The sequence below is a fragment of the Parambassis ranga genome, chromosome 12, assembly GCF_900634625.1.
Source record: "Parambassis ranga chromosome 12, fParRan2.1, whole genome shotgun sequence".
Lineage (NCBI taxonomy): Eukaryota > Metazoa > Chordata > Actinopteri > Ambassidae > Parambassis > Parambassis ranga.
Genome location: NC_041032.1, coordinates 10,960,896 through 11,098,764, shown reverse-complemented (window position 1 = coordinate 11,098,764; position 137,869 = coordinate 10,960,896). Strand labels below are relative to the sequence as shown.

At 39.9% G+C, this 137,869-nt stretch overlaps 5 protein-coding genes and 1 long non-coding RNA gene across 10 annotated transcripts; 4 read left to right on the top strand and 2 right to left on the bottom strand.

Moving 5' to 3' along the window:
• Positions 1–1,658: 1,658 nt before the first annotated feature.
• Positions 1,659–3,559, bottom strand: tmem250 (transmembrane protein 250). The gene is made up of 2 exons (XM_028417426.1): positions 3,379–3,559; positions 1,659–3,019 (listed from the first exon to the last, which is right to left on the bottom strand). The coding sequence occupies exon 2, from the start codon at positions 2,818–2,820 to the stop codon at positions 2,401–2,403; it is 420 nt and encodes a 139-aa protein (XP_028273227.1). The 5' UTR covers positions 2,821–3,019; positions 3,379–3,559; the 3' UTR covers positions 1,659–2,400.
• Positions 3,560–28,204: 24,645 nt separating this feature from the next.
• Positions 28,205–36,421, bottom strand: lhx3 (LIM homeobox 3). 2 transcript variants are annotated; one of them, XM_028418239.1, is made up of 6 exons: positions 36,352–36,421; positions 31,831–32,002; positions 31,545–31,747; positions 29,923–30,074; positions 28,792–28,963; positions 28,205–28,638 (listed from the first exon to the last, which is right to left on the bottom strand). In XM_028418239.1, exons 1-6 carry the CDS (start codon positions 36,419–36,421, stop codon positions 28,205–28,207), a joined length of 1,203 nt encoding a protein of 400 aa, XP_028274040.1. The 2 variants fall into 2 exon arrangements, with proteins under 2 accessions (XP_028274040.1, XP_028274039.1); XM_028418238.1 differs by having other exon boundaries at positions 31,831–32,009; positions 36,353–36,421.
• Positions 36,422–46,448: 10,027 nt separating this feature from the next.
• Positions 46,449–63,951, top strand: gpsm1b (G protein signaling modulator 1b). 2 transcript variants are annotated; one of them, XM_028418367.1, is made up of 14 exons: positions 46,449–46,710; positions 52,654–52,875; positions 53,516–53,651; positions 53,742–53,884; positions 53,972–54,095; positions 55,338–55,453; positions 55,631–55,786; positions 55,872–55,980; positions 56,064–56,178; positions 57,213–57,283; positions 57,382–57,552; positions 61,706–61,856; positions 61,942–62,147; positions 62,263–63,951. In XM_028418367.1, exons 1-14 carry the CDS (start codon positions 46,649–46,651, stop codon positions 62,461–62,463), a joined length of 1,983 nt encoding a protein of 660 aa, XP_028274168.1. In that variant the 5' UTR covers positions 46,449–46,648; the 3' UTR covers positions 62,464–63,951. The 2 variants fall into 2 exon arrangements, with proteins under 2 accessions (XP_028274168.1, XP_028274167.1); XM_028418366.1 differs by having other exon boundaries at positions 61,703–61,856.
• Positions 63,952–64,457: 506 nt separating this feature from the next.
• Positions 64,458–68,652, top strand: ak1 (adenylate kinase 1). The gene is made up of 7 exons (XM_028418455.1): positions 64,458–64,606; positions 67,119–67,156; positions 67,695–67,730; positions 67,820–67,983; positions 68,081–68,197; positions 68,290–68,481; positions 68,567–68,652. The coding sequence occupies exons 2-7, from the start codon at positions 67,150–67,152 to the stop codon at positions 68,630–68,632; spliced, it is 582 nt and encodes a 193-aa protein (XP_028274256.1). The 5' UTR covers positions 64,458–64,606; positions 67,119–67,149; the 3' UTR covers positions 68,633–68,652.
• A 5,074-nt stretch (positions 68,653–73,726) lies between these two features.
• eng (endoglin) lies at positions 73,727–108,925 on the top strand. Of its 3 annotated transcripts, none has more exons than XM_028417544.1 (14): positions 73,727–73,831; positions 74,634–74,810; positions 86,992–87,134; positions 93,760–93,876; positions 97,412–97,589; positions 99,497–99,671; positions 99,756–99,858; positions 99,961–100,156; positions 100,336–100,487; positions 100,745–100,975; positions 101,255–101,321; positions 104,967–105,077; positions 105,174–105,230; positions 105,332–108,925. In XM_028417544.1, exons 2-14 carry the CDS (start codon positions 74,753–74,755, stop codon positions 105,451–105,453), a joined length of 1,710 nt encoding a protein of 569 aa, XP_028273345.1. In that variant the 5' UTR covers positions 73,727–73,831; positions 74,634–74,752; the 3' UTR covers positions 105,454–108,925. The 3 variants fall into 3 exon arrangements, with proteins under 3 accessions (XP_028273345.1, XP_028273343.1, XP_028273344.1); XM_028417542.1 differs by having other exon boundaries at positions 104,967–105,083; XM_028417543.1 differs by having other exon boundaries at positions 73,727–73,835; positions 104,967–105,083.
• Positions 108,926–114,981: 6,056 nt separating this feature from the next.
• LOC114444180 (uncharacterized) lies at positions 114,982–116,342 on the top strand. The gene is made up of 3 exons (XR_003671526.1): positions 114,982–115,037; positions 115,756–115,848; positions 116,215–116,342. It is a non-coding gene; the product is annotated as an uncharacterized LOC114444180 (long non-coding RNA).
• The last annotated feature ends 21,527 nt before the right edge of the window (positions 116,343–137,869 follow it).

Genomic DNA, 137,869 nt, shown 5'->3' with positions numbered 1-137,869 from the left:
TATAAGCGCCTACTGCTGGCGGTGTGACCTCAAGTCAACTTTTCTGTTATACTGCAGGCATGCGCCGCACGTCAAATCACTGCAACACACAGCCACAGTGTCATATCCTCTATTTATCTATGTATCTGCTTATTGAGTAATCTCTTTTGTTTAATAGGTCAAAGTGATACATCGGTGCTTCCTCTCATTTTTGGCTATGAACTGTAAAGTTTAGTCTAAATATGTCTAAGTGTTCTGCTTTCTCATAGATGGTTGGTTAACGTGACTGTTCTTAAAGGCTGCTGGAGGTAAAACAAACAAATCTAACACATAAAACACTTTCATGTTGTATAACTATGTTTTTCTGGCAATTTTATCCATTGAAACAAACATTCAGATTGCTTTCCTCCTTTACTTTTGCCCACATATTTCTAGCATCATAGGTTCTTTTTATTATTTCTCATGTTCTATTGTTTCTTGCCTTCAGATGTTTCAGTGTTTCTAATCCTACTCACTTCATTAGTGCTGTGACGGCTGTATGACTTGATGACATTTACTGTGGCCTTTTAAAAGTGTGTAATACAAGAGCACTATAAAAATCTTACAAGGATCATCATGTCTGTCTGTGGCAGTCAGCTGTGATTTTATAATTCTCTTACAGAATTAAGGCCTATGCCATTAGTATAATTATATTCTCATTAATGTTTACAAGGAAATTGAAAGTTTTCTTTCTTTGTGGCTCATTGCTCAGATTCTCCAAGCTGACGCCTAATGAAATGACAGCTGCTACAATAAACTGTGGCCTATCCATACATGAGACCAGACTTGATATATTTTTATGCCCTAAATAACAGTATGCTGGGTTAAAAGTTCATTCGAATGATGATCAATGAAACTGGCAAGTCATTCAGACTAAGCAAACAACTTCATTTTTTTTCTGGTAAAAAAAAGAGGAAATGAAAATGAGCAGCGGATGACTTAATCATCAAGGCCATACCTTAAACACAAGACAATTTATGCTCTATAGTTCTCCTCTGCTGTAACTCTGCTGATTGGCCTGGCTCAGAACATGAGGCATATGATGTGTTGATCCTCAAACAAAAGCTTATTGTTGCCCCGATTATCCATTTACAGCCTCAGGCCATACCAATCTCAAGCATGTCTCAGTCAGCCCACAAGCGACTGTGTCGAAAGTTCATATCTAAAGTTGGTGACTGGGTAGTTTCCAGGCTTTTTTTGTGCTAGTCAATATGGAAATTAAAGGAGACGCTTTTACATGATGGCAAACACGAGTTCAAGCTTTACAATTTATATACCAGGTTCTGTGTTTAAGAGCTTACTTTACTGCTTCAGCCCACTGCGCCCTAGTTAGTTTATGTAAGCATACTTCTTGCCATGTGAAAATGAGGCTATATAAGGTGATTGGGACACAGCCATTCCCATTGTTATGCTTGGCAGAAACAGCAGGGTTCTCGATGTGGTTGGTTGTTTGTGTGCCGGAGGAAGCTAAACAGAGAAGTCTGTCAGAGCAACTCTGAAACCATGTGAAGAGCGACTGATGGAACACTTGACCCAAAGCTGTTCTCAATTTGAACTGTCACACACTCTTATGACACAGCTCAAGGCATGCCATCATGGGTGTTGGACTACAAAGTAAAAACATTCACTTGGCCATCATGTATTTTAAATGCAACATTTCATAAATCAAAAATTTATTAAATAACTTTACAAAAAAAGTTTGTTACTTGAGCTTTTTCTGCCCCACTCCTTCCACACAACAGTATGCACATTATTTTTTTTTTTACAAGCTGACATGTTTGGTCACTTACTCCACCATAATTTCATATACATTATTATCACATGGCTGTTATATATTTACATATATATTTACACACATAATCTGTTATCATGGTCTGCTCTCAGAACCAAACCTGGGTTATTTTGGCAGTCTTGCATCACACAGTCATGATGCGCACCAGTCATATGTCACTTTTCCGTGCAACATTTGACATTCAGATTTTCGTTTTCTGTAAACAAATGATAGGATGCCACTTAAAACCTGTTAAGTTTGTAGTAAAGACAAGAAAAATTTATATTTTTTCACTGATCCTATCCCTTAATCGTCATGTTCAGACTTTATGCAAAATTTTAGATGGTGGTTCTCTGAGTTATGCAGGACTAACAGTTAAAAGACTCTACACTACGATCTTGAAGCCACATACATGATACACAGATTCTTGTTGGATTTTATTTATCTGAAATTTTGAGTTGAAGTCAAACTCATCTTTCTGAGTGGAGCTGAGTGACAGAGCAACCCCATAGGATATGCTAAAGGTGTATGTGCTTCTGTAACGGCTCACAATAAGAAGTTACAGTGGTAAGCATCCGCGTAATTCGCTACATTCATCAGATTATATACAGCTACATGTCAACAAACACCATAAAGCACCAGCCAAGGCCCCCCACCAGAAACATGGTAATGTGCATGCTGTAAATGATCAGGTCATTGAGCACACCAAAGTCCAGGCGCCGGTGCCCTAACAGAAACAATATGACAGACAGCTTGTACTGGAGTCGGAGGAGCACGCGCACACTGATGTACTGCAGGAAGAAGAGAGCAGAGAGTGACACCCAGAGCAGAGAGGTCAGCAGACTGCACCCAAAGTAGAGGAGGAAGCGGAGGAAGCTGTACATGCAGCGTGAGCGCAGGTACAGGTCAAAGTTGTTGTACTTGGTGCGTACTAGCTTGGATGTGTGCATCGACCCACAGGCCGAGTGCATGCAGGTGGTGTGGGGGCCATGGAAGCTGCGCACCCGCCGTGGGATGGGGATCACAGGCATGGGTGGGCTACTAGAGCCCAGTATGATGCACAGGAGTCCTTGTTACGGTTGGAGTCCACTGTGAGAGATGCTTTTAAGGAGGCAGTTGGCTTCATTTGGTTGTAAAGCCCGGACTGGCTCACAGGCAAGGAGAGCAGGGGAGAGACGTGGAGGCTGGTAGTGTCTATATGCCGTGATTTCCAGTGGTTTAGGTTCTCTTCTGTGGAGAAAATACAGATACCGTACATATTGAGTGCAAGTGCATTACATATTGTATCTTATTGAGGTGGTGTGGCCATAGATGTGTTACATTCACTAGCTGCAGATAAGGTTTAGAATTCTGGTTTGGGGGAGCGTGTACATTGGTGTTCCTAGTATCTGTTGCTTTACATATTCTATGTAAACACCATAATGCAACCAAAATCAGGACAAGACATAAAATAAAGATTTAAAAATACACATTACTTCAACTAGAATGCTATTTGAGAAAGTCTAATGCTCAATATCTCCCACATGAAAAGGCCATTAAGTGTATTCTGGTACAGAAATACATGCAAATGATCTTGCAAGAAATCTTACATGAAACACTACGACGCCGTCTTCCCCAAGAAAAAGGTAACCGCTGCTGGATTCTCCGACGTGTGGACAGCTGTATCACATCGTTTATTACCAGCTGACTGTGACCTTAACTGCCCCACTGAGTTTGTTTTCTTTTCTTTTAACAATCAGGGGAGATGAGGATGCGACGGAAAGCCGGCGCTTGTCGCAAAATTTACGAGTCATCGCGCTGCCGTGACGTCATTGAGATTTTAAAGGGGCAGCGCGCCCCCTAAGCACAGGTGCTAATTGTGGCTTCATGCTAACACTACATACTGCTGAGTTGTGTAGGAATTCACCCAACAACCAAAAATAGGATGGAGAAAGTATAATATATGTTTTTATGTACTTTATGTGCAGTACACACACACACACACACGGTAATTGTCTACGATACTACTGGTCTACTTTTAGTGTCCAATCATGGAAAACAACATTGATTCCCCAACTTGCACGATGAAGGTAGGTCAATTCCACAGCACACTAAAAATGCAACGTGTAGTATGATAATGTCACAAGCTGGTGCCAGATATGTGACAACAAACACAGACTAAATGAGGCCACGTTTGAAGTTAGTGCGTGATAGAGCTATATATTTCACTAGATTAGCATTTTGTTTGTGGTGTTTTGTGTGTTTTTGTTGTTGCTGTGGATGCTAAGTTTTATCGCAGTGTTGCATTATTGGTGCTTTTCTCTTAAGCAACCAGTAAAATGGAGTCATAACCCCCTGTAGCCTACTTGCAGCCCAAGACACTTCAAAGAACCATGTGTGCATGTGTATTCATGTGTGTGTGAACCTCACACAAGGTTGTGCAGTGTGTGCACTTGCACGTCCTCCTAAGTGTGTGAGCCGCATAAGCCTCTCACTCTGTATATCATGTAACCTTCAGTGGGCATTGCAGATTTATGGGTTGGCCCAAGGATTACATCTCAGCTATCTGTCAGCAAGCCAGATGGCAGCAGGTGACCATAAGTCAAAATAAACGCAGGCATTATTAAAAAAAAAAAAAGGAGTTTATTACTGTTGTTAATAGTGTGCTAGGTCACTTTGTGGAGAATTTAAAGGTGTATTATGCAAAATTAGAAAAACAAACCTTATATTATTTAATCAAACACACATAAAGCTGTCACCAAGGCTGAATATATTAATCTGTGTGCTTTGCTTCATTCATGTTATGATTGAGTTTAGTAATGAAATCCATAGTATAATAATTTGAGTGGTGGCCGGAGTCTGAAGTCAGCTCTGGCCATACAAATTAAATGGCCATGTTTGTTAAAAAGGAGCATGCCTTCAAAGTGCTTTTCATTCAGAGTTTGTAGTTCTCTAAAAATGTTTAATCTCAAACTCTGGTCAAAGTCTGCCTTCTATCTTTTAATAAATAGACTTTACAGTTTATAATTCATACTTCAAAGTGTATTATAAATTGAATCCCTGTTCACAAATAGTCATGTCACCACCAACAGCTATCTTGTGTAATATTGAAAGGCAGTATCATTCAGGTTTATATTTAATAGCTTTCTTTGTTGAGGAATTTTCCATCACGGCTTTCTCTTCCGTAAAAGTTCAGGATCATGACAGGTTGTGTTTTGAATATATCACCATAAGAGCTGCTTTCAGTGCTGCGTTTCATCATTGAATTTTTTTTTTGCTTCTGGTTAACCTTGATCTATGAGGTTACAGGCATATCAATACCATAAAAGCTACTATTCATGGTTTAGAAAATAAGAATCTGTATTTTAAGTTTCAATAGAGAAATGCTAAGTCACAATAGGAAACCTGAATATTAATTATAATTTTTACTTGACTTAAGACCTATATATTATTTATTTGGTCTGGTTTTGCTCTGAAAAGACCTTGAGCACTCCTACAGAGGCTACTGTCTGCGTATGTGACTGCTCCTTCCTACAGGAATAAAAGCACTTGAGTGATTAACAGCTGATATTTTGGGTTTTATTCCTAACACAGCTATTTGCCAGTAATCTGAATCAGACACATTCCCCTGCTCTGAATTGGATTTTTGAATCTTTGAGCTACTGTGGGGCCAAAACTTGCTGCACAGGTTGTTGAAGTATACTTGTCTCAGATGAATTGATTCCACTTGGCATGAAAACTTTGCTGCCTATCTTTCTCAGTAACCCCCCTTGAGATTTGAACTTATAATGGGTTGCGGTATTCTCAGGTTTGAAGATTTATGGAGGTCATTTAGAAAAATGTCTTGAAGGTTATCCTTGCTTGTCAGCTGCTGGTGAAACTGATTCCATTCTCAGGGATAAATAATGTTGGCGCTGTTGGATCGGAGGGTAGTGGATCAAAGATAAAGGGCAAGGTGTTATGAATGACACCTGTGTGTGAAGGTTTGTAAAAGGTTTTGCTGTAGCTCTGAAATGGTGAAATTACACTTCATCAATTTGCTGTTGCACAATGAACATGAGCATTTCTGTTATGTGGCTTGCTGATCAGATAGAACAAAGAAATGCCTGGAGTGAGTTGTGTGGCCAACTTTTAAAGTGGAGTTGTACACTGGAAGATCTGACAAGATAAGTTCCTAAAATCCATTTGTGCAAATATCAGTCACAGCAAACTCCATTTTGATAGTAATTTAGAGCATAAGTAAGGGTTTTCTTTCCGTCCTTATAGTCTCCAAACAAGCACAAGAAAACAGTTATGGTTCTCGTCCACTAGAGGGAGCCGTTGGTCCAGGTTTTATTGCTTCTATTAGCACTTTGAATCCACTGAAGATCATTCCTCCTATAGGCACCTTTGAATAAAATCCAGCTCCTATATTATTGCCATTGATAAATGGACACACTCAGCATCATTATGGCAAAAATGCCCTTAAATGTTGCCAAGTTAGGATGTTGCCAGTTCCCCCCTTACATCTGGTTCATAACTGTGTCCGAGCTGAAGAAGCTCCTCTGTCTGGTACATTACCAAGAAAAACGCTGTCAATAAAGTGGATGCTAGTGATTTGGGCATCCGAGCGCCCTTGTAAAGGATGTATGCTCATTCTACTCATGCATTATGGCAAAATTATTGACTCATATTTTTCTCTTCCAAAACATGAAGACCCTTAGAGCATCCCCTCATCTTTCTGAAAGAAGAGGTTTGTCTGGGGCGATATATTCTGCTTAGTTTTATGTTTTTTTCCTCCCAAGTTTGAAAGTAACTAAAGAATGGTGCTTTTAAAATGTCGCTGCTGTAGCAACTTCTTCATTCATAGAGGGCCAAATCTACTTGTGGCCTTGGAGAGCAGTAATTGCAACCCACAGCGGAGGCTCTCCACCCTCCACCTCCCACTCCCCCCAAAAAACCTTTGCCAGGACACTGCCACCATGACCCAAAGAGTGTCTGGAGTAAGCAAGATTAAAGGGGCAACATGTCAAAATCCTCTTTGACTCCTTCAAATGCACTTGGGCTAAATCAATTAATTCATTAACTAAGTAGAGGTCATAGCCAATAGTTGAGCTCAAACAAATTAAATCAATTAGTCGGGCTAATAAGATGAGGGAGACTTTAATTAGTGAAAGTTTAATCAAAGCCACGTTTGCACTGAACTGTGTTATGAAGCTTTTGGTCTTCCAAGGAGGAACAAACTTTATCCACACACTGTGAAAATGTTTATATGCATGTATATTAGAAATAGGATAATCTGTAGGGTATTGCGTGTAGTTGTGAGCATGTCCTGTAGCCTGAGTTTCTGCTATAGAATCAATTAACTCCTGAAAATACAAATAAAAGATGAGCACACCAACTTCTGGGAAAAGTGGGGTGTGTAGAGGATGCCAAGCCCTCGGGAGCAAATTAAGTACCCAATTAAACTAATTAAAATAAAGCGTGATGCAGACAGTTGGGTCAGGCAGTTGCCTCCAAGTTTCTTTACTATATAAAGATGACTTATTAAGGAAATGGCCACGGGGCTGTTCAAACACTTTTAGTCCTCTTCTGTGTGTTTTTTTCCCTTAATCATCTCTTGTGCATGTGTATCTCCTAAGTGCACGCATCTGTGTGTGTGTGTGTTTCATAATCCTGTCAAGCCATCTGTTGTCATTAAAACCTGCACTATAGATCCCAAGTATTTATCTAGACAGATGTTACTTTGAACTATCTCAAAGTTTTGCTACTTGTTTTTACCACCTCTGCCATTTTCAAACACACGTATAATTATCTGTGAGCTGAAAATGGTCCGTGGTGATGTTTTTGCATTGCTTTGAGAGGAGTTAAACCTTTGAGATTGTTTTACATTATGCTGCCCACAATCCGGTGAATGAAACAGTATAGTGTACAACAGGTCTGTGTTGTTGAATCTCCCTGTTTCCATCTGTCTTTCTTGTCCCTGTCTTCTGTCCCCATTCACATGTGCCAGGATTGGGCCTGGCTAGTGTTAATCTTTGGCATAAGGGGGCTAGGCTGGATTATCGACATGATGTGGAAGCATCTGCGTAGGCGCATCAGAGAGAGGGTGCCCATGCTGGATTGCAAGACGGCAGTGCCGAGAGGTGAGGCGAGAGATAAGAAAGACAGTAAGAGTCATGCAGTAACATAAAGATCACCACAAGACTCTTTTAATGGCTGCCATCTCTCAGCTTGCCATTATTAGCATACGAACAAAATACATTTATCATTCTCTTCTTCCTCATCACCAGCCTCCACTGAGACCAAGGCCTTGGTTTTGCATATTTTGCATAGAGACCTATTTCTAGCTGGTGGTGATGCATAGAGCCATTAATATGCAGGGATGATTTAGAGGGCAGGAGAAACTGCTGCTGCTGCTGGTGTGGGATTAAGCTGGCTTCAGTCTTCACTTGAGGGAGTTTGAGGAAGGAGGAGGTTTACATCAACAAGCCCTGATTTACGTTGGTGAACAGATGGCAGAGAAATTGCTCTGTTTGGAAAAGATGTGCAATTTATTTTAGTTGATATTCGAGAGAGAGCTAGAGGGAGGTTAAAGTGAGGGTACAGGTAGGATGAGCAACTCTTGAACTCTACAGTGTCGGTAATTTTAAGTTAAATTAGTATGTTTTACTCCAAACCACAATCTTTTCCTAACCCTTGACCATGGATATTGTCAGTCTTTTGACTGCTGCAGCCAAAATATGTTGTTTTTAGGAATCATTGACAGTCAACCTGCTCTGTTGTTTACAAGTTGCCATTTTTTTATCCTACTTTTTAGTCCTGTTCACCCCCAAGTGTAAAGAACAGCACCCCTGATGTAAACCCCTCCTGTCAATTAAGAATCCATACACTACCATTACATCAAATAATTGGAAACATGATACAGTGACCACATACTGGATCAGATCAATATGGCCCCCACTTCCAATCTGCACACATAAATACACACACACACACACACTTCTAGCATTTCACTAGGTAATTGATTTATGGAGATTCAGCATGCTGCTGAGATCTATTGATCCACACGAGGTAGCTATATGGTGATTCTGCATTTTTATGATTTATATTAATATGAAGTGGTCCCAAATATAGTTTGTTTGTTTTTACACAAGCCAGAAAATTGACTCCAAATCAGGGGGAGACCAGCAGTCATTTTGTGTTATTGTGTCATAAAGTGAACTGCTCCACAGCCTGTTGATTTTAACAAGTGTGCAAAGAGCGAAAGGTCAATGCTAACGAGGCTCCTTCAGTTAAGGACGTGCCAATACAGACAAATTGAGATGGGTTAGAGAGCCAGGATGTGAGATTGGACTGGATGTCACTCTGCGTTCGTGTGTGCGTTCATGTACGCAGAACCCACATATAAGCAGCGCAGACGAAGGGATGCTAGTGAAGTAAAGCTTGAACCAGTAGCCACCATTAGCCTGATTGGCCAGAGAGGTCAGCAGGGGTCAATTGATGGGTCAATCACATTGTCGATTTGACGACCCATGTACACTGGCTTGGCAAACAGAGGGCTGAATGCCGGACACACTTGGTCTCCCCCGCTTCGTCTGAGTTATTGTGCATGCCAGGACTACGATACATTAACACAGAAAAATCTATCCGATCACTTATGCTGATTTACGTTTGGACTGTACTGCCCTGTCAACCCTCTTGACCAGCTCATGTGAACATTTTAGTGCAAGAAGATTTATGCTGCAAATTATTTCATTGTGGTAAAATATAAGTGCATGACATCTGAACGGTGTGTTTGTTTAGGTTACTATGTGGACTTTCTCAAAACAATTTAATTTAATTTTTCAACAACAACGTGGCCACTTAAGATCTTTCCCCTCATGGATCAGTTACACGTATTTAAAAAAAAAAAAAAAAAAAAAAAAAAAAAGCCAGGCCTACATGTGAGTTGAACCACAACGTGGCCTAGATGGAAAATGCAAGATAAACGCATCAGTTTTCAAATCCTGTCTCCTAATCTATAGCAAAGTGCCAGGAGATCAGCGTATCTTTATCTGTGCCCCATTAATGATACAGCAAGTACAAAAGTACCCCATCTCAGATACCACTCTTCTTTTAATCTGCCAGATCCAGATCCACCTGAGCCACTAGAAAAGGAATACCTCAACGTTTTCCCTGTGACATGATGCCAGGGTAAAAAGGTTAGAGGTCAGGAAGGCAGGTGATCTAACCGCATCTCGTCACTATGATCAATACAGTAATAAAATAACATGAAGAGGGGAGATAAGGGACATATTCCACTGTGTTTGCTGTGTTAATAACATGTTGCTTAGTTATGTAGATCTCCAGTCTAAGGCTCAGTTAAGGATCAAGGGCACAGATCTGTGGGATTTTGGAATTGTAGTTTAATATAAAAAATATTGATTATAGAAATTTTAAATACCAGTGCTGGCGGAGCTGGTGTCATCATCTTTATGCCTCTAAGTACAAATCCCTCCACCTGACTGGAAGGGCTTACCTTCAGCTCATTCATCCCCGTGTCCCTTCACTTTGCCCCTCTCCACCTCTTGCTTCAGATGTCAGCAGGGGGCTCTAAGTATCTGATTGATCGTTGTTGTACCTCATATTTCTTCACTTGCTGACGGGAAATTACCACTGTCAATTAGCGTTTATGGGATTCCCGCAAACCTGCTTAACAGCCTGCATCTTATTGAAAGAAAGGTATAAAATTTATTTGCATTTTACCTCCTTGCATATTTTTCTTTTTCTCTTCTTATTTGCCGTAAATAAGAATACACGCATAAAAAAGGTATCAATGAAACAAACGTCAGGTTTAGGATAGCATACCTCAAGGCTGTCGTTTTTTTTTATTTTACAATAGCTGTGTTCAGCCGCTCTGCAGATCAGGTGTCCAGCTTTACGCAGGGTGACCCCAGGTTTGCAGGTTTGCGGTTACCTCAAACTCCTCCAATATTAAACACAGACATCTATTATCTGCAACTGGTCTCCGTTTACACAGGGACACACACACAGAGACACTAATGCACGCACATACACGCAAGGTTGTGTGTGAACTAAAGACAATAGAGGGACTCACAATGAAATATTTAAGAAAAAGCAGCTCATAGCCTGTAAGGTGTTGGAGGTCACACCGTCAGGAAAGAGGCGGTGAGAAAGGAAAGTAGTAACGTCAAACTTTGTGCTTAGAAACCTTTCCTTTCCTTTCTTTTGTTTTCCTGTCATTGTTTCTTTCTTTTACAATATATTCGCTGGTTAGGTACAGTATTTTATTTTATTTTATTAGTATTTTTATTATTTGGAAAATAATGATTTTTTTCTACACAACATTGACTGTTCATATTGTAGTGTTGATTAGGTAAAACAATTAGCAGTTACAGAGCATCATTAGTCTTATAGCTTTGCTGCTGGTTTTAAGTGTTTTCTTTTCAAATCTCTGCTTTTTGCTCAGAAAGAGTGTGACCTTCAGTAAATCCACATTAGGGTGGACATTTTGCACGTTAAAGTACTTGGGCGTTTTTTCCATTGCAGATTGACACACTGAACATTCTGGGTTCAACTATGCTGTGAAGCCAGAGAGAGCTCTAGATTTGTGTGTGTTGGTTAACACCCAATTTTATATCATATAATTAAAAATTAGATTTAATTAGGTTTCCTTCAAGCAGTTTTTTAGTGTTGTAAAATGTTTTATATGTTTTATTGTTAGACCTCAAATTATCTATCTTACCGTGTAACAATATTTTCATGCCACAAGAACACAATTGCTGGTGAGTTTGTAGTGGCTTATCCTGCCCAGGTGGGGTTTTGTCTCAGTCAGCTTGGTACAAAGAGCGTTTAGCCTCTCTTGAATAATCCAATGAGAGCGTCCGGCAGATGGAGACCTGGGATTCGAAACCTGAGAGTGACATCTGACACATAGCCTACACACAGAGAGGAGCTGGGGACTGGATGACTTCAGGTGGTTAGTGGTGGTGGTGGTAGTGTGGCTTCTGGACATGTTACCTAACCCACAGTTCTCTCTGCCCCCCTTGTTGATGGAGCACAGTGGTTAGTGGTTGGAATCAATACCTGGCCTTGAAGGGAGAGTGCAAAAATCGCCAGTTGGATTTGGAGGTTTTTTTATTTTATGTGTTTGTGTCTCAGGTAAAAGTAGATGCAAATATGTAGTTCAGACATCTAATAAGCAAATGAGTAAATTCTAAAATGCAATGATCCACCTTTATAGTAACATTTTCCTTCGATAACATGTGGTACTGTGGTTCAGCTTTCACAGAGGTTCATGTCCTAGCTGTCAAGCAATCACAATTACAATACATTTGTTGGCCACCTCTAAGGCTTGCCCCGAATGTGGTGCTCAGTAACTTATTGCCCCGTTCCTAACCTTTCTGGGCAGAGGGAGCATCCATCATCTTAAAATGCGATCTATTCCGGTCCACCTTCAGTCGAGGTGGAGGGGCTAAGCCAGTGTGTGTGTGTGTTGTGCGCTCGCACAACTTATGGGCTGTCACCGCAAAGTGCAGAGCCTTGCCGGAAACTGACATCCAGTGAATGACTGACAGTGACATTGCACCATTATGTAGTCCATTTGTGTGTGTGCGTGCTTGTGCACTTGTTGTGTGTAATTGTTCACATTGAACTTTCTCAAGTTTTTATTTTTTCATGCCACTTTCTTTTTTCACATAGCAATAGTATTGCCATTTGTCATTATGATGGCTTCATCACTGTCACCTGGGAATGTGACTGTGGCATATTAAACAGGCATCCCTGCTGCTTTCATTTTTTTCCCAAGAGGTTTTTTTTATGTTTTAATGCACCTCTATATATTTTCATATCACATATTAATTTTCTTCCTGGTGACACAAAAACCATCAACAAGTTGAAATTCTGTTTTCATCATGCAGGTTTCACTGTGCACTTCTCTCTCTGTTCTTCACTCCTATTATCAGACTTTCTCCTTCATGACTCCTCCTCCTTTATTTCTCCCTTTTTACTCTGTTTTCCCTCACTTTCACATATTCTCGCGTTTCCTCTGTACTGTGTTCTCCCTCACTCCATCTCTACTGCCCCTCCACCCGCCGACCCTCCTCTTTCCCATCAGCACCCAGGGACTGATGAATGCGTGGCCTCCTATTGATCGCGATGGGTGATGGATGATGGCTGGGAGATGAGTGATGGGGTGCAGGCAAAGGTGCCAATAAGGGGGCAGCCGGAGGGTGGGGTCTCCCCTACTGGTGCTAATGGGAGAAGACTAAGAGAGACGGCCACTGTGGCAACGGCTCAGCCCCGCCTGCTCAACCCCAGCAATGCAAGGTGCTGCATTTGAGCTCTACTTTGCATTTTCTTTTCACACAGGGCGCTTATGGGTCACAGTTTTATGTCTCGACTTTAGACAGGCATTGCATTGCAACTAGTGTGTGTTTTGTGCATGTGTAGGTTTTGTGGAATAGCATGAGGCTGCGGAAGGTGTTTGTATGACCATGAATGCGTGGGAGGAAAAAAAAATTGGAGGGTACGCCTGTTTAAGTGTGCATGTGTGTGGGTGGTTGGAGGAGGAGAGGGGAGGTGGAATGGAGTGCCCAAGTGGTGGTTAGTGCGAAAAGATGATGGATGATCAGGCAGGAGGGGAAGACTGCTTCGCAGCTCCAAATTGATATCCCTGCAAATGTTTTTGTCTGCTGTGAAAAATGGTGCCGCAACTCTCATCTCCACTACTCCCCTCCTCCACCTCCCTCCACCCACTTTGAGCCTCTCTGCAGTGAATCACGCCCTGCAATCTATTTCCAACACCCAAACCTTTACTTCCCGCTCCTGCAGTGTTCTGACAGCGCCTGATCATGGCTCCTGCATCCTGGCTTTCTGCTCACAATGTATACCTGGTTTTCATTTCCTTGTTGCCATAGAAACTTGCCCTGGATTATTGTTCAATGCTGCTCATCCTTTATCCCGTTCTATGCCTTGGCCCTCCTGCCACGGCATTTAGAGAAAACTACCTATCAGCCTGGACTATCAATTGAAGGCTATTGCTGTTGGGGGAGGAATGAAAGAAAAAGTAAAAGTCCTCCTGGGAGAGAGGCTGATTTTTTAATTGAGTGGGATAATGTGGAAGTTTAGGGAGCCAACCACACAGTTTAGAAAGGCTTTATTGCACAGATGTTTTTTTTTGTTCTAAATGTACACTTTTCCACTGTTTCCAAACAATTACATCACATTTTAACACATTAAAGTAACAAACAAATGAAATTATTTTAATTTTTTTAGATACCTTTCAGGAATTGTAGCTTTCTAATATGAAAAAAAACAGAACAATAGAATAAAGACTTATCCAGATACATTAAAAACTGTGTAGAAAAATTTTAATTGCTTAAAACTGCTTCTGAGAATCCCACAGTTTTGGGGCATAGTTCAAAATTTTTACCATACTGCACATTATATGTATTATTTCACCACCATTACAGGCAGGTTAATGTTTCTGCACATAAATAAAAATTAATAGAAGGATTTAAAAAGAATCTGCTCAAATTATGTTAATCATCAGTTTTGCATAATTGAACTCCATATAATCATGCAAGCCATGGTGCTAAATAAGCTTTGATATGTTTTACAGTAAAATATGAATGTGAAAAATACAACAGCTGATTTTGCAAAATTAGTATCTATATTGTTAAAATGTCAGATCTGCTTCCTGCCTTAGTTGTCCTTACTGAGTTGCACATGGTTACGTGGTTATGATAGTGTAATAAAATATAGGCTCAATTATAATCTAAAGATTTGTTTCTTATGATATGGGAATGTATTTTGATGTGGTTGATAGTGATGCGGCTGCATATCACAGGTTACATAGCTAAAAGGCATAATTTACCAAATTATCTTCTTTTTTTTTTTGTCTGCCGGGTTGTGCCATGTGCCACAGTCCCAGCCTCTGTGAGTTTAAAGGAATGTAAGAAGTGAGCCTGACACATTCACACAGTCAAGTGGCACATTAGAAAGTGCTCTGTACTTTATGTTTCCAGTGGGGAAAAAAATCAAGGGTTAGAAATGAGAGAGTACTGCTGGGAAAAGAGATGAGAGAGTTGCGAGATAACAGGGGGATAACAGGAGAGATAGGGATGAGCTCACTTCTTTTGCAGTGCTTAAGGAGAGAACCATCTGCAGGAGAGATTGTGCTCCAGATTAGGAGTGAGGCCAGGCTCCAGTGAAGAGGATTACAGCGGCGAAACAGAAGCAACACTAATAGAGGACAATCCAGCTGCCAGGAAGGAGCTCTGCCACCCACCCAGGAAGAGACACAAGCAAAAGAAATGCAGACATACACATTAAAACACACACAAGCGTCAGTGATGAACAGGTCAAAAGCAGTATTTGGGAGACACGTAGTAAATGTTAATACCTTTGAGTAAAGCTAATTATTTATATTGTGCGACTGATCTGTACCTGGCATGCCTTCTTTTCTTTTCAAAGCGTTTTTCCTGTAAAAGGTGCAGGAATTTGTGGAAGCAGAAACGTTCCAGGACTGTTACTAAGAAAACATGTAGTATCTATTTTTACTTTTTAATCAAAGATTAAAAAAAAACAGCAGAGCTTTTTTGTAATAGTTACAAACTCTAAATCTGTGGTGAGAGTCCAACTAGAATATGTCGTCACTCTAATCCTAGTTCACTGACTGGGTTGCCCAGTAAAGGGGCCAAGAAGCCTACTCCCATAAGACCAATCTCTCTGACATCTGGGCCTCTGCCTTTCTCTGGGCTCCAGACAGATGTTGGATGATTGTTAAGCTCCCAGGGTTCTTATGAGAGGAGGAGTAAGAGCTGCCTGTGGCTTCACAGTGCTTACAAAATAGCATTTAGCCATGTAAATAAGACAAAGGGTTTGTATAGACCCTAGTTATGTCAAATAACCTGTTAATTGAGGGTCTATTGATTATGATTATGTTCTCGGAAATTATTTAAAATAACATTTTTCCAAGTATTATAGAGACATGACCACACATGTAGTTTCTACTATGAACAAATCAGATCATGTTCTTAATATCTTATATGGAATTTAATGAATTCAGAACATTTAGAAGCATTTTTGTACAGATGTATTTTACTTATGTAATACAGTACTGTGCTTCTTGTAGAAGATTAGCATATCACTGCACTTTTTCATTGTGCATGTATGTAATTGGCAAAAGAGGTCAGAAGAACCTCCTCTACTGCATCATGAAATTCATCTTTTCTGACCACAGAATAACCCACTGGGTAATAACATTCAGTCAATGTGGGGGTGTTTTCCTGCCTTTGCTAACTCTTCAGGTTTACATGCTGTCAGATTACTCGTCGCTTTTGATTAATCAAAACCTGGAAGAATTAATACGTCATTTACAAATTGATGGTCGAGGTAATGTTTCTGATTTAGTAAGAGGAAACACGAGACTCTCTATTAGCTGTCTCTCCATAGACTTTTAACATTAAATATACTACATGTATATACTTGCCACAATCTGGTGTGTCTGGATACTAGCGCAAACTCAACAAGATGTTAAAACATCATGGACCCACCTTGTTCACCCCATAATGTCCAGTTGTCTCTCTATAATGGCCATGATATAGTTTGATTGGTGGATTAAACACTTATCCCTCCCCTCAGTCCGCCTTATTGATTTTCCCCGTCCCTCTCTCCCTCCACTTTCCTCAGCCCCCCCTCTTAAAGGTGAGGTGGACGCACGGCCTGATAAATGGCAGCAGATTGATTCGTATTTAATTAACAATTTGCTGGAGACTCTCTCTCTCTCCCTCCTTCCTCCCTTCCTCTACACCCCATTCCACCCCTCTCTTCTTCTCTCTATAAGGTCTCAGACGGCTTGTGAGACACGCAATGAGGAGAGGAGAGGTGATGCATGGATAATTTATCGTCTGATCGATAAGTCCTGGCCCAACATCTACACTGCCTGGATATGAGGGCTGGGAAGGAGTGTCAGAGTCCACAAACAGGGGAGGAAGGTGAATGCTGAGAAAAAGCGACAAAAATAGAAGGACTGATAGGTGGGAAGATATAGAAAAGACATTTGCAAATGCTGACAAGAGCATGTTGTATAGGGGTGAAATAGGAATCAAGGGTAGATATGGCTCTACAAATGTATATACCCTGCATGCGGCGCTAACGCTGGATACAAGCTGCTATAGTTCTCAGGTGCATAACACATTCCTTCCAATACAGTGATATTTATATTTACTATCTTGACAACATATTTAAGTAAATTATATATTACTTTCTGCCATATTTTTTTAATGTAACATCTGTTATACTAACCAAGGTTGCATCCCTGTTGTGTTGTCCTTTGACCATTAGGGGGCAATGCTGAGTTTAAGTCCATATTCTTATTTTCTTCTCTCAGCCATCCATGCACAACACTGACCAGAAAAAAAACCCTTGACAAACCTCTCCTTAACTTGAAAACCCATCATTTTATTAAAACCCTCAATATGGTAAAATGCCAAAAACAGACTCATAAAACGAATGATGCTCAGCTGCCTTCCAGCTGCACACTTTATTCAAGTGTTTGCATGGCAACTTGAGAGAGGATCTAAGAAACCAGTACCAAGGTGAGAACAAAGACAATTAGTCAGTGCTGCTGTTGCACCACTCGGGATCACTATCTGGACACTGCTTGGACACCAACCCCTCCCCAATATTCCACACACACACACACAAAATGGGCCGCTGAGTGGGCACCACGTGTGATGAGACCACAGCATTTACTGCCCTCCCCATAAAAGTGTTTTATCACATATCTTGTAATGCAACACATTAAGGGTTGCTGTTGTTATTCTCAGCAAGGTCATTTTTGCCTCCTTTCCCCAGCTCTGCATCTTAGAGTCTCTCGCTCACTCACAAGTGACACCGTGGCATGATAGTGTTATTATACTCATAAAGGTGTGAACATCTGGAAAATATACACATGTAGATATAGAAGAGGGCTGCATAGTGACAAGGTTATCTGCAGCATCATGCTTCACGTGGTGCATTTGTGTGTGCTGGTTGTGTATAGGCCCCTGCACATTTCTTTGTTGGAAAGCTAACATGATGTGTGTGTGTGTGTGTTTGTGCAGGTTCTGCTCTTTGTGTGTAATGGCTTGTAGTGCTGTCTTCTGTGTCAACTGCTTTTGAGCTTATCTTGGATTATTTTTTGTCAGACCTACTTTTACCTTTCATCAGTATTTGTTTTTTTATTCGGGTTTTTCATTCAGTCATCATCTTAATGAACATATATATGTATTTTTTATTATTTCTCCCTTCATATTTAAGTCCACAGGCTTTTCTGGTAATCTTATCAGTTCGGCCGAACAGCCCCCCCCAATCCCCCCCACCCCCACCTTATGACTCTCCTGCAGCTCCAGCAGTAATAAAAGAAAAGCATAATCCAGTGTTTAGAAATATGAGATTTACTTGTTGGGATCGGGCAAGAGCCATGTTGGATTAAGAATGGCCTAGCCTGGCCCAGACGCAGCAGCTCTGTAACACCCCCCTCCCCGATGATCACATGGCTGTGGATGGAATAACAGACACTGTAGATGGAGGATATGGTGTTAAAAAAACTGAAGCCATACTCACTTACTTGTTTATCTTTAGATGTGATTAAATTGTGGGAAACATAGTTCACTTTTTGTGAGTAAACCTGACACAAAGTGAGGAAATTACCTCAAGCTGCACATCTTTGATTCCTTATATGTGTGTATATATATGTATGTATGTATGTATATGGGTGATCAAGAGAGAAAGTGGGTGTGTGTTCTTGTTATTTATGGCTGCCAGGATTTGAGATGATAGAACAGGAAATTGGGCCGCTTTTTCATTTTTTCTCCCCTTCTTATTTTACTGCACCCCGCTCATTTATTTAATACCCTCTAAAATGTAAATCCGTATGCACACATGCAGCCTGGACAAAGCCCCCGATGTGAATTTTATGTAAAACGTACCCATAACTCTAGTCTACGATGTAACATATGACTCTATGTAATTTCATTACGTGAAAGGCTTTTTTGTTTGTTGGGGAGCGGGCTGTGTATGTCTGTGTGTGTGTGTGTGTGTAAGTGTGTGTTCTGGGGCATGTGCATGCGGTAGGGGGTTAAGAAGATAGAAGAAGTGATTATTAGTAAAGCCTTATGTTTGTTTGTGTCATGCCTGTGCGCACTGTGTGGGGTCGAGGTTCAATGTGTGTCAGCATCAAGATCTCGGAAATGCAAAGTGGACAGAGGCATTAAATAAAGAGGAGAGCCTTTCATTGACATTAGAATAATCCAAGCAGTGTTTTTGTTTGGCTTTTTTTATTTTAGATTTTACCTTGCAATGTACTAGGTAGGTCATTTACATAAGAGGCTGAATTGAAAAGGTCAGATCCCAATCATTTCTAATATTCTAAGTAAGATGAAATATAGGATATGACCTCAACTTTGATAAACCTTAATGTAAATGAAGATTTAGGAGATGCTTTATTTTACTAAGTATGTTTTGTTGTGGGATTTAAACACTGCTTTAAAGTATCATATAATCATTGTTTCTTTTTTTTTTTAAATAATCACATACAAACAAAACTGTCCACTCAACAGGCATATTTCTTTAGGAATAGTAAGAAAATCTGTAAAAGTGCCTCTTCAAGGCCCAGAAAATATACAGACAGCAGAAGGCTCCTCTGAATGCTCATGTCCTCTCTCTTCTAACTAAATTAACAAAATTATGTACAGGGTTTGGGTGATAATTTTTTTCACAGCAAACTAAATGATAATATTATAAACTAAAATTAAAACCAATAAATTATGAGAGAGTACTTCTAACTCAAGCTTTTTTAAAAGACGGATTTTTAACTAATTTAAAAACAAAATCACTAAAAAAAATTACCAGTATTCTATGCAGATATACATACAGTGTGTATAATGCTCTCACTGATTGTCTTTGTGTAGCTGCATGCTATCCCCTTCATTCAATTAGTGTAATTATAGAATAAGGTAGACTGGGTGTTCCATCATCTGCAGTGTTGATTGATCCATTTTTCTTTTATGTGTTTGAACCTCTATGGATTTTGCAGTGTATTTCAAAAAAATATTTTTGGGAATCAAAAGAGCAGCTGCTGAAAACCAGCAGTATGTGCTCCACTCACTAAACAGCCATGTTCAGTTATTCGGCCCCTCACCTGTGGAACAACCTTCCTGAATACCTGAGGTCTGCTCAAACAGTCACTTTATTTAAGTCAGGCCTGAAAACACTCCTGTTTACTGCAGCGTTCTCTTAAATTCTCTAACTGCACTCTTCTCATTTAATCGTCCTGATTTTTATTTGATGTTTTTAATGATTTTATTCTTTTTATAATTTTTATTTCCTTCTTAATTTTATGTTTTAAAATGTTTTTATTCTGTGATTTCATCCTATGTAAAGCACTTTGAATTGGCTTGTGTATGAATAGTGCTATATAAATAAACCTTGCCTTAAACTCCAGGCTTCTTTTATTCAAAAGCTGCCAACCTGTAATGTGGAAATTATGCTCTGCTGATATTGATCGAGGTGTTCTGTGTGGTAGCGATGGCAGTGAGACCAAGAGTATGTTTGTACATAAATATTTGTATGGTGTGCATGCGTGTGTGTGTGTTTTTTTATGTGTCTCTGTGTGTGTGTAAGCTGTACCAGACACTTCAGTCTATTGGATTGAGATTCATTCGCTATTTAAGGGTCAGGGTTCGGGCTACGTGTGCATTGCATGCCTCGCTGATCAATACTACTGCCACACATCCTGCCTGACCCCGGCATTTTGTCACCGTAAATCCCCTGAGCTCCCTTTTCTCCTGGTCGCCACCACCCCCTTCTCTCCATCCTTCTTCTTTGCTTCTTAAGTCATTTAAAGAAGCGATGGAGTCAAGGGGGAGCACTTTGAAAGATCTAAATATATTTTATGTAGTTGGAGATGGCTGCTTGATGGCTAATGCTTATAGAGTCGAGTGATGGTTTTGTCTCAGGAGGGATGTGCTGGGAAGGAGATTCTAAGTTCCTGGTGATGATTCACTAATATAATCTGGTCGAAAATAATTACTATTTTCTTTTTTCTGGGCTAAACTGCTCATATATACAGCTGCACCAAAATAAAAACACACAGCACATTTGCCCTTCCTTAGCGCCCTTCACACATCCCTCAGACTGTTCCTCATTCCATACAAAATGCAAACAAGGTGCCCCTTCACCTTCCATCACTTCCACTCTACATACCTCCCTCCTTCCTTACTTCCTGCCCTCCATCCTTGCATCCCCTGCGCCGACCGTGGCAGCCGTCATGCCGCGCAGACATGTCTGCCTGTCTGCTTTGATATAGTGGCATCAGGTTTTGCCTGATGACCAAGGTCAGGGACGAACAATCTATTCAATCCACTCATTATTATTAAGGATATAAATAAATTTGGAAAGGAGCCCTGCACCTTGAACTTTGAACCTTTACCCTCAGTGGAAATTTATCTTTTTACCATTTTTTTTCCTGGTTGCTTAGTGACAAAATGTGTCTCCTCCTCAACCTCTTCATCTCTGTGCAACAGTGTGCGCAACAAATCCATTAGCTGAATGAGATAAATGCTGCCACTCTACATATGCAACATGCACTGATATTGAATAGACAAAATTGAAAAGGCATGTTTCAGTTTACCAATGTACAACACTAATATGTATAGGTACTATATGTGATTAATGTCAATATGACCCCCTCCCCCAAACCTTGACAACTTCTCGATATGACATTTTATTTGAGACCATTTTGTTAGTAACTATAGACACTTTGCAGTCTACAGTCTGCAAGGCAAGACAATGTAACACCATGCACCAAGCAGTTGGTGAAAACAAATAATGTTGTCCTACACCTGTAAGGTTTGGTTACAGCATATCAAATGAGAAGGTGTTTTAAACAGAGTTTTAGGAGAGATTCCTTTCAGTACTGTTGAAACATGTATGCTGGGATGGAGTCGAGACTGTGCCCTGGTGAGAGAAGATTAGCATGCAGTGTGCTTGCCTTTATGTGTGTCATTCTCCATGCTTTTACATATGAAGAGCTGTGCACCATACTGTATTCTGCTCTTGTATTAACAATAGTTCAGCATCTCCCTCTTGTCTTTGTCCCTGATCTCTCTCTCTCTCTCTCTCCCCTCCCTCCCTACCCCCAAAAACCAAATTATAAAATCATCGAGAGCATGATGAGATTGCTGCTCGGTTATTAATCTTCAATAAATACATCTTGACCCAGAGATTAAGTGTGTGCCCTCTCCACCCCCTTGTCCTCTCCACCCACTGTCACCCCCCACCCCCACCCCAACCCCAACATATACACACACACCCACCCACCCACACACACACACACACACACACACCACCCTCACTCATCTCTCCAGAGATCCTTTGACATGAATTATGAAAAAAAAGGGGAAAGAAAACAACAACCAAGGGTTGGGGATGAGAGAGAGGGGCTGAAACAAATGCTACAACCTGGACTGGCAAGTGATGGCAGCCATGGGAGGGGGACCTCAGGCTGAGGCGGGATTGCTTCATCTATCTAGGACAAGATGAATACCATGAGTGAAAGCACACGAACACAAAAGTTCATAAGATACAATGAACTGAAATACAGATTATCATAAGATAATAAGAAAGACTATGAAGAATAAGAAAATAAAACCCACCTAAACCTGCTGTTTCTGCCCAAAAAATGCCATATTTTGTTGTTTCGCTGCTGTAAAGACTCAATTTCTCTCCAGGGATTAATAGTCTTATTTTTTCTTATCTTAGATTTGGGAAGGAAGACCTGGCCTCTGTGTTATGCTTCTGGCATCATTGATTACCTGTTGCCACCTGGATGCACAATTCGACAAAGGACAGCATGGGAGATCAGGTGAGAGCTGTGGATAGAACTGGAAAATGTTATATTACAATAGTTTAATGTTTTCCAGCAGGTACTTTATGTATTTTGTTAAGTTGTCATACTGTTAATGTTGTGATTATTACACTCAAATTTAACAGCTGATTTTGGCTAACAACTATATTTGTTTATTTTTGCTTCCACTTCTAAACTCAAGCAGAGCTTTCAGAGAAAAGTAAATTCTGTTGTCCTTATTTAGAAGAGCTGGTAGTTTTTGATACCTTTAAGCAGAGACAAGTTAGCTTTGTCTTGAGCATTTCTTTGCATTCTAAACACGAGGTTTACTCAGAGTTACTGTATGTGTTTCTGGTTGAGCAGATATTAATGCTTTGCTTATGTATGGAAACAAATTATAGCATCCAAATTAAAGGATTCAGAGGTGATGATTGAAATGTATACGGTTAGACAGAGCCACGCTGTTTTTTCTGCTCAGCCAACAAACGGATCTATTCCAATATGTCTGAATTCACTGGCATATCTTTGATGATATCCTACCCACTTTTTTCTGTTTCTCCTCTGGTGAATGAATAATCAAATTAAAATGCTAACAAGGAAACATTCACTCTACCTTCTCCTATCTCCCCCCGCCCTCCTCTCTCCATTTTATGCAAGCAACAAAAGCCTCTGAGTGCTTCTGCTACCCTCTCCTTCCTTTGCCACTTCACATTCTGGCTTCAAAAACAACAATTATACTAAGTGATTTATCACCTCCTTCAGCCAGAGATCAGAGCAGACCCTCTTTGATGGGCCCAGCAGACATGATGCAGATGTAGTTCCAGTATCCTACGGGTTAAATGTCTCTCAGATACAGCCCCAAGTCTTGGATTTTTCCCAGTTCTGGATGCAGGAATTCTATGTCTCCCATCCCTCCTGTCTTCGCTGCAGTGTCACTAGGAGGTGACAGCTGAGCAATGGCCTTACCCTGGCGTGGCGATAATTGAAAAGTGTGATGGCTGGCTGCTGGTGCAGAGACCATCTGTGTGAGTCTGAGTGGTTTGGTGAGTGTTGCGTTCGTGGGCGGGGAGGTCGGGGGTTATGTGAGAGCCAGACAGCCTCCCCCTGGGAGCTGTTAACACCTCATAGATGCCAAAAGGCCCCCAAGATGGTCCTTTGCAGAGTCAAGGCTCCTAATGAGAAAGAGGGGTGATTATCCCAGTGTGAGACAAATATGAGACACGCGCTGCTGTGGATCCTGTAATAATGAGAAAGACAGCATGGTTGAATAGTCAATATTTTTAAATTATACAAGAATATGTGCCAAATTTTTACAGATTATTGTTAAACTGGTGGAATGTGATGTCATAATATAAGAGAACTGCAAATGGAAAAACTGTTTTTGTTTGTTGTTTGTTCATAAAAAACAATTAATGCTAAACTAATTAGATAGCTGATCCACAAAAAAAGATTAAAAACAATTAAAATGAATTTCTCTGATTTTTGATGACTTATTTTATTTTAATCCAGTCTTCCAAAAGCTCTCATGGAGCTCACATTAAACTACAAAGCCAGTGCTCATGATGATACACTACAACTAACAGCTTAAAATCAGTATGTGTCTCATGCACACACTCCCCCTGGTTAATGGCTGCATGAAGCGTTTTGATGACTGCATTAAAAATGACAAACATCTGAACGCCAGCAGTGAGAGGAAGAGCAGTGATACATTAGCCAATACATTTCTAATATGAATGTCCCCCCATGTATTTCAGTCAACCCTTGCAGACAGATTACTAGATATTGCATTCCTGTCTCCATGCAAGAATGAAATGAAGAAATAATTATGCAGCTTGTGGGTAATGGGGAGGTGGAGCTGTAATAGATTTGATTAAAGTTGTCAGTGAAAACACACGCTAATGACCATGTTGATTAGTTAGATTGCTCTAATGCTGCTGCGGCTGGTGCCATTAATCTGCAGCATAAACAAAAGTATCATGTTGGTCAGTGCTGTGTTTGCAGTTTGTTTGCCTGTGTGGATGCATGCTTTGAAGACATTTTAGCTTTGACTTTTCTTTCTTAATCTTCCCAGCCATAAAGCCTAATGAAGTTTTATTATTTGGAAATATACATTCTTAGACAAACCTTATGTTGCCATGTATTGGGAAAAATAAGAGGCATAAAATCTCAAAAATAAAATCTTCCCTCTTTGTTTTAATTATTTACCTCACAGTTTCCAGCACCTCTTCTTTGCCACATTTCAGTCTCCATGCAACCACAAAACCTGCTGACCCACCGAAGATTCTTATTCAATTAACACATTGCTGTAATTGATTGATATTTGTACCTCAGATAGTCCACCCTCCTTCTTCTCCTTCTCTCCCCTCATCCCTCCCTGTAGAGGTCCCAAAATGAAGCACACCGTTTCATCCATGCATACATTTACACACACACACACACACACACACACACACACACACACACACCATGAGCAGCCTCCCCTCCGTTGCTGCTCCATTAGGTCTGAATTGTAGCTGTGATGTGTGGGACCCAAGGGAGGTGTTATTGTCAGACCTGATTTACTCAGCACCATCTGACATGGGGCTGGGGGGCTTGTGTGTGTATGAGGAAGTGTGTGTGTGAGCCCACATATGAGAGACAACAGGCGCACTGCCAGGCACAGAGTCCTTTACAGAAAGGACAGTTAAAAGCAACAGTTTAACAGTAGCTGCAAAGCAGTGGGCAGCTTCCTTCAGTGAGATTTCATATTCTACAACGTGTAATTCATATTTTACAAGTGCTGTGCTGCCAACTCTGGCACTCTCTCTCTCTCTCTCTCTGTCAGGATTATATTTTTATTTTTGTGTTGTAAAAACTTTACCACTGTACCACTGTTTAATTCAATGACAAAATGATGTACTGTAAATATATATAATATATAAATACAAAAATGAAATTTAAATATTAAAAAGATTTTTTATCATCAGTGTGTATTTTAGAGCAAACTAAAATATTTAAAATATTTTTAAATAAATGTTACAAAATATATTAATAAAAGGACTATCTGACAACAGAGACAGAGAAAAGAACATCTTTTCTCTCTTAACAATGTTTTTAAACACAAAGAAATCATCCATATAAAATTATAATAGAATGAACTTTAGAGTAGACACAAGTCAAAAATCAAATGGATCCAGTTTCTCAAACTTCTATTCTCTATCCTGTTCCTTCAACATGAAATAGCCGAATGTTCCACTGAATTTCTTTTCCTTCTATCTCTTTTTTGTCCTCACAGTTTTCCCACCATTTCCCATATGCACTGAAAAGTCCATCTGACAAATTACATACCCAACTTAATCTAATTCTTTACTTAGAAAGTGGTGGATTTCCTACTCAATCTGAAAGAGTAGGGTGAGATAATCCCAGTTATTTTGCTCAGAAGAGTTCATCCTGTGGTCAACAACATCTCACACCTGCTGTGTGACTCAGTTGTGGGAGTTGTTAAAGAGAAGGAAAATATGCATCACCCACAGAGAAATTATTTGACCCCCAGATGCCATTAAGTCAACAAATTTAAGGGCAAAGCTGACAAAGTGCTCTTTTGTTCAGCATGTCCTAAATGGAACTATAAGTACTTCCTGTCTGCAACAAATCAGCCGTTCTAACCCCAAATACAAACAGCCTGGTAAACTGACCAAGGCGGGTGTTGTAGGAGATTAACACAGCCTTTGACTTTTCACTCTCACCCCCTTAGTGTCTTTGCCAAACACTCTTTGGCTCAGGTTACACACCTGTTGCCTCTGTGAGGCAACAATGATACCTGCCACTCTGCTGGAAGGATTCAGCTGAATATCCTGTCTGGTGTTTCTTTTCTTGTTGTATAGGAACCTGAGGAGCCCGAGGCAGGACGCCATTAATGGCGGAGGAAGTCGGAGGTCGCACTCCAAAACAATGGGGATGAGGACAGCTGGCTATCGCTGTCGTTCATGTCATAGTTTACAGATCTGCACACAAATCATTGAGACGGACCCTCAAGTCTGCATATTGAAACACAATAATACCATGCAGCAGTATTTACTCTGAAAGCCTTGTATAAAAAGTGGTTCCAACTCATACTTTTGGCAGAAATGCAGAGTGAAATTAAACCTTGATATGCTGCTTCTAAGGCTTTAAAACATAATATGCACACATATTCTAGGCCATAAGAGAAACAAACACATAAACATGCAGTCATAGACACACATAGGCTACACACGCACACACACATTTACTGTTTAATCTATTTAATTGAACCTGACTTTGAATAACTAAACAAATGAGGGAATTCACAAGGGGCACTTGATCCCTTCTTGGTTAATGGATTGGAGATTCCTTTCCCATAGCGGCATTTGGGCAAACAAGACCCAGTAATCTCTGAATTGATGAGTTGACTGCATCAAATTTCTCCACTAAAGAGCTGTTGAACCCCCTGATACAGTGTTGGTAGTTAGCCAGATACTCAATTTGCAGACACAGGCAGAAGTGCAGGGCTTGCTCTGGTTTCACTTTGCTATAGGATGTATATGTAGGATACAGCTACAGCATGTAAAATATAAGATAAATGTGAAGGGATGACTCTTTCTTGTTTGTTGGCACTAGTAGTCAAACTTTTCAAGCCCTTATCCAAAATATTATACGATGTCCAATCTTCTAAATGAATTCCCTAAGGGAACCCATTACTTGTTTTTTTCATATGATGACAATTTTCTACACTGAACAAAAAGGATCAAACTTCATCTTGATTTAGGTGACAAATTTATTAAAGTCCTGTCATTTATTTAGGAATCATCATCATCATCATCATTACCAGAGGGAATAAATAAGACATAAAACATTTTCCACATAAACAAACATGTACATCAGACCCCGGGCGCTACACTTCTTCACTTGGGGTCGTTTTCAGTAGAATGAAACGAACAATATACATCTGAGAACACACAAATGCATAGAAGTAACTGGACCCCTATAGGAACCGTTTTAAGACAACATCTACATTTTTGCCTATATATCCCTGTTAATCAATGTACAAAGTCCTCATATCCAGGTTCTTATTCATGTCCAAGGAGGGGTTTGTATAAAAATAAAGTCTCCACAATGATAAACCATTATATATATACTGTATATATAGACATTTGGCAACAACCAGACATTTAAAGACTCTGAATGTTGAACTGAATTCTGCACCTGAACACATTATGAAGAGCAGTGAGAGGAGCTGTGAATTAAAGAGGGAGATCAATGTCTAAACTTTCTCAAACAGAGCTTATAGTGGTATCTGGAAATTGATTTTTTTTCTTGACAGCTTCCTTGCTTTGCATACAGTCTTACTACTGAAGGACAATTGTTAGGCCAAGTGCTTTAAATGAGGGACATTTTCTTCCTTAATTCCATCCAGATCACAAATATTGTTTGCTGACTTTTCAGTCAGCAGTCTACTCCTTTACACAATCACTGTTCTGTGTGACTATTTTCCAATTCTTCAAAATCCAACCGAAGACACAAAAAAAAACAAAGCAAAAAGTCAAAGTCTTGTTGTCAACCGATCAAAATTGCCCGTGGTCCACCTCATCTAACCAGGAGGCAGGACTGGCAGGAAAATCTGGGTATCCACCGCTACTGCCAGTGGACAGGTCCGAGCTGGGGCCGTTGGCTGCCCCCATGGTGACCCTCACAGCAGGGTGGGGCCCTGGTCCGCTCCCCTGGGTCATGATAGAAAGGCCAGAGTCAGGGTAGACGAGGCTTGAGATGTGAGGCTGGTGTCTGGGTAGCGCTTGGAGTGACCCTGGTGACTGAGGAAGGCCGTATGGGCTGTTTGAGCGGATGTCGTGGAATTGGTCTTGAGAGGGGAGTACACCATGCTCCAGGGGAAAGGAGCTGTGGTTGTTACCTCCTTGGCGGCCCCCCATAGCTGGAGAAGATTCACTCATGCTGCTGTAAATGCCATTGGTGTGGCCAAGCTCGGACATGGGTGGTTCATCTATGGAAAGACAAATAAAATACAAAATTTAAGTTTATTAAACTGCTCCTGCAACCTCGTCCAGTCACACATTATGTTTTCTTCGGTTACTGTTTAGTTAGGTTTAGGAAAAGATCACTGCTTCTGAATTTTCCTGTAGTGCAAAATATCTACCTGTGAAGGACACCTCAGCATCACTGTCCATGCCCTCCTCCTGGATGCTGTCCTTGTCAGATTTGGAGCTTCCTCTTGACCTCTTCATATTGCGAAAGTACTGTCCCCATCTCTGCCGTCCTGCGTCTTTCTTAAGCCTTTTCTCCTTAGCTCTCCTGTTCTGAAACCAAACCTGGAAAAGAAAACAAACAAGGCAAAGGTTCTTGTCAATACTGATTTTGAATATTTACTGCAAAATCTGAAATTTCCATGAGGAAAAAACACAAACTTAACACACAAATGTCATGTTATTGTGCCCGTCACACACAAGTCAATGTCTCCTCCTATATACCTTTAAGCAAGCTTCATGGACTGCCTGGACACCTCTCCATGCCTTTGTGAGTCCTGCAGTGACAATGAGCAGTCCTAATCCTTGGACCAACACCTCCTACATCTGATTTATCGCACATTTCATTAACTCCACGGCAGCTACATGTTGTCCTCACCCCAGGGAGCAGACAGGTTATCATTTAAATGACTTAAAGACTTAAATTATCAGAATTTTCTAGATTTAATATGATGTATTTTTTGCTGTTGTTTTCAGCCAGAGTACATATCCAGTCTTTTTTTATAATCACGCTGTTAGCAAATATTTGTGAGATTTGATACTAAATGTAAAAATACCATTTTCCTCTTATACCTTTTATCTCATCTACAAAATTAATTCATTTTAACCACAAGCAAAAAAGCTGCTTTACATTCCTCTTAATGATATTCCACCCTGACTGAACCCTCTTCACCCCATCCCTTCCGCTGAATAATGAGGAGCATTTTAGTGGCTTCTGTCTCTACTTTTGTCCTTGCAAATAAAACAATATATATGACCACCACCTAGCAACCGACGTGAGGCTCTTCAGCAGCAGACAATATGCGAGGGGCCCTCTTAGCATTGTTAACGAGCTTGCACTTAAACCATGCTGACTTTCATGCAGACTTCATTTTACTCCATCTAGCCGTAAATTCCACCCCCAACACACACTCACAGACACTTGCTCTTACAGTACACTTGTGCCAGTTCAGTGTCAATTGTACCTTTTAAATGAAGTCAGGACACTAATGGAATAGCCCTTAATGGATAATAATATACTTTACCTGCACAACCCGCATATCCAGGCCTGTCTCTGATGATAGCTGCTCCCGGACGTGGCGGGCTGGTTTGGGAGAGTTATTGTAGGCATTCTTCAGTGTTTCCAGCTGTTTAGCAGTGATGGTTGTTCGTGGCCTTTTTGCAGTTGAATCTGCTTCTAAAAGGTGGAAACACAATGTACATGTCAGCAAATGCTGAAAATATGCAGACCTGGACAGGTTTTTTCCAGAATTGAAGTTAATGTGATTGGGTATAGGCATTGAGTAACAAAATAGAAAATAGTATAATTTAAAAAAAGCCCCAATATACTGCATTTTAATTTAACATAAATGGGCAAATTCATTTCTGCCTATAAACTTTGCAATCTGCCTCCCTGTGCATATAATTGCATCATTGCTGCACATCTGTTCGCCAGCACAGCAAAAATACAAAACCATCATCCAAATGGATGCTGCCCAAGTAATTGCACCCTGTCATTAGTAAAATAAACGTGTGTGTTTTTTGTGAAAACTTGTGTTAACTCGCTGCATAAATCTGCGCTTGGTGTCCTGCAGTAAATTCAAACAAACAGATGGGGAGATAAAACTTGACTATGGCCGGTCTGCCCCATCAGGAACGAGCCTGCTGGGATTTTCACTGAAGTTAATATATAAAAACATTTTCAACCAGCACACTGCTATTAATATATTAACACTATACCTGAGAAAACACTACTGCAAAATGTTAAAAAAGTGAGTTTTTTAAATAAATTTTGCTGCAGACACACATGCATTATACTACAATAACAATATACAGTAATTATTCTGCTGCATTTATAGTGTGTCATCTGTTTTAGATGAATGCATTGTGTAGTATTTATTACTTTATTTAGTAGCCTACTATTTCTTCTTAAAAAAAAACAGCCATAAAATTACCCTTTATTGTTCATGCTTTTATTATAGTTAATGGATTATGCATGAATTTGAGTAAGAAACTGCAAAATATGACGAGCAATTTGTAAATGTTAAGCATTTTTTCCATCTAAAAATAATTTAAAAACATAAATATTGAAATAGCTGAACTAGTCATTTTATATAAATATTTTTGGGGCGTTTTAGCCTTATATATCCGTAACAAAAAGACAAAAAAATCCCCTCAAGGAAAATAAAGGAATTCTGATTGATTTGAGAAAGACTGGAATAATGTGGAAAGATAGGGGATGAGGCAGGGCTCAGGCTGGATTCGAACCTTGGAACCTCAGTTTATAGGGGGGAGAGAACGGAACAGGAACGGTTCTTGCACCTGTAACATGAATCACCATATAAGCCTTATAATAAAATGTAAATCAGATCGACTTCTCACCGAGATTGACATATTGTTTTCACATGCATCTCTGGGCCGTCTCTGCGCGGCCAACAAGATCTCTGTCACCATAATAAGAGTTATTGAAAGCTGATCCCTTCAAGTGCAAAGTGCAAGTGTAAGCCTCCGGGCCTCCACTTTACGCAGTTTAGTATCGATTGGGTTGCAGGCAATGATGCAATTAGCGCAGGTGGGTCAAAGTTTATGGATGACCTCACTGTCACGTCAAAGGTAACTTATTTAACACACACTGGAGCAAATACTGTCCAGGCCAGTTGTGGCTCACCTCTCTGTTTGGCCGTCTCGTAGTCGACCTTGCACACCAGCCTGCTGTCCTCCATCAGGTAGTACTCGTCACCTGTGGCCAGCTGCCTCTTGCACACGATACAAGCAAAACAGTGCAGGTGGTAGACGAAGTCCTGGGCTCTCCTCACTACCTGTGTGGGCGGTATCCCCTGCTGACAGGCTGCGCATTTGGTCCCGAATCTCCTTTTTGGCAATTAAAACGTTGCCATCAGTAAAAAAATAACCCAGTCATATATATATATATATAGTTTCACAAAGATACTCACTTAAAGAAATCGTCTTTGCAGTAGACGCTGTCGCCTCTGCTGAAGCACTTGTCCGCCAGTTGTGCCTGGCAGTCGTTGCATTTTAGGCACTTGCTGTGCCAGTGGCGATCCAGCACTTTGAGGATAAAGCGGTCAACGATGTGTTGACTGCAGCCTGCGCATACAGGGATTTCTGCAGAAGACAAGATGGAAGCACTGCACTTCAGACACGAAAGCTCAAAAAAGACTTTTAATATGACGCAGCTGTTTAATTATGAAGGATTCCCAAGATAGATAAAACAAAAATCGGCGCTATGGATAAGCATGATCATGATACTTAAATCACTTCAACACCATTTTTGTTTTTTTATTTCACAATTTAGTCATTTAAATAATAAAATGAATAAAATTTGATAATTTGATACACAAGTAAGGCACAGTTGCGCAAATGCACATACAAAAAGGAAATAAAAATAATGATCCTGATCATCCTATGGAAGGGGTGCGCGTGTATGACAGGTTGCTTATAGGCCCATATTTAAACACTTGATATCTTTGATTTAAAAAGGGTAATCTAATCCAAAATTCAGCGACTACCCATGTGAAGGACAGTCAGCTGGCATTATTCATCCGCGTCCTGCAGTCCCCAAGTTTCAATGCAGAGACAGAAAAAACCTAAAGCTGTCTCAAATCTAATACTGACAAGACTTACGCATGGAATATAAATTGAAGGGAAGTAAAATAAATTTGATCAAGTTAGGCTTTTGTTTTTTTGTGTTTTTTTTATTCATTTAACATTTAAAACCGACACAAAACAGGAGGAGCATGCTCATTTAGCGAACGATTAATCGATAATTAAATACAATATCATTCTAAATTTTAAGGTAATAATTATATGATAAAGAAATAGGCTAAATTAATTCGACTTAATCAGTTATTGCACGTTTGGGAATAAATGATTAGTTAAACACCTTCTTAATGGGCCTACTATAGTATAATACATTTTGCACATGTATTTTCTAAAAATACCTGCACTCCTAAATTTAAGATTATTGTTCTACATAGAAATTACAGGAGATTGTGCGTATCGTGCATTAATCCAGTCATGCATAGATCAGCCATTTAAAAAAACTAATTATTAGATGCTCTCGAATTATGTGAATGATAGTGTAACATCTCAGAATTAACAGCTCATTAATCTAAGCAGTGATCGTTATATTACTGCCATGCGTAATCATCGTTAACCAGGAGCAGTCTGTTTTTACCCAAGGTCACTTCCCGATACAACACAGGCCCACATGACATAACATCAGAAAACATCTTTCGAGGTATTTTAACAACGTCCCCCTCAATGCAGGCACAGCTTTCTACAACAGTTTAAACTTTAATATTACCAAAAAAAACACAAAACCAAAACAGCCAATCTAAAAATAAGGACAGCTGAGACGCCAGGTAAGACCTTATCAGGCCCCTTTATTACTAATTAAAAGAAGCTCAACCACTTCATCTTCCATCCGTGCAAGGAATCGCATTCCTATTGTTTTGCTGTGGACAATTCATGCAACATTAATGAAGCATTTCTTCTGGCATCAGCAGCAAGCCCTGCACAAGTGCGGTGGCAGCAACGTCAAGAACAGGTGTATTCAGGTCATCATTAATTCAGTGCGCTCTGTAAAACTAGAAAGCTGAGGCCTGTTAGTCTCACGGCACAAACCAAGGCAAAGGGCTCACAGGGTAAAGCCCACTTGGGATGATAAAATTAAAAATGTTTGCAAATCCCAATCGAAATGTTTGCATTGTTTCATGCATTGTTCAAAGGAACTGCGAGGTGGTTAAAAAGACAGTAGTGAAGATAAACACGCTGCTGTTTACCAAATGTGCATAAAAACGCTTTATATGTAGTGTTACCTCCTTGTAGCTGCTACATTATTCAAAGTGTAGCAGTTTCTAAAAGCTTCCAACCAAAATGTATGCAAAATGCGTAAAATTCTTAAATTCAAAAGGTGGGAAAACGTCTTCCAAAAGAAATATAAACGACCGTTCAGACAAAAAAGTTTGTTTGGAACAACACAAATTACACGTCCTCCGTCTTAGCAGCTTTATAAAGGATTAAAATAAAAAGAAATATGCCAAAATAAAAGTCTGCAACTGGATCCATTGGATCCATCATCCAGATGATAACGCATACGTAACGCAGACGACATTACTTGAAGGCCCAGCCTATTAAAAACGCTTTGATCACATGCTATATAGACAAAAGTGTGTGATATAATCAGTAATAACACGCATTAAGATCTCATCTCGCCGTTACCTTTCCGTAACTCCTCACTGTGCGACAGCAGAGCAAGGAGCATCTCTGTGCTGTTTGCTGCCTCTTTTGGAGAGTTGCGCTCACCATGTCCATCCATTGCTCATGATTTACATGAATGCAAGCATGTCTTCCTCCACACATACGCGCATACACGGACGTACATCGGGCAGGTGTTGTCAAAATTTGTGTAGCATGAGCCCCAAAGGGAGCACCAGCGCGCGTATTGGGCAGTGGAGTTTCAAGCTTTTATGCTTGACCGCGTTGAAGCCTGTGCGGGATTACGCTGCGCCGTTTCCTGGGCGACAGGGAGATAGATTAACATCACCTACTGAGCACCTTACCCGGAAGAAGAAGAAGATGAAGGGGGTGAGGGGAGAAACCAATAGAGTTTCAGCGATCAGAGACGTGTTGCAGTGCTGTAGCCTGTTCCCTTTTTAAAGACGAGGGAGGAAGAAAAAAGTCTTTTCCTCATGTGAAATAGATCCATGCACGTAGATCCTGTTTCCCTATATTTTCCCATGACTATATGATGGCAACAAAATAATCATTGCTTGTGCAATTTTATAAGAAATATTCAAATAAGAGTAGAACATTCTCTTGATTTTTTTTCCATTAGTTTGTGCATTCCCTTAACTATAAGGGTTTAAAAATAAGTTAATTTTGCCATCTCAACAGTTGCATTTAAGTAGAAAGTAAGATATTAATAATCCACGTGTAAACTGTGTTGATGCACTCAAATTGTTTGCATTAATTTCCTTTTCCATTTTCCCATACCCATGGAACAGCCTAAAACTTTGCCCCCAATAATACTGTTATTATTATTTAGAGGAAAATGCAGTTTTTGCTTTTCTATATGCTTAATTTTGGCCTTTCTTAAAAATAAGTGATTTTAAATGTCTTGCAAACGTACGATCTTCATTTCACGTGTGTTGAGTGCTCAAAGACAAGTGTTTGTTTAGGGGAGAGATTGGCTGTTCAATAACATGTTGATCGGGCCAGCACCCCAATGAATTTTATTGACACTGATCTTTGGCACAAAAGAGCGCCTGGGGAAATCACGGGTAGTGCCACAACCAGCCGCAGCGCTGATGAATCTAAAATCAATGTCCCATTTGCCTGTATTTCAGAAGTATATGAAAGGCGTTTTTAGAGAAAGGCGCAGGTTCATGGATACCCCTCTTTACTTTTCAGCTTTGTAATAATTTTTATGTCATATTGATCGCTTACTTTTGAGCGGGTGGGCCGACAGTAATGTGACAACAAAGCCATAAAATGGCTATCAGAGTAATGGTCAGTCTGTTAAAGTCGCAACAATGATCAAAAGAATTCCCTTCTTTTGCGTCAACACAAATGCGTAAAATTTGGATAGAAATTAGAATCTGCTTCAGAAATTTCATTTTCAGAAATTGTCATATGATTTATATTTGAAATGAGAAGAAATTATGTTTGCCTCAAAATGATTCCAGACCAAATTAACAAGTTCTTTCACATTTTTGGACGCCACTTAATTCACTTAAACTTACTAAGAATTTAACTCATTCTCTTTAAATTGGGGCCTCTGTGGCTTCATCACCTCCTCCAGTGCCGACCTCAGGTGTCCCACCTGTCAGGGCAGGAATGTGACACCTGTTGAGCACGCTGCGTCGCTGGACTACCGGTGGGAGCGGCTTTGCGCCTGCTGGCAATCTGTCGTACATCCGCAGAGAGGCTGCCGTTACCCTAAAGGGTCCGGTGCTCCTGCTCCCTGCGCACTGCGTGCGCTCCCGTGACGACCACAGGCGGCGGTGTGAAATGACAGCACGCGCATAACATCTGTTCGTGTGATTCTCCAACAATGAAGACTCATTACGGATTCATAACGTCTCCCACACGCAGTGCAAAAGAGGCGCCCATAAACAGGCTGTATACATTATTATGGGTTTCTGCAACTTTATCCTGTTTTTATGATCCCCTAATTGCTAACATAAAGACAGCCTTTGTATCATTCTAGGCAGTGTCTTTGCTTTTCACAAAAAAAAAACATTTCACAGTCAATTTCACGCTTCTCAGAATTCAATTCACAAAACCTTTCAGTCCTGCTGTGCTGATTTTCTGCATTATCCCCTCTTTCACATCCAACTGTGACTCATTCACGCACCCCAGGGCGCCCTGTACAACTCAATACTTCCCTCAAATAGCCGATTGTCCTCAAACTCAACTTATAGTCCGTAGATAATAAAATCGTTTCTTACCTTGGCCTGAATTGTACCGGGTAAAATTTCCGGTAGTTTGACAGCTTGACCCCGGGTGTTCAAGCAACATTTTGAAGATGCTCCGATGCAAAGAAGCACGCTTGTGATTTGAAGAAAAAGGATCTATAGCAAGCTACGAACAGCGGATTTAAACTGTCCTGACGTGTTATCCTCTGCGTCGATGCCTGTTTGGTGGCAGCAGCCTGGCTTCTGAAAAACGTTAAAAAGGACTCCTGTAGACCTTTCTCCTTTCAGCCACCGGAATCGGAAACTGTGAATATTCATCAAGTGGCTGTTTGATGATGCCGTGCTGATAACCTGCAGCTGTGGGACGTGTGGCAGAGGGTATAAGTGTCTGACCATCACCAGCGTCAGCTGACCGGACTGTGAGCCTGCAGCCTGCAACAACTTCACCTAAAATAACCGGCGGTCAGCGCTGCCCTGTCCAGGGTGCTGAAAGGGGAGTTTCTCTAAACAGGCTGAAGGGGTGTGTGCTGCTCCAAACTCCCCAGAGGCTATCTATAAGCGCGCTCACACACACACACACACACACACACACACACACACGCCTACACTCGCGCCCTCCCCTCGCTCCCTTTATCTATGTTGTGTTGCACGTGTCTGTCTTTAAGGCGCACAATGGGGCAATTGGGCTTTGCTCGGGACATTGTTGTCGTGCGTTTCCATCGTTGCGTCTCTCTTTTGTTTGGTTAAAAATAGACCTGCATGACAAAGATACCAGTGAATGGAGCGAACTTACCGTTATGTTAGAGGCGATGGTCGATCTTAAAACACACTTACACTTACTTTTTAAATTGGTTGACAGTTTCTGGTTAAAAAATAGTTTCAAGAAAAAAAAAGAAAAAGAAAAAAGAAAGAAACGCACACACACAATGAAAGTTCAATGCGAAAAATATATATTTTTTTAATCGAGAAGGTGGCAACGTGAACAGAAAATACAACATAAAAGCACAAAATGTGAGCATCCAAAATCAATTTAAAAATGTATCGTTCTTCACTGTTTTTTTAATTGAACTGAGCATGCTCTTGATCAGATCTGTGACCGCCGTTTGGCTGAGTGCCATGACTCAAGCCTTTGAGACTGTGCCAATTATGATTATGATAACGCACATAACTACTCTGGCGTAGTCCTACAGCTTTGATTCAATTTTACTCGCCCAGCACGCCAAGTGCTGTAAGCCAATTAGACCTACTATGCTGTTCATTAGTCCACTTAGGGCAATTAGCCTCCCAAACGTGCAAAGAATGTTTACCTCAACAACTTCTTATCCTCTCTCCAACCACTCTGCACTGCTGTTGTACATTTTCTGTGGTGTTTTTTTCTTTTTTTAAACAACAGTGGATGCTTGTTTTTATGGGTGGGTTTGTGTGTTTTTGTGTGCAGTAATCTCTGGTCAACAAGTCAGTGTGGATATATATACAGATTAAGGGAGAACTGTTTATAAATCTGGAAGGAGCTGTACAGAGTAATAAGGATCCTAAAGCCAATGCAGCATCAAAGGAGCTTAGATTACAAACACAACAACAGGACTTTACCAGGGGAACATCTTCTGAATGTCTTTGGTAATTTGAAAAGCAAAAATGTGTATTCTAATAATCTGAAATACAAAATGAAGGACACATCTTTATTTTCTCCTTTTTTTCTTCTTCTCATGTTTTATGATATCCACTACTTCTTTGAATGAATATTATGATGAGCAAGACCTCTTAAAACAAGCCAAGGCTCTCATCCTGGTTTGTTTGTACTCTAGAGCATCATCACAGGAAATTGGTTAAGTGTTAATACACCTGGGTCCTACTTGACAAAGCATCTGCAACCAGGCATTAAAGGTCCTCCATAAAGGCTCTGCCTTTTGCACCTATGAGAACCTGATTTCTGACCTTGAATGTGAACTGGTTCAACAGGCTCAGTAGTGCTGCATGGACAAGGGTCACTTCAAAAAGAACAAACGGCATGCTTCACAGAAAACCTCTGGTGTCCTTCGAGTGGAGCCACTTACCTTGAGAGAGAACGAAATAGTTTTATGAATACAAATGTTTACTGTTGTATTTGAAGTGTAATAGAAAAATCATCTTGACTTTTGTTTGCATTTTTTTTGCAATCAAATGAAATTGTTTGTGTACAAAACAAATCAGATGAAAGTTCAGCACAAAATTAAATAATCTAAAATATTCTTTGAAGACATCTAATATTTATTAAAACTAGAAGTGATTCATGACAGTAAAAATATTCTCTAAAATATTTTTAGGTAAATTCCCTCTAGAGCAAATGTGTTAATTGCATCAGAAGTTCACGAAGAGAAAACATTTTAACATCAATGTGAGAGTATAAATTCAGCATTTTATCAATTAAGTTAAAATCACATGATTTTCTTTAACTGAAACATAACAATAAGAATTAATTATTTGTCATTTTTTGGTGCATATTTTTATTTTCTTTGAATTCTTGCTTGTGTGTTTTACACGCCCATATTGTAGCGCATGGCCTTGCTTTGTTTATATGTGTCATTTTACACGCTTGCCTACAAGTGTCTCTGAGGCCTGTATCGTGCACACATGTGCATACATGTTTTGTTTGTATGTAACTGCTTTTACACAGCTAAGACTGGGTGACTGAGTGTTACTGCGGGGGGTCCATGTGCCCCCCATGCCATCCCTCTGACACCAGGCTGCCATTGTGCTCCTGTCATGATCAATCATGTCCTCCGAAGACTGGCCTTGTACGGGAGGGAGGGGACCAATCACACGCCTCATTACCCAGGCTTGGTTACTCCTAAGCGGTATAGTCCCAAGACACCTCAGCCTGTTGCTGTCTGGAGAGAAAGAGGAAGGCAGTATACATGTGTGAAGGGAGAAAAAAAACAGAGAAATTTACCAGTGAAATGAAACTGAAAGAAAAACATTGAAACCAAGCCAACATCAAATGCGACATCCAACTCAATGTAGGCCGGAGTTGGTTGTTGAAAGGTTAGTAGTATACAAGAGAAAACCAAACTTATAAACATGACTAAGTGTCAGACCTCAAAATATATGAGCAAACATCCATTTACATCAAAGTTGTAGTATCTTGAGCAAACAGCCTCCAGTTTTCAACCACAGCAAGCAACTCTCATTGTTTTGAAATGGCTCCATCTGCCAAGGTTTCACTGACCAGGCCAGCCGAGGCTCGCTCCCCCAGCAGCTGGCTAAACTGCCCAACCGCCTTTCCGCTTGGCCCTTGGACTAACCGACACTCTCGAGTGGCTTTGCCCCTCAAACACACACACATACACAATACTACACAAGGCTAACTGTCCGCCGGCCTGCCAGTCTTAGGGGTCAGCTGGCTTGAGTTGAGGAAGGGGAGGGATGTATGCTGCAGGGGTAGGAAGGGTGACACCATTTAGCCTTTTGTTATTCACCCAAGAGAGAAGTGGAGAAATGGGTCAAAAGTGTTCCACTCACATTGCAAGACATTTCCAATGATCTTTGGTTTTTAAAGACAAGGACAAAATGATAAATGCTCAAAGCTGTGACTTGAAGTCAGCTTAACATTTAGATCAACAGTGATTCATCAATGATGTGCTGAACTCAACAGCTGGCCCTTAAGAGTTGAATGCAGGTTTCGTTGTTTGTGTATAAGGGTCTACTCCAGGCTAAAAAGGCTGCCACCTCTGCCCAATATCGGACCCTTTGAATATTGATATGCTAATGATGAACAACACAGGGAACAAAGCTGGACCTCTACCACTGGAAACCACAACAATGGCTCTTCAGTCAGGCTTTGACACTTTTACCACCCAACATGTGTGCCTAGTTTCATGCTCAGACAATAAAGGCCAACAACAGTCCATCCATTTATATGAGGGGGATGCTGTTACACAGTTCTGATGCACCGTCTGGCTGGTTATATTGTGTTTTACCCATCTTTGTCCATGGTGGGAAATATAAGCTTTTTAGAGCAATGATAAGCCACCCCAGAGGCAGATATAATGCCTGGGAGGTCAGGGTTCAAACCTTTCAGGCTGAGCTGAGGCTTGTGTCATTACAGATGTTGACCTGCTGTGGGGTCTATCTGGTTTGCAGACCTTACTGGCTATCTGAGCTCAACATTTATCAGCTGGTTTAAAGTAAGTTGTGTCGTCCTCATCAGCTTTTGAGGCCTTGATGGGTTGGTTGGTTGCACAGAGATAGGTTTTGATCATGCATGTTGCCATGGATGCTGTCCATACTTAACAGGTGGGTTGATTTAGATAATACACACATTGACATTCAACAATTTAAAGGAAAAACATCATTAAAAGTGTCTCAGTAACTTGTTAAGATAGAGATAGAAAAGACCGCATCACATCATTTATATGCTCATCAAACCATTCAGTGACCCCACTTATGCCCTATGAATGGGAGGCATTGTCACCCTACAAGAGGCCACCGCTATCGGGATAGACATGTTTCACCATGGGATGGAGGTAATCACTCAGATCATCTTTGTATAGATACGCAGTGACCCGTAACTTGTTCCAATTCGGACCTGCGATCTTCTGTTTGTATCACACTTTTTCCAGAACATTTATGCGAATATATGATATATAATTTGTAATATCAAAACAAAAGTTTCAAACACATCATAGAGAGAAAAGAAGGTACAATTTGTATACCTTAATAACTATGCTAATGATGATTTAATGTTGTCTTTAGGTTTTTAAAAGGAGGTCATGTTTAGCAGCATAAGGGACTGCTTATGATTAAGCTCTAATTGCCCCCCCCCTTTTTGAATACACCCTTCAAGACATGGAGTCAGCTACCCCCCCTCTCAATCTGGACCAAAACAATATGATGGGCAGTTAAGTTCCCTCTCAGACCCTGAAACCATAACTTTAAACCAACAACATCCATGCTCCATCTTTCTTTTTCTCCCCTGCAGGTTTCAAAGGCTCCACTCTCCATCACTGATTTATCCCTTTATATTGCTGTCACTAGGTGGAAAGTAGAGAGAGCAGTACTGATTAGTGGCTGTACAAGGCAACAGTGACCTCAGATGATGGCTGTAATCATTCTACTGCAAAATTAATGTATTTATTATGAGTAATTTATTTGCTGATTAATCATGCTCCACGTCAGAGCATACCAGACCAGACAACCAGCCTGCCATTAGTATCACCGGGGTCAGATATTTTAAAGCTAGCATTTATCATGATGTCGCTATTAGATGCAATTATTGCTGAGGTGGTGGGGCATCAGTAAATGAGAAAAAAATTAATTGGGAAAACTAACGATATTAGTTGTTTTGTACTTGTTCCTCCCTCTATAACTTGTGCATCTTCATGTCTTGATATGATGAGCAGGAATGCATCCTTCACAAGTGTGTGAGGTTAACAAGCTAAATACTAGTGTTTGTCTACCTCTTGGTGATGAAGGACATGTTTGTCTTTTTATTTCTACCAAAAAGGAGGGGGTGGAGTTGTGGGTGGTGGTGTGGTCTTACGGATAAGAGGCAGCACATGCCTGCATGACGGTCGGTAATCCTACAGTCTCAGACTCATGACCCACTTTCTTGGAGGAACATGATGGAGCAGCAGCCTTCTCTTACACAGGAGGTGCCTCCAGACACAGGAGGTACCCGCCCCCCCCTTGCTCTGTCAAGACAAAAGAAAAGGCAGACTCCTGTGAAGACTCCTCAAAGCCAAATAAGAGGTTCAGGAACACTAATACTTAAACCCGATGCTCTTATCAATTCTATCTAATAAATAATGCAGAGGATGTGCCACTTTGTTCTCAGTGCAACATGTCTGTTAGTTGGAGGGCTCATGTATTCTTGATTACATCTGTCAGATATTATAGTACTTCAACAAACATTTGACTCAAAAGAATATAATTTTATGCAGACAATGTTTTATTTTAATAATCGAAGATTTGAAATGGAGTCGGTCAATGGAGCAGAGTGGCATATATAGCCACTTTGGGGCCTTGGCTTTCATGGTTGATGGTCTTCTTGGGATGCTTTTTACTCTCAATGGCCACTCAATGCACTTCTTTTGTTTCTTAAATTAGGAAATTGTGTGACTAATAATACAGTACCATGATTTCTTAATGAAACCACTGAATTAAGCAGAGATCATCCACTAATACAAAGGAATTGAAAAGAACAGCTTCTCCACTATTGTGTCTCATCCCTTGAAAACATGCTGACCGACAACACGGCACGAGCTTCAGGCAAATAGGTCAACAAATGCTTCATTAGTATATTAGATCATATCACCAGCATGCATCTTATTTTTTTTATTGCCCCCCCCTCTTTCCTCCCCTCCCCATGCACACCACAATACATGCCGCTCTTACTTCTCTCTTTATCTTAATCCCTGGCAGACTTTAAGTGTCTGGCATCGGGGTAAAATCCCAAACTGTAGAGGAGCGTGTTTGGAGACTTAATCCCCTTACCCATAGACTCGAGTTGCCCTCAATTCACCTCTCCTAAAGTAGGCCAAGAACAAGGAGCCACAACAGAGAGGCAAGCGGCTTCACATGGCTCAGCATTATCACGCTGCCAGACAGACTGACAACACATACGTTGGCACACTCGCACAGAAGGACACATGGACAGATGATGTATAAGCTTATATTGTATATGGTACTGTATACACACACATGTGACAAGCTTACATACAGACTTGCCCAGATGCCAACCTGAAGATCATCTTCGACTCAGTAAAACATGAACATACTGTCTTCCTTCACTGCCACAGTGTTTCTCCCTCTTCCCCTGAAAAGGATCAGCGCCTCACTGGTGTGTACAGTCTTTTTCTCCTGATTACGATAACTTTCTTCGAGTCTGCAGCAGCTTAACAAAAGATAACACCCTGTCTTTAGTATGACAGGTGGGGCTGAGCATAAGCTGTGAACACAAATCAATAATTTCCCTAAATCGCAGCCCCATATGCTTTTTTTTAGCAATCTGTAAGCTGTACTATGGCTGAACGCATGCCCTACCCAAGGCCAAAAATCTGGGAAAGAAAATTCTAACTGTGAATGGCTCAGTGCTGGTTACAAATGTGTTTTTTTGCTGGCTCACCTTAAATCTTTATTCTTTGCAAATGGGATTCCTGTTTTAAGTAATAAGAAAATCCACTTTACAAATGACATTCTGTGGAAATTTTTCTTTTAAATATTCTGTGGCTAATGAGGCCTTTTATTACTTTAAAATGTGAGGTATTTTTTTGCACAGACCGGAGACGTTCCACTTAGATTGGATTTTTTTTGCTTGTGGGGATAGGAGAAGAACTACAGTGACAAAAGACAATTTTATGCAACACTTTCCTCATTGTCAGCATGCTCTGTTCTCATTCAGAGTATTCCATATTACAGGCCAGAGAGGAGCAAGCAACACTGCCACCCATTGGTTGTACAATACAATCGATACAGTACGTCAATAAATGTTATTGTAAAAATGCAGTCAATAGTGACATAATTTTTTGGTAACTGTGCTGCATGTGACAGAGAGATGTCTGTGTAACATTGTGCGCAACCAAGTAAGACTGCTTTCAATGCTCACTAAATTAGTGCCACATTAATTCTATGAATATCTGAGGAATTAATGTTACACATTGTTTCATTTTAATGCTATGGCCAATTTTTAATAAAACACAGTTTACATTTTTTATTTGTTGATAAATAAGTTTAAAAGAAAAGAAAATCCACAGTGATTAAATCAGTGTGTGCTCAGATTAAAGGTAATCATCACACTGTTTCACAAGAGAGGTCAACTGGTCAAGTGTTTTAAACAGGCTTAGCGTATGCACAGTGTATACCATCAGATAAGCCACCCTAGCTTTACATATTTAGTTGTCTGTATATTTTTTCATGACCCACTTTACAGCAAAGCATATCAGTCAGAATAGAAGCAAAATATCCATCTATGAGCCACATCTTAAATAAGAAGAGAAGTCATCTAGTTCACTGGGACTTTCCAAAAATGTCCTATAAATGTCAATTATCTGTTTATCTGTTACACCTGGGACTGCAAATTCCATGTGTGAACATACTTGAAGCCAATTTGGATTCATGTGTACCACAGGCTCTCTGCATGACTTGCTTTATGTCCACTGATTCACCCCTATTGCTGAACTAACCCCTCTAATATTGTTCTTTAATGATCAATGAAGACACAAATATATGTGCCTTGTAGTTTTTTTTTTTTTTTTTTTACCCATTAGAAGTAACACCCAGATGGAGTCAGAAATATATACACCACACATATATGTCACACCCTCCAGTAAAAAACAATACAGAAGTGTATCACCTAATAGATCCATGCAGATGGTTTTGTTTTTGTAAAATATGCAGCTTCTCAAAAGAGAAACAAATTTCAGTTGCTCATTTTTTAAATCTAAAATCAGCTTACCTCAATCTCATTTTGCTTTTGTTGCTCCTTGTCTGTAATGAGCTGTTGCTCGCAAAAGATCCGACTGAGGATTAAGGCAAAAACACAACAAAGTATAAAACAAGTGGTAATAGAAGAAAACATGTTTGTCGAGAGTGTGATGGGGGAGAAAAACAAACACGCACATTTTCAGTAGCTGCCTTGAGGAGCTTGTTATTTTAATTGTACAAATGGAATTTCATTATAATAAGTGGTCTCCTTTGCTGCATATCAGACAAAAACAAATAAACATACTCTGATGATTAGAGACTGGTGTTTTGTTCTCTGTACCTATTATCCTTAGTTTGTCAAACTTTTCAAAAAACCTAGAATAATAAAGAATTAATTTTTTAAAGCAATGCTGAAAAAGTGAAATGATCATATAATAATGAAAAAGGCATCAATATAATAAATCAGAGTGAAATGATTAATGTAGAAAATAATGCCTTTACCAGCTGTTTCTTATTATGTGGCTGATAAATGAGATGTCTTCATATGCATATGTTACATTCATTCTGTTGTGTATTGAGAAATACCTCCTCTTGTTGGGTAATGGCTTGCATGTATGTATGGATCATGTGTTTACGCACTATAGTGCAATGCTGCCCTCCTGTGGTAAACATCTGTTACTACACAGACCTCCCTTTAAAATGGAAATCAATACATATAAACATTTTATGCTCACTCCATAGTATAGAGGATTACTCAGAAGGAGGCCGGTTTAAAGAGGGAGGTTGTGTTTAAAATGAAACTCTGTAGAACACAGTGAGAGAAAGTGACTTCACGAAATAAGATGATTCTGAACACAGAGATCTTAAAGGTCCTGCAGCCATTACTTTAAATGAAACAAAGGTCAGAGACAAATGAAAGGGGAGTGAAACAAATCTGTAAGATGGAGACAGCAATGCAAAATAAGATTATTTGAAAGTTGTCTCTGATTTTGCTCATGTGATTGATAACATTGATTGATTACTGACAATAGAGAAGAAACAAAAGTCTGCATACATGTGGCTTAACTGTGTTTCACTAATATGCTCAGCAACTGCCTGCTCTCTGTCTCTCTCTCTCTCTGTATGTATGGGTGTGCGGGTGTATGTGTGTTGGGGTTGTTAAAAGATAATATTTCATAATATTGGAAGTGTTGTTTTTTTTTACAATGGGGTGAAAATATTTTTTTTTTAAAAGTCAAAAGTCTCTCTCTCTCTCTCTCGCTCTGTGTGTGTGTTTGTGTGTGTGTGTGTTGTACAGGTGTTCTCCCGCCCCTGTGGATGTCACCATGTGTTTACAGGAGAAACAAATGCAGGTATTAGTTTCCAAAAGTCAGGATTGGTATATTAAAAGGAAACATGGTGACATGTGACATAGAGTTCTTCACTTCCTCTGAAACCTTCCTTCACAGAAAGCTACGTGCAGCATTAGTGTTATCAGAAGTGACAGTTGTAGTGAATTAATTGTTTTCTTTTTTTCTGTTGTGTTGCAGGTTAAATGTATTTGAACATAACAATATTTAATATGGAGGTAAAACGTAGCAATAAACACATTTTATTTAACTCTGCTCAGTTATGAATTTCATACTTTGCTCCTCTTGCTCCTAAGAACCCAGAGCGTGACGTCACTCGGGGGAGGAGCTACGTGTTTTTATGGTTTATTTGCAGAATACCTCACTTCCTCAGCAGCTGCCATTACTGTGCTGAATGAGGAAAGAAGAGAGCCGGGGACAGCAGGGAAGAACGTGTGAGGGAGAGGGGAGGGACACAAGAGAAGCGAAACGGCTCCAGAAAGAAGAAAAGGGTCTCTGTCCCTGGAGGATATAATTGTGAGGGGGGCCTGGTATAGCGGGGAGGAAGCGAGCTTGTAGGCAGGAAGATTAACAGCGGCTCCATGGCTCAGTCGGCTGCTAACGGCGTGGACCAGGATTTGGCCAGCAAGAGGCTGCACTCAAGGTAGGAGCAAACGGAGGGGGACAACCCCTGTACCCCGTCTTTCAACGGTGGAAAAGACGGCTGGGAGCGGCTGGAGAGACACACACAGAGAGGAGGGGAAATAATAAAAGGCTGCCAGCTCAGGGCTTTAAGGAGGAGCTAGGAGGAGGAGGAGGAGGGGGACTTGACCAGGCAGCTTTCACTGATTTAAAAGCTCCAGAGTCGCAGCCGCAGATTCAGCCAGAGCCCAGATCCAAGCCTCATTCCTGGCTCGGGTCATTGAGCTGCTGTGGCTGGAATGTACAGACTGAGAGGAGCCTGCTCATGAGATGTAGCAGGGCTTCAGTCTACAGGTTGGACACATGGGTCTGGATTATAGAGCGTGTGGGTGCAGAATCACAGCACACACAGACACACAGGGTGATGACTTATGTTTGGATGACACGTGAACGCAACGCTGTCACTGCTGCTACACACAGAGTGATGCTCATTTAAACATGTTCCATCCTCTCTTCCTCACTAGTGTCTGTGTCATAGCACTATTTGCATGTCATTAGACAGTTGCAACTGACATAACACATGGTTTCCAGTGTCAGACACTATTCCAGTGGGTAAATAGATTAAATCAGACATAAGAAGAGAATTTCAAGTTTTCAGAAAATTCAAGTGAGCATGATTCCCACTGTTTAGAAATCTAAAAATGACACTATAGTCAAACTATCTTGTGACAAAACACACTCTTTTTTTGTGTAAAACCAAAACCACATTGAGACTGTCCACTCGCCAGCTCCCCATGGTCTGTGTCTGAATGTTTATAAGTGTTGAGCTGAGAAGTGACATTCATAACCCACTGCAAGGTTGTCAGGTCCCTGACACACACATGCACAAAGATAAACACACAGGGTGAGCTTCAGTGCAAATGCCTTTCCCTCATTTTACAAACAGTAGAAGTCAATACATGACCTTTCAACAATGAGGGTTTGTGTGTGTGTGTGCTGCCTGCTTATTGTCTATAGTTTTCAATAAACAAATGAGACACAAAAGGGATATTATCCGGAAGGCCTTTGTGAAGAGATAATTCCAGTACAATCCTTTTGTTTGGTTGCTAAAATGAAAACATTGTCTTGTTTTTAGAGGAAAAACAGCTCTGAAGAATTCAGCTTGTGTGTCTGCTTACAGTACATAAGTGATACTGTTAAATTATATTATATGGTAATCACTGAATGGAAACCTCAGTCAGCCTTGTGTCTTAATATTTGTGCTGATTAATGGTGAAACTGGCTGTATTATTTAAAGGCAGTGTTATTAAAAGTCAAGGATACATATCAGACAGTGGAAATGATAACGAACAATACCTGCTCTTTGTAGAGAATGCAAAATAATCGTAGAATAAATGGTAATAAAAAACAATTCCCACCAAAACATTTCACTTTCAAATCGTCACTTTTCATAAACCAAATGCTGCTTCCACTTTGATTTTTGGAAACAACAAAACCCTTTGCAATAGAGCAATTATTCGTCCATAATTTTGAAATCCTGTTATTTTCTCTCGCTCTTTTCTTTTTTGTTTTTAGAGCCATATGTTGATTCTGCCCGAATTATACTGCTGAAAAAACACAGCATGGTTAAGAAATCCCAAGGAATGAAAGGAAAGCTTATAGGAGAATCAGACAAAAAGAAGAAAGACTGAGACTGCTCTGCTCTAACCGAGAGAGACATGTATTGCAAGAGGAAAACATTCCTAGAGACTTTCTCTTTAGTTTCCCTGACAACAAGCCATGGCACTGTAATTATGGCCGGATTACTACTCTGAACACAGTGTTTCTTAGGGGACAGTGTAGACCATTGAATATGAAATCCATTGATTAAAATGTCAAAAAGACCAAAAAAAATACAAAAGCGAATATTTCTAATTCAAATGAGGACGTAAATTGCAAATAATGAGTGAAGAATGGCATCTGTGAATTTGCACCCCTTATATTTGTGGCATTTCATATGATCAGATTGTGCACAGTAGTAATACAGAGAATTTATTAGAATTTCTAAACCTTTGTGCATACTTCTCCCATTACATTACCTTTTTATATTTGTGCTTTTTCAATGTAAACACAGCCCATTTAGTTTTGATTGTTGGTACTGTATGTATGCTTGTTTTGTGTACACAATTTGGTTTTCCTTAAAACAACTGACAGAGACAATAAGGTCATTTTAAGATGTGTGCTGTTTCAGTAATGATTTTAAATATTTTGTGCGAATTTAGTCTGTTGGGCTGACTTTATGTTTTCATTTAATACACTGAAATAATGCAGTATGTAGCAGGTGTATATTGAAGGATTTTAAGATTAGTACTAAAAGGTGCACCATGTTAATTTGCCTGCAGAGGGTTTGTATTGAGGGCACCCCCTCGAATCCTTGCTGCTTATTATAAGCTGGTAAAACAAAGGCTGTTCTAGTGCACACAGCATTACACAACAGCAAATGTGCTTCTATTCCTTCTGACTGTCAGAAAAGAAGTCCAACTATTCATGTATAACTCACGGTATAACATGAGTGCATCGAATTCCGAGTATTATTTGCAGTGTAACCTTTCAGCAGCAGAACGTGCTCTTCACATATCAACAATAAACACATTAAGACTCATTATGAAGGGTCGTGTTTCACATTGTGCTGTTTTGCAAATACAATATAATTAAGCTCACGTTCAAGCTTCCCAAACTTACTGCCTGAAACCTGTCCAGTTAGTTACACGTACTTCTTGCTGCCATGGTAACAGCACTGGATGATTGTCTCTCTTTGACCACAGGCAGGCTATTGTGGCATGAGTGTCTCCCAAACAGACCAATTAGAGGGGGTAATCAGAAGAGGGAAAGGCACAAATCCATTCTTACTTCAACCACAACGATGGCAGGAATGAAAGTCAAAAACCAGTTTTTTGTTGCGGCTTTGACATTTTTACATTAGCCGTCATACATTTTTTCATGTTTGGTCTCTTTTTCCAGGCCCTTTTAGCTCCTACGCTCTTATGAAGTACTTTTAGTTTGATTTTGGTTGAACAAAGAGATGAGTTAAGCTAACATTTTTATATATGTCTGCAGAAATTCTTTAAGACCACACCCTTTACCACAGCCTGTTTTACATGTGAGTGTTTTATTGTTGAGAGGTGGTTAAGGAAGGCCTCATCACTGTCTGTGACCCAACTTACTATTCTTCTCTTCTTCAGGCTATCTTCTATAGAAGCACCTATGTAGACTTGCTGTGACTTATTATTGCTGTTATGCTTCCAGGAAAACCTTGCAAAACCTTGGCAGTGAGACCAAAGATGGGAAAAACTAAACCAGCTTTTCTTTTCTGAATCTTTTCTGCACTGACCTTGTACCTTGTAACTTAGAGTGCCTGTGCTGATTTCCTGTTTGCAGTGATGGGTAGCCTTGGTAAGCTGAATCTGTGTGGGCCTATCTTTAGGTGAATTGCTCTGATGTTTTTACTGGAATTATCATGTCATGACTTAAGAGTTTCCATTGAAAGATTAGAAAGCTGTTTCAGAAGTGCTGTTTTAAAGTCCACCGAGAAGATGAGCTGATTTTCATGGTTCTTCACAGTGGCTACATTCCACACCAGGGACCTTTGTCTGTGGTTAGCAGCCCTTCTTAAAGATGTTTTTTTCTCTCCATGGGCTGGATATGCAGCTCTGTAATACCACCGGAACACCAGAACCATTGTTAATATACTGTTTTCCCTACTGTGACAAGCCAGATGTCAGCTGTGAAGAAGGCCTAGTGTGGAGACGCTGAGCTGTGTGCATGAACTATAAATGATAGGGTGAGAGAACAGTGGGGTGTGCTGTCTGTCATGGGTCTAGCTGGCGCAAGGCAAACTAGTAGGTGCCCTGTCACCATTTGGCTAAAATAAAATGGTGTTAGAAGTCAACCAATCTGTAAGCGCCATCCTCATAAGGCTCCTGTATTTTGAATATCCCTACACTTTAGGCAGGAGTATTTTGGGAAAAAATAATGAAGAGAATGAACATATATAAATTTGTTCCTTGTCTATTATTCACTTAATGGGTCCCGTGCCTTGTCTGTGCTCACAGTGTATTTGTCTTGGCTGGCAACCTAATAATGTTTCTGCTAGTGTCAGCAGACACTTGGATTAGTCTGGGCCACTCACTGTGCTGTATGGTCACTACCAAGTAGGTGCAGGTCAATGGATTAGTGATTCTTATCCTTTCTCTCAGTCTCTTACTGGGACAACAGACAAGCTTCGAGGAATTGCACCATCACGTACCCCTGCTCCTTCTCCAAAAGACCTCTTTTAATGTTCAGGTTGTATGGTAGAACAGTGGATGTTGTTGCAGCTGAGAACAGGTTGAAGAAGATCAAAAGAGAGGACATGTTTCTCGTGGGGATTACAACAACATAAGAGACATGAGAGTAATGGACATCTCCTGGATCAGTAAATCATGATCTTGTAGAATAGATGTTTTTGCCAAGCAGTATAACTGGAACTGTTCTATTGTGGAATTTTCTACAATTCCCTTTTGGCCATCTTGGCTACAGGAGTAGAGGGTTTGCTGTTGAGTTTTTGGAAGGTTCTTGAGGACTTGAAAAGCAGATGTTTTTCTTGGCTCGTCTGGGACTGTGGTCAGAAGTTCCTGTTGGAATGTGTCCAGATTTGCTGCAACATTGCTGACACCGTGGATTCTACTTGATGCTTTAATAGACAATATGGATTTCATATGGACTGTGTAAAAAAACAAGATGGACTATTAGCTGAAAAGTCCATCTGAATGAGTTGATACCACTAAAAATCTCAGCATTTTGTTGTAAGTGTGTCAAGTGAAGTCCACTGTTTTAATGAAGTGATTGGATGTAGCTAGTCTTGTTAAACATTACCCTCATGGCATCTGAGCCGTGCCCTCTAACAGGAGCAGAGAGAGCAATGTGCAGGCTGGTCCACCATGGACCCCGACCTCAGGCTATGCTCCGGCCATTACACTTGGAGCTCCAGGTGTATGTGGACAAAACAAGATCAAGACAAAAACACAGGTACTGATTGAAAAAAAAAAAAAAAAAAAAAAACAATACAGCAATATTACTGTTAATTACCACTATATTGGTTATAATGAAATGCTTCTAGAAGCCAATACATTTGCTTGGATCTAGATCTACAAAAAAAGTAATCTTGGTATGCCTCACTTTGCTGTAACCCCTAAACAGATTAGATTCAAGGATAATCCTTACTTAAATCTATATTCTAGTACCTTATCTGGAATTTAGTGCTACAACCAAATTGGCTGGCCTTTAGTTTATCCTGGATTATACAATGAATCTGTTGTATGCTTTCTGGATGCAACTCACTGGCGAGGCCACATTTTAACTGCAATGTGTAAGGGTAAAAAAGTATCAAAAGTCCCTGATTGGTAGTGCAGTGAGTCATGCATGAATTTGTTTTACCATATTATTATATTTTACATAACATCAAATATCAAAACAAATGTGATTGAACTAGCAGTTGTCATGGTAACTTATGGTTTGGTAATTTATGTAGTTTCTGTTCTCCTTCAGCTCGTCTTTGCACACATCTTTGTCTTGAAAGGTTGTCACAGGATTGATTAGCAGTTTCTTCCCTCATGCTGTCAGAGACTTTGATTAATATTGGACAGTTAATTATTAGGCTTCATCAGCTGACCATAGCAAACCATCAGTGCAGGAGGAGAATTATAGATCTTTAGAAATCAGGCTGATGAGCAGAAAAGTGTAAACACCTTTTCAAGGTGCTTAGATTCAGTTGCTGGGGAAACCGTTCACAGAAATGGCTACGGACCTTGTTGTCATGGTGATTCTTCCGATCTGTTTCTCTCTTTAATAATCTCTCTGGTATAGTTTCTGTATTACTGTACATTCTGATAATGCTGGTACATATATAGTGACTTTTTTCCCTTGCATGTTTGTATGAATCATTCAGGATGGAGGCCTCTTGTCTGGAGTTGGCTTTGGAAGGAGAGCGACTGTGCAAGGCTGGGGACTTCAAAGGGGGGACAGCATTTTTTGAGGCAGCTGTACAGGTGGGCACAGAAGACCTGAAGACCCTCAGTGCCATCTACAGCCAGCTGGGCAACGCATACTTTTACCTAAAGGAGTACGGCAAAGCCTTAGAATATCACAGACATGATCTTACCTTGGCCAGGTAAGCAGGACTCAACTTGTCATTACTTGTTTTGAGCTGTCAAAATATTCATTGTATAGTATTGTATGACCTTTATACAACAGTCTGTATGCTTAAATATGTGTTCAAACAGGTCAGCAATCCCTGCCTAACTTAGCTTCAAATTTGGATAATAATTACCTGTATCATTGTGCCTATAACAGGAGTTACTGTGTATGCTAATGGCTCTCCAGATGGTCTCATAAGAGGAGTCGGGTTACTATCTCCAATTGATTTTGTTTATTTTAATAGATGCATAAGTGAGCATCAGGAATTTTAATTAGATGACAATGAAAATTCAAGAAAAAGTGAGGGGGCTTTTGTATAGTAACAGCCGACAACGGCCAGCTGGATATTTAGCTGGTGAGTAATCTGGTCTCCTGCAGTGAGTGCAGCTGGTACTTCAGCAGGGAAGTGATTAAAGACCCCAGGGAGATTTACCTTGTTACATTACAGTCTCCCCGGGCCACTGGGAGCTGATCCCAGGAAGTAAGCAATTAAAATTTAAAAACGTGCCATACAAACATCGCAATTAAATCGTGCTACAGATGTTGTTTAGCTACATGACTAACATACTATCCTACAGCTGAGGTGCTTAAAATGTGTACCATTGCTTTCTCAGAACAATAGGAGACCGAATCGGCGAGGGGAAAGCCAGTGGTAACCTTGGTAACACATTAAAAGTGTTGGGACGCTTTGACGAGGCCGTTGTCTGCTGTCAAAGACATCTGGATATTTCTCAAGAGCAGGGCGACAAGGTAATGTCCAAAAAATATGACTTGAATGCAAAACCTTCTGTAAAAGTGGCAGCAAATAAAGCTGTTGTTATTTTTTTATTTATGTTAAAGGTTGGAGAGGCCAGAGCTTTGTATAACATTGGGAACGTGTTTCACGCGAAGGGCAAACAGCAGTTGTGGGGTTGCACCCAGGAACCAGGGGACCTTCCTTCTGATGTCAGAGACACATTGCAAAGGGCTACTGGATTTTATGAGTAAGTACTGTCAACTGTTAATAACTGGTAATGAAAGATGAAAGATTATTACATGCATTTTCACACAAGCAAACATCTCCTTTGTAGAATGAACTTGTGTTTGGTCAAAGAGCTTGGTGACCGAGCTGCTCAGGGAAGGGCCTATGGGAATCTGGGCAACACCCACTACCTGCTGGGTAACTTTGTTGAAGCTATCAAGTTCCACCGTCAGGTGAGAAATTTCTGAATGTTTGCCATTATACATGCACTGGACTGTAGTGCATAGATATGACTTATCAGTTTTGTAGATGTGCCAGGACAGAACAGCAGTCGGTGACCTTGCATCAACCTAACTTTATGTTTGCACTGCTTCGTCCAAACCATTGACATACACGTTAATCTGCTGGTGGCTTGTGTACATAATGTCCCCGTCTGGGGAACTTTGAGTGCCACAGTGCAATCTAAATTTGCAGCATGGCATCATCCTGTTCAGCCTCTTTGTGTGTGTGCCTGTGGTAGCTACCACACAATTTGGTTTACTGTTGAGTTGTGAACAAACATATTTGCATGGCTTGAGCTGTTAGTTCATCAGTTCACCTGATTTTTGTTTTTTATTATGTATGTATGTATGTTGATGGATTTCACATGTATTACTGAGTTGCTGCCTGTCATGGCTAGGATCACAGTGAGTCTCTCCTGGTTGAATAAAGATTAAATACATAGGTGCAGTCAGACTAGACTACAGCATGTCTGATTTTATTCAGTGAAGAAGAAGAGCGTGTTAACACTGAGAGAAGATTTGACCTAGTTTGCTTTGCACAGATGTCTAAAATTTTACATGCAAAATAACAAGTCTTGCCAATGCACATGTCAGTTTCAGAGTAAAGGAGGACTGGCCTCTGACGTAAATAGTTTTTGCTTATGTCACTTTAATATGCATCATTGTCTGAATAGAAAAGACAACATGGTTGGTGACACAATGTTCTTTTGAAGTAACTTTAACCTATGTGTCTTTTGTCAGAGCATCACAGTTCAATCTTATGCTGTACCAGCACACAGTGTGCAGAGATTGATGGCTACTTATAAAGAAGAAAAAAATGGGGAATTGGTTTCTCATTGAATCACTGGAGAGTGTAGCTTCAGGCTCCCCATGTTTTCTGTCACTCTCTATTGTACACTACGTTTCCTTGTATGGGAGAACCAGCCTCTCCTCTCTTCCCCATTACCAATAATTCAGTGCGCCACAGAGGGGAGCACACTGCATATAAAGGGAGTCAGAGGGGCTGATTTGATGTACCAGTGTGCAGCAGCAGTACCTCTGGTCCTTAAATAATGTGTCCAACAGAGCTTGAAAGTCAAACTTGTATACCTGCCTCTGCTTCTACACTGAGTAAGATTTTATCAGCATTTATCAGTAGTAAAACTGATAATATTGTCTTGATTTTGTTTGACCTTGCTGCTCTCTCATTTACAGAGATTGTCCATAGCCAAAGAATTTGGGGACAAAGCTGCTGAACGGCGAGCTTACAGTAACCTTGGCAATGCCCTGATATTCTTAGGACAGTTCAACACAGCTACTGAGTACTACAGGTGAGCGCATAGTGCAGTCTGACATCTAGTGGAGGAATGGAGGAAGTGAACAAATTGAAGCCATGGAGAAAACACTTCCACACTCTCTCTCTCTATTTCTCTTTTTTTTTCATATTCTCCCCTTCTTACCCTCTTAGTCTTTAATTCTTGACAATGTTTTTGTTTCTCGCCCTCCAGAAAAACTCTGCAGCTGTCCAGGCAGCTGAGGGACCAGGTGATGGAGGCGCAGGCCTGTTACAGCCTGGGGAACACCTACACTCTTTTACAGCAGTATGAAAGGGCAATAGAATACCACCTGAAACACCTGTACATAGCCCAGGAACTTACTGACAGGTAGAGTTCGTAAACTATATCAAATGCATGAGAGAAGAAAAGGAACAGTGTTTAACATTAAGGTGTATTTAAATTTTTTCCATAGGGTTGGAGAGGGCCGTGCCTGCTGGAGTCTTGGAAATGCATTTGTGTCTTTAGGGAACCACAAAAAAGCTCTTCACTATGCTCGAAAACACCTGGAAATCTCCAAAGAAGTGAGAACATTAATTCATCTTTGTTGGATTTTAAGGCCTTATGCATTTGAATGGATTTCATGGCTTCTTCATTTTATCCCCAGATTGGAGACAGAAATGGGGAGCTGACGGCCAGAATGAACGTGGAGCAGCTGATGGAGGCATTGGGGGTCAATGAGAGCGACCTTTCACCTTCCAGTTCAGAGTTTGAAATGCAAGGTAAATGTTTTTCAGTCTTATGCAATAGCCAATCTTTAGGGAGCCATCAATGTATGGTACTCTATATTACAAACTGTACAATGAGTTGCTTTATCATAAAAATATCTTTGCACCTATTGTTCCAGCTGGTCATTGTTTACCCCGTTAGTTCATATCAGGCCACTTTCTTCTCTGCATTTACGCTTACATAATCTGATTTCTTGAATGTTGTGTAAGCAAGCTACTCAGTTTCCTTGATCATGGAATGGGAAAGGGTGCGGCAGATTAGAAAGCCCAACATTGTGTGTTGGTGTGTGTCTGAATGTGTATTTAACCTCTGTTTCTCAGATGTGGTTTAATGAGGAAATTCTCTTGGACCTGTACCTGACTTTCCATTAAGTCAGATAAACAATAATCATGGCAGCGTTCTTGGATATTGATTGAAAATTAATGAGCATTTACTTTAACACTGTCTCTCAAAGGGACTGTAGTCTTTCCAGTCTTTTAACCTCGCTGTTAGCATTTGTGGGCTTGAGCAAGCTTTCTATTGCGCTGCATGTGGACCCAGAGCGGTCATATTAAATGTAAAACTAACTTAAGGTGAGACAGTGTTTGTGTTATGTCTGAGCTGAGGCTAAATGTAACAGAAATCCAGTTTCAACCTGAGTCACAGAGGGATGCGTTGTTTTCATAAGGTCATACACTAGAACTGATTGCTTATATAGATTCCCCTCAAATAATCCACCATCTCACATATTCAGACATTTGAGCCTTTTGTAATAAAATGGTAATATCTTTACAATCCTGCTGTCCTTTGTGTGATGTTTGCTTTCATGAACTGGGTAGAAACTCACACCCATGTCCTACATTTCTGGCAAACAGACTCTTATTCAGTTTGTTTGCCTGGTTGTCTGCCTAAACCTCATATTTTCACCTTAGCATCATGGGATCACTGCTTTTTGCAGGGAAAAAATATAGATAAACAAAGAGCTAACTGCAAGCCCAAAGTGGCTCATCAAACAATTTTACCAATGTTTATTTACATTTTTCTACAGGAGCAAGACCCAAATTCACGAAGAGAAATAGCATGGACAGTGTAGAACTGTGGAAGTACCCTTCAGATAAGGTGATCTCTCTAATCTCATATGTCAGTGCCAACATCTACTCCACCCACCTCTCCACAGTTGTCAGTCTCTCTCTAACAGCATGTTCTTTTTGCTGCAGAATGGTGAGAACCAAGACTTGGAAAGTATATCTAGGAGATCAAAGAGTCAGCTGTCACAGCCTGGCAAAAGAAAAGGTTATCCTGACAGTCAGTCATCAGATGAAAGGCCCTGGTTGGACTCTCCTGTTGACACCGATGACATCACTGTGCAAGTCCCCCCTCCAGTGCCAGTGAGTAGCTGCAGCTTTACTCCTTTATTAACTTCTCATGCTACATTACATCCTTATATCCAATGATATTATTATAGGCTTGGTTTATAAAGTCTGAAACACAGGCATTTCTGCTCTTCTGGATTTTTTTTCTAGGAAAAAACAGCTTTTATCTGCTCAAACTGAAATTGCATTCCTTAGAGTACTAAGCCACCCACCAGGATGTATTAACCCGTGTCCATTTTCACTGTTATAGCTAAGACCCTTGTTTGTATTTCACTTACATTCCATCTGAAAAACCAAACATTTTCATTCTGCCCATAGAAAGCATTCACTCAATTTTTATTTAAAATGAGGAAACCAAAGCTTTACATCACTGCCTTGCTTAATGGTCAGAAAATTTACAAATTTAAAAAAGTCAGAATACAAATGGTGCAAATGAGCTCAGTGGTCTCTATAAAATTTAGACCAGATTTAAAAATTACGATTACATAGATTATATAGAGCCTAAAAAGTAGTTAAGGCCCAAATTAAGAATTTTTAAAGTTTGATCTATAGTCTAAAAGTGACATCTAAGTACAAGACAGCTGCACTTTCTTTGATTCTTAATTAATATGTTCTTTCACAGCTGTTTGTGCCCAAAGCACATACTGATGTTTCAGTGCTAATTGTTGTAATCAGAACACTGACATGCTAGAAAACAAGTTCAAATTACCGGGCTGCTTGAGAACAGTTCATCACAAGGAAGTAGAAATAGCATCCAAAAGTAAATGTTGGTGATCGTGATGACACTGAGACACACCCATTTTCCAATCTGACAGTCTTACTTGTGGCAGATGGTGCAAACCTTGTGATGTCTGCAGGATGTGTCGGCGGTTCCAAGTTAGAGAATTAACACCACACCAACTCTGCGGACCTTTCAGAAATGATTGATGAAGTTTGATTATTGAAATTTAATTCACATTCTAACATTGCTATGACTGTTGCTGTACTGTGGAGCAGTGCCATATTCTGCAACAACACACTCTAGTGTCTGCCCTAGCTTTGTTGTTGATATGCACGCCATAACTGGCCGAGTCATTTCATCTCTGGTGTTACTTTATTTGCTCCTTTTTACTTGCTGTTGCTGTGCCTATGTCAAACTTTCAGTTCTTGCTTGGTGCATCTGCAGTTTGTTTGTCAGGGGCCTTGCACAGATCTCAATAGGAGAAGAGGTGCATTATGCCAAATTTAGCTACTTGCTAATTTCCATCTGCTTTCCATGAGCACTGCTGTCTTTGGCTGACATTTTAATGTTTCAGCTGACTTGATTTAAAAAATGAACACCATGTAAATAGTGTGCTAAAATACTGAGCCTTGGAATGTGCTTAAACAGCATTGTTGCTGAATGTGATTATTGTAGTATTATTAGTCAGATTCAAATTATCATTAGGAAAAAAGACTAGTTTTTAGTTTTATTTGTTTAAGCTGCACCTAATAAAAGTAGAACATAAAGAGCTCAGAAAGCACCATGATGATGCACACACTGACGACATGTTACTGTAGTTTCTCTGCTTCTCCTACTGTCTTTCTCTCTCGCCTCATCATCGTCACATGTTCCTTTCTCTCTTGTTCTGTCCCTTTGGCCTACTTGATTAATTGGACAATGCATAGAGGGAAGTGATGAAATCTACAGAGAAGCCATGGGGCCAAGGACAGGACAAAAAAAAACATCACAGTTCAATAGAATGCAAAAAGCAGGTCAATAGCAATCACATGCATGACGCAGTGCAAAAAGCATTGATTGTGAATGGTATATTATAGAGCCGTGTCATGTGAGATTTGATGAACTAAGAGGCAACATTGTTATTTGAAGGTAGCTAATCTCAGCTCACATGCCTGTTACTGTTGTTAGGCGTACTCATAACTGTACCCCTGCACTCGTCCTTTCAATCCCTATCTACCCTCCCCATTTGTTCACCCCAGCCCAGCTCTCCCTCCTGGCTGATAATGTGACCTTGATCATAGAGCTGCTACTCCCCCCACAGGGTCAAACCCCCAGCCTCCCATAATGAGTTGTTTTCCCACAGTGGGTGAACAGGACAAAAATGGCCCGCTGCAGAGAGAGAGAGAGAGAGAGAGAGAGAGAGGATGGTAGAGATTCAAAGAAGGCTGGAATAGAGAGATACAGAAGGAAATTAGAGGGAGGTAGTCATGTACAGCAGAGAGAGAGAGTGACGTAAAGTGGTGGGTGAAAGAAGGGGAGAAGGAGGTGTGAGCCAGGCGTGTGGACAGAACCAGAGAGAGGATAGGGTTGATAGAGGACAAAGAGTCCCGCTGGTAAGATTTTTCACCTACTGCTTCAATAATAACACTGTGCAAATGGTACCACAGGTTTTTCATTTTCTTTTCATGTTTGATTTTAGGTGTTAATGTAGTGCGTTGTGTTTGTAAATACAGTTTTGGCACAGTTTTCAGGGAATAGTGGCAGTAACTGTAAAGTGCTTTTTATTTACTTTACTTTGTGAAGCTAAAAAGTTTTGCGTAAACAATAGTTGTAGATGAGAATACGGCAGCTGAAAAGATCACGCAGAGAGCAGACAGAGATTTAGTGTCCGCTGACCTACTTCACATCTTGCTGTAAGGCAAAGTTATTTTAACTTTATCCACTAGTAGGTGTCCAAGGTGTTGTAGCTTCTTGCCTCTTGTACATTGGAATATTTAAACATATTTTTGAATTGTGTGGTGTAATCTAAAGTGTAGATAAAATGAAAACATGCACTTCATGTTTTTTAGTTGATGTTGTACATGTTGTATGTATAAGATGTCTAAAACGACTTTTACTTAGAATACCACCTAAAACTTTAGCTAAAGTGTGTTAAATGTTGAAGAAGATATTGTTCATGATAAGCCAAGATTTTTAATTCCACTATTTTGTAGTGAATTTGAATTATGGTTATGGTTATATGGTTATTGAATTTGAAAAATCACAATACATGCATAACCCAGTATCATAATATGGATTATATTGCCAGACTAGACAGACATGATGCAGACCAATGTGTTATTGGTTATATTCAGAGTATGCAGCTTATCTTTTACAAGCAATGGTACATCAACAAAACTCAGAGATTTGCTGTTAAAAGTCATCTTGTTGGTGCTTTTACTTTGAAAGGTTACACAGAGGTCTTTGTTGAGCCTCCTTCTTAGAACCAGCCTTAGGCAATACTAAATACAGCCTCTTGTAATTTGTGGGGAAATTTGATCCTATGGCAGTATTGTAGTTAGTAGCTTGTTTTTGTAATTATATAATGTTTTTCCTTCGAAAGTTTGTATATTAGCAGGTCAGCAGCTAGTTTTTTTACATTTTATATTTATATTGCTGCTAAGTAAATTATAGTGCCACAATATTTCGGTAGCGCTGGTCAGATGTAATAATTCCCACATCTGCTTTGCTACCCCAGGGTATTTGTCGCTGCAACATTTTTCTTACATCGAGCACCTACTTCAGATGCAAAGCATTGACGAAGTGTTTATGTGAAGGTGATCAGGACAATATGAGAGAACACCTTTCAGTGTTATCTCATATACAATGGAAAGACTGCTGTGAGGCGCCCACGAGCAGGGCCTTCAAGTGTAGCACAAATAGCATTCAGTCAATCAGTCATCGCATCATTGATTGACTTAACTAGTGATTAGGTCACTACCATGTGGGCCATTTTTCTGGATACATGTGTTTTTTTTTAATACCATATCACCTTCAGTATCTAGGCCAAGGTGGGCTAACAAGGAAACAGATCTCTAGTGGGTTAATCAGATTATTTTTTATTCTTCACCATCTGGCCAGCTTGAAAATCCTCATTGTGCAACTCATAATGGCATCGAGGTTAATTATTTTACCTGCATATCAAATTTCTCTGAACTAGGAGCAGCTCAGAAACTGTCATGTGAATTACATTCTCTAATGGACTTACAGTGATGAACCATGGTATTATGAGGAAGTGGAACAGAGGGTACAACTCAACTCAAGGGACAGTTCCCTCCTAAAAAAAATCTGTATTTTTATATCATCCAGTCATCTTAAGAGAATCTTGAAAACAGAAACCATTAAATACAACACATTTCAGGATTTCCAGGGTTAAAAGAGGCTTTGTGCTGAGAAAGACTAAAGGATGTGTCATTTTCACCTCAGAAGCTGGGCCGTGACCCCTCCGATGAAGACTGCTTCTTCGACCTTCTTAGCAAGTTCCAGAGCAGCCGCATGGATGACCAGCGCTGCCATCTTGATGAGCCACAGAACGGAGACAGCGGTGAAGGTGCTACTAACTCCCTGAACGACATGATAGGTGGGTTTATTGTTTCACTCCTTTGCCTGGTGAAAACGTGAAACCTCAAGAGCACTCAATGGACTTTTTCCCCCTCTTCTCTTAGATCCATCAATTACCACTTCCCCCCAGACTGAGGAGCTGTTTGACTTAATTGCTAGCTCTCAAAGTCGCCGTCTTGATGACCAGCGTGTTAATGTTGGAAGCCTTCCAGGCCTGAGGATTACCCACAACAACTTGGGACATCTGGTGGGTGAGGGAGACCATCAAGAACCCAGCGATGACTTCTTCAACATGCTTATCAAGTGCCAGGTAAGACCCCGGTCCTCACATCTCTCACAAACTCTTTAATGCACTAAATGGCATCCAGGTTTCAGGTGATATCGCGGCCTTTACACTCTAAAAGCATTCATATTTCTGATCCTAGTCCTCCAGGATTGATGATCAGAGGTGCTCCCCTCCAGAAACGGGCCCACATGCCCCTACAGTGCCTGATGAAGACTTCTTCAGTCTAATCCAGAGGGTGCAGGCCAAGCGCATGGACGAGCAGCGCGTCCAGCTGCCAACAGACGACCAGGATGAACCCCACTCCCCTGATCCAGAGCCACCCAGCGGATTTTCCAGTTAGGGCTGTGTGAATAATGCTGCACAACAACATGTCAAAGAAAATAAAAGCTGAAGAAGGATGTGAGCTGACATTTAAAGAATGGTGAACTAACAAGATTTTTAATAACAAGACAAAGTCCATGTGCAATAGGTGGTTCCCTGTTAAATGTTGCTCGGTGTATTATGTTCTAAATGTGTGTAAATATAGTGGGAAAACACAGAGAATTTAAGCTAGATGATATGGAGAAGATCGGGATGATGTGACAACAGCAAACATAAAATCAATCAAATGCCTTAATCAGCATTTTCTTTTGACTAAAGATTGTACTCCCTGGTGTCAGATGTGTTTTTAGAAGCACTTAATGGGCATACAGTGTATATGTGGAGACCTATGAGTCATGGAAGTCTAAGATTTATGATGAAACTGCACTGTGATCCTAAACATGAGTACATTTTACATAAATGCGGTTGTGTTCAGTGAAAGCCTGATCAGTGCTGCTTTTGTCCTAAATCTTTGTGGTTTCTTTGCTCATAGAAAACTATTTTCTTTGCAGTAACAGTATTAGGGTTTGGCCATCCAGTATTAAACAAGCTGCATTGGTCTGTTTTCTCTAATTCATACATTTTTGTTATGATTCATTTAAATTCAAAGACTGACTGCGTTATAATTTCCTCTTCACAGTGTGTGCAGTAACCAGAGTTACTAAGTGAATGGTTGTTTTTAATAGACTCAAGATTAGATTTGTGTGACAATTCCAGCTCCAGTTAATGCTTTCAGTGTTGTTGCCCATAATGTTCTGAACATCTGATAACAGACTACTGCTTACTGCCATTATTAACATAGCCGGTGGATGAGGTTGATGTGTTATATTTTGGATAATTCTACTTATACTATGAACAATGTTGAGAAACTAGCTCTTGGCTGTGTTGCTAATATGTCGCCTCCCTGTGGTCAAAATATTGTATTACCTCTGTGAGTAAAACAGAGACTTGAGTATTTGTAGGAAGACATACTGAGGACTTTCCACTGGTTCTACCAGCAAAGCGTCACTAATTTGTAACATGATTATAGAGATTTTTGCAAATCATTTGCAATCAGTAAGAAAAAGCAGTTTACTTCAGACAGACTGCAGAAATGAATTTTAATTGGAAGAGCTTGAAAACTATTTGCTGTACAGAGCATCTGTAAAATGGTACAGACATTGTTTTGACCTAATCTAGTGGCTTGCCTTTTATTCAGAAGTTAGTGCATACCTCATATTTGTACCTCAAAGCTTATAATTTGAGTTCTGAACCATAGTGGCTTGTTTGATTCATCTCTCTTTGATAAACACAACATTGGGAGCTACAGCTAATATTTTCTTTTTTTGTGAATTTTTAGAAAGTACCGGTACGCTTCTATTTGTCTTTTTGCCATAATTTGTACATATAAATATATTTTGTATTTATGTTCCTTTTGAGGACATGAATATGTCCCCTCATGCTTTTAATAAAATGTTTAAGATGTTTATTTTGAACCCATTTTTCCACACAGAAATCACATGTGGAAACTCTATCCACAGAGAACACAATCACCCGGATAGGATTTCACAAGATTTTAATCTCTGCTAAAACAAACTAACCAAACTGGTTGGCCAACGTCTGGCATGGTTGTATAACAAATAGAGTTGAAATGTAGAAATAAATACACTTTTTCAGGAGACCCCATAGTGACTCATTTGGGTCACAGCTCTGCAGTTTTAACACGCAGGAAGCAATCCAATATGGCAGCTTCTGCTCCTGTAGCTTTAGAGGTTGCACACCAAACTAATATGTTATCATGATCAATAATTGATAGTAAATAATAGCAGAAATATTAACTCAAAATATACAGTCACTCAAATGCATCTAACAAATATGTTGCCCCTCCCTTCCCTGCTGCCTCTAATTTCACCCCTGGATTCCTCCTGTCATCCTTTCAATCCCTCCCTTTAATTCTTCGCTCTTCCCCTCTTACCCAGAATGCAACGCAGGCTGAGCAGGCTCAGCTGAGCTATAAAAAGGCTTACACTGGGGGAGGGAGGGCTGCCGTGCAGCAGGAACTGTGCAGACGCACACACACACACGGGGATCCAGGGACAGCAGCCCCTCACACTGGGATCTAGAGCCACAGCGCAAAAAGAGAGGTCAGTACAGAGGACAAAGGCTCAACAGAGGAAGAGCTGGCAGGAAATGGTTTGGACTGTAGGTCTGACTTTGTGAAAGGGAGTGCCGAATAGAGGCAAAGAGTGTGGACAGAGTGGGCAGGGCTGTTTTGAAGGATGGAGAGTGAGAATGACAGAAGCAGAAATGCCAACTATTGTCTCGAGGCACTTGATAGTCAGTGTGGAATGGCAGACACTGTCAGGACGTGAGGCATGTCTGCCTAATGCACAGGCATCAAGGGTTTGTGTCATGGTAGTCAATGGATTACATAATTGTTATCCTAAAAAGAATATTTATCACTCTTAATGGATGTGACTTTCATTGCAGGTTCTGTGTCTCCTCTTCATGTCAGCTGCTAAACCTGCAGCCATTAAAAGACATTTTTATATAACCTTCTTTAGCCATTAAGGTCCACAGCCATGCTTTTAGCCCCGGCACTGGCCATTGATAACTGATTAGAGGGGGTCTGAGTGCTATTGATTGTTGTGTGCTCTTGGTGCACATTAGAGCTTGCAATTTAGAAACACAACCATGTCTACAACAGCAGCTCCATCCCTCCACAAACAACATGGAATATCTCCCTCTGCACTGACGTCAAAGGGTCCCCTGTTCTCCCTTAAAGGGACAGTGCTCTGAATGGATTCATAGATTCCCTTAGTAACCAGCTAGTATACAGAGAGAATGCAGATCATGTGCTCGGCACTTTGTTTTCACTCCAGTTGCTTTCAGGGGCACTCAGTCAAAGCCTATAACCACGTGTGCTTTTTAAGAAAGGTTAACACGGTGTCCCTTAACAGCTGCAGACTGACAGCTACAACTGTCGTCTTTTTTTAGCAAGGGTTGCATGGTAAAAAACGAATAAGGCAAGAGGGGGCGGGGCAGGCAGCTGACATTGGAGCAGGGTCTGTGGGAATATTTTGATTTGAGCGCACAATTTAAAATGCATAAATGACATGAATGCACAATCACTGTGTTAAGATAAGTATGCATTGTAATGGGTACATTATGGATCCAATCTCAGATACTCAGAACAGGAACATTTCCCTTATAAAGCTTGTATTTTAAAGCCATCATGTTTGCAGGTGATATACCAAGGAAGCAGGAGACGCAGAAGATGGTACCATAATAGGCCAGAGTGGGGATTCCTAAACAGGCTCTGTGCTGACTCAGATACCAGACTCCCTGTGACATTTACTTTGACCAAGGTTAACGGCTGCTGACATAGAAATGGACACATGAGAAGCAGCAGCACCAGTACTGAGATATATAGCAAGTGAAAATCAGAGAACAAGATGGCAGTTTTAGTACATTTTTATTTTTAGATGAGGAAACAGATGTTAACTATACTGTTTTGTATAATGTTACTAATGCAGTGAAGACATGCAGAAAAAAACCTATCACCTTTCTAACACCCTGCATTTGTCAAAGCTTATTTATCAATTTGCACTATGTGGGCAGATTTGTTTAGGTTACAGGCATGTGTCAGTGAACAGACGGACACATTATCAGCAGGTCAAGTTCAAGTTTGTTTCAATCTGACCTAACATTCACTGTAGTTCTACTAGTAGTAGGGCCACAAAAGATATGCAGGATGTTGAATAGATAGAATGTTGCATTCTGTGATAATACTCTAAAAATTTTATATATATATATATATATATATATATATACATTCATAATGTTTTGTGGTGTGTCATGTGGCCATGCCATGCCAAGACTAAATCCAAAACTGGTGACTCCATGTAACCTAAGAAATTCAACCTTTGACTCTTGACACAAACCTGATTTCGGATACTAGTAGAAACCTCTCAGGTTACTGTACTTCATGACCAAAGCGCGTGATGTCTGTCACCTAGCAACAAGCACAATAGCCAAAGGTGTCATATGTATAACTCTGAAAAGTAAACTGTAAGATGATTGTGACAGTAAACACTCCCAGCAGTGAAAACATGCCTAATTTAACTTATTCTGCACAGCAGCTGTTTAAAGAAAACCCTAAACAAGTCAGCCACTCAGGGAGTTTCTGTCAAACCCAACCTGAGGCACATGACACCAGCAAGCAGCAACTTGAAAATATCTATTTACACCAATGGCTGGCCATGCCTTCTTCCTCATTCTTCACTCCTTCAGTCCAGTAAAGCAGAAGTCTAAACAGGAAACATGAGTTTACTATAGATAATTGCTATGGCAGCACCATACTGAAGCTTTAGTGGTCGAAGAAGTCAGTTCTCTTTTATATTTGAAATCTATGAATGCAGGGTTGCAGCTCTTTTGTACAGTTATAGGTGGAAGTTAAACACCAGGGCGTGACAAAATCCAGACTTACACTACAGTGTAAATGTTTTTCTTCAGATTGTGAGTCACCTATTTTTTTTTTCTGTCATTGGTGTGTTACAAAACGCCTAATCCAGACGGTTGACGTTCACTTGTTTGTCCAGAAAAACTTGCTGTATGTCATTGAATTTACCTTTCTCTGTCTTTTTTGTCTTGCAGTTAAAGGAAAACACTCATCAGACACAACACAATGGCAGGTAATTAATAATACAAGATTTTAAAGGCATATGACTGATGGTATATGACTGATCGTTACTTGTAGCTTTACTTTCAATCTGATTTCTTGGACTCTACTGCCCTCTTATGGTCATTTTTGAAAATACAGTTAAAAATCATTAACATGAGATTCCATTCCTAATGAGAAATCAATAGTTATACTATTGATTTGAATTACCAATACAAAGTCTGTAATATGATGCATAAATAATGCAATAGCTCCACAATTGGTTCAACACTTCCTGCTTAGAATCTACTGTAAACCCGTGGTTATATACTTAACAACATAAGTGGCAACGGTTGCCATGCCAACACTGTTGTTGGTAATAGCACAAACCTACAACAAAACAGTCAAAACAGCCTGTTGGAGCAGTTTACTCTAGCAACTAAAAATGGAAGAATCATGCACTGCAGCTTCCTCTGACTCACGTGACGGTTTGTTACAGAAATAATCCTTATTTTGTTTAATTTAACTTATCGTATCTCTAATCATAACCTCTTTATCTATGTTCATTTTAGACAAAATTAAAGACGCAAAGATCATCTTTGTTGTGGGTGAGTACACTAAGCTGCTTTTCACACTTAAGCAAATGATTAGAACTCTCTCTTTTATGCTACAAACAATGTCTTATTGTGGTTTCCAGGTGGGCCTGGCTCTGGAAAGGGCACTCAGTGTGAGAAGATCGTTACAAAGTATGGCTACACCCACCTGTCATCTGGGGATCTGCTCCGTGCTGAAGTGTCCTCTGGCTCAGAGAGGGGCAAGCAGCTCCAGGCCATCATGCAGAAGGGAGAGCTTGTGCCCCTGGTAAGAAAGTGGCTATTGATTTAAATTAAAAAAAAATGCGAGTTCTTACAATGACGTTTGTGTCAGAAGTGAAATGCTGTTTCTGGGCTGCTTGCAGGACACAGTCTTAGACATGATTAAGGATGCCATGATCGCCAAGGCTGATGTGTCCAAGGGCTTCCTTATTGATGGCTATCCCCGTGAGGTGAAGCAAGGAGAGGAGTTCGAGAAGAAGGTGTGGTATCAGTGGAAATGTTGATTTGTAGTCTACTTGAGCAGCACTGAAAAAACAAAAAACAAAAGCTTGAATGATCTCTTTGATCTCAGATTGGCAAACCCTGTCTGCTGCTGTACGTGGACGCCAAAGCAGAGACCATGGTCAAGAGGCTTTTGAAACGCGGCGAGACCAGTGGCCGTTCTGATGATAATGAGGAGACCATCAAGAAGCGCCTGGACCTGTATTACAAAGCAACTGAGCCAGTCATTGCCTTCTATGAGAGCCGCGGCATTGTCCGTAAGGTGTGTCTGACCGCTGTGATGAACACATGTGAACATGTGAATGGTGTTTTCTTATGTTCTTTACACCTCTTGCTCTTTGTTTCAGGTTGACTCTGAGCTGCCAGTGGATGAAGTCTTCTCCCAAGTCAGCAAGGCTATTGATGGACTGTAGTAAAACAGCGTAACAGATGAGCTGTGTGGTTGTTGTTTTCATTTTCTCAGTGTTCATTTCATGAGTACAGCAGCAGAAACAACACACCTCCCACTCACTTCAACAAAAAAACAGCAGGCCATTAAGGCTCAATGATGCCTTAATGCTAATCCAGCAATAACAGTCTGTATTAAAAGTTTTAAAGTCACAAAACAATCTGCTCGCAGCATCTGATAATATATTTTTTATTCTTTATACTATATGTAATTTGTAATCTATGAACCATGCTTTGTTCTGTGTTGGAGTATCTTAAAGGCACTTGTATTCAGAAAGCTCCTTACTAACCACGATGGGAGAAACATGCACTTTACATTCTTTCATCTCTCATTCTCATTCATTTTATTTTTCTATCGTGCCATAGGACAACAAACTCTTTCAACATTCATTTCATTTCTAGCCATTTAAAGCACAGATATATTTCAGTTTTTTCCATTTTTCATCAAAATGTAAACATGTAACATGGTTGTCTATAATATGGTATATGTGGAAAAATACAATTAAAGTGGCCTATATTGGGAAAAAAAAAACATAATATTTGATATTAGTGGCGCACAAACCTCGTGGTAGAGACAGAAACATACACACGTGTTACTGTATTGCTGTTGTGTGAGATACAATTAGTTCTTAAGGTATATACTTTTGGGAATGACTCCATAAGTGAGTGGCTTCTCCTAAAGCATCCTCTATACAGCAGGAATAGGGTGTGACTTTTTCTATAGGACACCTGCCACATATGATTTAAAATGTGTGAACAATCTCTGATGGACGCACAGCAGCATCCAACACTAAACATGGAGTTCTATTTGAGTATGTTTTGTCTCTACGGCCACACAATGTGGACTTCTTTTCATATAAAAGCTATTAAATAAATAGAAAAGCTTTGAAATTATGATTTAATAGCACACAGATTGTTGTTGTTGTTGTGAGCACTCTTGGAGAAAAACACACTCCTAAAAAGGTGACTTTGACAAGTTGAAGGAAAATGCTTTGCTGTTCGGAACAGAGTGAAGGTGCTGGGGCATGTAGACACAACAGGATACAGGACATGCTGCAATAGCCATAGTTCACCACTGTTATTACAAGTTTTCCTTTGAGGCCTTGATGACCAACTGGTCTTCCTTTACCTCTCACCTCTAACACACACACACACACACACACATTTCCAGTTGGCTGAGCAAACACCGCAGCAGGTATCCGGACTACTCTCAAAGGAGAGCTCTGATCATGACTCTGTAGGGATGAGGAAGAGGAAAACGGCCTCTGAAGGTGCACAGGATGTGTCCATAGGAAAGTCAATCAAGACAAGGCGTCTGTTAGCACTTTCATAGTCATCGAGGATGCTGCATGAATGCTAGGAATGCTGCTCTTACCTAATAAAGGCACAAAAACAAAGGGGATGATCGGAGGCTGCAGTGGGATTCATCACGTACGACAGAGAAAGAAAGAAAGAGGCGCATGTCTTAGAGATGAGGGAGGCTGTGTGTCTCTGTGCAGGTTCACAGCTCTTAGATCTACATTAAGGTATTAGGAATTAAGTCTGCGGATCAATTTAGTAACAACCAAGTGAGCATTTAATAATAATCTGCTTTAAGTCTCATGTAGGACCTGTTGAAAATGTTTGACATCAGAGCCCCCTTGTGGTAGATTTTAAAAATACAGCACCATCTGAGGACACAGCAGCTTCATATTAAAGGGCTGGTATATTTATACATGATGTATTTCAACATCTCCATTAACATTATCACATGATATAATTGTTTTGGTAATGGGAGAGGGTGATTTTTTAAATCCTTGCAGCCAAAAATAACGTTGGTTACTAAACAACAAAAGGAAAATGAAGCCCCCCTTTGCTGTGTACGAGCAGGCAGTACAAGTGGTGTGAAAGATTGTGCACAAACATGCTGTGTCGACACATTTGTACCTCACATAAAATCTACCTTTTCAGTTAAAACATGCATCCGATGAAGATGAACTGTAGCATATGGCCATTACTAAAAAAAGCCTCATGCTGTGTGCATGCATAATGTATTTTTGTGTGCTAAATGTTAAGAGTGTGTTGTACACATGCACTTTATGTGCTGTTAACAAGTGTGTTGTTTTTATTTGAGTGTAATCACAAGTGGTTTTAGTCTATATTGCATCATGCTCTTGTAGGGAGATTGTTTCATCCCACTGTCCATTGTGCTTATGGTTGAAAAGGCAACAAAGGGTCTCTAGACTCCCTCCTGGAAAGAAAAATCCTGAACAGATATGAAATGGGACTTTTCTGATAACAAAGGATCTGTCAATTAGCCACCTTAAGAGATTGTAAAAGTACATTAAATGGCTGTAAGGCTGATAGGCCTCTGTTCATCTTGTATCAGTCTGGGTTATTACCAGTGAAAGGCCGTGCGTCAGATCCCCCTTTGAGGACGATAAGGAAACCAGTTAGCTGGCGCATACGCTTTGCTCTTTCTCTCTCTCTCCCCCCTCTGCTCTGCTCTGCTGTGGACTGCAGTGCACTGCCTGGCTGGCACCACTGAGACCCAGTGGCACCGTGCGGGAACCAACGTCAACCTGTGATGAAAGACGGTGGCCGATTGTTTCCTGTTATTGAAAAAGTACTCATGGGCAGACGGGGGTGGGGGGGGGGGGGGGGGGTGATGGCTGGGAGCAAGTTCCAATAAAAAAAAGGAATGCCATTGAAGCAAAGTGCTACTGTAGAAGTGTCCTTTGGCCAGCCTCAGATGTGATCGTGTACCCGAGGTGAATGCCAACTGTGATATATTTCTCATCTGCGAAATGCACAACATGTGCACAACTACCAGAGGACCGCAGTCACTGAAGTATCAAAGAATACAAGTAGCATAAAATTGTCTCCACTTAGTGTCGTATCCCATGTGCATTTCTTTGTTCAGGCTGCCTGAAAGAATGAGGTCAAGTTTACAGAGTTAAGACACAGAATATCAAACAGTCCATGAAAACAAAGCGCTTTGTGTGACTGTGACTGTTACAGCACTCTAATATATGGCAGAATTACTTCACATCTGTTTAGCATCTTGTAAATGTTAATCCTCACATGTCTGTTGCTAACATCCCTTCACATCAACATTAGCATGTGCATTTATGCATGCACGTTTTCCAATCCCATTGATTTATTTTACTGCCTGAGTGAAAGACGAATGGAGACATATGGACTTTGTTGACATGGCGAGCAAGCCGCTGAGGCAATATCCAAGAGTCTGCCAGAAAACTGAAATATTAGGATGTCCATTTTGCTATTGTGTTACTGGATATCCGTGGATATTCAGCTCCAGGTGGATATATAGGATACGGATCTATATTTCATATGAGAAAGAAAGAAGGTACCTACCTGCCCCCTTTTCCTGTAATAATAAATAAAACATAAAAAGAGAGGAAGTCAGAGGAACACACATACGACTGTTTGTGCAGCTGCATTTTCAGCAGCAGTGTGTAATTATTGTAAAGGCTTTTGTATTGTCCAAGTCCTTGTCTGCTTTCCTTTTTTCTGCTCCTCTGCTTTGCCAATGCTCTTTGTGCACAGAGCATTGATTTGATGGGATGATGACTCCTCTGAGTCTGTTCTGAACAGAAAGGATGTTGTGTCTACTCTTTGCCACTCTTTCTTTGAGATGCTGCTGTAGCCCAAGACAAACACTGTTCTCAGAGAAGCTTGAACTTCTTGGTTCTCATCCAGCCAAAGTACAAAAAAACATGTTTCCCCCCCCTTCAATCTGTTCATACAAATGAAACAAAGTTGTTCAGTGGACATGCACAGGCTGAGCTAGATTAGGACATTTGGGCACACATAGATTAGGACATTTGGGCACATGACAGGTGCATAATAAACTTAGAAGGAGCCAGAAATGTGGAAAAACTATCCAAATATTTCAAAAAAAGTGACAAAGTCCAAAACGGTTGTACCAACAACTAACAGCCAGTCTTCCTCTGGTCTGGCTTCTTGATGAGACACTGAGTCTTTTTTAACGTTTATGTCAATGTAGTGCTGAGAGCACAGAGCTAGTTTGTTGTTATGGTTCTTTTTAGATTTGTACAAAGATTGATAATTAAGACACTTTGATGACATCACCCAGATGTCTCTGAAGAGCAGTTTTAGATCTGTGGTTCCAGCTGTTGCCAACTTGGCAGTGTCTGAATCTGTGGATGTGACTCTAGATGCTCCTAAATACTGGGAAAAGTGGTGGATCTGAGGCGGCTGGCAGCTCGGCATAGTTTTTTACTTATTATCACACAAGTCAAAATGTCTGCTGAGAACATTTTCCATCTCTAATGCAGCCTTTATCAGCTCTATGTTCATAATACATACATTACTTAGTAATGTATGTTACTAAGTACATAGTAACATACATAGTACTACATACATAGTACTATGTACATAGTACATAGTACATTCATTACTTCTCTCACTATAATAGTAATAAATAAACGATGGTGACTTTGGCATTCATGAACCACAGCCATTATGTATCATCATCAGTTTTTTCTTTCATCATCTCTACACTTCATTATGAGGATGTAACAATAGCACCTGCAATGGCAGCTGGTAAATAACTTTCACTAAAATTGACTCACTGATATCTGTAAATTATGCATCACTTTCCTAAAATATAGCTGTGACCTTTAACTGATAATAGGTGTGTTATTTCCATAATGGCACTGTGATGACACTGAAATTACTTCCCTGAAGCATAGAAAAACTCACTTCCAGATTATATATAATCTCTCTCTCTCTCTCTCTCTCTATATATATATATATATATATATATATATATATATAGAGAGAGAGAGAGAGAGAGAGAGAGAAAGATTCTGGTTCATAAATACATGATAATATAAAAAAAATACTATATTTATTTTTTTCTTCTTTGTCCACTGTTAGTGTAAAAAACAATCTTCCTGAGTGGAGACAGTGATTCACAATGCAGTGTCAGGGTCAGCGCTGATTCCTAAAAAAAAAAAAAAAAAGAATAGTGCTCTCTGGTGGGAGGGGTACAAAAGTAACAGCGCACCGCCCAGTTAGCTCAAAAACTTTGGAAAGTCCTGGCATCATTACTTTGCTGAACGCACCCACATTCTAAGCACGTGGATTATAAAGACACGTTTTTTTATTCCAGAAACACGCCACAGACGCAACGAAAAGTAAGTAAGTACTTTTTAGGATTTATCTTGGGACGTATTCTGATTTCCTGACAGCCTAGAGGGCAGCAGATAATACTTTTTTCACCCTTTAGATGCCTGTTTTAAAATGATTAGTTGATTTTAATGAAGACTCAAAACAGCTCCAAAAAGGTGGCGTTAGGGTTAAAGACTCATTTTGGGTCAAAAACTTTCCAAATTAGTTTTACGCATCAGAAATAATCCAATAAATGTATGAAATATTCGCTCTATCTGTGGTTTAAGGACATTTGCGCTAAGATGTTCACGGAAATAACGCAGACTTTTTGTTTTCCTTTGGCGCTGCATAAACAGTTTACACAGGCTCTTCCTCTCCCTCTATATGAATCATATAACAAGAGCAGTCTCCGCCTTATCAGATCTCGGCATTGTGATATTATTTAAAGAAAGCGTTGCCTTACTGCTTCCTGAAACAGTCCGCCAGAAGTATAGTGACCACCAGATAACCCCTGGGTTCAGACCCTCATTGTGCACCAGGAAGACGCACGGCAATATTGTGGGATTGTCTCACGAGGAAATTCCTGTCATCCTATGAGGGGAATTTCAGAAATTTAGGCAACATTTTGTCCAGCAGGTTGTGTAATTGACCCATGACCTTTATAACAATTTAGGCGTTTTATAATAGGAAGCTGCACTTTTAACCCTTATGTCTGTTTAACACACACACACACCAAGAAATTTCCTTATCGGCACTCCCCATCCTCTTTTCTCCCTGACCTTTCAAACTTTTTAAGGCTGTAACTGTCTGTTCTCCCCACTTCCACAGTCATTACTGCTCTGCCACCACACAAGGACACTTCAACCACTGCCTGCCAGCACCTTCACACCCCAGAGGCTGAGACTCAGCATTCAGCACCACCTGACTCTTAAACACCCCTTACAGAGATGGAGGGTTACGCTGCGTGGTTTGCCCTGCTTATGTGCATCACTGTTGCAGCCTCTGGTAAGTCCGGACCAGCTCAGTTTTTTTTTATTTTTTATTGTTCAAGTCATTTTGGGTCTGAAGTTGCTGGATTTTGTGCAAAAGCTTGATTTTATTGAAAACGTGCACAACTGCAGACAGACTATAGGCCAGTGGATTTAGAGGATTTTGGTCCCCCAGGGTTTATTTCTGTAAAGTTCAAAGGCAGATATTAATCTCGTCCTGTCCTGTGTCTTGAAGGCGGAACATTAAAAGGCCATTAATTGCTGTGGTGCCTCTTTTTTCTTGCACACAAAGTTAGTTTGTAGAGAGAGACTTTATGCAACAGTTGTTGTCGTGAATGATGTTATTAGAATCAGTCAAAGTCAGCGTAACTCCAAATCCCGAAGTCATCCTGGGATGCATTTGTTTGTGTAGTTCTTTTAGATTTATTGATGTTTTCTTTCAAGACAGGAACAAGAAAAGACGTTGATGCTCGTAGATTTAATGTGATCCTCCTCGGTTGTCCCCTCTAACACTCTTTCTGTAGGCTGCATGTGGCTGCACATATCAAACCAAAACCTGTAAATCCCTACAAGGTGGCAGAGGGATCAGAAAAACCTGCCCATACCTTCAGGCCATAATCCAGCCTCACACGCTCGCTGGTGCTCTGCAGAGCTGCTTCAGGGTGTTTGTGTCCCACTTCCCTGCAGCTGTAGTCTGTCATTTGGAAAGTCCATGTGGCATTCAAGCTGTTTGTGCAAACATGTTTAATACAATGCCCCAGTAGTTTTAAGTATTGCCCTTTTCTAGCTGGAAATCTTCTTTTAACGACACTCTGCAGGCGTTTGGGAACTTGTTTTCCCATTTTTGCTTGATTGACTCTTTGACTCTGGAGCCATGGTGCTGTGATACATACTGAATGAAAACTTCAGATTGAATTACTGAAATAAGCAAGGTTTCCCCTGCAAAATAAAAGCCTGCATGTGTCTTCCATGTGTGCCATGTGCACTAATGCAACCACAAGTGCTGGCTTTTGAACTTTGTTTACTGATTACAAGCCGATTGTCCCTCGCCTCTCTATTGTTGTGAGATGTTTTACATTTCTCAGTATATAAGCATGTTTTTAATAGCTTTGTAGTCTCTAAATGTCATCAAAGAACACCTTGCTGTTATTTAATACCATTTCTGGAACCACAAGCTTGTCCTTGTTGCCTTTAAACTGAAACAAACACTAAGTGCCAAATACCCTTTTTTCCATGCTCCAGGTCTGTAAGCATACAACAGTTGCTTTTGAAATAAGATAGCATGTACTGTTGTTAAGATTCTGTGCCAGAAAAACACTGAATCTGGCTCCAGAACTGACCTACTGTAAGACAAATCACAATATTGCCACTACTGCTAAACACCCTCTCAGCAGGGGTGCTGGTGGCAGTGATGCAGAAGTATTTTTTTTTGGCCAACTGGCAGACCTGTGGAGAGTTGACCTTATGTAGCTTCCACCACAGGGGATCAGTCTCGCTGTCTGCTGGTGGAGTCTGTGAGGAGCTGTTTAGTTCAGCCTTAATTGCCTCTCTGACACATAGTTCTGCATCATTTTTTTTTCTTTCCTGAATGAGGCTCCAAGGATTTTCTTTGTCTCTTCTCTTATTTTTTTTTTTTTGTGCATCTGCTACAGCAGCTTTAGGAGAAGACCCAGAGGGAGATGTGCTACTGTTCTCACACAGCAGGGTTCTCTGACCCTGTGTACTGAATGTTTGAAGCATTACTCAAACGCTGGTATGACACCAACGAGTTTCCTCTGTTTTCTGTATTTGTCATTTTATAGCCTAAGCACTGTCCCATTAATTCATCTTTCTGCTTCTATTAGTGCTGTGTTTCTTTTTGAACGACCAAGGACCCACTACAGTCATGTGCATTTTACATTTCAACATATTCAAAAATTCTGGAAATATCAGAAAATAGAGGGGTAAAAAAAAGTACATCAGCAGTATATCCCAGCCAGCTACAAGTCACTGTGGGAGCAGACATGGTGTGAAAAAAGAAGTAAACACAGAAAAAGTAAAAGTAAATCAGAAATAGCCTGCAGCCTGCCACAAATCCCATGGTACTTTTGGCCAACTGCAAGCAGTGATATATTGTGTTTTGCTTCAGTTCAGACTTGCTCCAGCTTTATTTAAGCTTTTTATATGTTTGACCCCATCAGCTCCTTCAAGTCAGACCTATAAAAATCATCCTGAGGCGATGTGCAGTGGATATTTAACTCACAATTAAGTAACACAAACACTACGTAACCACAGTTGTTTTATATGCATAGCTCTCTTAGTGCATTCTTATAGATATGTGCCACACAAACACATGGCTGGCAGACATTCATGTGAATATTCCCTGTTAGAAATAATTTTTTTCTGACCTGTCCCATATTTAATGTGTATGAAAGATACACAGTCTTACCAAGTGACCCAGTGAAGCCAGAGGATGATGTCTTTGTCTAAGTATGAGACTCACTTGTCCACATTACCTACAATTGGACATATTAATGCTTCCCTTGGTCTGTTGCCGTGTATTAATTTACATTCAGACAGTTGCAGTAATAAGAATTAATTGGAGAACTTGCGTTGTGAGACACTATCACATTACTTGGCCACGGTTGGCAATATTAGACTTACAGACTGCAGGCTTGGTCCCTAATGTCCCCACTGGATTATCAATACAGTGTTAAGTGGCTTGAATACCAAAGGACGGAAATGTAATTTCAGAGATGTGTCTTTTATTTAAATAACACAATTTAACCAATACAGCAAAATTCAAAGACTATAGTTGATATAATATGCTGGGTGGCTCCCACCAGTTCCTGTAAAATTGTGGCTCTATTATTGTGCCTGGGAGGATCCTTATACCTTACTGTCTGTCTTTCTTAAGCTGCAGGCCAAAAAAAAAGAAAAATGAAAAAAAGGAAATCCAGTCACAACTTTTAATCTTTGCCCTCAGTTCGACAACACAGATAAATACAGTTGTCTGGTCCTGTTTCCTGCAGCTTTGGATTATCCATGAAATAAGCTCTGACCTGTTGTCTTTCAAACTTAGAAACAATCATCCACTCCTTCACCTAACACCACGATTATTTTAAATTCTCTTTGTGTCGGGATCAGCCAGGCCTCTCTTTCTTGTTTATGGCTCATCTGTATTCTCTGAACAGACTTCTGTCAGGCTTCAGTAGAACAGACAAACGTCACACTGCTCTTAGTTTCACTGCACTGCCTCCCCGTCAGGTTAACTATGTTTAAAATGTTTGTTTTAAAAGCCTCACATGCTTCCAATCTAACAGTTTATGTCAGAGCACACACAGTGCCACAGTTTATCCGAATCCATTAGCTGACGTCTGGCTGTCTACCAGATGTGAAATGCATTTTTTTAATCTGAAGAAAATCATTTCATAAACTAGTTAGTAATTTAACATAAAGACTGACTCCAGCTCAGTTGTGAACACACTATATGTTGTGCTGTGAGGACATCCTGTTGGACACTTGTTCTGAGCATACATTACTGTTTGACCAATAATTTCAAACTTTCAGTTTGTTGTCTCCAATCACTAATCTTAGAGACCCCACACTCTGTTTGTGAGGCAGTTTTTCTGTTATAAATCTGTGGTCTCCAAGGCCAAAACCTCATGATGGCATCAGAGTTCCCAGGGTTGATAATGCCCCTCCAGGACACAGAGGACATTATGCAACTAGCTTTCACAGGCTATTTAGTCCTCCACATGATGAGCATCTCTGTGTATAAAATCAGCCCTATAAGGCTTTTTAAAAACCAGAGCATGTAAGCATGCGCATGGTTTGTCCTGTAGGCATTGCTAGAGATTCTATCTCGCTAGTTGCTTATTACATGGGAGGGCTGTTGTATGCCACCCGCCTTTGAAGATTATTTTCAGATTATTATTTCCAGATGAAGCACTTAATCTCAATGTTGCAGTTGGACACATAAACAATTATCTTTGCGTCTGACTGAAATCTTTGTACTTGGTGATTTTTATCCACACTGTGTCTGGTATTTCCTGGTAGGGAAATAGTGTTGAATATGCCCCCTGCTGCAATGGTTTCCCCAGCGGGAGCCAGGCATCATGATGTTAACAGCCAGACCTCCCGCTGTACTTTTTGCCCACGCCTGAGCCTCGCCTCCACGGGCCGAAGGAAAAGCACAAAAGTGATTAGTGAGCCCCTGGAGAAGGAGTCAGAGCTGTCTGAAAATCTTACAGAGGGAGAGAGACAGACGAACAGAGATAACAGAATTCATAAAGGCTGATTCATGGAGACAGTGAGGGAGAGAGGGGGGGGGCACATTTATGTGACTGTCAAAGAGAAGATAAGTGGTTCAGGGAGAAAAAAAAAGTTTAGGGGAAAAAAAATAGGTTATTGAGAAACGGAGACTACAAGACAGAGATAAAGACAGCGAGATATGACATTAGTAAAAATACAAGTCAAGTAATTAGATAACTGGAAAGACTTAGTTATAGAAATGAGGTGTCAGGGATTTGAAGAAAATAGAAAGAGATGACTGAGGTTTCTCAGAAGGCATGTGGTAGTAAGGGAAAAGAGAAGGAAACAAAAAACACAACAAAAAACGTCATGTTAAAAATGGCTTGGAGAGTCAAAACAGTCCACTTCCCCTGTTTTACTGTAGTGAGCCAGCTCTGACTGCAGCAGTCAGACTGGGTGGCAGGGAGACGCGACCACTTGTCGCTGCCGCAGACCGATTTCAATCTCCTTCAGTGTTATGCCCCTCCCAAATAACAATCCATTTCAAACTGCCTTGCTTTTCCTCTGTTTGAATACAGAAAGCAGTGTGGGAGAGCCTTACTAACGTCCTCTCCTCTGTTGTTCCCACATGGTTTTCAGTATCTAGCACTTGACTGGTTATCAATTATTCACCATCAGTTATTCACTTACGGTTAAAACATATTTTAGAGAGTCCCTGTTCTCTGTAAGTTGTATTGAACGGCGTCATATTGCAGTGCACAAACAAAGGAAAAACTATGGCCGATGTTTCATAAGTGCATGTCCACCATATTCTAAGTGGCGCTCCAGGTTTCTTTATTACTTAAGCCTGGTTCTGTGAGTGTGTTACCACTGTTCATTAGGACACTGCTTCTTGTCTCCTCAGCATCACCCTTGTGTGACTATAAGGTCTTGCGCCCCCTGGCCCATTGCTTTTCATTATACAGTTGCATGAACACTGAATGGCTCATTAGCAGTGGCTGAGATAAACGCCTCGTCAGCATGGCGACCACTTGTGCCCATGTCAACATGCCTGCTGTCTGCCAAGATAAGGCATGGCGTTATGTATTCTTATCTGGAGGTCTGTCTGTCCCGGTCAACCCCGGGGTCTACACAAACACAGGAAATGTACCTGCACATTAGGAGGAGAATTTGATAGGAACATTATTGCTGGGTCAGCTGACTCACCTCCACAGTGTGAAGTCAAAGGTGGAAAATCAGAGTAAGGTTAAGGAAACTCCTCGTTTTGGCTTTCAGAGCCAAAAAAAAGTACATCAAATGTCGTATATTCGTAGCTGCAAATGAATAAAATGAACGATTATGCAGTGAAGGATCAGCCCCGTCATTTCTGACAGAATAACTATGAACAAAATGTTCTCAGTAAAATGTTCTTCAATGATTTCTGCACAAATAAAAAAGCCTTTACTTTGATTTCCTTTTGAACTTTTATTTCAGGGTTGTTATTTAAAAAAAATGCTTTCATTTGTACTAAGTGGATTTTTCCTAAACAGAACATACTGTCTTTCTGAGTACACAAAACTGATTCGGTCATACGACACAATGTGCAGTTGAGTGTTGTATAATGGCACAGCCTCTTGATTCAAGCACTGGGTGGGTAGTTTTCCTGTTGTTTCAGGTGCCACACCGGTCAATCTGTATTTAGAGAGCTGAAATCCCTCTCTCTCTCTCTCTGATGTCTGACTGTGTGTGTGTGTGTACAGCATGTGTGCACAGTGTGTGTTTGATGTGATGAGAGAATCCCCACTGGATTTGGGCACTGGATTTTTTCATTTGCTTGTATTTCATGTGATATGTCAGAAAGCAGAATATGTGACTCAAATAAAAAGCCTGGAGACATCTGACAGATTATTTTAATCTGCTCGTGTACTGTAACTACAACACATCCAACACTCAAACTCAGGATACTTAATAATCTTTCTACAGATGCTGCAGGGAATAAAGTTACACTTGTCACAGAACTCTCCACAGTCCTGACACTTCCATTAGTTAAACAGCTAAAATGAAATCATGAACTTGAAGCTGTCTCATAGATCTCTCCATGGGATGAATTTAACATTTATATTCTCAGAGCCCCAGTAAGTGTAGTAGATTTGAATGTGTCCTAGAATTAAAAAAGAAAATATACATTTGGTGTTTCTCGTCTGATCACAGTGGAATTTTTTTTCTGATTTCATTGTTAGGCGTGTGTCTTACGAATCATTTACCTACACTAAATGGTTGTGGGCATACCCCCTGTTTGGAGAAGCCAAAGCACCAGTGTGGAAGTTAAGCGATGAAGTGCCCTGGATGCAGTCAGCAGCAAAAACTTTCAGATTAAGCTTTGATATTTAGAGTACTATCACAGTTTTGTTTTGCTGTCTTGCAACTAGAATCCATTAACAAAAGCAGTACTGGTACATTTACATTGCAGAACTGTTACTTTAATTTCAAACTGATCTATTCCTACAGCAGGATGCCAGCTATCTGTTCCTATGCTCTGCAAAGTAAATTCAGTGGACTCTGGCGGTTTTGAGGAAAGATACATAGATTGATGCAGCGGCTTCAGTTCTCTGCTAGAAACGGCATATTTGTGATAATATTCCAAATATTGTTCACCAGATTATTTAAATTGGCCTTTTCAGATGGCAAACGAGGCTGTCTGCCTCTCCAACCTGTCAATCAGTTTAGCACTGATAGCCTTTCTCTTCTGCATAGCGTACTTAGATGGTTTTGTTGACCCTGTTGCTCACATGTGAATTGCAGCTTTGACTTGACTTCATTACTATGCTGCCTTCATGCCAGAAAACATTAATATTTACAGACAAAAATCAGTCAAGAAAAACAAGCTAATCTCTGTTGGCTCTACATGAAGCATATGTTGTGCAAAAAGCACATCAATCTGGAATGATAGGGAGCAGCCACTGTGCAATGAATCTCTTAACGCCTCAGTCTGCTTTTGGTTGCACGCATTTAGCATGAAACTTGCTAAATTAGTCTGTCTATCCACCAATTAACACTCAGATGATTAATTGTGTTTTTATACAGCTCTCATAGTATACTGGTGGAACATTTACCACCATAGGTGAATAGAAAATTGACACTAAAGCTTGTAACTGATGGTGCCTGCTATATAATAGATCACCTGAGGGTATATATGACCATGAGCTCGAAATTGAAGTGTGTTGATGCCTGCATCTGCTGCTTTCCTATAAAATAACCACAATCTGGCTGATCAGGCTGCTTTGCAGAAAAGAATATGAAATGACTAAGTACTTGCAGCAGACATAGCAGAAAGTGAGGGGCTGGACAACGCCACTGTTGGACTTGTTGTTCCAGCGGCTTCCGACAATGATGAGACGACGGACAAATGGCTCCCAGAGGTGTAAACAGAGCTAGTGTGAAGACAGGCTGTCTCCAGACCCGCTATCACATCCTCAGTTCCTCTCCAGCAAAAGCTGGAAGCAGGACTTGGCACAGTGGCACAAAACTCCTAAGCTATTAAACTGACAAGACTAATCAGCATTTTTTTTGATAGAACTTCAGGACTTAGAAGTGGGAGGTGAGATGGTCAGGAAGCTTGTGTGTTCTATGGAGTGTGTAATGTGTAGTATGAAGGGGTGAGAGGCCAGGGGACAGTGCAGGCCCCTGCAGAGCACTGATAAGAGCTTGTTTACCTTCCTGTGGATGGTCAGACCTCAATCTACAGTCGCGGAAACGCTGGGACAATAGATGTGTGTGTGTGTGTGTGTAGTCCAGAGAGAAACTCGGGCCAGCCTTGAAGCTCTCCTTTCCCTCTCCAACTAACTCTGATAGGATTTCTTCCCCTTCCTCCTTCCCCATCATGACTCTGTCGCCCAACCCTGGACACAAACAGTTTACTCTACCCCGAGGGACCATGGGAGACAGTTGGTCTTGACGTTGTTTGCTGTCAGGGTTTCCCCTCCAGTTATTTCTTCTCTCTCTCTCTCTCTGAAATGCAGCCATGTCATCCAGCTGCAAGTTTGGCAAGGCTTTATTTTGCATCTAAACTTCAGGCAAGTCACTGATGCTCTTCTCCACAGTGACTTACAATGAGGGAGGGTATGAAAGGCGGTGCGGTGCATAAAATTAAACATGTCTGCCTGTTTTCCCAAGGTGAGCAAACAGGCATCTAGTTAGTGGTCTGCAAATACTCAATACCTTGAATCTAAATCAACATTAAGCTAAGGTGTGATGGAAATTTTAAGATCACAGTCTGAACTTCAAAGATCAGATGAGGCAAAAGGCTTTTCAAAGCATTCACACATTCTATGTTGCAATTTATATATGGTCCTGCCTGTTTTAAATTAGGATCATTGCTATTTGTGCTGACCAATAAAATGTTGACATTTCAAAACACAAAAGTAGAACTGAAAAATGAACTGATCAGTACATCTGCTTCTCTTTGCAGATGTGTTCACTATTTTCGAAATATCATATGATGCTAGCAAAGCATTTTCACTCAAATGCACTATACCATGATAGCACTTTAGATTTCACTCAGAACATGTTATTGCTTTGATTTCGGGAGCAGAACGAAAATCATTTCACGTCCTTGCTGTAGGTGCTCTGTTATCACTCTGCTCCAAACTATTTCAGGCTCCATCACATAGAGATGGTGTGGGTCAGTCTGTTGAGACTTTGTGTTTTACTATTGCAAGGGTGTTGCTCCCAGTAGTGTCTCATGACAGTTAGTCTAGCAGACTTTAACTTCTGAGTTCAAATATCAGTGGAGTATAGGGCAACACCGATTCCTGATAATGATAAATCACCTCAAAGTCTCCTATAAGGCCCACGCTCTGCAGCCACTGGCCTCAGTTCAGCTACAGTGCACTCTCCATAATTACATGGGTCCCTCCTGGGCAGTGAAACTTCATTTAAGAGGTTCAGGTTGGCATCCTGAATTAATTACATTTTTACAAAGAATGGAGATAATACATCGACGCACACATGGGCAATCTGTTAGTGGGCTGTTGTTGGTCAGATCAGCTGCGGTCCATAAAATATGGGAATTAACATAATGAATAAAACAATATGATGTCCATCTTAAGCAAGACTGGATGGTACTTTCTTACCATGCTCCCTACTAAGGAAGAGCCACACACAGTGGAAAGTGTGTTTGAAAGCTGGCTAGCATCATTTGTTGTTTTGGGATATGGAAAAGAGGCATATATCATACAGATGTGTCAGCGGTGTTTGTGTAATTACTGCCACTGCAAGAAAGAAGAAAAAAAATGTCCAGTCTGTAGATTTAATGAAGCACATAGTTGAATGCAAGCTGATGCTGAGATGTCCTAAAATGGTCACAGTTCCAGTGCTGGCTTAATGGTACTATGCACAATTGAACACATGTGGGAAACGGATGTCTGTCATTTGAGTAATCCAGTCTCCTATCTTCCACCGGGACGCCCGGGAGGTGGGGAAATCAAGAGCAGACAGATCGTGGACAAGTCAGACTGACCAGACGGCATTTTTTCTTTTTTACTATTTACAGCATAGAGTCCATTATAAGCCATGTTGTTTATTGATGGCAGATATTGGCTCAGTCTAAAAAAAAAAAGTTCTCAGAAGGCTGTTTAACAGCTAATTGACCATTATCGATTGTGGCTGTTTACTTGTTGGTCTTAATTTTATAAGGTTTTGATCAGCTATAATTGTGTCTAATGTGTCTCCAGCTAAATACAAGTGTGTGTTGATAATACGGTAATTGGCAGTGGTTTAGACACAAATTCATTGACGTGACATAAGAAAAAGGAATTTGCCTTTCTAGATCAAATCTTTATGAATTAAGCCTCATTTTCTGCTGATGTTTTTCTATTCACATCTGCCCCCGATATGTCTAAGTGGCAAAAATAACCACCATCCATAAACAAGTCTTCTCATGGAATGGGAAATGGAGGAGACTGATATAAGTAGATAAAGAGTACAGGGGATGGATTGGCTCTTCTATACCTCATTTAACAGCAAACCGCTTAGAGAGGCCATTGGCATTTCCGGGGTCAAGAGGGCAAAATGAATGTTCTTCATATCCTATGGTGACTCGTAAAAATGGGGACAGTGACGCATTCATACCACACACACACATACACACACATTCTTGCAGTCAGTGTGATTTATACTGGGACCTCTTGGGCGACAGTCATGGGCCGTTGACTCTGTCACAGCAGAACAAGAAAGAAATAACTTTATGGATGTGGATATTGAGCAACAGACATTAACACAGAGTACCAGAATAACAGGAAGCCAGCCTTGACCTCTGGGGTGAGAGTGAAAATGAGGGGAAGGCAAAGGAGTGTGGATGGCTCTCCATCTTGATTCGGAAGAAAACCTGCAGGTCAAAGCTAATGTTGTTCCACAAAATGTTACCCTCAGTCCCATAATTAGTGCCAAATATGTTTTTAAATTAGCAAAAAAAGGACAAATTGGCCCCGAAAAATGGAAAAAAAATCTGATATGTCTCATAAATCATGAGTGATGCAGTAGATCACAGTTATTACGACCAAACAAATGCATTGAAAAAGAACCCAAAATATCAACCCAGTTTCGTTGTTTGGGGGGTTGGTTGATTATGTAATGTTCTGACTCCCTCTATTTAGCTGCATTGATGACTTTCTCTCCCATTTTTATCTGTATGTCTGTCCACTCTCCCTCTATCAGTAGTGATGATGTTTCCTCAGCTAAGGCCTTTGATTAGTCCTGCTTCTAAATAAGGCACATCCGGTTAACCTTCCCGATCTTTGCAAGTTCCCATTAACCCCTTCCTCTCTATTTTTGCTTCTCGTCTCACTTGCTTACTTTACTCTATATCTCATCTCCCTCTGACGGATGTTGGCCCGCTGGGTAAACAGACCAAATACATCATAAAAGTCAGTGGAGTGGTACGTCATGCAGCATTTGCTCACTAAATTAGTTGTTTCTATTATGGTATCACACACGCTTGCTTATATGCTTCAACACCAGCTGTTTTGGAGGTGATTGAGGCATGCATTGTGGCTGCGTAGGTGTATAATGATCATATTCATCTTGCTGTGGGCATATTTATCTAATGTTTAGACATTAGAGGTCTGACTGATCCCATGAGAGCTTGTGTCTTGGTAAAGATTGAATATGTCAAATTGTAATGCCACAAACCAGGTCAGACAGAGCAAAAGGTGAGACGCTGACCAGAAGGGAGAAAACTGACTTGGATTGACTTGGGAAGGATGTCTGACCTACCGCAATGCTTTCTGTCTCTCTTGGAAAGAGGACATTTTCTTTGGAGAATATTTCGTCCCATCAGACACAGACAAGTTAAAGCAAGCGCGTGGACACTCATAGTCATTCTAATCTAACACAACAGAACACTCACACAGGTCAAACTCCAGGCATTTATACCCAACCTCACCCATGACCATACAGCCTCGGCTCGATTAATTTAGCCTCCAGAGACGTGGATCCCCAGGTTAAACAGCAGGCCCGTAGCAGAGAGCAGAGTGAGCGGGCTTGATGGATGACTGCAGCCCGGTGTCCTGACACGTCTTGATAAACGTGAACCACGGCGGAACTGTTTTTAAACAATGTAGTCCTACCCACACATTTAACATCCATACTCTGAGAGCAGGGAAAAGCTTTCAGAATGATTAATAACAAATTTATCCCTGTGCAGACAAGGAATCTGTAATATTGCTTGGTTTGTGTATCTCTTAAATAATGGTGTTTTTGGCTTGTGCACATACAGGTTCTCTGTCTGTTTTTATTCTGCTGTTCATGCTGAAATATGACAGGATTTGTACGGATAGTCCAAATCTTGCATAACCTGCCATTTGACATGTAAGACTATAGAGAATACAGGCAGTTCTGTATTAATCATGGAGGAAAGGAACGATTTACTGTTACTCCATTATTCGCTGCTGACACTGCTTAATCATGCTTTACTTGATTTCTTTCAGCTTCAAGTCAGACATGCGATCCAATGGAGGTTAATGACAACCCATGGGTGTACGTGAGTGACATGCAGATCGGCTGCTGGACAAGTTTTGTCAGAGACGACAATGCAGAAGTCCACATCCTTAATCTGAACTTTGCCGGCACGGTGAGCATGTTACGAATACACAAACGAAATGTTAAACAAAGGGGAAGTAATTGTGCCAATGAGTCAAGAGTGGAAGGAATGTTTTTTTTTTTTCAAATACCTTACCCTAAAATAGGGTAACAGGAAAACAGAATAAAAAGATTAATAAATCACATTGAACACCGCTACTATCTGTCAAATCCTGCGTGTCTGTCAGTGCCATCGGTGTGACATGGGTATTTTATCACCTGCTCATTAATCACACTTTTTAGTTGACAGGACAGTATGTCAGCTCAGTCATGCTGAAATAAAAGAAACAGTGCTAACATGTTCCCTTCACATTTCACACCATTCTGATGATAAAACATGTCATTCATCATCACAAACAACCAGAATCTGTTTGTAATGAAGCTTTTTCTCTTACCTACACAGTCACATTATATGTATGATGGCAAGGTGTTTAGTTTAAATAACACCTTCTCTGTAGGCAGAATATAAGAAGGAGCAAGTTTTATGCTTAAGATCAGATGTAGAATGTGGTCAACTTTCAAATGAAGTTCCTAGAAATGGATGAAGTACTTTCAGCTGGTGTATTTTTTTTTTTGGCCTGTTAAAAAAGGACATACTCTGATGTTAATTAGGCAGATTCTAGTTACTTTTCTCAAACACCTAGCCACTACCACCATTTTTTTGTGCAAACCTTGTTAGTGGAATCAAAGTGAAAATGTGTGTATTTTCAAAGTACCAGGGATCTTGCTCTGTTGCTTAATGACCTTAAATGAAAAGGCAGATTGTAGAAAGGCAGAGCTTCTTTTAGGAATTCCGCTCTCAGCCTTTGCAGTTGACCTTGAAGCGCTCATCATTTGCTCAGGGCAGTTCTGTGCAAAGCTTTTCAATAGTGGAAGCAAAACTGTGTGTTCATTTTGAACACCAGATGAGTACTGAATGTTATTTCTTAATTTAAGACCAGAATTTTGATCTGTGATGTAAAGTAAACATCTGTGCTCCAAAGAATTGAAGCATTGTCTCTGTTCTAAGGAAAATAAGTGTAATAGATCCAATTAAATAGGATTATTCAATTGTTTAGTTGTTTTTTTAAACCTGTGGTTTTCTATGATGAGTAGTCTAAACTTACAATAGGCACTGACTAATGTTTTCATAGTTCCTAGAATGGTGTCTGCAGTGCAGGATGGTGCACTTTCTGCACTAGAGGAACCTTGAGTAGGCATATGGTAATTGGTTCTGACTGCAGCAAAGTCAACTGCTACTTTTAAAGAAAATTGTTCAACCATTGGTAATAATGACAGCTCTCAACTTGGGCCGCCAATTTATATATTGAGGGCCTCCCCTAGTTCTCCTCAGAGAGTTCTTAGAACAGTTGAGTTACACAGAATTGCTTAATACAGATGACCTGACAGAGATGGACTGTTTGTTTTGTTTGGTGTGTGTGTGTGTATATACTTGGCTGGATGGGTTAGTAATTAGGTCATGTGATGAGCTAATGTGAAACTCAACACTGATGTTTGGCAGCAGGAGAAAAATGGCAGCTTAACAAGAGATTAGTGTGCACCAACTGCAGATAAAGGCAGAAGTATAGCACAGCTGAGTGTACATTCTGGGTGCAACAGAACCCACTCTTCCCACACCGAAGTGTAAACAGATACACACACTCCATGTCCTGCTGCTTTATCTCCCAGATAACAAGCTAATCATTAACAGATGCCAGACATGACAGGAAATAGGATTTCTCAACATGACAGATTTTTTTTTTCCACTCAGGCATTTAAAACAGACCAGCTCTATAGATTTGTGGATTCCTTTTGCAGCAAAAGCAACAGAAAGTAAAACTGCAGAATGTGTATAGGGTCATTTTGATTTTCAAACTTTAGGAATGACACAGAAAAGTAACTCCAGCAAACTTTTAATCTATATGTTGTTATTGCAGTGCCAGAGCCCATTTTTCACTGTCTAACATGGTCGCTTAGCCCACATTAGTCATTTCTTTATCAGTGTGCTCTGTTTGTTTGCCTCTTCTGTTTGTTCTCACTTAGACTTCTTTATGTAATACCTTCACATATACTTTCCTTAAGCAACTGCTGTATATTGATTATCTCGTTTTTATTCCTCACTCTGTTGGTCATTCCTTCTCATTTGGGGAAAGATTATGAGGATGGAAGCAGCAGTGTGCAGTCTAGCTGAGACATTGTCACAGGATGGTGCAATGCATTGCCTGCCAGCCCATCCATCACCTCTTTAAAATTAATAAGAATGCCCAAGGTCCTTTCCTGTAGTCGCTTCTAGGGAAGCCAGAGCGAATCATATTGTATTTTTTTTCTCTTTAAGTAAAACCTTCACCACAGAGCTAAAGTGACTAAAGGTGATGTTTAGGGATCTGGCTTTGTTTTTCTGCTACTCAAAGACGCATTATCAAACTTGGTGCTTACATTGTGCAAGCAGTCTTTGCCTTGGAGACTGGGTTACTGGCAAGAATGTTACCAAACTCATTTAAGTCTTTAGTCTCATTTAATGGACTGTAAATCAGAATACAATGCAGTTTGATGACCAAACAGATTGAAAGCATGTTAGGAAAGACTTTCTGCCTGAAGAGAAAAAACAGGCACATGAAGTTAACTCTGTGTGGGGGGTTTGTGGGAGTTCACAGAAAGAATCTGGCTTGGGATTTGTGTGATGCAAAGACATTGTGCAGAATGTTGTTCTGGATTTTTTTTATCCTGTCAAATTGGATGTAAGATTTCTTAACACAGACCCCTTATCTGTTTTTGACTGTCTGTTCAGAGAAAAACACAGAGGAAGGGGAACATATTCATCTTTTGCCAAACTGTCTGGTCAGAGTGGAGGTTTGCTCTTGTCTCCCCTTTGCTTCGCCTTTTTATATTTTCTTATCACTTTATTTTCATACTGATTTACAACCTGCCAGAGACAGTTGACTCTCACAGTTTGACCGCACAGAGAATTATAGAGGGAGCATCAAAGGGGACACAGAGGTCGGGAGAATTCATTGGGAGGAGCCGCTTGTACAGAGCCCATTGATGTCACACGCTGGCTTGGGGTAGTCAGGGTGTCTTGGCACGTGGCCGAGACTAGACCCACGGAGCCAACTCAAGTTAAGGGAGAGAGCAAAAAGAATAACTGGAAACTGCATCAGCAAAGGCCCTTCAAAAATGCTCTCGAGAAAAAAAACAATTGTATCTTGAAAGCACAGGAACAAAAGTAGCATAGGTGAGTGATCAGGGTCAGAGTGGAATATATAAAAGAATGAACGCCACCAAAGGATGAAGGGAAACATGACAGAAAGACAATGAAGCTCATTAGAAAGGAGTATTTAAGGAAAGCACCACCAGTTATCTCCTCATGAAGCACAATGAGTTCAGAGGGAAATGCCATTCATTCATTCACTTCATGTTGTCCAGTGCACTACAGCTGAGGTAGAGTGTGTTTCTGGGAACATGCCTTTGAAACACTTCCTCATACATAATGTAAAAAAACACTACATGGTAAGGCGATGAAGTCCTTTTCGTGCATTCTATAGCACTTACGCTAACATGTGCTTTCCACTGGAGACAAGCTGATTCAGATCTATTTGTATCCTTTATTATTATAATTATTCTACTGAAGATGGAAAGCAAGTGTGTTATCAAAATGTGATCACCTGTGGCTCTCAAACATTATATATGCATAGGCACATATTGTATGCAGCATCTCTCATGTCTCCAGTGTCCCAGCCAGACAACCTGCATTATGCTGTAATGTGAGCACACTGTTTTTCCAACACCCTTACCTTATTTTTTTTTTGGCCACATTATAATTTTACACAGTCCTCTCTCTCTCTCTCTCTCTCTCTCTCTCTTTTTGTATTCTCTTTAGTGGTGCCACAGGAATTCTAAACAGCCAACCAGACTAATTAATGTTAGATTGGCTCCATTTGTGCATCAAATATCACAACAAAAATGATTTGATTATAAGGAGAACATTTGAATATGTATCATATTCCCTGTTGTTAAATTATTATTTTTAGCTTCTGAAAAGGGTGAACATGTCACATTTTACAAGTGATGCTGTCCAAAGGTCATCCGCTAACAAACGCCTCCATCTTTTCAGCTGGGATTGCAGTGCCCCCTTTAGCCATTTGTTTTTTTTTCAAAGGAGGGACTGAGCACATTTATGAGGTGCAGAAGTCATTATGCAAAACCCACCCTCTATGCACTAGATGATAGTGGTGTGTGTGTGTGTGTGTGTGTGTGTGTGTGATGACAGATCCCTTTGTCCATTGCACTCGGCATGCAAGCCTCTCTTTCAAATGCAACTGGCTCATAGGCAGTTTGTCTGTGGTCTCCTTAGACCTAATTTGCTCTGCCTGAAAATTTCCATAGCTCTGGCCTGAGCTCATCACAATTCACTTGGATCACGCTCCAGCAACATCAGGTAGCAAGTAAATGAATTTAATATTAGGGATTCACACTGTTTCCCCAGCATGCTCATTGCCTTCTCAACTGGAGCAATCTACCTTGAAGTAAATGTGATATAGCAGAATAAAGCATTTGGTGTCAAAAGGCGTCACAGACAAATGAAAGAGAAATTTGTGCTTTTGAGCATACCACAAAAGCCCGACACTAAAGACAGTCCTAATTTTTTATTTTATTTTTTTCCATTTCTAATACATTGTGTCATAAAATTGAACTGATTGCACATCCATTACTCTATAACTTTTTGAAACCCAATTATCTCGAGGGCTATTACAGAAGTAAAAGTAATTATAGCAAGAATTTATTGGAATTAAGTCAGTCCTGAGGAAAAAAAAAAAAAAATCACAGACGTATCCTTCCACAGTGAAAAGGTTTACTCACCATCCATAAAACACAGCAGTAGCAGCTTTACCCCACGCACATGTGAAGCATAGTAATTAAGGCTGATTCATAGAGTGACTGTTCCGGTGATTAGCAAATCACTTCATCATTGTGTTACAATATGGTTAATGAGATATTACATTATGTGTTGAGTTACGTTAATAGGGTTTCATATGCAATGCACTGTGTAACAGCCACTGAGGTTAGCCACAATACGCTGGAGGAGAGCACAGATAAAATAATGCTAGAATATACAGCTTGAATTACAATAAAAAAATAAATACATGCAGCTTATTGTACATCAGATAAATAATTAATTTTCTCTTGCCTCCATTTTTTTTTTTTTTGGCTCCCTTGCACATCATTGGGATTTGATAATAAAACCAAGCTGCATTACCTCATTAATGTCTGTGTCAATACTAAGGCAGACAGCAGAAGACAGCTTCCTTCCTGCCCATGTATAAGCCCCCTCCTAAATGAGTGGCGCAGCTTTTTCTGGAACATGCATGTGTTGACATTTCATAGTTGCAAAGAAAAAAAACAAGGAAAAACAAGGAAAATTGTCATATCCCCTGCTGCTGCAGTTGGAGAAAAATGGAATCAAACTTGTGCAGAATTAAACTGGAACTATTTTTAAACTTGGTGCTGCAAGCAAAATGTCTCCCTACGCTGTCAACTTGAGGTCTGTTAATTTAATGACAGATGGAGAGGTTTGGAAATTGGCGAGTATAACTGGCAGATTTTGATTGTCTGCAGCGGGGGTCATAACAATTATTATTATAATGTGTTTATTTGTGATAGATGGAGTTTCCAAACGATTCATATTTAATGTAACAGTTTATAAAATGCTTCAATCACATACTCATGACATTTTTAATTATTAATGGTTGCAGTAAAGTATGAACGCTAACAAAACATTACATTTGGATTTCGCCTTTACTTGCCCTTCATCACTGCGCTTATTAAAGCCAAAGAAGGATTTATATATTTATAGCTGTTGTGTTTCTACTTGACAGCACAGATTCCTCCTTAAACTGAACTGAAATTGTTTTTTGTATTTTCTTTCATTTCTAAATCAACTCTGGTCGATCTATCAAGACTAAAATGAGATTTGTTAATGCCAAGTGTCTGTCTGTAATAAATTCACACTGCCCACACATAGACTTATTTATAAGGCTACCCTTGGTCTGATTTAATCTAACTATGGAATTTCTTTAATTAAAAACATTATGAAAAAAAATATGATTTCTGCTCACATGGATTCATTGAAGCACCAGGTCTAGATCTTGGTTTGACCCTCCTGTTGTTAAAGAGCAGGTTTACAGCTCGGTGTGGTGGCTCTGACCAGCATATACATAATACACACGTTTATTTTTGCATTGCTATGATAGCACAGTTAAAATAATGAACTAAGAACCAGAAGCAATGCTGGAGGTACATTTCACAGACTTTTTTGGTGTTTAGATTTCACTTCTGTGATTGAGTGTGGCACACATACAACAAATGTCTCACAAGCTGCACTGTAGCTCCCACGTGGCTTTACAGTGTGAGAGAATAAAACGTTTGATTTGTTTTGTCTTCCTAATCAGTCCCAGTGTTCCAACCTTCTTTGCCCGCAACACTGTCACTCTAAACTATTCCACTTTCAGACAGGTTGGTAATCAGGTTTGCACTTATAGGTAAATGTGCAGCTTTGCATTATATCTTTAAAATAACTAAGCTGCTTTGTCTTTTTCTATTTTAACATTTCATCTAACCTTCCTATTGTTTTTCTCTCTTAGGCCAAGATGTTCTCTCTCGAGATGACCAATGCAACAGCCATGCACATCATCCTCACGTCATCCTCACCAGAGGCAGTTTATGGTTTATACAACCTCAATGCCAACGTTTACATTTATGTGAGTAGGAATGTCTCGCATTCATTTTTCTGTGTGCAACATGTTTGAGAAGCACTCAAGGGAAATAACTTCAAATCATTTGTTGCTCTGTTTTTTGCAGCTTGTGATTTTACCGATTTCTTAACTTGCTATTTTTTACGAGAGGGTGGTAAACAATTACTAAGTAACCATGATGAATTACTTGGTTGTGGGGACGCCAGAATAAGTATTTTCAACGATCTGTAATTTTTTTCACATTTCTCCAGATGTAGCTCTTGTCTAGCGCCAGATGTTTCACACAGTCAGTCTGACCAGCTGTGCAACTCTCTGGGCCTGTTGGGAGAGACAGTGAACCATGCTGATCTTCAGTGGATATTCCCCATTGGCTTCTCTGTTAGAGGCACTTTTAGGTTTTTTACTACCCACACTATAAAATCAGTAAGAGAAGTGTTGGAGAGGCCAGTAACGAGGGAGGCTGATGGCACTGGCTGTAAAATTAATGTTCCAATGAAATTGGAGATTGTGACTTTTATACACTTCAAAGATTATATCTGTATATTGAACCCAAGCAGGCAACAAAACTTTTCATCAGCTGCAAGTTTAAGCAGAAAAATACCAAAGTTAACAGAGAGAGTATTAAGGCTTCCAGATAAATGAGATTTGACTATTATTTTTAAATATGTTACTGATGTAATAAAAAAATGTCAATGCTGTTAGGTCAAGACCTAAAAGTAAATTATCTTTTAAGGACCCTTTAACTTTAATGGAACCATTTCCTGCATTTAAAGACCTTGATCTTGTATAAAGTCATCATTTCTCTGTATTTTCCCAATGCTTATCGTTTCATGCAGGTTCCAACTACATAAGCCTGTTTTGTTGTACCAAGGTCAACTTCATATTCAACCTTTTAGTTTAGTCAGTTTGGTGAGTTTATAGAAATGAATGCAGTGCTGAGTGTGCCTTCAGACTGATTGATGTGTTTTTCTGACCTTGCAGCCAGTTCATCACAGACACTGAATTGAGATTTGAAGCTTCCTAAAGAGGAAGAGTTTGTCTTTACACAAACTTCTTATTCTGCCGCACACTGCTGCCAAATGATAGGAAAGCATTCACACTGTGGTTTTTATGAAGTTAAACCAGCTGTTTGTCTTCTCATTGTGTGTTTTCCAAAAAGCTACGATATGATCACGGCTGACAATCACAGTGATGAAATGTTTACAGGAACGTTGACAGTGGCTGATACGCTGACAGCAGTGTGATACCACATCCTGTATCATGTCCTGTCGAGAGCTCAGACGACATTGCCTGCGAATGCAGGATGTTTTTGTGGGATGAGTTGTATCACTGGGGGATAATACAGCCTTAGTGCAGATTGCATTGTGAGAGAATCAACATCTGTTCAGCATCTGAGAAAGTACGTCACCGGCTTGACAGCTTGGCTCGGTGTCACAGCTCTTGTTGGCCTCCCAAAGCTGATTTGAAAACATGTGTTTATTTAAAACAACATGGGTACTGTAAGCCTGAGTGTCAGCCATGGCCAGGGGGGGTTTTATGTTTCCAGGTTGTCGGTCTTTTTTACACGTTGTGCTCTCAGAAACAACTAGACAGATTTTGTTCAAATATGGCACAGATCTTCTTTTTTGCTGGTCAAAATTACCTCATAAAACATGTTTATGACCATGGCTCCTGAGTTTATCTTCTAATTATGAGAAACTTTCACACAGATGTGCAAAAAGATAAAATAATTAGCCAAAAAGGTCAGCATGACTGTGAAGGTATTCAGAAAAACTTCGTCCCTCTAGTACATTTTTTATATGAATCCAGACAGATATGGATAGTATGTATAGTATGTTTTGGCAGGATTATAATACTCATTACAGACATTTTAATTGGTTCACTTTAAATCTATATTGTCATTAACCATTTTATAAATAAATCACTAAATGTTATGCTAGATAGATGAGAAATGGGAAAGCATCATTAAATGGTTAGCATATAGAGAATTTTAGGTGCTTCTGTCATGCGTCAGTCAGTTAGGAGGTTTAGTTCAGAACCTTTGACTAAAAAAAGAAAATTTGATCGTGACAATTACACCAGCAGTGACTAATGGCAAAGTAGTTCGAAATGTCTATGATCCCCCGGGAGAGAGAGATTTTCCTTTCAAAATAATACTCCTTGAACATTACTGGAAGCAGCACGTCAAACTGACTTCACAGGGTTAAAATTGTCTGTAATCATTAAAACGATTACTCATGTTATTCCCTTTTTGTCCCCTTCATAAGGCTTTTGAGGGCCATGTTTCTGTCGTGACTGGCTTTCCTGATCTTATTTTTGTAGTTTCTATTCACACTATTTTTGATCCTGTGTCAATCAAATATTCATGTAGAAAGACTGATGACTCCCTCAGGCTTACTTGGCTTTCACCATTTTTTTTTCTGTCTTACTTTGTGATGCGAAGGCACAAACACAAATAATCACACATACTAGAGAACAGGTCAGGAGAGCTGTTTAAACAACACATTTATTTACAGAAATCACCTACAGGTATCTGTTTTTTTTAACTGAAACTCTACAAGGTGTATTTTTAGCCTGTGTGTCCCAACACTGATCTGCATTGTAGCTGCAGTAATGTGGGCAGCAATGCTGGAAACTCAGAGACAAAGGAGGGTGATTGTTGATGAATCAGATGCCAGTATGTGTCACAGCAAGTAAAAATAAAAAAAATGAAAACAAGGCACAAAAAGCACATTGAAACAAATAGCTTAAGTGTATTTCTGGATTTTTATTTCCCTGTTAAAGACTGGTATATTTCAGGAAAATGACCTGGTCTTGGGAAACAGTGGGCATAAGAGCTTGTACCATTTTTTTTTCCTTTCTTAGGCTTTTGAAACACAGAAGAATAAATAAAGATAAAGATAAAAAAAAATAATATTTAAAATTAAAGCCCAAGATAAAAATAAAGCACATGTTTTCGTCCTTGAATTGTTATTGAGTGAGCACATTTTTACATTTTTATACTGTATCCAATCCCCTCTCTATATCCTCTGCCTTCTTATTCATGCATAATGTAAACTCCATTATTTCCCATTGGCCCAGACAAGGAAACAGCAGTGTCTAGTCGATGAGATGGATGTATATATTTATACCTTGTATGGAGCCAGATTCCAGCCGGCTGCGGTGACGCACAAAGCTAAAAAAGGTCCCATTTCCTGGCCCCACTCAGGAAGCAAAGGAAAGACCTTGGCTCCAACAGGGTTGTGCAACTGGGCTAGTGGACACTTAACCATAATAAACATTTCTTTTTAACTGGGCCTTGCTAAGAGAATAGGGGGAGAGTCTGGTGGAGGGTAAAGAAAAAGTAGTAGAGGAGAATGAGAGGGATGGGCTAATGTGTTAGACGTGACAACATTTAAAAAAATTGAATGCACATAAAGCTGACTAACTATTCTGTGTTATCATGGTGGCAGGTGACAGGCTCATGCCTTTTTAGGGTCCACTCTATTCTCTCTGGATGTTGTCTTTAATGAAACTAATTGGTTTTGGTTCTGCTTTACAGATAAACAGTAACTCCACAATTGTTCTACATGGTAATCAGCATCACAGCAACGTCAACAGGCAAAGCTTCCCCGCTCAGGATGAGGAGCTGGTTGAGTGGGCGAGACAGAAGTTTGGGGGTGTGACTTCATTCACTACAATTCGAAATCTGAAAACGATCACATCAACAGGAACCCAAGGTGAGACGCAGCTTTCCTACCAACACTGTACTGTATGTGACAGGTCAGGGGGAAGTTTACTAGAATTTCATGAAATTACAGCAGCACTGCAAAGGAGTGTGTTCAAGATTTATCAAGCTTGACACAATGGTTATTATCTTGGATATACTATCTGCATCTTTGTTTGGTCTAAAACAGTGTGTTTAGTGCTGAGGAGAACAAAGTAATTACAGTCGTCAAATCATGCAGCTTACATAACTCAGGAGAGAGTCTGCAGTACAGTAATCAAGGATGGATGCAGTGCTGTTTTCAGAGCTCTCACCATAATGTTCATCACTAACCTTCTCTTATCTGAAGTGTGCACAAAAACGCTTTCTGATTAAATCACTGGCTGTGCTGTGATGAAGCACCAAAAGCCTCTTTTGATTTTTACATTTGTTTATGTCATCAATGCATTGATTCCCAACATTTTAATGTGTCTTTGTGGGAAAATAAGCTATGAAGCCGTTAAACAATTCTTAATCTTAAGTGGTCGATAATAAAAAAAAAAATCCTTTTTTTGGCAACTCATCATTTTCAGTGTTGACAAGATGTCATTGCATGTGACAGAACATTTGGAACGGAAAGCTGTGGACAAATGCCAAGTGATGCTGAAGATGGAGGCACAGAAACACTGATTTAAAATGAACATTCATGGTTCAGTAACGGCTGGACCTAAGGATATTATGGGATGTTTTTGCCATCAGTGGTAGCAGAGAGATGCTTAATGCAAGCACAATTATTTCCTAGCAAAGCCTCCTTAAGGCAGTCAGAGCCGAAGCACAGCTCCAACATGGGTTTAAAAAGAAATGAGCAGCAGCGGTTGCTTTTATGTCCATTTGTTTTTTCAGTGTTTGGAAGGAATCAAGTTTTAATCTAATTTTTATGACTTTCTGTCCTCCAGAGTTTAGGTGACGGATCAACTTCCTTGCTTAGTCTCCTGGCTATTTTGTCGCATCTGTTGGTGTATTAGGCATTTTGCCACGAGACCACAGTGTGTGGAGCTGTTGAGCAGAAGCTATGTGCATGCTCCTCACGTATTTTTGAATGTCTCTGTGAGATTTTGAATATTATTTGTGCAAAAGAATAGCATTGAGCAATGTTCTTCTACACATGACAAAGGGGCTCAGATTGTGTTATTCAAATTGGTGTGAGGTGAGGTGCTGAGGGAAACCGTCTGCGCCATGGTCTTTTGAGCAAAAAATCAGAAAGTGAGCTTTTTTGTCATGGCAGCATCTCCACCTGTTAAGCGCTGGTCTGCAGCACGGTGCTATGTCATTAGACTGCTTCTGCCACAGTAGACTGGTCCTCTGGTGCAGACATGTCCCCCCAGTGATATCCATTAAAACCTAGTAAACGGCAGTGTCTGCTCTGTTACTAGCCGCACTTACTGGCATCATGCTCTCCGAGACTACACTATTAAACAGGGATAGAAATAGGCTTAAAATTGTAATTGCTTTTTGGAGCCATTATCCCACTGCTACAATTTGTATTTGAACAGAATTGTTGTTCTTGTTATGGAGCTGCGGCCTTCTTTATTACACGCACACAAGCACATGGTGGCACCACCAAGGGAGGGTGCTCCTTCTTGTAGCATAGTAAGGAAGTGGACTGCTGATTTCAGACATGGCAGAGAGCCTGGAAGATGACAGATGCTGATTTGAGATCATTCAGCACCTGTCCTGTTCAGCGGATTCATCTCTTTCAGGCTATAACCAAGCTAAAGAGTCTGGTGGTCTTCCATATCCACAGTTGCTGGACTAAGTGTGTAAATGCTGGAGATTAATATGTTGTGGCATCTACGTATCCCTTATTTCAGTACCTATATGTCTAATGTGTACAAAGAATGCATGAGCGCAGATGGAAAATGAATGTTTGTGGTTTTGCAGGAACCAAGCCCGGCACTCCTAACTGTACACTTGAAAATGAAGATGTGTTAGAGAAGCACTTTATGAAGATTGAAACACAACCATCGGCTCCATTGAAATCCTGCTCCCCACAGCAACAGAACCCAAATTCAGCCGAGCTTCACATCATAAACATCCTGGAGAATCCCAACATTCGGTAAACTTTGATAATCCTGAGAGACTTTATGGATTTTTTTTCTGTTTTTGTTAAAAAATATATTTTATTCTTCTTCTTTTGCAGCAATGTATCACTGCGCGTGGACACACAGAAAACCAGTATGTTCCTGAGGGGCCCTGAAGGCACCACATGGACCTTCCTCAATCCACAACACACCAAGTTTGGTGTAAGAGACTGTGTCACATGTAGTTAAATGATTTCATACATAATAAGCTTCTTTTTAATGTTTGGCTTTGCCAAACTTTGGTCTTGTCCTTGTCTTTTACAGTCTAACAATGAGATCGTGCTGCCCACCTTCACACACAGAGTCCCACCTTCAGTTAAACTGAACAGTGATAATGCAGAGGATGTACAAAGGAAGGCTTTAGATCATTTTAAAGCCAGTACTTTTACCAGCTATACTGAATTCAGACCAGAGGACCCTGTAATTCTACTTGTCCTTAGGAGTAAAGCCAACACTGCAGGTAAGATGGTAAAGAAGTATTTTCTTTGAGTACATGCCATAATCCAACACTTACTGTGCAAAGCTAGAAAAGAGAAGCTATTGAGTGAATATGAGATGTTCAGTGTATTTTATTCTTCATTCAGTTATACATACACTAATGGTGAGTTTTCTTCTTTTGATTTTAACCTTTGTACTCAGTTACAGAAACAGTTACAGAACCAAGCATTTCCACGACGACTAATTCTCCTCATCTCATGCCTCTGCTGATGGAGCTGTACACTTCCCCAGACTACCGTTCACCTCTGGACCCAGACACTAAGGTGCAAAGTGACAAAAGGATTTATGCAGAGGTAAGAAATTCAAATTACTGCTTAATCATAAATACCTGAAATAAATCGTTTTTGTCAAATAAATGTGGGGAATGCAACATATTTATACTGTTGTTGTTCCAGACTTGAAATGTTTATTCTTCAGTGTATCAAATTCCCACACAGTCCAGCACCCCTCTACACTTTGGTTACATTTAATACTTAAAGATAATTGTCAGAGGCCCTTTGCTGTGCTTGTTCTGTTTCAGTTCATGTTATTTATTTTGTGTTTCCTGCAGATTTCTGGGCGCCCTTTAGGGGGTATTGTCATAACTATCAAGGTGATCAGCTGCTTTGTGCGTTCCAAGGGCTCATGCCCTGTAGTGAAAGAGCTGCCCTTCATCCCAGAGGACTGCTCGTTAAATTCTTGTCCCAACAGCACTCGACTCAGCTTCTCCTTAGATCAGCTCCAAGAGCTGACATCCACTACGTGGGACCTTGAATGCTCCGTCAAATTTTGTTACAGTGAGGTAAGAATTTATGAATCTTTTTTTTTTACTCTTGAGACCCTGTCCTGTCCCTTCTGGTGGACCACAACAGAAGTGACTAAAACATTTTTATGATGATTTATGATCATCCATTGTTATGAGCAGGAGTTCTCTGTCACTTTAATTAGAACATTTTACATTTTTTTGACAGTTAGAGAAATGCAGCTTGCCTTGAATATTTGTCATTAAGTTTGGCTCTTCTGTGGGTATTTCTGTCTTTTGAGTGTGTTAACGAGTTGTTTTGTGTGACCTTCTCTTCAGGCGTGTGGCGATGGAGGAAGAGTGAAGAGGAATCTAGAAGTTACTCAGCCATGTCTGCAACCACCAAGTGAGTTCAGTTTAAACTCCAAAATGTGAATCAGTTTGATTATTTCAGCATGAATCCCCATAAATGTGTAGTAAGAGCTGTCCTGTTTGGTGGCCCTCAGTTTGCGTTCATTATGTTTGGACAAACTCTTTCTCTAAAGACGAATGTTTCATATTTATTTCTCTAATAATAAACTCTCTGAACTCACAAAAGAAAACTTTTAAATTACCTTTTATGCCTTCAGGACTTAATTGCTATTCTGGTGCTTGGTCAGAGTGTTGTTGCTTGCTGCAATAATTTTGATTCCTATTATTGCTTTCAGCGCACAACAAATGCTGCACAGACGGTTGTCATAGCAGTGAAGTCAGGATATGCAGTGAAGTCAGTAAGGGGTTGTGGGGCAGGGCCTCGTCCTTTAGGAAGGTCTGCAGGCTGACCTTGTTGCCACAATCAGGAGTAATGGCCCTCAGGGGAGGGGGGGCGGTGAAGTCCTTTGTATTTCCAAGGGGCCTGACTGTGTTGCTGTCCAAACACAGGCACTGGGTCTGTGCTATTGTCAGACCAATCAACATAGTTGGCTCAAACATGGAAAGATGTCTTTCTTGAAAGAAAGAACAGCCTCCGCACATGATGATTAATTTTTTCAGGGAAAGTTCTGATGATTAAAATTCCTGGTTAAAAGACAAGGAAATAGAAGTTGATTAAATGGAGGGGTGTGCAGGCTTTCTTTGTAAAACTGATAATAGGTTTGTTTATGCCTTAAGCTTCCTTAATGCCCCCTTCCCTCCTGGAAGATAAGGATAAAGGTTGGTATGTCAGTGGTGCAGTTTTTGTGATGGCGGGGAAGCTGGCTCAACTACTCATCCGTTCTCTCCTGTGTCCTGTTTGTCTGTCTTCGACTTGTGTAATTTGAGGTGTGTGTTATTTCTTCCTTCTGCAACACAATGCCGGTCTATAGTTTTAAAGTGAAATGCTGGTTCGGAAGCTCCATGACCCCTGTCAGAGATACAAGGGTTACTGTACATCAGCAGGAGTATGGGGACTGCATTCTGTTGCGAGGCCTCACTGGGCAGGACTGAGTGCTCCATTCAGTAATCCTTCCTGTGTGGTAGTTTTTTTAGACAGAGGTCTACAGGGAGTCACAGCAGAGGCCTGTTGTCTCTCCCGTCCTCACCACCTGCACTAGAGCTTCTGCTTCCTGCTCCTGTTTTTTCAGCTTTGCTGTCAAAGCCTCACTTACACAAACCAACATGGCAACTGATTGCAGAATAAAAGTCTCCAGAGAGAACCTGCTCAGGTTGCTGTGATGTTTCTGAACCTATTCAGGGTCAAGATATTTTTTCCTTCCAGTTAGAACAACAAACTTGGTCTGAAATGTAGTCAGTGCAAACGGACACAAGATGTCACTGTTCCAGTGCTGTGATTCATGTTTAATTCAGCTGATGTTTTGTTTCAGCAAATATCAACATTGAATGTATTTACTGTTGTCTTTCTCATTTTAATTTCATATCAGCCCTTTGATATTGTTTATACTGTTTTACACTCTGTGCTTTTATTCTGTCCTTGCACTCTGTTTTAAATGTATATTCTGATATCAAAATTACTTTATCTCAGCTCACTGCAGATGGAATTGCGATTTCAGGTTTCTACAAAACAAACCTGGAGTTTTCTGTCTTTTCTTTAACACACTTCAGAATAGGACATTGTATGATAGCTGGTATAGTGCTTAGCGTAGCATGGTCCACCAGGAGGCGAGAGGCATCAGAGGGTGAGGTGAGAGAAACTCATGCAAGGGTGATGATTAGTTTCTTCCAAATGTTCTGGAAACTTGTGGTAGGATCTCGACAGGTAGCACAAGAAGGGGAGCAGTGAAAGCATGTGTTTACACTCTTGTTTCGCTTCAAATACAACACACAGCACGCACAGACTGTCTCTGCACCGGCGGGGACTTCTGACAGCTTAGAGGGTTTTGTGTATGTAGCATTGCAGAGCCACACTACAATCAGATTTTGCCACATTTTAAGTATGAAAACTGTTTGACAGTTCAGTCCGGTAGGATATAAAGCATACTTTTATACGGCAGTAAGTGTAGAAAACTGCCAATGTTCGATAGTGTAGTCTTTTAAAAATGATGCCTGTCTCAAGATAGTCCATGCATGGCCTTGCCAGACCACAATGAGTGATGCAAACATCACCGTGATGGCCTTGCCAGGCTTGTACAGTATGAGAAAGGGTTGAGGGAGCTTTATTGTTTGCATGTTCTCTTAGCCTTTCAGAGCTGCTTTCAGGGTTAAAGTGATGTTTTTTATAGCTGCTGGCTCTGAGTCTATTAAGTTTAACACGCAAAGCACATTGTGCAGGGCAAAGCAGCACCTTGAAAATCACAAATGAAAAGCTCATCTGTAATTTGATGTTAGTATATTATGTTAAGACACACGATAATACATTTATTTTATTTTATTTAGGCTGAGGTCTGACCTTGCAAACGCTGTGGCTATATGTTATTGATTTTCAGTAGACTTGGTATATAGTGACGCTTCTGTATATTTTCCCAACTTAAACGAGAGAGAGAGAGAGAGAGAGAAATTGCCTCTGTGTAATTAGTATATATTAAATGCATGGAATTTCCAGTATTATAATAAGTTGGTGGGTAAAATCCCAAAGTTGGGATATTGTATGTATCTACTATATGCTGATGATGTGGTTTTATTAGTTTATGTCCTGGCAGAATGATGCTTAAAATGGAGACCAACTATAAACGAGCATCAAATATAAGTTATATATATATATAAGACTATATTTAGTATAACTTCTAAAATTGTTTTCAAATATTGACCAGTATGAACGCTGCATTTAGATTTTATTTTGGTCAAGCATGCCGAGCTGATTGCAGTTGTCATGAAGAATTTGCATTCGCTTATTTCTCTGATGAATCCAGGCTAAATTACAAATAAACTTAAGATCACAGCCTTTAGGGTGACATTTGGATAGTACTACAAAAAAAAAAGTAGACATCAGTGTGAGATGACTTAATAGAAATGGACTTGTGAATATGGGCGATCAGCAGCTCACTAAAATGATTTTAATTGGGACATTCTGCATGGACGCCCCTGGGTTAGTCAGTGTAACAGTGTGCACAAACTGTTCCTGATGTACAGACATGTGAAGGCAGATGGCATCTTGTTATTTGGGACACATCTTAAATTATGAACATATTGTCTGATAAAAAGCAGCTACAGTGCAATGTGAAGCAGAACTTATCCAAAAGATCAAAGATCCGTGTTGTGTGCAGTAGTGTGCAGGTACATTACCAGTAGCTATAGAAACAGGCAAGTTTATTGGTGTTCCTGAAGAGCGTGGTTTAGGTGAGAGTTTTATTGCTCATTATATGGCTAATTAAGAAAGTTAATCTCTGGTTGAGTTCTCTTGGATGAACAATTTTAAGAAAATTGAGCTGTATTTTAGGGAGAGAACTGAAGACTGGAGGAGAAAGAAGAGGACGAAAGTGCTTTGTTTGCATGTATTGTCAGTGTTAAAGGGTCATGCTGTAGTTTGTAGAATGTGTTTTACCAGACAAACTTTATTATGTTTCTATACTGTGTTTTTATATTTGTTGTTTAACTAAAGCTTGCATACATTGTGTGTTTTTGTGTGTTTATATTTCAGCCCCACCATGCTTTGATTTTGGCCTACCAGGTGTTCTGGGAATTGCTTTTGGAGGGTTCCTGATTGGAGTATTACTTATTGGAGCGCTGTGGTTTATTAAAATTAAAACAGGTAAAGGTACGGCTAAGAACACAGTGTTCCTGTCTGAATATTGTTTGGAATCGATGCATGTCTGGATTTGAGATCACCTCATTTTGCTACTTTCAGGGTATCCGAATGGACTGGACGTGAGCTCAACTGTGCATGAGTTGGCCCGCCTTCCTGGTGAGCAAAATGATTTCTCTTCTCTTGTGTTTTATTGTTTTCATCAGGTCCTTTTTATTATTATTATCATCATTATTTTTTTTTATCTTGTCACTCTTCAGGGTGTCCTTGCTCAGGAGCAAAGCGACAACCTGTTTCTACCAACCCTTCCCCCTCTGAGAACAGCAGCGCCAACGCTAGCATTGGAAGCACCCAAAGCACACCGACCAGCAGCATGGCATGAGATTCTAATATCCTCCACCAGCAGGGCCACCTTCTCCCTTCAAAGTCACCTACATGGGTTTTGTGCTTTGGTTTCCTTTTAATAATGCTATAAAGGGATTTCCCACTCCCTCCCTGCCCCCCCTTCCCTTCTTAAAATTCATATTAAAAAAAGCACAGCTCAGGTCTTTGACATACCACATCTGAAATGGATGTGACATGGGAGTTTGTAATTGTGGGTGGGGGAGGTCTGGGTAACCAAAGTCTAATCAATGGCTTCTGATGCTCACCTTTGCAGCCTCTCTGTAAAGTCAAGACAGGAAGTTAAAGAGGGCAAGAGAGAGAAAAAAATAAATTGGCTCCCAGCAACAGGAAAAACAAACCATATCCCCCAAGAGCTAACAGGAAATTCACTGCATTCCATTCGATGAATTGTGCTTGCGTGATGGCAGCACAATAATAGTTAGACAGGAGACAAACCAGCCAAAAGACTGACTTTGAAAAGCAGATGAAAAGCTGTTTTGCATTCACATCTAAGCAACAAAAATATGTTGGTCAGTCCAAAAAACCTTTTCAACAACATCAACATAAGGGACTGGAAAGATCCACATGTTAGGATCTCAATGAATCACTCCTTTCAAGGGGTATTTGTCACAATTGGAGTTCGAGGTCAATGATTAACAGCTACCTCCTATTATTCAGAAGTCTGGACTTTAATCTAGATTTCTCTGGTGAATTGATTATTTTCTACCTGTGCTTATTGTTATTCTGCGTCACTTTAGGTGAATCTTATAGTGACCCACTGGGTCATTTGTAGCTCACAAAACCAAAGTTATGGGGCCATTTTTCATGATACCCAGTAAAGGTGTAATTTCTTATAGTGTTTATCGGAAGTTACAGAGAAATGCACTTCATTTACTAATTACTCAAGAAAACTAATTTGAGATATTATTTATGGCCCAAAGGTAGCAATAAATTATAATCCATTAAGAAGAATATATTTATGTGAGCTCGGAAATCATCACTAATGTAGAGTGCTGCACTCAGAGATGTATGGCTGTATTCAGAGCTGAGTAATGTGCTCATAATGAGGAGTTAGTTCCAAAAACTCTGCACATCAGTTTTTTTCAGACACACACTGGACTTAAAACACCAGCACTCATACAGCTATGACCATAGGGTGGAGTTTCCCTAAAATAGTCTGTCCGGAGATTGAATTCCAGTACTTTTCCTTTAGTGCAATATCCACTCTGACCTGAAGTCCACACCATTTCTTCACCACAGACACACACATTACGATGTTTTTTATGCATTTCTTTAGAGTTTTCAGACTGCTTCAATCATTACTTTGTAGACGTGCATACAGGTGTTTGCAGTGTACTTACGTGTGAAGAGCAAGACTTGACATTTCAGTGTCCTTTCATTCAAAATGCAGCCAGCCACTAATGTTTTGTTCCAATTTATAAAAGAGAAGGAATTTTTAGTGCTTTAATAAATGTTATGGATTCAAGATTTTGTCCTAAAAAAACAACATTCAGGTTGAGAAGAGGCCATCTCAGGACTTATTTCTCATGGTAGAGAATAAAGTTACAGAAAAAGTGGATATTTAATTTGTTATTATGATTTTTTTCTTATGGCACATGCGCTGTTAGACTTGTCATGTGTCCAAATCTATCTGATAGAATCTCAACACTTCGCTCTGAATACAGCCCATTTGCAGTATAATTGTATTTTGTACAGTATGTACTGTCACTAAGTGATTCAATTGTTCATAAACTCCCCCCTAAAATTCAAATCTGGCTTCATTTCCTCATGTGACATGGCATGTCGTTTGAGAATGATCAGTCTGTTAAATAAACTTCTGCTTTCTATGATTGATAGGCTGCATCAGCCGCTGCAGTGTTTAATGCTAGACATAAGCTGCACAGTTGCATGATGGGGACTTCCAGGAGGGCTACAACAGTAGAGTGACGGTTGATCCGTGAACCACCCCCCACCAACTTTTTTTTTCTTCTCTCTCTATTATTTCAATGTACAAATGTAAATGATATGAATATTTTTTATTGCCACTATTTTACCTCTTTAAAACAATATTGCCATCACAAGTCAAGTCTTGTGTTTAAGTAAGAAGCAAGACAATCAGTTTGTATCCAAAGTACCTACTGTAGCATTGACACAAGCACCAAAACTGTGATGTTTTACCTTGTATACATGTGATACACCGATTTACTTTTTACATATACGTATACACATTACAATTAATTATTCACCTTCTGATTTGGATCCAAAAATGTTCCAACTAAAGCTGCATTTGCAAAATGTCTCCTCATTGTATGTGAGCTGTATAGCGGCATATCGCCCCGTCCCTCCCACTCACACTGTGTGTGTGCGTACACATTTTTTTGTGTATGCCTGATTTCCTTTTTGTTTTTTTGTTTGTTTGTTTTCTTTGCAGAGACACAGAACAAAAAGGGCCAGTACAAATTGTCACTTGAGGAGTATTTGTGCAATATAATGAGGTAAACTTGTATGTAATGTCTATATGTCATTTTTACCATGTTTTTATTTTGTGTGTTGTATGATATTCTTCCTTTTGAGCTATTTCTTAACCTGTGTTTGAAAAACTGGGACAATTTCTAATCAAAGCACTTATCAAAATGCACATATTTGTTTTCGTATAGCAGTCTTCGTTGAGTTTTGGTTATAGTGCAATCTCAGACGGTGCGTGTCACATCACATGTATAAGACAGTACATTTGGTTTATTGGTTTTACCCCGTTTGATTTTTTGCCCTCGACCTGAGATTCCCCCTGCAGACCGAAAAACACGCTCATATCTCTGTTAGCTGACATCCTGACATTGTGTTGTGTTCATTGTGCTATCTGGAGAGGGAAGTGCTTTTTGAATGACACAACAGAGGAGCATCCCTGGTATTTATCAGGACGCATTCACACTTAAAATGACACAAATTCAGAAACTAATGAGAACTTTTTGTTCAATTTTTTTTCTGTCTTTTTTTTATAAGCCAGGTGTTCTGTGCCTGTGTTAAAACAGCTTCTGTGACTGTCTGAGCACTGACAATAACATCAGACAGGCTGTCAGTTAATTCCCTTGTTAACCCTGCACATCCCCTTCGTTACCTCGACAGATTTTCTTCTCTTTTTAGACGCTCTACACAGTTAATAAAATATATCTCTCTGCATGAGTATATATATATTCTGTGTGGAGGCATGAGTGTGTGTTTGTTTGTGTGTACAAAAGCTCTTCTTGTCAGTAAACTCTCCTTCAGACTCCAAAAATACCAAAGCATAGGAAGTTGCCCACGCGTCTGCCTTTATTTTATAAAGTATACGATGGGTTAAAATGAGCAGCCTTTTACCATTTAAAATGGGTCAATTTGTTCAGACAGTACTCAGCTGTTGCCATGTATGTCCATGTTGTCTCTGAGAAATGTTTTGTGTCTAAAATTATCTTAATAAAGTGAATTTGACAATTTTTTGTGCGTTTTTATGTCTTCCTGTTGTTGTTTTCAGGTTGTGTGTTTGTTGTTTCATAGTGTACATGCGTGAATTTGCCACAGAGGTTCACTGAAGCTGCTTTGTGAAGCATTGACTACACATAACACACTCGGACGTTCAAAAACAGGGCAGGGTTTGATAGAAACTTGCTGTAGGCAGCAATCATACACATTTATGCAACTGACCCTGTGCTGTGGCATGTTTTCAAGTGTTAGGTTATTCCATCTAATTTGATGCTTCTGTCCTTGATATACAATATTAACATTAACACTGATGTGGTGTATGGACACTTTATGCAATATGAATCATCACACACACACACACACTTCAGTTACTATTCAACCTCAAAGAGGTGGACATGTACGGTTTTGCTTAATCCTTATAACAGGGGATCTCACAGCTTACCACAGTCTGAACACATTAAATCCCAATGGTGTGTCATAAGCATGCAGCCTGCTGTGTAGGCTACACTACAGCAAACAAGATTAAAAGCTGGATCACAAGAATTTCTGACTATCTTTCAACTGGAGGAAACTGAGAAACATCAAAGACTGCATGTTGGCACTTTCTGTATGTGGTTAAACTGAACTTCAGCAAAACTTTCTCTAATAATTTAACATTACATCACCTGCAAAGTGACTTGCAGTTGTTACTTCTATCTGAACTGCAAGTATAAAGCTGAAACCCTCAAAAACAAATGAACAAAACTAAAAATATTGTACTTCTGTAGCATCTGAGTCAAAACACAGTACTTCTACCAAGAAGAAATTTTCCAAATCATTTTTTTTCTGATTCAGGACGTTTGACTCATGAGTGACCTGAAATACAATGAGTTCTAAGAATCGAAAACATCATACTTTAATAATGTTATGGGTCACCTTTATTGTTAGGTGAAATAATGGAAATAATGGTGTTTTTCTGTATCTGTGGCCTTTTCTTAGGTTGCAAGTCTTTCTTTTTATACACCAATTCAATCAGTGTTTTCAGTACTGGAGACAACCCATACAATACATGTTTATGAAGAGCCTCTATCTCCTGATATGTCCATGGAAACGTGTGGCCTTGCACAAGATACATTTTGTGATGTGTGTGTGTGTGTGTGTGCATGCTCTTACTTGTTTTTTCAAGCTGTTTATGTCTCAGGACAAATGTGTTCTTTTCTGCAAAAGTATGCCTGCTGAAATGTGTTATCTATGCATAAGGCATGCAACAATAGCCTTGGGGCAAAAGCAGCTGTCACAGCACTTTTCTTTAAAATTAAGGTGTGAGCAGAAAGATTTTTTTTGTGTGTTCTTTTCTCTTGACAGCATCATTCACTCTGTGTGTTTATATGTAAATAAAGAAACAGGTGCCAGTGCTGTGAGCTCTAAAGATATATTTCCTGAAGAAACAAGGAGAGAAAGTTATTTGTCCCCAAGGAGTTTCTTTCTAGATGTTTACATCATTGTGTTGCTATAGGCTCTGAAGGGCAGTATGGTAACACATCAGCATTTAGAATAGACCATTAGAAAAATAATTTCTTGCTCAGTCAAGTAAGATGAGTTTAATAAGTAGCTTAATGTACTGGAAATAGCAATTGTTAACTGTTTTGGCTAGCTTGTAGCCTCACCTGGTAATTAGAAATTTTTAATAGAGATCACTGTGCAAAAGCTGCAATTTAGAAAATCCTCTTCTATATGAACGCATAGAATTATTAAGTAGCAGTGCATTTTAGGACATGGCTAACATCATTGGTATGCCTTTTGTGCACTTTAATCTTTTATCTCTTTTCATCACATATTAAAGGATTATGAATACTGACTTTGTGAAACAGTAGCAACTGTGATAACACAGTCGATCTTGCATATCTAGTGGAATGTGAAATGTTATAAAATATCCATGAAGGTACAAGTACAGGGAGATTTAGAGATTGCAAAATATGGTATTGTTAAGTGTCAAAAATGCACAGAAGAAGAAAAATATACATCACTTTTAAAGAGCTCAAAAAGAAATAGCCCTAATCTATTATTTAAATGCTTAATAATTAAGCAAAAAACATCACCAAGTTATATATATATATATATATATATGAGTCACTAATTAACCTCTATCCCTCAATATACTAATGACTATACATATTTATGAGGTACATGTTTACATGGATAAAAACAATAAATGAAAGTAAGAATGGGAAAAAATGGGTGCAACAGTCTGAGTCTTACTTTAACAATGAGTCTAATATGGTTATGTAAAGGTCATGTGTTTAATCATACGGCCCTGAGCACTGCCTTAGTACTCAACAAACTGTCAATTGTGTAGAGGTGACCAGCGACTATGATGAAATTAAAAAGATAAACTATCAGAGTTTAGCTTTCATTATGGTGTTAAATTTGCTGGTAACAGTGCATAATGAGTGGCTGCAGGGGAACGTCCCATTCCATTTAATTACCCTGATGAATGGATTTCCAATGGCTGCCACCAGATGGTGCAATATTTTTTATTTTTCTCTGCATGCAGAGATTGGATTGCACATGAACAGAAGAAGATAAGAAAAAAAATCTGATTTGGAGTGCACACAATTAAATTTCAAATTATGATTCATGTATATTTAAATACTATTCTTAAAATCAAGTTAACCGATCTGTGACTGATTTTGACATGAGGCGTGTGAAGCCTCTGAGGCATGTTGAATTCAGGAAGCTACATCTGAGCACAGCCGAAGCTGCTCGGAGTATAAGCCGCCTCTCCCTCAGACTTTCACACCCTTAGGCGCTGTGCTGCACACAAGGTTGTTTACACTCTTCAAGACTGTGTACAGGCTCAGCCTCTCCTCATCTCTCACCCACACTCAGACATTCACTCACTCGCAGGCGCCCGTGCACTAGCCCACACCTCGCTGAGTATCCACAGCCTAGTCCAGAGTAATCCTCTAACTTATAGGCAGTGCAGTGTGCTCCAAGTAAATCCCATTCCTTCCAAATGCAGACACCTCTGAAGCTGATGTTTGGCTAAAACACCTCGGAGGTGATACAGCACAGCTTTCTCTTCCCTTCTGTCCCTGTTGCTCTAAAGCTTGCTTTGCTTACATGCAAAGAATGGATATGTGTCACCTAATATAAATATCCAGATACTATGTGTAAACACAGCAACAACCTAGGGGGCCTGTATTATACAGTAGATTGTAAAATGTTTTCACATCATGACCACATGTGAATTTAGTGTATTGCTGTTTTTACAAAAAATTACATAAAAAGAAATGTGAATTTAATGAGCACTGTTTTTCTTGTTTGTTCTTTTTATTATTTAGCATCGCTTGCATCAAGAGGGAAATATGGATGCAAACTAGACCTATTCTCTACCTTGTCTCTGTATGAATGCAGGTGTTTTGAGTTTTTTGTGGTTAATGGGAAAGCTTTGTCCTCCTGCTGGCAATGGAAGCAATTACACAACAATTGTCAAGTTACCTCTGAGCATATTTTCTGCTTGCTTTTTCTTATTGTGATATATAATTCCCCAGCACCTCTTCATACTCCCAGTGTGTCCACCTTGGAATATCTCCTTGAACTCTGACCTCAGCTGGATGTGATTGACCAACAGGTCCATGAGTTTTACCTGCTCATACCCTTGCTTGTCTCCTCATCTAAAATTGCCCGGCTGTCAGGAGAGTGAATCCATCTTTCAAATTAGATACCCAGAAGTAGTGCCTGAAGCAATGCACTGCTGCAAAGCTACTTTTGACAGACATTCTCATGTGACAGAGCAAAGGTATGACTGTTGAGTGTATTGATTGAGTCAACACAGTAGCAGGCTTGGAAGTGGTTCTGTCTCTTAGAACTTCTTTTTTTCTTGACTGTAAATGAAGGTGTCATTATTGTACACAGTCACACATAGTTATTTTAAGGAGAGGCCTAGCTGTAGCCTTGCAGCTGCCTCTTGGAACAGACTGGGAAAAAAACAACATGTATAGAGGGTAAGGTGAGGGTTGCACCTTCATGCCCTGCAGCACAGTTCACTAGCTGGCTGTCTACCTGACTCCAACATGAACTGACAGTACACTTTTGTTTTTGCACTAAGTGAATTTATTTGTAGAAAATGCTAAATTATTGCATAAGCAAAGTGAGTCCTGCTTTGTGAACGCCACCCCACGTCTTTCCCTTCCTGTGTGCATAGTGTCTCTCCTCCTCTTGGAGTAACACAGTGGGTACTTGAACATTTTCTCTTCTTGCCTGGTGATCCAGCCAAAGTGTAATTGGCCACAGCTAAATGCTTTACAGGTATTGGGTTTTGTTTCCCTTCTGGTTTGGCTCTCTGCTTACTGCCAGTACAGATTATAGTTTTTTCATCCTTTTGCTCTCTCCTTTAAGTCTTAATGTTGCACTTTTCATTTACTACTTTCACTGAAAGTGGACTGTGCAAGGTAAGACTTACAGTGTGTAACTGATGTAACTGCACTCTGACACCTTGTCTTTGTGTTGTGGTGTGGAGAAAGGATGGACAATAAACTCAGGACTCTCATGATCAGGCAAACTTTACATAATGAATTTATACTTTTAATAACTATATCATTTTTATGTATTTTTATTAAAGAATGCCTTGGCACAATTTAACCTCTGAAACTGCTTCTTTATCATATTAATTCATGAAAAATAAGCTTTTAAATCTGAATCTTCATGCCGTTGGATGTTTGACCCTTCATTTCTTGTACAATTCTTGAGGAGACTTTAAGAATGTAAAAAATTCTTTTAACTTCTTATTCTTTTTTTCCACACTCATGTTATTTTGCTTTTTTCATTAAGACCAGAATTATTCTGTGACCTCGTCTAGGAATCTTATTTTCCTTGACGACGATGATGTTATTGCATCCCATCAGTTTCTGAGTTTTTGCCCATTCTTTTCTGGCTGGTGCTGAAACTGCTTATGTTAGTTATAGCCCCAAATATCATTGATAAATTTCCTCTGTGAAGGCAGCCTGCCCCCACAGTGGCAGATATGGAAATAAGTGGAAAGGAAAACACAAATGTAAATTAGTGTAAGCAGTAAGTGTAGCTCTAGATAAACCCCTGACTGGCTGTAAAGACAAGTGCCTTCGTGTACAGAATGCTGAGCACAGCTAGCCCCTTGTAAACAAAGCTTCTGCTATTTAGTTTCAGTTGGCTTAATTAGAATGAATGAGAGAGCCTTGTGCAAAGAGGGCGATTTTTTTTTCTTTGTGGGTGGAGGGAGAGAGGACTTGGCCATAGTGGATGGAAAGCTGGACTGAGAGATAAAGTTACTAGCGGGTGGCATGGACCAATTGGACAATGACAAACAGGGCCTCCAGCCAGAAACAGAACCATAATGAATTTAGGGAACAACATACATGTAATGTGCATTCAAATCAAATTAATTATTATATGATTGTACTTCGTATTTCATCCATACACCAGGGGAGATAATGTGTGTGTGTGTGTGTGGGAGTGATTTTTGTGTGTTTGTTTTTGCAGACAAATATTCAGCCTTTAAGTCCTGTTGAGACGCTTCACCACATGTTAGAAAGAGGAGAATATAATATTGTAAGGCATCATTTTTAATGCTAGTAAAATCCAAGGAGTGAACATAAGACAGAAAGATTCATATGTGTGAAATATATATGCTTACTAAGAGCAATATTTTCAAATATGAATGCACTGATAGATTGCCTTGGTCAGTTTGTCCTCGTTTGCTCCATGGATTGCTTCTATAGGGGTTTTCCTGTAAATTCCCCGTGGTAAAGGTTTTTTTTATGTCTAGTGTGGTGATGGTGACCAGTCTTCCATATATATATATATATATATATATATATATATATTAGATATATATATATAATTTTATATTGTATATGTGATATATTGATTTTAATGTGGTAGCTGACAAACAGAACTGAAACACTGGTTTAAAAAAAGGTTTAAAAATCTAAAAGAGATTTTCCTGCAAATTGATCTGTAATCGGCTCGCTGAGCCTGCTTGTGATCGATTGCTCATGCCTGCAGAAGCAGGAAGGGGGAGCTCCCTGGCGCGATTCTTCATTTTGGATAAAGCTGCCAGAAAGGAAGCATCGTGTTTGTCAATATTCACAGCGCTTACCTTTTCAGGTAAGGAAACTCTTTGAACTTTGGACTTATATTATTAAATAATGCTTAGAGTCCTGTTAGTATCTCAAGTGACCGCAGACAGTTTTGAATGATTTGTTTATATTTTACAAGTGGTCGCAAAACGAGATAATAGCCTAATAGCATGTTTGCTAACAGATGCTAATTTCATGTTGTCTGTGTTAAGTTCAAGGGAGACTCATAACCAGAGAGCAAGCATGCTTATATCAAATTATGAGGTTACGTTTGTTTACGTGTGACAGTAAAATGAAAATGTATTTGTTTATTGCTGAAGGGATTATTTGAGATTAGTGCAGCATGTAAATTGCAAATGTTTGGATGTTTCTATTTAGGATATCTTCAGCTAAAGCTCTGTTTCACTTACCTAAGAGGCCATTATCTTGAAGACTAACCTGTGTTAGACAGATGACGATGAAACCAAACGTGTATATCTACATACTCCTTGTAACTCAGGCGTAACATATAGAAGCTAATATAAGGTAGTCTTGTGTCCACAGAGATCACCTGTTGACCCAGATTTCTTTTTATGAAAAATATGTGCTAAGGCTAACAGCGATCAGTTTCACACTGTTCCCTTCTCTGCAGCAGTAAACAACTTTTCAACCTTTAGTGCACATCAACTTCATGGGAGTCAGAGCTGCTCCATGAAGTGTCAAAATACAAGATTTAGGAATCCATCAATTCCATGTCCCACCCACAGACATGACATATTGAGGGTGAGTGGTCACATCTGCGCAGAAGAGGTGATAATGACCAGTGTTTGGGACAAAGATGAAGACAGGACCCCAATCAGGTATGTGTCACAATGAGTCTTGTCATCCATAAAAAACTGGATGATAGAGCACCTGTTGTTACATGTAAATGGTTTCAATCGAAACTAAGAAACAAAAGACATAAAGTGTTAATTTGGAACTTCTCGGGAATGCAAAATGTGCAGGATTTGACGTTAATGAATACAGTTAAGCGACATGTTACTGAAAATGCATGAGGTGCTAAACAATGGTGATTAATCAACTACCATCTGAGTTTGCATTCTCTCCCCTGTAAGTCTGACGTACAAACAACAATAACACAGAGGTTACAGCACGGTGTGTTCAAACGTCAACAAGTCTCCCATATTGACTTTATGTCACCCTATACCACTTGGCCTTTTGTTTAGGTGGGGATGGCCTGTCACTGCAACAGCAGTAGAAAGGAGAGAAGATTTCTCTGAGGAAAGATGGTGAGGAAAAAGGTCATGGTGAATAAAAGGCTTTTAATCTGAGTACCATGTGTCGTGTGCCCAGGGAATATCAAAGTCATCCCATTACTTGTGAGGTCAGACCAGGGCAGCCCCCCTGTTTGTCCACTGCTCTCTTCTATGTTTGTGATGCCTAAATACCCACGGTTGGAGGTTTTTAAGGAAAGGTTAAAGCAGCATGATGTTGTCTTACTGTTTCTCTGCCTATGCCTGTTTCCTTCTCCTGTTCATGTGGAAATGCATGCATGTGTAAAGCTTATGGCTCGAGATAAGGCATGAGCCATGGCTCTGTTTGAAGCCTTAAGGCTTTGTGTGGTTACCCTTAAAACAGAATAAAAACTAGATACTGTATTTGCCATTCATTTGTAACTCTTTGGTGACTGGGTCACAATTATGTTGCTTTGCTTGATTTCTGCGTAGTTTATGCATAACTGTAAAATATAAACTGGTGACTGGATTCGGACCAAGTGCTTTATAGCTTATATGTATGTTTGTCTTATCATGCCAGTAGAGATAGTTTAGCTTTGATGTCATCGATGTTGTTAGTGTGGCTGAACATCTGAGCTTTTATTTTGAAATCTGCAGCAGTCTAGAGGATAGCTTGCCAGTCCATTAGGTGTGAAGTGGAATCACGTTTTCCACAGCACTGCACCTGAGCATCCATCATGTCACACTTTCACAACTGTTCAACTCTATCGCAGAGCTGCTGCCAGACTGCTTTTATAGTTGCACTCTGTGATCCAAACAAACAATGGTTTTAGATCCGCCAAGGATCAAAACACAAACAATGCAAAATAGAATTTATGCGGGGCTTTTTTTATTTGCCAGAGATATATTGCTGCAGTGTGTGGAGGATTTGATGATGTATGTTTGTGTTGATTTGTCCTCTAAAGAATTTGTAACTACAGTCAATATGTAAGTACCTGTTTGTGCATTTGAGTGACAAAATGCCCCCATTATGTGTCAGATAGGCTGAGTATCATGCAGATGTTTTCAGCTTACAAAATCAATGAGTGCTGAGTGGACTTCCAGGTTGCATTTATCTGTATTCATTCATATTAACAACAGTACCCTGTAGGGGAGGGATTTCAAACAGCTTAGCAGTTAGACTAAATGAGAGAAGTCAGGGATGACATGCAGGTCATGGCGAGTCGATGTCTTAGTGACTGTTTCATGACTATTCATCTTGACAATGTACTTCTCCCCTCATGGACTGCTTTCAGTGTGTCCAGATTGTCTTGGTGAAACGTCAGCCCAACAAAACATTGTGAGACATTGGTAAAATCAATCACAGCCACTGAGAAGTGATTGGCTCCTGGCAGCCAAACCAAAGAGTTGCATGTCCTTCTTGATATGCCAAAACAACACATTTTTTTATGAACTCATTTGGATAGACAGCACCTGTTGTAACAGCTTCTGTCATTAGTTCCTCTCATCAGGGTGTTGCAATATGTCAGTGCGTTCTTCTTTTCCAGAGCTGACTCATATCATCCATCTTAAAATAGGGTAGTATGAAGTGGTTGTGGAAAAATCTAGGTAAGGCCGTGCAACCATCCAGCAACCTTCTCTCTCCCCCCCTCTCTCTTTTATATATTTATATATATGCTTGCCTGTTAACATTTAGATTAGCTTTGAGGTTAGGTCTTGTCTTGTCTCCGTGAGCGTGATCGTCAGTAGCAACTAATCACACATGTGATTTTGAAGACTTTGCCTTCCCCCTTAGCAGGCAGAGCAAAACAACCAACTAACAATCCTGGTTCAGCAAAGCATGATGTAACCCTATTCAGAATGAATGAGGAGTGAGATTGTGAAGCCTAAAAGCCCAGCATACTCACACAGAACACATTAGAGAAACATTATACAAACACATTTTTGCTAGCTTGATGTCTTGTTATGAAAAAGATTACTGTTTTTTTTCTACTTGTAGTCTCCTCTTCAGTGGATTTTGGAGGAAGGATGTGAAGTAGTGATGAGCTCCACAAGCACTGTGCTTGAGGTGATAAAATGATTGCCTTTTTTACCTCAGATTAGAAGATGGTGATTTATGTTATTTGTGTGAATAAGTATATATCTCCAGTAAACGATGGGTGCACTGACTGGGTGAGCATTACAGCATTTTCCTCTGTAATGATTGATAGATTATTTATTTACTTATGTTAGTCAAATATTTCACATTGTGCGACATGGATCATTGCCCATGAAGTGAGTTCAGCTACAGATCTCACACATTTTCACAATGTCAAACTACTCACATTGCCAGAAGGAGGAAATAACATTTCTGAAATGTATTTACAAAGTATCACATGTTTTTACAAAGAACCATACCACCCTAATGCCCTCCATTGACCAGCCACAATTTTGCAGTTGTATTTATACATTTATTAAAGCACATAACAAATGGCTGACAAATCTCTTTATACTTCAGGGTTGGGGATGTTAGACCTTAAGGCACACAAAAAATTCATAATGCTCATCAGTGCTGGACTGTAAAAAAAAAAAAAAGAAGAAGAAGAATGGGGGGTCTTTAATGAGATGGGGATGAGATGCCACTATATGGAGGTCAGCAAGATGTATTGACAAGAGCTGAGGCAGCAGAGGAAGCTGCTGTGGTGAGACCATTGAGTACTGTCCAGTGTAGTATATTAGATATGATGAAAGTAGTGAAAGAAAAAAACGGATTTGGGACACTAAGGTGGGATATACACTTATTATGAGTTGACCAATGAGGCTTAGTGGTTATAAATAAAAAGGCATGTTGTAGAAAGAAGCCATGCGTCATGATGGGAATGTTCATCTTAGACGGGTTGACCTTTCCTGTTGAGTTCAGGTAGGGAGATGACAACACGTTTAAAGAAATTCTATTATACTTTTCCTCTGCCTTAACAAAAAAAAAAATCCATTTGTCTTCTGCTACTCGTATAGCTGCACAGTAGTATTATTGTAGAGGTCTGTTTCATAAATTGATAAACTCTTCTGTTGCGATAAGTCGAATTATGGAACTTTAAATTCAGCTGTTGAAAGCTTTCAAAAAATACAACAAGAAATACAGCTCGATGATGTGCCAAGGCATTGATTCCCACACCAGGGCCTCTATAAATGGACCAACTCATGAAGCAATTTAATGCAGAAATTATTTGCATTTCTATGCTGAGTGAAATTCAGAGTGGAAATTTGTGCTCCTGGGAGATACAGTTGAAGATGGAACTGAGCCTGAGCCTGAGCCTGAGCCCAAGAGGATATGTCTGCCATGCGGTGTTTGATTAATGGCACCACAGGCCTCCTCATCAAGAGGTAATAAAATATGAGGGCATAAGTCAGGCTGCATCCTAGGGTTCTGGCAGGTGTTCAGGTCTTCAAACATAAGCTCCTCCAAGCTAGCCAAATCAAAAACATATCTCCTCCCGCCATTGATCTACAAAGATTACGGAACATTAATATTGCATGTTATTCTGAACAATACGTGCACACTCAAATTTTTCTAGCATACCAAGCAGTATTGTAGAGTTCTGCATCATCTCTGGCAGATGACAGTTCTTGCTGCAATGGTTTCCGGCCTGGGTTTCATTGAAAACTAAAGCTTCAAACTCATCGCTTAGAATTCCCAAAAAGTATAAAGTGTCTCCTGATGTCTTCACCGCAGATAGGGTCCGGCCAAGTAATATGCTGTCACTGAATGTCATGTTAGAAGAATGCAAATCCTTGAAGACTCAGAAATCCAGTCAAAGGAAATCTCTATGTGGCCCCAAAAACCAGCTCTCTCCAAGAACTTGATAGGCAAGTGTGTGAATGCATATGACTGAAAAATAGAGTGAAAAATGCCAACCTTTGGAGCAGTTTTTCAGCTGCTTTATTTTGAGCTGGTTCTTATTGGTGAACATGCATACTGCTTTATATTATTTATTTGTAGTTATTAAATGAAAAATATGTTGACTCTGTATATACATTGTGTATGTACTAGTCTTAATGAGCATTAGCATACACTTTTGTAAGTTCTGTATACATTAAGTCACCACAAATATGTAAATTTCATGCACAGCCAATTAAGGATCTGTACACAAATATGCAATACTGTCAAATACAAAGAGGGGAGTGCAGAGAACGTGCTAATGAGACAGTACTTGCAGGATATAAGAAAAAAACATCTCCCTCTGACATAAACTCTTAGTATGTTCATTGTTTATCTTTAGTGGTTTGCTGGAGAGTATTAAGTGTAAAAATGTGTTTTTCTTCAGCTCCTAATGAATCTCCTGACAGAGTAGATGCCATGTTGTTGCCCCTTTTGTCAGTATTACATTTTGTTCAAGAAAAAATGTGGAAAGAAAAACACCTTACCAAATCTGCCAAAGTAGAAAAAAAAAACAGACAGGTATTTTGAAAGCAAATATGTTTTGTAATTTTCACTTTGAGATATTTGCTCAAACCTATTTTCTCCTCTCAAAGCCGGAGCCACAGTGCAACAATTCACTGGTACTGAATAAACTGTGTCACTCTGTCTTCATGATTCACATATTTAGGAGAATGTAAAGACCTTGACAAAAGCGTTTGTGTGCTGCAATATCTATCTATCTATCTATCTATCTATCTATCTATCTATCTATCTATCTATCTATCTATCTATCTATCTATCTATCTATCTATCTATCTATCTATCTATCTATCTATCTATCTATCTATCTATCTATCTATCTATCTATCTATCTATCTATCACAAGTCATTTTATGTATATGTAAATGTGAGAAATCTTAACTATACAGGTCTTTCAAGGCAATTTCAAGGCACTTTAATGTCTTAAAATGTTAGAAGAATATAAAATCATGACAGAGTCAGAGATTGATATTGTCCCTTTCATCCACTAGTCTGTCACGGTGGGCTGTCAGAGTGACTTCACATCAGGCTGTCACTGTGAACCTCTCTCAGTCAAACTGATGCATGTGAGCTTAAATAGGCCATTGTTTCAGTTGGTAGGAAACATTAAGGAAAAGCTACATGCTACAAATAATAAAACTTTTCACAGATGGCAGCCTAATTAATGTGCTTTTCCCAGGTTTACTTTTTACTTTGTTTTTAACCTAAGACTTTTTACTTAACTAGTCCCAGATGCTTTCACCTATAGAGGTTTTGAAAAGTTCAGTATTTTTGATAATTTGTTTTAGGTAAGATATTCATCCACATGTTTCTTATTTTATTTTTCTTCTGTCAATCCTGCTCCAGTTAAAGTCTATGGAGGATAAGCTCCTCATAGTGAGAAGCGGTGGTATTTAAATAAACTGCTTTGCCTCCCACAGTTTTCATGTTTCACTCACAAATACATCTGAATGTTCCTTCCAAGCTTCCTCTTTCACAAAATACAGAAACCCACAGGAATTACATTCTTTGAGCATTAATGCTCTTACTGATGAACAGAGGAAACTCATAGAAAGGTATTTGAAAGTGAAGGCTTTTTTTCCCATTTACAGTAAACTAAGAATCTTAATTTAAACATAGTATATTCATATTTACATATTTCTATCACTATTTTTGTGGTTAAAGTTTTGGAAGAGGCTTTCGTTCGGCTTTTCCTGCACCTTGTGCTCTTATCTATGTGCTGTTTGATATCTGGCTAATTAGCAATTTCCATTAACAGTCTTCAAAGAAGGCAGGACTAAAATGACACATTCTCCTTTGTGGATTGATGCTTACACATCTTCTCACTCCTTACTCCATGCATCTTACACGTTCACTTATGCTCAAAAGTGAGATGACACATTTCATGACGCTCATGTAAAGGAAAGCATCGTTGCTTTTCAACAAAGGACAGAAAATTGTTCTCATTTTTCTTTTCTAAAAGGTACCAAAGGAGGGATTGGCTTTGTGTATGTGCCACACTAAAGAGGCATCTGTTGTTCTGTTTTCTGTGTTTTGCTGTTCAGTGCCATTGTCCTGAGAATTGAAGCTGGTTGTTTTGACATAACTTTCTGCTTCAATGTTCAGCTCATGCAGGGGTCTGGCTAATTAGACCTAACTTCTGAAAACCTTGTGTTTGTGCAAAGCAGCTTTCCTGACAGATACTGCTGCTCAGCTCTTAGATCAGCTGCCATCTTTCCAAAAGGTCCTGAGCTCAATCCCATCTCTGGCCAACATTTATGACATGTAGATTTACTTCCCCTTTTTTCAACAGCCACATAGACTCACACTATCAACTCTACGTGGATGGGTGTAATTAAATTTCCCTTTGAATAAAAAAACAAGAAGGAAAGACTGCTCAGCTTGATTCCATAACTATGGAGACAAATTATCTTGTAATCTTAATTGAGCTTCAACAGCCACATGAAGACAATTCCTAAATCAGCAATTTATCATCCAAAATAGTAAGAGATAGATGTGTCCGTTGTGACCAGACAAGTTGCAGGATAGATTTTAGTACAGGCCTTTTTTCAGGTTTTCACACAAAGGCTGTTCAGCCAATCACTTCATCATTAAACACCAGTCCACATCCCAGGTTTTGGGTTTCTAAGTAAGGGTTTCTTTCTAAATGGCAGAATCTGGCCCAATAACATGGATAACCTTTGGTATTGCCTTGTTGTAGACCTTATATTGTGAGTTAATATTATTTTCTCCAGTCTTCCTGTAATGTCCGGTACACATGATCTCATGACCTATTTGTCAGTATCAGCTGCCTCACCCAAACATAAGGCATTTGCTTAAAAGCTGAAGCAGAATGTGCTAACTGCTGTGAAAACGAATGCAAACAATTCCCCAGTTGTCGTGCATCTCAGTGCCTGCTCCCTAAAAGACCTCCTAAATGATGGAGGCTTTTAGTGAAATCAGATTTAGTCCTAATTGGATGACAGGCGCAGTGTGGACTCCCTCAGGACACTGATGTACATACATGGGGTGGTTGAAATAACAAGAGCACATTGCAGTATGATATAATGATGAGCAATAAACCTGCACAAATATAATCGTGGTGAAACTTAAAATGTCAGGCTGTATGTCAGAGCGATGTGGGGAATGCTGGCAATTTAGAAGGCCATAAGTGTTGTCATAGATTTAATTGTTAGCACTGTTTGCAGTTGCCAGTTCGGCACTTAGCACCCATTGTAGTGGTTGTGACCAATGATGTTGTCGTGACAAGTGAAATCCCTGGCTCAAATACTCAATGTAAGTAAAAATACAATGAATAAATCAAATTAAATATAGATGTTTACTCAATTAGCAAGACAAGAATCTTCCTCTTTTCAGTCAGAAGTGGGAAAGGCTCTTAATTACCCACAGCTCAGACAGATTCTGAGTAATATGAAAACACTATTAGGAGAGTCTGCGCTCACTTGGGGCCCTCACGACTGGAACCCTTTAAAGGGTCTCTATCTGAGGAATGTCCTGCTGCTTCCCCAGAAAGAAGATTCAGGCTATGTAGCCTGTCATGATCTTCAAATAGGAACAAAGGCAGAAGCAGTAGGGCTAGTGGCACCCCATGATATCTCCTCTGAACACACAGCACAAGAAATGTAACGAGGGAAGAAAAAAAAAACAAACTCCAGAGTAATGTGTGTTGCTCTTCATTGGGGAGCTGGGATGTTAGATAATGGTCCGCATTTCACACAGGTGTAAAACAGATGAGGCATCATTAAGACCTGTCACTAATTTGCTTTTGTCAGCATAAAATAAAGGTGTTTTGGGGATAGCTAAAACATTTGACTGTCTTAAGAAATGAAAGGTGAATTTATTCACTTTCCCTTAAGCGCTACTTGGGGATTCAAGGCAATATTTGATAATGATGTGGTTGGGATGCTTGTCATGATGTGTAATCAATTCTGGGATTTCATCCCAGGGATATGTTGACCCCTATTTGTGCATAATTGTGTGGCATAAACCACAGAATTCAGCATTTTCAAGTTCTGCAAGGAAGGACAAGAAAAAGCATGAGGGGCAAAGACACAAAAAGAAACAAAATACACATAAGTGATAACCTCACCACTTGTAAACATATTGAGAAAGAGTGTCTTTTCAAAGTAACAACTATTTCCATCCATCTTCTGCCCATTTGGCTTCTTACATGGTTGATATGGCATAAGGAGGAGGAGGAGGAGGAGGAGGAGGAGGAGGACAGGCATCTCACTGGGCGCTGTGGCAGTCCATCGACTGCTTTCTTCAGAGGGAAAGGTCAGAGGATACAGTACGATGGGGCACCTGCTGAAGGTAATCATTAATAAGCCTGCTGTCCTGTCAGCAGCCACTGGCTTTACCAGATGTGTTCTTATACAGAAGAAGAAATGTGGCAGGTGTGTCCTCACATCATTATAATAAAGCTGAGCATCTTTAACAGACAATCAGCCACGTGGAAGTGTGATTTATGGTGCAAGAAACTGCACTACACTGGTCAGCTGTTTACAGTGTAACTTCGATGTCACAGAATGTTCTCCTTTAAGGATGTGTAATTTAAAGCTTTAAGTCAGGTTACCAGGACAACCCTCGCTTTTACACTAGCAAGGACAACTATTAATGTGGCTAACTAAGTTCTGTCGCACTTATAATAGTTCAGCGTGCTGCTGATCTAGGTATTTGTGTGTTTAGTGTACCTCATTAAATCTGTGCTCATTTGAAGCACAGGTTTTATAAATATAAACTACAGAATGATATAAAAGTATCTATGATTCAGTTTATGGCTTTGTGGTCCCCCTTATCATCACCTCACTGCTCCCCTGTTGACTGCAGCTTCATGCAAATAAGTCTCCTGTCCTGCGGAGGAGAAAAGGTGGGAAACCAAATTGGATCGAATGTAATTCAGTTCACCAAGCAGGGAATGAATCGATAATGCTGAGAAATGGCTTTAGAAGGACTGAGTGCCCACCTTGGGTAAGAGGTTTCTTCTGTTTACAGCACAACCCGGGCTTGCATGCTTATGTATTTTTACGACAGGTTAATCAAGAATCGCAGCACCTTCTGCTTCGTTCCTGCCAACTCGTCTTGTAATGTTTTCCGTGCAGCCCTGCAGAAAATGTTTTGCATGTTTGCTATGGTAATGTGATGGGTCGGCCTGAATGATCCTTACACTGACTGCAGATTTGCATTCTCATCTTTGTGTAATGTATTCATTGAATATAGCTGAGCAAGCAAATTGGTATGGTTTGTATTTACTGTCAGGCACATCAGACCACTTACAAGCAACAATGTTTGTGTACTTGTACTCACAGATGCCTTTAGTACCCTGCATATGCACTCAAAATCAAACTTTTCTTTCATGCTCTTTATGCCAGTCTAACGCACACAATAGCAGATGGCACAGAGAACACAATAAATGCAAATTATTATGGAAACTTAACAAATTGAACTTTTTGGGTTATGTCTATAGCTTTCCATTGCGCATAGACAAAACAACTGAAAAAAAACATGTGATTCTAATCAGACTAGTATTTTTTACCAAAACGTGTGAGAGTACTTGTGATGTGAAGGGACCTTGGAGTTTTAGCTGAGGAAGGTAAGAAAGAATGTTTGAGCACCCAAGAAAAGCAGACACTGGTACTGCATAAGGATGCAACAAGATTCCACAGCATAAGTAAAAACCTCAAGGAAAAATGTCGGGATAATGTGGTTGACTCGTGTAAAGCAACCTACTGCAGATAGCTGGCTTAAGAAAAGGATAGCGTCACATGCACAGTGCACAACACATCATGAGGGTTATTTTCTTGGCCAAAAGCACCATGCAGAATAAATACATGTTATTTCTGTTAGACATACTCTGTGCATATCTGTGGTCTCTTCATTTATTTCCTTAAGTTCCAAGTAAAAAAGATTACAAATTACAAAAAGGGACAGCTTCATCATGTTATGTGTCATAATCCCTGGACTTGCTTCCTGTTGTTTTGAGGAATGTCTTAGTTGTTTTTCAGGTTTTGGTTTATTTTGGCCTGATTTGGTTTTGCTTCCTGTCTTGTTTTGAAATTCTGGATTTCTTGTGTGTTTTACTTCTCCCGTTGTTTCCCACTTTGGTGCCTTGCCCTTATGGTTCTCACCTGTGTCTTCTTATCCCTTTTGAAATTAAGTCTGGCTCCCCTCTTTCTTTGTCAGTTTGTCTGGCGACCCTGTGTTGCTTCTCTGTGTTCCTGGTCTTCGCACTTCAAGTCCACTCGTTGGATTTCAGACATGTTCTTTGGGTCTTTTTTAACTTTGTTTTTTTGATGAATCATAACAATATGCATTTTTTTATGCATTGCATTGTCCTTATTTCCTATTTTATTTTGAAAGTATCCAACACTCATCATCTTTCAGATATCTTCACCTTCTGCTCTCAAGTGTGATTACTTGCCCCGCCTTAATTAATTCGACCCCCTTGGACGCTTAATCTAAGTGTCCTTGTATCCAAACAGCTTATAAGATTTGACAAAGGCTTATTTTTTATTATGCATCTTTGATAAGAATACTAAAAATATAGCAGTAGTGTGTAAAAACTAATAGTGCTGCAGTACCATTTATTGACATCTTACCATTAAAAGACAGAGATTGTGTATTTGTAGGATGAAACAAAACAGACGTTCACTCTACATAAAACATGTGGACATGTAAGGCCATCGTTTATATCTTTATGTTGGGCTTTGAGTTTTGTATTGTCTAAATGCTTGCAAACTCTTTAGTTTGCCAGCTATCAGACAAGGCTATAGAAAGCAAGGATCCATTAGCAGACCATTAGCATTTTGTTTGAACAGTTCCTGGCTGTGTCTCTGCTTGAGTCAGGATGGAAGTAAGAGGGTGCAGATAGAGCAGAATGGGAAAAAGGCAGTCAAACTGGCAGGGTGATGTACAGAATAAGAGGAAAATGAAGACAGGGAGGAACAAAAATTAGCTTTTCATCTCCTGACAGCCACGGCTCAAAGAGAAAGAGACGAAATCGCCAAGCTGAAGGGAAGGGGTGAGGTAAAAGATGCAAAGTGGGAGTGGGAAAATTGCTGTGGTGGGGGGATCAAGAGAGAAATGGTGGAAGGTGGGCTGTAAAGAGAAGAAGGAAGCAGCAAGGTGACAGGCAAAGAGACACCATGGCACAGGAACAGAAGGAGAGGAAAGTAACTATAACCTTGTGCACATGGAGAATGACTGGCAGAGGATGGGTGTAATTAAAGTTCCATAAGTGATATTAACATTAAAAAAAACATAAGTGTAATTAAACTTGCGTAAAGATTCTTTGTAGATGTCTGCCACCCCTACTGAGAATCAACCCCTATAGCTTCTGTGCTTGTTTGATTCTGCAGTCCATATTCAGACAGTGTGGCTGTTCCCTATTGGCTATTATCGACTCTCTATACAGGAACTATTTCCAACAAACAAGCTTAGACAAGCAGAGTGTCAGCTACCTGCTCGGTGTGACATAGCAAAGGCAAGGAGAGCAGAAGACTCGAAGATTTTGCTCATAAGTTGTTGAATTATTAAGACATATACTGGGGACTCTACCCTTTTATACGTGAGGCCAGGATTTGTTGTCTATTTTGGTAAATTGACTTTTGTTGAGAGTCACTGTTAAGGCGTGGTTTGACAATTTTCTTGCTTACCATAGTGACACATCCTGCCCTGAAGAACACACTTGACATCCACTTAGGGTTCACTACTTACAACACCAGAGCTGGAGAAACCTACTGTGTGTTATCATATTCAGGTGAGCATAGGCTGAACGTTTATGCTCGTATGCATTGATAACGTGTAAATGTAAACGCTGCACTTTCACCTAATTGTGATTTGTAATTGAAATGCTTCTATTGTGTGTTTAGTGTGGATATTCTGAGCCCTGCCTCCACTTAAATGATTAAAACTAACTACATTTCTGTACAATCATTTCCTTCCATTTTTCCTCATAATATCAACTTAAGATAAATATTATTTAAGTTCATCATATTGGAAAAACAGTTTAAACTCTGTTTATCTAAACCACGCTTGCCACTCTACAAGCATTTCTAATAATGAGTTTAATTCCTGTTTGAGGTAAACCTGATTATTCTGCTTGGGTAGCCATGGACATCTCTAATGGCACTTGAAAGCACTTATGACAGACATAAAGACAGATGTTCCCAGTGACTCAAGTCACCATACCCAAAGAGAGCTGTGTTGCCCTGAGCAACACTGTCTGCTGTTCTTTTCTTCACCCATTCAGAGGCCTCCATGACAAACAAACATGTCCTACAGCATGGCTGAGACTGGCTAGCTGCCCTGCTTTCATGTATCCAAGCTCAAAAATAAGGAAAAACATGAGGATACAGGAAAAAGTTAAAGCAGGGATTCTAACTAAGTTTAAAAAAAGAGAGAGAGAAAGACACAAAGTAGGGATGAATGGTTGCAAACAAACAACATTCACGTTCACTGGGGCTACAGAGCCCACAAAACAATGGATTAGAATTTAATGGGCTGGTCATACACACTTAATCTGATGCAGCATTGGCAGTGGCCACCAGAGAGTCTGAACACAATTAGAACTGGTTTTGGGGCACTGATTTTCTGATAGATGGCTACTTAGAGGGCCTATACCTCCTGAATAAGAAACCCAGGGCAGTGTCTAGGGACGTTACATCAATGCAACTCACGTAACATTCTGAAAATAGAGGGGTGTCTGGCAGCAGGGGGGGAGCCGTGCTATTTGGATTAAAACCACTGATGTACAATGCACCGAGTTGCTGCAAAGAGGAAGGCATATGAAGGCTGCAGACACAATACAAATGCAGGTAAAGAGGAGCACAGGATGTAAAATATCTTTCCGTGTAAAAGTTAGGGAGCTATTTCAATCACTGCAGGGAATAATTCTCAAACATGCAGTTATATATATTTGGAAACATTTGCTATGTCAGAAACCAAAGCTGCCTATCCGTTTTTGGACATGTTCCCTCCACATTTCCTATTACATACTGATGTGGTGCATTCATTTTAATATTTAGTTTTTTTTGTTAAATACATTATGCTCACTATAACAAATCTAATCAGTAAGAGGATACAGGAGAATAACTATCTACTGTCCATTTACTGTCCACAATGGAAATTCACCTGGGCTGATTTGTTCTGAGCCATGTGGGTTAGTTGTGATTCAGGAGACATATTCAACCTAATTAGCTGCTAGGTTAAACTAATACCTCAAGTGTTAGAATGCATTTTGTCCAGCTAACAGAACAGGGAATACCGGTACTTGATTTCCAACTTGGAACAAATACTAAAAGACGTGAAAACCAAGATAGCTAAGACATGTCTTTGTTCCTCAACCTATGTATAGATATATAACTGTAGTACAGCTCAGGTCACCAGAACCTTCCTCTCAGACACAGTGATCAATGACTTGTGTGTATGAGCCACTGAGTAATTCAGGTTTGATAAAGATGACTCACAGCTTTGAATAGAAAGCGTGTGACATTTTTATGAGACAATGACTAACGCATAACGTATGACTCATGAGTGTTCTCAAGCTCGTGAGTACATCAAGACTCGTACATCCTATATTGCTACAAATTTTATGAGGAAGATTACAAATAAATCAATATATTTTTTTGTAGCAGGGATTTGGTATTGTAATCTAGAATGAGTGAGTGAAGTTGAATAGGCTCAGGGAGGGATTTCAATACTTTAGCCTCTTGTAGGTGGGTGGTAGGCAGTGTCGTCAAACACATCTGTGCAGAGATGACTGCTGTTATTGTGCATTGTGTATTGCACATGCTGAAAATACAGTAGAACACAAATAGAAAGCACATCATTGTGTATGTGTTAGTTGACCTTTGGTTTTGTGCACATTTTTTGATTCTCAGCAAAGTTAAAATATTTAATTAAATTCATTATATTCTTTATTGAGGCAACATTGTGTCACTGGCTGCTGCAACTGCAGAATACTGATGATATTTTGAGACCATACAAATGATACCGCACAGCATCCCAATTTCTCAGCTGTATTAGGAAGAGCTGCAATGGGACAACCCTGAAGACCTCTCATGATATACAGTATTTGGCCTTGACATCTAAGCTAGACCTCTTTTTTCTGGCTCAATCTGAAGCAGCAGCTGGAAGCTGGGTTGACTGACAGTTTAATGGGTTGTGGGACTGGCAGAGAGTTACAGTATACTTCATGCTGTAGTTGTCGTAAACACATGTACAGTGCATCAACGATTTTACAGCTGTTTTGCTGCAGTTAAATGACTGAAATGTTTTCATGTCAACAGCCATCATGTAGTGATGGGTTGCCAAAAGCACCTATTCACAAGCAAACCTAATGTTTTTGGAACGATGCCTTCCCACATGCAGCTATTTTTTTGTTTTTTGTTTGGGCTTGGACTTTAGTGTCAGTCTGGATTTCTTTCCACAGTTATTCCTGGAATACCCTATTAAAACCCTGCATGTATTACAATACAAAAATACAAATGATACAAAAGTGGAACAACTACAGATAGGCTGCATAATTCTGCATTATTTAAATATATGTATCTATATATATCTATATATATATAATATATAATATATATATATATTAGGGGTGGGACGGTTCAGGAAAAAAATCCGAACCGTTCGGTACATGTGTTTCGGTTCGGTTCTGGACATGCGCATCAAGTAATACAAGAAGACATTGTTACCACAGCATGGAATCGAGTGTTGCCAACTTGGCGTCTCTCTCGCTACATTTCGCGGCTTTCCAAACTTTTTTTTAATCAAAAGCTACTACTGACTCTCTCTCTGGTGACGTTTGAAGACTGACGTGAAAGCACGTATCATTCTGCAGTCAGCTACTGTCCTCGACAAGCAGCGACCGTGAGCTCCTCCCCCGCCTCAAAACACTCACAGCCGGTCAGTCTCTGTAGCTTTACGCACCAGGTTGAGCTGCAGGCAGAGCAGAGAGAGCCACACCACTCTGCGTCCAATCGTGCGCAAAGCTGCCGCTGGTCCCGTCAGTGATTACAGAGCGGGATGTAAACAGCATATTTCAATGGTAAAAATAAAAATAAAAACCACAGACATCAGTACCGTTAACATTGCATAGCTTAGCCTAGTCATAGAGTTCAGTCTATCCAACTAGCATGTCGTTCTCTGTCCAACGGTGCGCACACGTGTCTGTGTGTCTGTGTGTCTCGGTGTGTGTGTCTGTCCGTGTGTACGCACATCGTGCCTCTGTGCGCAGACAGCAGCGGTCAATTGTAAGCGCACAACCATGCAGAGAGAAATGACATGCTGCCGTGCAAATAAGATAAATAACATGAGCTGTTTAGTTTGTTTAATAAAAGGAACAAGGTGTATAGACCTGTTCTATAGTAAAGGATTTCTTAATGGCTTCTGTGCTATATAGAAATTAAAAAGAAATGAAATTGACTTTTGATCCTCAACCTGATATAATGATGGGGAAACACTGAACTGATTCTTAAATATGGTAAATGTTGGATAATTAGGATATATTCTAAGCTCATCTGGTATTTCCAGACTGTTAAAAGTAGAAAAAACCTCAACATTATAAACCGAACCGAACCGAAAACCTTGACCTCAGAACCGTGATACAAACCGAACCGTGGATTTAGTGAACCATTCCACCCCTAATATATATATATATATATATATATATATATATATATATATATATATATATATATATATATATATATATATATATAATATATAATATTTTACATTTGTTTCATATCTCTTGCTTTTGCAGATAAAAAGATGAAAAGCATCCATAAGAAATGCACCCATCCATCAATCTGCATTTGAATCTTAACTTCAAATATCTGAATATTTCACAAACATAAAGGAAGCACTCTGAAATCTCCATATCATTTGCGTTATATACACTCTGTGTGGATTGCCAGTGTGGTTTATAGGATAACATTTAATATAACTGCTGCTTCCTGTGAACGCAACATCTCATGTGTCTTTAAGATTTTGGCAACAGAAGCTGACATTTTACCACCGCTGAAAGGTGAAGCCTTTCGGAACAGTGACTCATTATGACATATTCAGTCTACATATTCAGCATGTAAAAAAGGTATCACCTGAATAGAGATATCACTTCTTTTTTTTTGTGAAACATTGCGTGCTCCACTTCTACAGCAGCTACCCGCACCATGTCATTGAATTAACAGTTTCTCTAAGTGGCATCTGGTGTGCTGTGTAGTCCAAGGCATGTTGGCAAAGTTAATAGCTTAACAATCTTAGCATATTGGCTCTTCATTGCTTTTGTTGGCAGAGAAAACAGGTGGTGGAAAGTAAATAAGTCAATGAGTAACACTGATACAGTATGTGTTGTTTTTTTACATTAGGATCACTGATCTTTTAGAGTGGACATGCACTACAGTGGCACAGTCAGTTATATTAGGCTTCATTACATGCTAGTAAATGTTTTTGAAGTAGTTGATTGATTAGTTAGTTATTAAACACACCACCATGCAACTTTAACACGGTATGCACTGTAGCCATGCATTAGAAGTGCATCTCTTGTGGAGCTTAACATCACGGAACGACTTCCAATGCAAATTATTAATTCAAAGAACCATGTCAAAAACTGTCACTCAACATGCTAACGGTCAGAGAGCTTGTGCCTCTGTACCAACATGATCGGAGGACATAATGTGAGCAAAAAACAAAACTCAGGCTTGTTTTAACAGAAATAACATAGATTGCCAACCCTTAAAATATATGAGAAAAATGGTGACGCTGTAAAAACTCTTGAATTGCATAATTAGAATGACAACGGCACAGGACAACATAAAGGAGAAGGCCATGGCTTTGACCACCATGGTTCACCACTAATAGAGGTTTGTAATCACAAAAAGGTCACTCCATTGTGTCCTGGCGAGGCAGGGGCTCTTTGAAGGGAGCAATTACAGCATTCACTGCTGCCAGGGCCCTGACTTATTTCTCTTCAGAGAGTATGCTGTACACATAGTCCATTTTGCTTTTGTCCTATTTACCATCATTCTGTCTTCACATGCTGTTCTGAGCTCTTGTTACGACTGCTGTGGCTTTCAGTACAAAGACCTAATTACAGTAATGGCAAGGGATAAACAGATAAACAAGCAAGCAGATGAACTGCAGGCTATGAAGGCAGTTTGATAATATGTAAACCTCCCACGCTGCTTGCATAAAATCTATTGCAACCAGCCAGTTAGCTAGTCAGAGAGACCAGCTAAGGGTTATAGGAAAGCAGATTACAGATATGTGGATGTAGCTCTGTGTAATTATTCAGGAGACGTCCACTAGTCTCATAAAACATGCCATTAAAACAAAATCAAATGCAATTCAAAAATATATTTTTGGAGATAACATTTGAAAGCCAGCATGTGTGTGTATGTGAGGTGTGAATATATTCAAAGCATGTGCAGCGAGAGTAGCTTCAGGCAAGATAAGAGAATAGGGAATGGGTGACTAATGAGAACTTTTTTTACCTCCGTTGCCTCGACTCTCCGGGTGTAGTGGTTAATCGTGACTGCTCATCGTGTCTGTCGTTTAACCATGGGACCCTGTCTTCACAATGAAGGGCTTGGTGCAGGTGTTGAAGAAGGATGAGGGAGATCTAGGAATCTGTTGTTGTCCTTGATACCGCATAGTCCAGGATTATTGATCCAAGGAAAAGCACTCAATCATGACTGTGTGCCTTCTGCAGAGCCAGCACAAATCCCTTGCTTGAGATTGCAGTGTCCCCCTCGGGTTTTTCAAACACAAACAGATGGAGAAATTACACATTCACATGTATAAAGTATGTGGACATGCATACATAGCAGTCAGTAAATTGGTTGTCCATTATGGCAGATTATAAACCCCTTAAACTCAGTCTGTGTAAAGTATGTCTAAATGAGCAGTGCAGCACCTCCGGGTGAGCAACAAAGACACACTGAAAAAACATTGGAGCAACTGTACGGTTTTAGCCCACAGATAGATTAGCTGGTGACACAGGCCTTAGGGCAGATATAACAGATGAATGTCTATATAAAAATAATGGGATTACACAAAGATGGTACAAAGAAAAATGAGTGAGTGGAAGCCCTCAGTCCCAAGTGTAAAAGCAACTAAATAAAGTTCAGTGGTAAAATAAGAAAGGCAATGAAATGAAACACTGAGAGGCATTCTGACTGAATCTGTGGAATTTACTGAGAATAATCTGAGGTAATGTTAGTGGAGTGTGGCTAATGCAGATTTAACACCTGAACCTGAACGTCTGCACAGAGCACCATGTAATGGAGTGTAGGTGAGAGAAGCGAGAGGGAGAGAGAGAGGGCCTGAACTGTTTGGGCCGACCAACTCGACAAAATGAATTTGAGGGAGTGTTTTTCTTTTTCAAAAAAAAAAAAAACACGCCAAAATACTGGTAAGTTTTACTCACCTGCTTGTCAGTTTGAACACTGCAAGGCAGAGGGTCTGGGTACATTGGTCTTGAAAGGGAGATCACTTATACATACAGGCTGTGGCTGAAAGAATATGCTACATACAGAACATAAACATTCACCTCAGTCTGCTGCATACAAATTAAGTTAGATCACCAGTACAAATTCTGTTATTATTTACACTGTATCTACGAACAACAGGCATGGATGTGTGGAATGAAATCTGAAAGTAATGAATTTGGTTATATTTACCTGATGGGCAGACACGAGCAGAATTTTGACAGAGCCGTGTCCTTGAGGCACACAAAAAAAGTGAAGCTGCAGTGAAGATTTGAGGCACATAATGACAAAAATATGCATGAATGTTGTAGCTAAATCAACAGGAGTCCAGCCAAGCAGATGCATGCTGCCTGCCAGGCAGAAATAAGGTCATCATCATCATACAATCTTACTGGCGAGTGAAACCCAGAGCTACATGAATTCCTCGTGTCCCAGGGCTGTGAGATGGAGGGGGGTGAAGGCACATTTTCTGAGTGCTGTGGCCTTAAGTCCACAAGAGTCTGAGTGATGTCAATTTAATCATTTGACCAGGTCCACGAGGAACTGTGTCGACATCTCATCGGACGTTCATCTGACTGTACACTTATCTTATGAGATTCTGGAAAACAACTTGTTTAGATGAGATTTGCTAATACCCACATTCTGATATGACATCATTAAAAAACCTGAAGGACGGACAAAAGCTGAAGGCTACAAACCGCAGGTTATTCCATACACACTGTGCTACAGCTCACTCTGTAACTATCTCCTATATACTTTGCTGTGAAGATTCTGTAGCAAGAAAAGGGCAGCCAGCCTTTCAGAAACATCCGCAGGGGCCCTGTGTGTTTTTCTGTGTTTGATGTGAGGGGCAATGACCCTCACCATAATAACCCATCTCAGAGCACACCGAAACATATCCTAAATTGTAGTATTGTAGTATGACTAGAACCATGTCACAGTCTTAAGACTCAACACCACTGAGGCAAACTTCGAAGAAACCAATGCTTGGATACAATCTTGTTATAGGCTAGACTGCAAAAACTGGGTGTAGGAGAGCATGAATTGTTCAATTATTTAGCTTATACTGTGAAAATATTGTAAAAAAAAAAACAAAAAAAATAGCATCAGAATTTCTCAAAGCAAAGGTTGTGCCTTCTGATTGCTGGTTTGAATCATTTACCAAACTGTTAAATGAGGATCTATTGTTGCTTAATTAAATTACTTATATGATTCATGTGCTGCTGAACCGCTAATTGATTAACACAAGTAGGTGAACGCCAAAGAATTTAACATTCATTTAATGGCTTATTCCCCACACTCCCCTTTCTTCCTTCATTTCCTCTGGAAAAATCCAAATACCTTAGGACACAATCAGGGGCAACTGCCATTGTCACTCTCATCACTGGCACGTAAGCCCTTGTCCGACCCCAAGGACAAGTGCACTCAATAACTGTCCCTGTCCAGACGCGGTAAGCCTGTGCCACAATCCCTTAAACCCCTGAACTCTGACACGCTTCAGTGAGGTACATGAGGCATGCTCCTCTGGGAGATTAAATTGAAACTCTTTCCCACTAAACTCTTGATTAATTGGAATTTTTTAAAAGTCTGCTAATCTGAACCGTTTGTGTATTATCTGAAAGCGGTGGGAAGTGATAAGATCAGGGCATTCTGGTGAGACGTGACGATGCTCCAGATCAGGCCTTCTATACGTAGAGAAATGATATGACAACAAAGGCACAAATATTCTTCAAGCAACTGTTTTTATTGATGAGTTTTTGTGCCACCATCTTTTCTCACATTAAAAACCAATCAGAGAGGTTTTTTTTCCAGTCATTTGCAAGTTCTAGACTCTTGCAGCTGGTGTTTTATTTCAGAAACTATTTTTATTTATTTATGAATTCAAGCTAAATGTGTCAGCTCAGTTTGTGAGGAGATTATCTGTCATTTCTGTGTCCCACAGTTCTGTATTTACTTTTCAAAATTCTTTTATTTAATGTGGCGATTAAGATATAAAATAGGGAGCATGACAGCCATTATATAGCTACAGTATATAGGGTGCTTAATAGCTAGATAGTAGATCCATCCATCCATCCCTGTCACCCTGTCTGAGAGCCTAGATGCTGTATTGCAATTGTTTACTTAGACTTCACACTATTGTAATCCCTGAGGTGAGCTGAGATGCTCGAGACAATAGTCTCTCTGAAGTGGGAGCTAGAAAGAATAAAAAAATATATATATAGAGAGAGAGAGAGAGAGAAAGGGAGAGAGAGTTTTGAGTGTTTTTGTGTATATTTCGCTCGATTCAAGTCAGATCATGCTGCTCTACAAGGAGCGGTCACAAACTGTACCGTACATTAGCTCCACTTTATAGCTTTTCCCACAGAGTAACACAATTTCTCCTGATCTTTGTCATTAATACCAACTGTGTTTACATGTGTACACACACACAATATAAAACTGAAATAGATTTATGCAGTTATCACTGTCATTATTGTGGGTGCACATGTATTTATACCTGCTTTTTCCTCACTCTATACAGTGACTAAGATGGTCGTTGGATGTACTGTACTGTTCAAGTCTAGCCATTTACAGAGCGTACCTTTTATTACTGATTCACTGCACTAATATTGGTCCTCCAGTGTCATTTATCAACGACAAGGATGAGAGCTCAGATCACTGATTGATTCCTTAGAAACCTCAGCTGGGAATGATATTTGGCTTCAGCAGCTTCCCGCTTATCATTTAATGCTCTTTGTGTACTGTATGTCTGAACGGATATCTTTCATCCTGCTTTTGCATAAGAACCCTATTAATGTCTCAGCCCTGTTATCAGATTTGGGGGCATGAGATCTGAGGTATAGGATAAAGCATATTTACAGTTTATCACCTGTCTATTGTCATGCATGGCAAATTCATTATGAAAGTAACAGAATTTTCTCAATGATTACTGCACTAGAATTAAAATATTTCAGAATTTTACATTTCTGTATTACCATTTCAATACTTATAAAATACTGTTTGACCTCTCTTTTGCCTAAATCTGAAAATTACAAATTATTATGAATTAGTATGAAAGTTCCATAATAGCCTCCTTGAACTACACACAATGTGAAAAATATAATCAGTGTTCCCTCTGCCTCACTCATTGATGCAATATGCACTTTCTTAAAAATCTAGTGGAAGTAAGCTAACTACTGTGAGTCATTTAAAAAAAAAAACTGTAGTTACTGTGAGT

Coding starts and splice junctions, on each gene's coding strand:
- tmem250 (XM_028417426.1), bottom strand. CDS start 2,820: ATGCCTGTGATCCCCATCCCACGGCGGGTGCGCAGCTTCCATGGCCCC.
- eng (XM_028417542.1), top strand. CDS start 74,753: ATGGAGGGTTACGCTGCGTGGTTTGCCCTGCTTATGTGCATCACTGTT. Junction 99,859..99,960: donor CACAACACACCAAGTTTGGT/GTAAGAGACTGT, acceptor TGTCTTTTACAG/TCTAACAATGAGATCGTGCT. Junction 100,976..101,254: donor TCAAATTTTGTTACAGTGAG/GTAAGAATTTAT, acceptor CCTTCTCTTCAG/GCGTGTGGCGATGGAGGAAG.
- gpsm1b (XM_028418366.1), top strand. CDS start 46,649: ATGGCTCAGTCGGCTGCTAACGGCGTGGACCAGGATTTGGCCAGCAAG. Junction 53,652..53,741: donor CTCAAGAGCAGGGCGACAAG/GTAATGTCCAAA, acceptor TTTATGTTAAAG/GTTGGAGAGGCCAGAGCTTT. Junction 57,553..61,702: donor AAGTCCCCCCTCCAGTGCCA/GTGAGTAGCTGC, acceptor TTTTCACCTCAG/AAGCTGGGCCGTGACCCCTC.
- ak1 (XM_028418455.1), top strand. Junction 67,731..67,819: donor AAAGATCATCTTTGTTGTGG/GTGAGTACACTA, acceptor TGTGGTTTCCAG/GTGGGCCTGGCTCTGGAAAG. Junction 67,984..68,080: donor AGGGAGAGCTTGTGCCCCTG/GTAAGAAAGTGG, acceptor GGCTGCTTGCAG/GACACAGTCTTAGACATGAT.
- lhx3 (XM_028418238.1), bottom strand. CDS start 36,421: ATGTTGCTTGAACACCCGGGGTCAAGCTGTCAAACTACCGGAAATTTT. Junction 31,748..31,830: donor TGCAAAGACGATTTCTTTAA/GTGAGTATCTTT, acceptor ATTGCCAAAAAG/GAGATTCGGGACCAAATGCG. Junction 28,964..29,922: donor TGGATATGCGGGTTGTGCAG/GTAAAGTATATT, acceptor TTTCTTTTCCAG/GTTTGGTTTCAGAACAGGAG.